The 144,179-nt window shown below is 39.4% G+C and overlaps 3 protein-coding genes, 1 long non-coding RNA gene and 1 pseudogene across 6 annotated transcripts; 1 reads left to right on the top strand and 4 right to left on the bottom strand.

Moving 5' to 3' along the window:
- Positions 1 to 31,269: 31,269 nt before the first annotated feature.
- LOC125105575 (uncharacterized) lies at positions 31,270 to 32,812 on the bottom strand. Its single transcript, XR_007128948.1, has 2 exons — positions 32,211 to 32,812; positions 31,270 to 32,006 (listed from the first exon to the last, which is right to left on the bottom strand). It is a non-coding gene; the product is annotated as an uncharacterized LOC125105575 (long non-coding RNA).
- A 6,714-nt stretch (positions 32,813 to 39,526) lies between these two features.
- Positions 39,527 to 51,060, bottom strand: MAPK1IP1L (mitogen-activated protein kinase 1 interacting protein 1 like). 3 transcript variants are annotated; one of them, XM_047737239.1, is made up of 5 exons: positions 50,916 to 51,060; positions 48,900 to 48,942; positions 42,660 to 42,681; positions 41,251 to 41,955; positions 39,527 to 39,982 (listed from the first exon to the last, which is right to left on the bottom strand). In XM_047737239.1, the coding sequence occupies exons 3-5, from the start codon at positions 42,675 to 42,677 to the stop codon at positions 39,971 to 39,973; spliced, it is 735 nt and encodes a 244-aa protein (XP_047593195.1). In that variant the 5' UTR covers positions 42,678 to 42,681; positions 48,900 to 48,942; positions 50,916 to 51,060; the 3' UTR covers positions 39,527 to 39,970. The 3 variants fall into 3 exon arrangements, with proteins under 3 accessions (XP_047593195.1, XP_047593196.1, XP_047593197.1); XM_047737240.1 differs by having other exon boundaries at positions 48,900 to 49,054; positions 50,916 to 51,053; XM_047737241.1 differs by lacking the exon at positions 48,900 to 48,942 and having other exon boundaries at positions 50,916 to 51,059.
- Positions 51,061 to 55,150: 4,090 nt separating this feature from the next.
- On the bottom strand, positions 55,151 to 75,200 carry SOCS4 (suppressor of cytokine signaling 4). Its single transcript, XM_047735706.1, has 2 exons — positions 74,958 to 75,200; positions 55,151 to 60,254 (listed from the first exon to the last, which is right to left on the bottom strand). The coding sequence occupies exon 2, from the start codon at positions 60,160 to 60,162 to the stop codon at positions 58,837 to 58,839; it is 1,326 nt and encodes a 441-aa protein (XP_047591662.1). The 5' UTR covers positions 60,163 to 60,254; positions 74,958 to 75,200; the 3' UTR covers positions 55,151 to 58,836.
- Positions 75,201 to 75,323: 123 nt separating this feature from the next.
- WDHD1 (WD repeat and HMG-box DNA binding protein 1) lies at positions 75,324 to 140,582 on the top strand. Its single transcript, XM_047735704.1, has 26 exons — positions 75,324 to 75,414; positions 75,628 to 75,720; positions 86,276 to 86,387; positions 93,489 to 93,640; positions 95,213 to 95,324; positions 95,502 to 95,552; positions 96,379 to 96,474; positions 99,985 to 100,077; positions 101,112 to 101,218; positions 101,602 to 101,743; positions 105,951 to 106,161; positions 109,308 to 109,495; positions 111,086 to 111,270; positions 115,044 to 115,285; positions 117,568 to 117,705; positions 119,799 to 119,955; positions 125,959 to 126,073; positions 126,736 to 126,867; positions 128,981 to 129,198; positions 129,295 to 129,410; positions 129,995 to 130,051; positions 132,368 to 132,411; positions 133,012 to 133,182; positions 134,073 to 134,203; positions 137,350 to 137,488; positions 139,772 to 140,582. Exons 2-26 carry the CDS (start codon positions 75,644 to 75,646, stop codon positions 139,970 to 139,972), a joined length of 3,387 nt encoding a protein of 1,128 aa, XP_047591660.1. The 5' UTR covers positions 75,324 to 75,414; positions 75,628 to 75,643; the 3' UTR covers positions 139,973 to 140,582.
- LOC125105733 (uncharacterized) lies at positions 86,998 to 87,168 on the bottom strand (annotated as a pseudogene).
- Positions 140,583 to 144,179: the final 3,597 nt, after the last annotated feature.

Genomic DNA, 144,179 nt, shown 5'->3' with positions numbered 1-144,179 from the left:
ATTTATTGTGCGCCCAAGACAAAAAACCTCTCTGGGGAATTCCCTTCCTTTCCTGCTGCTACAGGTAAGCATGTCCAAGCATTTAGAAATAGGGCGTTCTCACAATTTTAGTGCATGTGCGGAAATCATAGAGGGGACTCGAGCCAAGAAGGAGTTTATTGGCTGAGTTGGTAGTAGAGGCTCTCACCACCGAGGAGACTTGCTTCAGACAAGTATGGAGTCTTGAAGCTGGGTGTAGCCCCTCAGGGAGATCAAAGCTCCAGTCTTGATTTCAGAGGGAGCCTCTGCCGTTGAATGGAAGCAGTGGGTAGTGTGGCTTTAGTCAAAGCCATAAGGACCTGCAGTTCAGTCCTTTGGACATTAGGGACTGGTAGAGGACATAGAGGGCACTCAAGGGTAGGATTGGGGAGCAAGAGATCCAGGTCCCATATTCATAAAAAGCTTTACATTTGGCCTTTTGTGCTATCTGCAAATGAGGTTATGAATTCAGACACGAAGTTGTACTTTCAGGAGGGAAAAGGACAATGTTCATTGTATAATTTTATTTTATGTTTTTTAAATTTTTATTTCTTTAGATTTTATCGATGTGATAGTGAGCAAGAGAGAGAGAGAGAGAATGAGCAGGGGGAGAGGCAGAAGGAGAGGGAGAAGCAGACACCCCAGTGAGCCTGAAACGGAGCTCCATTCCGGGACTCTGGAATCATGATCTGATCCAAAGCAGACACTTAATGGACTGAGCCACCCAGGCACCCTTCATTATATATGTAATTTTAATTTTAAAAGCATGAACATGGGGTGCCTGGGTCGGTCAGTGGGTTAAAGTCTCTGCCTTCAGCTCGGGTCATGATCTCAGGGTCCTGGGATGGAGCCCTGCATCAGGCTCTCTGCTCAGCAGGGAGCCTGCTTCCCTTCCTCTCTCTCTGCCTGCCTCTCTGCCTACTTGTGACCTCTGTCAAATAAATAAATAAAAATCTTTAAAAAAAAAAAGGCATGAACATTAAAATAGGCTACAATTTTAAAATCTTGATTACTGGGGGTTGCTGGGGGGTTGGGGGGGTATGGAAAGGGTGGTTAGGTAATGGACATTGGGGAGGGTATGTGATATGGTGAGTGCTGTGAACTGTGTAAGCCTGATGATTCACAGACCTGTGATACAGGGAAAATAATACATTATATGTTAATAAAATAATTAATAAAAATAATCCAAAAAATAAATAAAATAAAATCTTGGTTAGCCACGTGCACATTGTTTTAGTACACCAGGAGCCTCAAAAGTGGGATTGATCTGCCTTCCCTCTGCTTTCCTGCTAGCAAAGGGGCTTTTAATAAGTGTGGACTGAATAATTAGGAGCCATCTGTTCTGAATAGCACGGGCTTATGGAGAGTTTACCAAGAGAGACCGTTCTACACCATTTTCCTGGCAGTCAGACATCCCCAGTCCGCCCCCAGGAGTGTGTTGACCACAGGCAGCTCCTCCCACCCATGCTAGGGTTGCCAGAATGACAGTGGGGTCATGAGCGGCATGAGACTCTGCTTCCTCCCAACACCGGAGGCTCCTTGAGTGTCCACCCACCTACTGAGCACCTTGGGTGATGGGGAAACCAAGAATTTATGGTATATCTGGAAGAGAGCACATGAAAAGAGAAATAATAATAGTGCCGGTTTCTCCCACCGTGTGGGGAGAAACACATCTAATGAGGGTTTATAGCGCATATTTCGTCATAGAGCCGAGCTCTCACCATCCCCAAGGCCTTTGGGATGAAAGACAGCAGTGACGCTCATTTCTCCCTTGGCCACTCACACACCAGCAGGCATTGAAGCTGCACCTCCAGCCTTTCATCTAGAAGAACACGGAGGTTAATTAGTTCAGGGTATGGGTACAATCAGCCACAGAGCTTTGGTATTCAAGCATTCAGTTAAACAGTGTGAAGAGAGACAAGCAAGCAGTGATTTCTTGGGAGGTGATAGAAATGATAATCCCTCTTTAATTCAACCCAACAAATACTTACCTAGGCCTATGTGAGCACTGTGCTAGGTCCCAGGAGGAGAAAGAATTTACTTCTGGTCCTCAGAGGCTTTGGAGTCACGTAGACCAAAGTGTGAAGTTGTCTGACACAGACACTGTCACATACAGGACGTGAGTAAAGAATGGTTCCTTTCCTTTTATGCCAGAAGCTTTGCTGTCACCAGCCCTCTTGAGGACTGGCCACCTGCTCTGGAGTCCCAGTGCCTGGCTGTGTCCAGAGCCGGCAGAAGCCGGGCACCTTCTCAGCCCTTTGCTCAGTCTGCTTCTTATACCTCAACACTCTGTTCCCTCTGCTCACCAGGATGCTTACCTGTGGCCAAAGCTGAGCCTCCTAGATGCTGCCTGCCTGGATTTCTCCGTTCCATCCCTGGTCTAGCATGTCCTGATACCACTCAGCCTATCCTAATATATCCAGGCTATATCCGCTTTACTGTTGAAATAATCTCTGATGTCTTGAGCTCCAGGCAGATCAAGCCTTCTTAAACCTTACCTTTGATCATGTCACATCTGCTCTGAAACCATTAACGACTCCCATGGCCTCTAAATTCAGATAAAACCTCAGCATGGTGGGGGATGGCATAACTGGGTGACAGAGTTTAAGGAGGGCACGTTATGTCATTACCCCAGTGAATACACTGGGTGTTTTAAAAGACTGATGAATCACTGAACTCTATCTCTTAAACTAATAATATACTATATGTTAATTGAATTTTTTTTTTAGATTTATTTATTTATTTATTTGACAGAGAGATCACAAGCAGGCAGAGAGGCAGGCAGAGAGAGAGGAGGAAGCAGGCTCCCTGAGAGAGCAGAGAGCCCGATGCGGGGCTCGATCCCAGGACTCCGAGATCATGACCTGAGCCGAAGGCAGCGGCTTAACCCACTGAGCCACCCAGGCGCCCCCTATGTTAATTGAATTTAAATAAAAAATGAAATCTCAACAAATAAACAAACAAAAAACCTCAGTCTGAGGGTCTCAGCTTGGCATGACCTAGCCTAGCCCACTCTTTAGCTTCATCTTTCCTCCCACCAGTGTGTAACATACCAGCTCTGGTGGCTCCACCCTTAGCGGACTCATTGCATTCCTTGAGTATGTCCTGGCCTTTCCTTCTTGCGTCCTTTGCTCTTGCTGAACTTTGATGCAATTTCAGCATAGGAAGACAAAGGGAGATGGAGAAAGATGACCAAAGGGAACAACATAAACAAAGACATATCCAGAGGTGGAAGAGTGGAGACCAGAGAGGAGACATGTTTGGTTACTGGACACTGGGCACTTACCGTCCCAGACTCACAGCTCTTAGAGAATACTAAATAGATCATCTGGTCTACCCCTGGCCTTCAGGCTGAGGAAATATTTTTGTTTCCATTCCGTATATTAGGCCATCAAGGCCCAGAAAGGTTAAGTGACATAAATGGAGGTAGGGCAAGAGATGTTTAGACAGAAAAATTGGGGTCATCCTATAGAATCCTCTAATGCCAGGTTAAAACTTATAGTAAATTCAGCCAATGATGGGGACTATCGAAAGCTTTCACTGGGGTAATGACATAATTAGAACTGTTTGGGGCAGTGTTTTCAAATTGTGGGATATGACCCATTAGTGGGTCAGAAAGTCAATCTCTTGGGTCATAAATTTAAAAAATGTCAGAGTGCAGTATTGCATTGCAAGTTTTGTATGTGTCTATGGGGTTGTGAAGTAAAATACATTTCTTCTTGTTTGTCATGGCCAAAAAAGTTTGAAAGATGCAGTTTTAGGAAGATTTATCTGGTGGCAAATCATCGGCTGAATTATGGGTACATGAGAGGAGCCTGGAGTCCGAGAATCTGGTTGGAATGCTTTTGTCATAGGCCAAGTGGACAGTAAGAAGGATCTAAGTAAGAAGGGAAAAGAGGGGAAAGCATGAAAGATTTCGTGGGGTGAGAGTCTCAGGATGTGAGAACTAGGATTGTTGGGCTCAAAGGTGGGGGGAAACCAGTCTGGGTTGACTGAAGGTCATACTCAGGTGCTTAGGAAAATGCTGGTGCCCACAGCCAAAGGGGTAAGTTGATTGAGGGGACTGATCTGAGGACCAACACAAAATATAGATGGAAAGACACATAACCACCTCAGCTTCTAGATCTGTCAGGGTTGCAGCAGGAGGAAGAATCCACTGAGATGGTTCCGGTGCAAAGACCCGAAGGAGGGGATTACTTTCAGGGCTGTTGGCAGGTTTAAGGGAACCAACTTGCATGATGAGGGTTAACCACAGTGGAAACCACTTCCTATCACATTTTCTGGCACTCAGGCTTGCAGAGTACCACCTTCCCACTCTTCTACTCTCCCATCCCTGAGATGAGTCACAACTACTGTTTGGTTTGTCATTATTATTATTATTATTCCTCCTGTTGCTATTATTTCTACCCTCGCCATCACTACAGGCAAACATCTATTGAATCCTCATCTTGTGCCAAGGGCTTTACATGTGTGATTTCATATAATCATATTTACCTCATGAATTCGTCCTATCATGATTCCAACATTACAGATAAAGAAGTAGAAACTTGGGGACACTCAAAAACCAAGTGCACACAATTAATAAGTGGAAAAGCTGTATATGAAGTCAGACAGTCTGATTCCTTGACCACTCTTAATCACTGCAGTGTACTGCCAATTACTGAGAAATAGAAGATAAGAAAGTTAGCAAATGACAGGCAGTTAACGACAGTGAAACTTAAAGTACATTGCTGTATGATGTCATACTTTTGTGCAAGTAGGACCAGGCACCTCTTGTTCCTGCATCTCCTAATTCCTTCTTAGAAGCTTTGGTGGGACTTGTTGGTCTAGGTTTTATCTAGAAAATCATCCTCCTACTCATCCACTGCCTCAGGGTTGGATGCTAGAGTCATAATCTCCAATTTTAGACCGAGGCAGGATCGGCTTGCCCTCTTCTGGTTGTGGACTACGCAGCCCCTTCCAGAAACTTCTCAGACTTTACTCAGGTCAGGGGGTCTTTGTTGCCTTTTGCTCTGCCCAGTTGCTCTGCTTTGCTTGAAACTAGCTCAGGTTTTAGCCCAGGAATTCCTCTCAGGGGCTGAGATACCCATACCAACTAGAGTTGCCCCACTTTGCACTGACCAGGTCCTCTTCCCATGCAAAGTGCCTGTGGTGTGTGTTACCCAACCTAAGAGTAAGCTTGGTCCTGCCTTAAGCCCGACTTTCAGACAGTCCAAGCTACTGTCTGTACCTCCCTCTTCTAGCAGTCGAGTGTTCCTAGGACCTGTTTATTTTCCACCTATACCTCCAACAGCCCCCAGCTGACCACCCTCCTATACATTCACGGGGTGTGGGCCTCTCACTAGGTCGTTTTCTTAGGATGGAAAGACCCGATATCCTATTCAGCTCATGGATGTGAGTCCTGTGAAGATTAAGCAAGGCTTCCCCAGCTCACACCCACAGCCCCATGTTCTCTCTAAGCTGCCTTCGGATGACTCACTGCCCTCACGCCCACGCCTTCCTACTTTTTTTCAGGAAACGATTTTTAAAAATGGTCTTTTTAACAATAGAAAAGTAATTTTTATCCCCTGGGAGCAAGAATGATGATCCCCAATGCTGTTAATAATATAGATACACACACACACACACACACACACACACACACACGTGCGCGCACACGCACACACACACACCCAAAAGCAGAGCTTTCTAAAACCAGTTTTACAAAGGAAGGGCACAGGTGGGAAAGGTGGTGGGAGTATTAATTACTCTGTTTCCATTGCTTCCACAAATAGAGAAAGTGCTTCCAATTGGATAGTAAGAAAACAAGGCAGTCCAGAGGATGTAAGCCTGAAATAAATTGCATGTCAGGAAAAAATGATTTTGCTGCTTAAAGAGCCAACTCTCTGTGCCCAGACAAATTATGTCCTAGCATGTGGGTTGCAAACATTTTATAACTTCTTCAGACAATCTTACATGAACTCTAATTTTAAACTATTTATAAAATACTTTATTTGTATACATTTTTAAATATTATTTTTGTATACATTTTTAAAGATTTCACTTTATTTTATTTTTTTTTTTTAAGATTTTATTATTTAGGGGCGCCTGGGTGGCTCAGTGGGTTAAGCCGCTGCCTTCGGCTCGGGTCATGATCTCAGGGTCCTGGGATCGAGCCCCGAATCGGGCTCTCTGCTCAGCAGGGAGCCTGCTTCATCCTCTCTCTCTACCTGCCTCTCTGCCTGCTTGTGATCTCTCTCTGTCAAATAAATAAATAAAATCTTTTTTTTTTTAAAGATTTTATTTATTTATTTGACAGAGAGAGGTAGATAACAAGTAGGCAGGGAGACAGGCAAAGAGAAAGGCAGAAGCAGGCTCCCTGCTGGGCAGAGAGCCCAATGCGGGGCTCGAATCCAGGACCCCAAGACCATGGCCTGAGCCGAAGGCACAGGCTTAACCCACAGAGCCACCCAGGCGCTCCTATTTTATTTTTTTAAGCAGGTTCCGACCCAACGTGGGGTTCTAACTGGCCACACTGAGACCATGTTCTACCAGCTGAGCCAGCCAGGCACCCCTGTTTGTATACATTTTAAGTTAAAATTTATTTAGCATTCACATATAAAGTTAATATATGAGGGAAAACTACTATTTCAATGAATACCAAAATTTAAAATAATTAATGTAGTTATAACCATTGCAATCTTGAAATCAAGCTTGCCATTTAATTTACTTCTCTATATCATTTTAGTGGCAAAAAGTAAATAAGTATTTATATATATATATATATATATATATATATATATATACACACACACACATACATATATATATTTTTAAAATCAGCTTGATTTGTACTCTATTGTATAAACAGATCCAAAATTTGAGAAAAGAATACCAGAACAGTTTTAAATTTTTAAATCAAATCTTCAAGACTGTTGAATTTCTTGTCCTAGATATGAAAGTCAGACATGAAATACCTAACGCTTTTTATAAGTGGTTGACTGATGTAGCAGGATATGCATTCACTTATAAAAGCCCACTGAGGCCTAACCAGGACCAGATAGATGCTTTTGAGCCTCATGGGACAGTTGACTGAACATTGCATTCTTGGAACAGACATGAAAGGCCAGTGCACGCCCATAACCTTCCCAATCAGTGGCCTATGACTAACTAGTAATAGAGTCGGATTAGTGATGGGTGGCAGGGTGGCTCATGACTTGAAAAGGGCACAGAAGAACTTTCTGGAATGCTGGACATTATGTAAACCTTGATATGGGTAGGGTTGTGAGGAGTACCTATGTGTGAAAATTCAGGTACTGTACACTTAAGAATTGTGCATTGTACTGTAGGTTAAATTATACTTCAAATCTCTGTTAGCTAAAAGAGAGAGAAAAAGAGGGAGGACCTGGCTCAAAAATCTGTCAGCAGAAATTTATGTGCTTGTGTTTCTCTTGTGCTACGTGTTATAGTTTGGTAACTAGCTAACATACATTTTTTGGTTTTTAAGTAGGCTCCACATCCAAGGTGGGATTTGAACTCACAACCCTGAGATCAAGAGTCCCATGCTCTACTGACTCTTTCAGGTGCGCTGCGTATGTTTGTGTGTTTGTTTTTTAACCTTTTTTTCCCCTTTAGATTTATTTATTTTTTTGAGAGAGACAGAGAGAGAGAGAGTGCGCGCACGCGGTCGCACTTGCAAGCAGGGGGAGGGGTAGCAAGAGAAGGAGTGAAAGGGCTCGATCTCATGACCCTGACATCATGACCTGAGCCAAAATCAAGAGCCGGCACTTAACTGACAGGGCCACCCAGGCGGCCCTGTTTGTGTTCTTAATTATAGTTTTTAAAAATAGTTTAAATGCATTTTAAAAATGAAATCCATGTATACAGTTGACCTTTGAACAACACGGTGGTTACAGTCACTGAGCCCATGGGCAGTTGAAAATCTGCCTATAACTTTTGACTCCTAAAAACTGAACTACTAGTAGTCTGCTGTTGACCAGAAGCCTTACTGATCATATCAAGAATGAACACATGTTTAGCGTGTTCTATGTATTATGTACTGTATTCTTACCATAAAGTATACTAGAGAAAAGAAAATGTCATTGAAATCATAAGGAAGAGAAAATACATTTACAGTACTGTACTGTTTTTATTGGGAAAAAAAAAAAAAACCCTGTGAATAAGTGGTCCTGCACAGCTCAAACCCATCTTGTTCAGAGGTCAACTCTATTTTAAAAATAAAATTCGAATCAAATATATTTAAAAGATAGAAGTTAAATCATGACCTTACAATCACTGACAAACTGTGGAAGATTTAAGAAGCCCTGGCTGACCAGAGATGACAAAGAACAGTAGGCACAGTCCTGTGGAAAGCACATGGGCCTCTGTGCTTACCAACCTGGGTTCAGATCCTAATTCTGCCAGTTGCCTAAGGTCTGGTGACTAGTACGCAATCAAATACGCGTCCCCAGTTTCCTCATCTATAAAATGGGTCTAATGTCACCTGCCTCTGAGCTGTTGTGGCAGTAAGTGAGAACATAACTGAAGTGCCCAGCACACTTAGCCAGCCCCCAACAAATGCTAGTTCTTGTCTCTTCTGTATCCCATAATGCAGTAAAATACACTGGACGAAGAGGGAGTCTGATTGCCTTTGACTGAGCCACCCAGGTGCTCCCTTCTGATTGCCTTTAGAAGGGCGTGCCTCTTGATTTGTTTTTCCAGAGGCAAAGGTGGACTTGCATCAGTCTGTCCACAGCCACACCTGGCCCTCCTTGCTGCCGATGATACATTAGCAAGACTGCACCTGGGCCCCTCAGACAGAACCTGTAACACAAGTGGATGGGCTGACCAGTGTGTGAGTGGAGCTGACCAGCCAGCCCAGGCCCTCGCCCCCCTAGCACAGGAGCAGAACAAGGGGTTCTGTTCTGGATGGGGGTGCCTTTCTCTCATCCTCCTGGGTTTCTCCTTCCCTTTCTTCGCTGTCTCTCCCCAGCACAGCTCAGGAAGCAGGAGAAAAATACCCAAAGGCAAAAAGGCAGAAAGCATCTGTCTCCCCATACTTTGACGGTGAGAGTGAAAACAAACGTCTCATAGCTTGTTTAAATGTCAGGCCTAAGATGTCTACTTGGAGACATAGCAGGGAATGTAGGGTATGGCCATCACACCGGTGCCTTAGTCTGGGCATTCTTCGCTTCTTGCCGACTCCCACCCTTTGGTCTGTCAGAACCATTCACTCGTCAGGCTGACCATTTAGTTTGGTCTCCCAGCCAGGTGCGTACGTTCAGACCCACTGCAGCAAAGAACTGGTTTGAACCGCAGGAGACTAAGTTAGGTCTGCCTGCGCTTGTCAGTGGGATCCTCCCTGGTCCAGGACACCTGCCTCTCAGCTGCTGTTGACCCCTAATAGGATGGGTCTGCATTGTCCACTGCTAGAGCTCTGCAAACAGATCTCAGTCTCAAAGACAAAGAAAGCCTCCTCTCTGCCTGGGTTCTCAGGCGTATGAAGGGCTACGTTCTACTCTGGTAAATTCTATCCAGCTAGGAGTTCAAGACCAGGAGCAGTTAAACCTGGAGACTGTAAGGACCTATTTTAGCCAGAGCACTTCCATCCAGGTTAAACAATAACCTTGTTGTTTAACCCTTAAACTGTCCCTGCCCCCCTTCCCCCAGGGGACCTACTTAAAAACAAGTCCCAGAAACCAGTCCCAGGTAACAAAGCCCAAATACAAGGGTGGGTCTGGCCAGGTGGAGACATCCGATCAGTAGGGGGGCGCATACTGTCTCCCTAGTTAACAAGGAGTATGGGCCCTGCCCCTTGGGGCACCTTTTGGGCACCAATTCTGACCAAGGTGATAGGCTGGTTCAAGTATTTACTAGGGTAAATTATAATTCAATTGGTCATTTACGTGTGACCTAACATGACTATGCAGCTTTCTCTATGTGTTACAATTTCCTTGGCCACCTGTGCGTGGCCAGGCCCAACTGCATGGTCTTTGCCCTTAAAAGCTAGTCTGTGAAGCAGAGAGAGGTCACCCTCTCTGTAAGAGGCGCAGCCCCGAACGTTCGGTTTGATTCTTGATACTTGGTGCGGAATAAAGCTCTGCTTGACCTTCGCTTTATATCAGTCTCGCTCCTTTAATCACTGACCCATTATTGGGGGACCTAACAGAGACCAGAGGCTTGGAAGAGCCTTGCTTGGGTTCGAGGCCACCATCTGCCAGGGCCTTTGGGCCCTGGAAGAGGCCTCTTCCTCTGCTGTCCGCACCGGCCACGGGCTAACCTGACCTTGTGGAGTTCTAACTGGCCTGAGTCTGGGGCTGTGGTTCTGCTCCCCTTTTATTTCACGCTCACGGAGCGGCCTTTGTGAACCGGCCTTGACAAAGCTTTACAGAATCCACAGTCTAGATGTTCTCTGCCTGTACTCTGTTTGCTTGTTATGTTGCAAGAATGTGGCCCAACAGCCTCCACACCCTGATGACTCAGCCTAGCTCTAATGACTGGTGTTTTCCAGGCCTTCCTGGGGGCGGGGGTGGGCAACGCCTCCTCTAATGTTGGCCAGGTGCTGCCCCCCAGCTGCCTCGAGTGAGTGGGGAGAGAGAGAAACACTGCCCACAGGTAGGCAGAGGGAAAGAAAAGGTGGATTCTGGTTTGTTCCACTCCCCAAAACTGCTGTCACTCTTGGCCTTTCCTAGGCACAGCCCAGGACGTATAAATTAGAGGTTAGAAAGAACTTAGTGGGATCAGTTTTGAAGGGAGCAGGCAGAGTGGCTACCTGTTACTTTGAGAAAAGGCAGTTAATACCCACGTAGGTTTTGTCTGTTTTCCTTTCAGAGAATTGGTCTTTGATTTGTGGGCATTCAATTTGCCAGGGGCGGGGGAGGGGGCAGAAATCTGACTGTTAAGCTTCTGGGGGACAAACCAGGGGAAATCCTATAATTAACAATTCAGAGATTCTTAGAATCTTTGACCAAAAAAAGAAATGACAGAAAAATCACTGTGCTCTAGAGCCATGGCAAAAGGCCAAGCATTGAATAATGGCCATGTAGAAGAGATACAAATGAATTACGTTTTAAATGTATGCTTCTCTTCAGAAAGAAATTGCTGACGCTTTAATTATTACTCTTACTAAATGGGAAAACCTTAAGTGATTTTACCTTAAATCTCTGAACTTTAAACTCTTTTACCAGATTTTTAAAATTCAGGCCTCCGTGCAAAAATGCAAACACCTTTCTAGTTCTTGATGGGTTATAACAAAAGCAGAAGACTTAACAATTCTTTTTATGAAATGAAATCTGAGCACAGTTCACACATTTGCCAATGATTCTTTTCCGTTGCATGTTATCTATGACTCATCTGACGCAAAACAGCTGTAGGGCCTCTCTGCTGTAAGGACAGGGTGGCCCTACCCGGAACTGTACCCTGTTTGTGGTCTAGTCGCTGACTACATTTCCATAAAAACTTGTTCCAGCGAACTAAGCCGACCCTGTAGCCTGACTTCCCCTCCCCTCCAGCATGCCCTGGAATGGCCCTACCTGGGGCTGACTCCGGCCCCAGCAGGAAGCACAGGTCTCCTGGCTTCGGACCACACCCATACAGAATTTGTTTGCAGGAGCATCTTTTTATTTCGATAGGATTTCAATTAACTACAAGAACAACACAAGGAACTTTTACAACCTTTGATTTTTTTGTTTGCATTTTTGCCTTATTTGCTGTGCTATTCTCTCTCTCTCCCACTCTCCTCTTGCGTGTAAGATGGAGAGGTAGTGCCCCTCCTTGTTCCAATATGTGTTTTCCAGAAAGGCATTCTCTTAATAACCACAGTATAGTTACACGATCAGGCAGTGAAGCATTAATACCATCCTACTATCTCTTTCATTAATTGCTCCCAAAACGTCCTTATTCTTTTTTTTTTCCATCCCCCCAGCCCAGGGTCAAATTCAAGATCATGCACAGCCCTTAGTTGTCGGGTCTATTTATTTTCCCATATTCTAGGACATTTCTTCAGCCCTTCTAGTGTTTCTTGACCCAAACATTTTTAAAAAGTACAGGCCAGTTATTTTGTAGAACGTCTTTCAATTTGGTTTGTCGCATGTTTCCTCATGATCAGACTCAGGTTATGCAGAGTTGATAGGCCCTCCTCCAAGCATCCTAATTGAGGGCACATGATGTGGGATATTGGTTTGTACCAATATAGTGATATTAGGTCTCATGACTTGACATAGTGGTACCTGATACTGTGAAGTTATTATTTTAACCTTTCAGTAAGTAATGGGGGGAGGAGAGCGTACTTTACATCTCTGTAATTATTATAGATATCTCTATTTTTTTAAGTTTTTATTTAAATTCCAGTTAACATACAGTGTTATTTTGGTTTCAGGTGTACAATCTAATGATTCCTACACCACCTGGTGCTCATCAGCACACATCACTCTTTAATCCCCATCACCTGTGTCACCCAGCCCCCTGGTGACCATCAGTCTGTTCTCTATAGTTAAGAGTTGGTTTCTCGGTTTACCTCTCTCTTTTTTTCCCCTTTGATTGTTCTGTTTCTTAAATTCCACATATGAGTGAAATCATATGGTACTTGTCTTTCTCTGACTGATTTCATTTAGCGTAATACACTCTAGCCCATCCATGTTGTTGCAAATGACAAGATTTCATTCTTTTTTATCACTAAAATTCCATGATCACATCTTCTTTATCCATTCATCAGCAGATGAGCATGTGGGCTCTTCCCATAATTTGGCTATTATAGATAATGCTGCTGTGAACATCAGGATGTATGTATCCCTTTGAATTAGTATTTATTTATTTTGGGGTACCTGGGTGGCTCAGTGGGTTAAAGCCTCTGCTTCAGCTCAGGTCATGATCCCAGGGTCCTGGGATGGAGCCCCACATCGGGCTCTCTGCTCAGCAGGGATCCTGCTTCTCCCTCTCTCTCTGCCTGCCTCTCTGCCTAATTGTGATCTGTCAAATAAATAAAATAAAATAAAATAAAATATTTATTTATTTTGAGAGAGAGTGTGTGGGGGTGAGGGAAGGGGAGGAGCAGAGGGACAGAATTGTCAAGCAGATTCCCTGTCAAGCTCGGAATCCAACTCAGGGCTCCATCCCACCACCCATGAGATCATGACCTGACCCAAAAGCATGAGTTGGATGCTCAAGCAAATTGAGCCAACTGGGTGCCTCTCAAATTAGTATTTTTGTAAACTTTAGGTAAGTATCTAGTAGTGCAATTGCATATCCTATTTTTAATTAATTAATTAATTTATAAGTAGGCTCCATGCCCAACATGGGGCTTGACTCACAACGCTGAGATCAAGGGTCACATGCTTTACCAACTGAGTCAGCCAGGCATCCCTGCAATTATCCTATTTTTTCCCCTTTCTTTTTTCTTTCTTTCTTTCTTTCTTTTTTTTGTTTTGTTTTGTTTGTGTAATTATCATCATTGATGATTTTCTATGTCTCTCATTTTGGCATTCTACCATAATGAAGAGTTTTCCCTTCACTCTTATCACCTATCATCCATCTATCTATATCAATATGATTCTTATTCTATTAGTAAATATTATTTATTCTGATATTCAGATTGTTCCAGATTACTGAGTGGAGCCCCCTCAAGCTGACTTCTGAGTCTTTTCAAAATATTTTCATGATTCTTGGAGCATTTCCTTACCTTCTAGCAAAATAAGATGTTCCAGGCTTATCCTCTATTTTTCCTACTTATTCCTGCAGAGTAAGCCATTTCTCGAGAATCCCTGGTTCTTGTCGTGGGCAATGGCATTTAGAAACCAAGATCTGGGTGCTATATATGCTTATTCCTACTGGTGTGTCACTGCTTCTGGGCCCTCTTAGCAGACAGAATTAGGTAAAATTTCATATACAAACAAAATAGATACACATAGAGGCAAAGATATATATGAGAAATATGTTGGATATATATATTTTTATATCTATAGAACTATGACGTAATATATAGTTATACCAATAACTAGAATTTCAATGCAACAAACACCTTTTCCAAATTTGTAAGTTATTTCCCCAATGTTTAGAAATCTGTTTCTCACTAACCTCAATCTCAGGAGTACACAGATTGTAGTTTCAGAATTGCTGATCCGTAGTACCATTAAAAGCAAACCTAGGGGCGCCTGGGCGGCTCGTGGGTTGAGCCTCTGCCTTCGGCTCTGGTCCTGATCTCAAGGTCCTGGGATCGAGCCCCACATCGGGCTCTCTGCTCAGCAGGGAGCCTGTTTCCCTCTCTCCCTGCCAGCCTCTCTGCCTACTTGTGATCTCTCTCTCTCAAATAAATAAATAAAGTCTTAAAAAAAAAAAAAGCAAACCTAATGAGAGTCCAAGATGTTTACAATTTGGGGGGTTAAAACTTACATACATTGAAGTGCACAAATCCCAAGTCTACAATTGAGTGACTTCGGACAAACGGATATACCTGTGTAACCTACAATTTTTTCAAGATACAGAACTTTTATCTCTGTATCTTCTCAGAAAGTGCCCTCCTGCTTCTTCTCAGCCAGCAATCGCCACCCCCACCCCAAGCAAGAGGCAGCGACTGTTCCGGTATTTTGCTTTGTCTGTAGACATCAGTTGGCTCCCCTGGTTCTGAACACCCATCTTCGACTTGGACCCTACTCTGTGCTCTCCCCTCAGGGCTTGTGCCACCTCAGTGCCTGGACTTAGATTTTGTTCTGTCTGCTCTTTCTTGGCGATTCCAGATTTGATTTCCAGTTCTGCTTCCAGTCTTTCCTGATCCCTGGTGCCAATGAGTCTGCCCCTCCTCTGGGCTAGATGTTATTTTGTTCTTGCACTTGTCTACATTCCTCATCCTTCCTGGGCTTTTGATCCGGCCCCAAAGGACCTCTGGCCTGGAATGTGCTTCCAGGATAACACAATTTACCAAAGATTATTTCATAAAAAGACATAATTTCATGAAAAGACTCCTTAAGATTTGGTAATATTGCTGTCTGATCCTGTTTGATATCTGGATTCTGAGCCACACCCATTCTTCTGTTTTTCTTTCTTTTTATTTATTTGTTTGTTTACTTATATATTTAGAGAGGGAGAGAGCAGTCTCCTTGCCCAGCGAGGAGCCCAACGTGGGCTTGACCTTACAGCCCTGAGTCGAAATCAAGAGTTTTATGCTGGGATGTCTGGGTGGCTCAGTCCAGTCGGTTAAGCATCTGCCTTTGGCTTAGGTCCTGATCTCAGGGTCCTGGAATCGAGTTCCCCATTGGGCTCCTTGCTCAGGGGGGAAACTGCTTTCTCTCTGTCAAATAAATAAATAAAATCTTAAAAAAAAGAAAAAGTCAGATGCTTAACCGACTGTTCTTCTGTTTCCAAATCTTGCTTCCTTACCCCACTTGGGTGTCTGTCACAATCCTCCGTTCCCTGTGACAGTGAGAGCTAGAAGCTGGTGAGGCTTTTCTCACAAGGATACCTTGTGAGCATGACTATGGTAAACAGAAACCATGTATCTTGTGGGAGTTTAGTACATGTGAAATCACTCAGCCCACCACCAAGATGTGCCAAATGGCCAGAGGGGGTGGGGCACAGGCAGAGAAGGTGGGTGGGTCCCTATGCATCCTGTCAATGCTTAATGAATAACTCCCTTTCAGTAGTGCCCAGCCTAGCCAGACCTATAGGGTATAGAGGGTGGAAATTAAGGTGAGGTCTCAGAACCAGGAAGTCACACCCATGCTGATATTTAGAAAACAGTGGGGTTATAATAGCTTCTTTTCTAGGCTCCCTAATGAAAAGAGGTAGTGTGGTTCAGTCATGAAAGCTTCTGAAAAGACTCTTTGACACGAAGGCTCTTTGCTGCACTCTTCATGTTGGCCCTTGATTATATCAGTAGTTTAATAAGCAGTTGCTTGTTCTGCCTTTTGCGTGCTTGGATCCCCGTGTGGCCCCCCCTTACAAACCCCCTCCTAACCCCTCCTTCCACCCCCGCAAGGATAAGTAAGGGCTCCTTGAGGGAGGTGACAAGGTTGTGCATTTTTCCGTTTTCTTCCCATCTCAGCGCCAACTCCTTGTCATGTGACAACTCCTTGTCATGTCTACTAAACACATGTTTAGTAGATACTTTTGAATTAAACTGAGTCTTCTTAGTCACTTTTATGAGGTCATCCCTCCCTAGTATCCCAGTTCCTACAGCGATTCCAAGCACAAAGTAGGTACTCAGATTGACGGAGTAAATCATGAACTGATTGCACTACATGGTTGTTGGAGCAAAGTGTTATTCCTTTCAGGAGTCTGTGTTTTAGAAGAGGGCAGCCATGAATGGGCCATGCTTAATAACCCAAGTGGCACTTCCCTGACAGTGGAATCACAGGCACCAGAGAGCCAGAGGAGGACCTTTATGAGCAGGGGACTCTTCGGTGCCCCACCGATCATGCCACACCACCATGTTACTCTTCCCCGGAGGGTCTTGAATGTCAGGCCATAACAGGATCATTATATTCTGCTGATGCACTGTGTGGCTGCCTGGTTTCCCGAGCTGCTCTCTCCCATTTGACTTTCATTTGTTTACTCTGGCCCCGCAGCAAATGGGCTGTAGCACCTTCTTCTAAGGAGCCTGGTAGACCAAATCTCCTGGAAGCAAACCTTCTAAGCTTTTATTGCTACCAGCAGGACGGTAGAGGTTGACAGCAACAGGCCTGCAACCTGGGTCCCTGGAGGCCTGGTTGACAGGCCACGTATGTTCTGGGGTTTGGTTTCCACTCTTGAGCCTACCCTATTTGCTCAGGTGCCCAGCTGTGTACAACGCACCTCTCCTCCGCCTCCCACTGCTGTTCTGACCCAGTTCAAGCCCTTGCTTGCCTCTTACCTAGGCTATTTTAACCATCTTAATGAGCCTACATGCCGCCAGTTGTGGTAAGATGTAGAGCTATTTGGCCATGATCTCAAATTTATGATTAGCCTCCTACTGGGCTTACTATCTGGCCCACTGGTGTCTCTAGTCAGGGACAAGCCAGGAAAACACAAGCCATTTAGTACCATCCAGATGAGCTGGACTGGGCCGCACCTCAACCAGGAAGTCTCATTTGGACCCAAGGCCAATGGTGCTCTCTCAACCTGGACTTTAATTAGAATCGTCTGGGGAGGGGCACCTGGGTGGCTCAGTGGGTTAAAGCCTCTGCCTTCGGCTCAGGTCATGATCCCGGGATCCTGGGATGGGCTGTTGTACTGACAGCCCCTGCTTTCTCCTCTCTCTCTGCGTGTCTCTCTGCCTACTTGTGACCTCTGTCTGTCAAATAAACAAATGAAATCTTAAAAAAAAAAAAAGAATCATCTGGGTAAACAAACACATTTTCATGTGCAGTTCTTCTGTGATCTTCTGATTTAATTAGACTGGGATGAGGCCTGGACGTGTCTATTCTTTCTTCTGGAATGAACTTTTGTGTAGGTACGCAAGTACTTTTATCCAAAGAAATGTTACAAATTCATCATTAGTACATTTTAACCTATTATTACAAATTTTCATTACAATTTCAACTGCTACAAAGTGTCCCAAGGAGTACACCTATTTAACCATTCATCTGCCCTTTGTTGAACATTTAGTTTGTTTCTGATTTTTAGCTATTACAAAAGGAGACATAATGAGAGCATTCTTCACAGGAATTTTCCTTATTTGAGCCATTTTGCTCTTTCACCTGGAGAAATTTCCAGAAGTTTTCTTACTAGACACAATAATAGGAAAGTATTTTAGACTCTTAATATTGTCTAACTACTCTTCAAAAGGCTCTTAACCAATTTACCACTCCTTCCAAAATGGATGAAAATTTCTATTTTACCCAACATTGGTCATTTGCTAACACAACAAAACATTTATTTTCTATTTCAATAGAGGCTTATATTTTTTCAGAGCTCCCTAGGCAACCCTAAGGTGGAGACTGGGTGGAGAGGGATAGCAGGCCAGACTGAAAGTTACCAAGTGCTGTGGCCCCTTTTCCTCAGCCTCTGGAGATCCTCTGATACGAAAACCCAGGAAATGGGCACCAAGGTAAAGAGGAGGTCCTTTCCAAGGCCTTGGGCCCAGTCGGCTCAAGTCATCTTCCCTGGCTCTTCCTAGGGAGGGGCCTGACTCCTCTGGCTGCCTAGGATTGGCAGTGACCCAACGGCAACCAAGATCACGTGATCCCGAAGAGGGAGAACAGGACAAAAAAAGGAACTGTTTTGCACCCTTTGGAATGAGGAGCCTCTCCCCCAGCTCTCAGAGAATCTACTTCCCTGCCCTTGGGCCTAAGTCACAGAAGCCTCTGTCTGTGCTGACCACCCCCATCAAATGTGCCTCCTCCGGTTTCCCCACGGTCTTGGTTTTTCAAATTGCTTTTTTATTTTTAAAATTAATTAATTAATTAACTGAGAGAGAGAGAGAGGGAGAGCGTGGTGAAGGGTGGGACAGAGGAAGAGAGAGAATCTTAAGCAGCCTCCATGCCCAGCACAGAGCCTGACTCGGAACTCGATCTCACAGCCCTGAGATAATTAGCTGAGCCAAAATCAAGAGTCAGACACTTAATTGGCTGAGCCACCCAGATGCTCCAGTTGCTTTTCTAAATACAAAGGGCTATTTTATTCATAAACAGTATTACAAAAATGAATATGGCTAAATTGGAAAGTTCTCCCTTACATCCCAATTTCCATTCTCTTCCCCAGAGGTAATCTGAGAATAGTTTGGTGTCTCTCTCTCTAGGTCTTTTTTGTAGCAGGTGTGAGTCTTTGTGGATGCACACAGGATTTTTAAAATAAATAAATGGAGTTATGGTATATATAGTTTCCCCCAACCTGCCTTTATCATTTAACTTTAAAGTGTTGACCACCTTCTGTTAGTTAATATACCTCAGCCTCCTTTTCCATGGCTGCATGATACTCCATGGTATATGCCACTATCATATGATTGAACACGTTTTGTTGCTGGTTGCTTCAGTTGCCTTTCATTTTTCTCTATAACAACTATGCTGCAATTAGCTCCTTTGTATATATGTCTTTGTGTCATCTACGTAGCTTTGAGTATCATCACAGCCAGAAAAGTGTTGGTGTTGGACTCCAAGGATGCACACCCCGAGTATCTCTGCTACCTCCAGGACTCACTGAGACCCTGGAAGAACACCGCCCTGGTTCAGTCCCGGTTTCTGCTCTTGCCCTGTTGTTCTGTGGGTATGTTCGCAGCACGCCTCTGGACCAGCCACCAGAATTCTGATAACTCCACCATATCATGGAAGGGTACAAAAAGTATAGCTATTGTCCCTCCAAGCCATTGGGAAGAAATAAAGAGGGCCAGCTCCTTCAAACACAATCTGGTTGGGGAAAGTATGAACGTGGTTATCTATCAGACTGGTTTTCTTTTTTTTTCCCCTCCCTCCCTCCCTTCCTTTCCTTATTTGACAGAAAGAGAGAGAGTGTGAGCACAAGCAGGGGGAGTGGCATGCAGAGGAAGAGGGAGAAGCAGGCTCCCCCCTGATCAGACAGCCCAATGTGGGGCTCAATCCCAGGATCTGGATCGTGACCTGAACCAAAGGCCGACGTTTAATGACTGAGCCACCCAGGCGCTCTTAGAATGTTTTTCAAGATTCTCAGTCTTTTACCTCTGGGATAGAGTGTGGGACTGAAACAGCAGTGAATCACTGAGGTAGAAGATCCAAGAGCTACAGTGGTGGTAGAAGCTCTCCGAAGCAGCAGAAGGAGTGAGGAAGTATGGGGGGTGTGTGTGTGTGTGTGTGTGTGTGTGTGTGTGTAACCCTGAACCAAATGTCCTTGGCTCATGGACAGACATTGCCAACCCTTGATCTAATATGTTGTTGTACTCTTGTCCTTTAAGATTTTCAAGCAACATCGTCCTGCAGGAAGCAGTGAGGGCTAATGAGAAGCAGACAGTGCCCTGCGAAACAGGAAATCTGGTTCCATTTATGGCCCCACGAGGGCCTGCCATGGGATTTTGAGCAGCGCTGTTTTGCTGCCCGTGCCCTCTTGTTTAGAGGTGCCATTTGCACCTCTGGGATACAGGGGTTAGGTGTCTTGTTTTTCCTGAAAAATAGCGCCAGTGTTAAAAAATGGGACAAGCATGCTTGTTTTGGCCGCACGTATACTTAAAAAACTGGAACGGTGCAGAGATCAGTGTGTCCCCTGCGCAAGGATGACATACGCATTTGTGAAGCGTTCCATAAAAAAAAATAAAATTAAGAAAAGGGACAGACAAGGGCGTTTTTTTCATTCGGATGAGATGTTTCTGTGTTTGGCTTATCCTGCTTGAATGTTTCCTTCTTCCTTCCTTTCTGGACACGCGGAAAGAACACATGTTCGTAGTGTTGGAGGCCGGGGCCGAGCTTCTCTCTTGAGGTGCACTCCTGCGCGCGCAAGCGCAGAGGCAGCTGTTCGCCTGCTCTCACAGGACTTCGGGAACCCTCTGGGAAATGGTGACGTGGTCGCGGTTAGAGCAACAAACAAATCTGCAATCAGGGATAGGCTACATTGGGGCAGTACTAAAGTTGGCTCATGGAAAAGTGATCTACGTAGACACATACAGACTTGAAATGTGTTTTTCTTGAAGTGTAACAGATACAGAAAAATGCACGCACTGTAGATGCCCAGCCTGGCGAATTTTTTGTGCCAAGTGACACACCTACGTTACCCTGGTAACCATGACATAGGTCGAATAGTAGAATGTTAGAGGCCCCTAGAGGACCCTGTCCCCCGACCTTCCAGTAACTAGTCCTTTGAGGTACAGCTACTAACCTGACTTTCAACACTTTATGTTTTTGCCTGGTCTTGACCTTTATATACACTTGTGAAATTTACTCACGTTTTGTGTAGATCTTGTTCTTATTACTATTACTTATTACTTATTCTCTTTACTATATGGTATTCCATGATAGAGATATGCCATGGTTTTATATTTTATTTTTATTAACATATAATGTATTATTAGCCCCAGGGGTACAGGTCTGTGAATCATCCAGCTTACACACTCCACAGCACTCACCATAGCCCATACCCCCCCCAATGTCCATAACCCCACCCCCCTCTCCCTACCCACCTCTCCCCAACAACCCTCAGTTTGTTTGTGAGATTAAGAGTCTCTTACGGTTTGTCTCCCTCCCGATCCCATCTTGTCTCATTTGTTCTTTTCCTACCCCCCCAACCCCCCCATGTTGCCTCTCAACTTCCTCATATCAGGAAGATCATATGATAATTGTCTTTCTCTGATTGACTTACTTCCACAGTTTTTTATCCATTCTATGTTGATGGGACTCGGGGTTGTCTTCTGCTTCGGCAGCTTCGAACTATGCTGGTAGGAGTAGTTTTGCACCTTCTGTTGGTGTCTGTGTGCATGCATTTTGGTTGCACATGGTCCTGCAGGCGGAATCCTGGCTCACAGCGTGTGTGGGCGTTCAGCTGTCATGGCTCCCGGAAATAGCAGTAGGTGAGAGTTCGGAATGTATTTCTGATAGGGGACAAAGCACGCAGCTAAGATCAGGCGCCAGGTTCCTGGTCTCCTCCCAGGCTGGGACCATGGAGGAGCCAGAGCAAAGCCTTTATCCTCTGTGTTTCCTCAGCTGTAAATAGGAAGTAATTAGAACCTGCTCTAGTATTTGCTGTGGGCTGGAAAAGCCCTCTGCAAAATTTCAAGCTGCACAAATGGAAACGGTCATTAAAATGGAAGCAGGGAAGGGAAATTTTTTAATTATTAATGAGAACTAAAGAATAACTATACTTAACGTGGATTTCCATTCCCCATTCAGAATCCAGAGATTGATTAGCCGCTCATCTGGACAGAGCTGTATTGCCAAAGGGGTCTATGTTTATTCTCTCAAACCCAGACACAGAAGTAGCTTCCCAAACCCGGCCCCTGTTTCTTGCTAGAAGATTCTTCAGGGGCTGGAGCCCCAGGGGTCCTCCCCATCCCTCACCCCCCATCCCCCCAACCCTGCTGTCTTTCAGGTGCCAAATGCCCCAGCTTTTTCCTTCCCCCTGCATCAGCCTGAGTTGGCCTACTCTGGGAAAAACTGGTTTGGCTCTCCCGACTGGATCAGTTATAATGCACCAGGAAAGCCAAAGGACACAATCTTTCCATGTCTTCCTGCATTACTGAACGTAAAGTGTGAGTATTGTCAATGAGGTTCTTTGGTCTCACAGTACAACTAAAAGCTCACAGGTATTTATTCTACCAAAGACTGCTAAGTAAGCTACATCAGGGACCTACTGGTTCCCTTGCAGATGGTTACACAAGTAGAAGGCAGTGCCCTCTTCTGGCCAATGTCAACTTGGTATGGCTGTGGCTAAGGGAATTGCAACTCGTGGGTCTGGTGCTTGGGAGGGAGCTGGCTCATCCTGGGGTCAGTCTTGAGCAAATCACATTTGGGGATCCACCTTCCCTTTCTTCTTCAAAGAGAAAAATCAAAATTGTGATGGTTACATTGAATGTGTGATAACATTTAAATAGGTAAACTATTCTACCTTTCATAATGAGGGTGGTTATCCTTACAAGCAAAACCTGAGGTTTACTGAAGAAAAAAAAAAATTCTGCTTCAAGACTGCAAAATAGAAACCTGGCTGAGTTCCCAGCCTTCAGATTTTGAATACAAGACTGCAATATCAACTCTTCCCTGAATTTCTAGCTTGCCAGCCTGTTCTGCAAATTCCAGACTTGTCAGCCCCCACAATCGTGTGAGCCAATTCCTTAAAATAAATCTGTGTGTGTGTATCCTGTTGGTTTGTTTTTCCCTGGAAAACCTAATGCAAAATCTAACTCCAAAACCCATTTTTATCACTGACATCTTGTTTGTGCAAATATAAGAGGACATGAAGTATAGCAATTGACCTTCTGAGTTCAGGGTCAAGTCCCAGTACCATCTCATTTACTAGTTTCATAAACTAGCTCCTTAATTATACTTACCGTTGGTATCTTCATTTGTATAAAGGAGGAAATAATAACACTTATTGAATAGGCCGTTGTGAAGATTAAGAGAAAACACGTGCTTAGAATAGTGATTGGCTCACAGTAAGTACTAAATAAATGTTAGTAATTATTTTTAATTATTATTATTAAGGTCATAGAAGGAAACTGTTAAAGAAGGGTGACTTATAGGATGAGGGATACATGGAAGGGCAGCTAGTTTCATTCACTCCCCACCCTTGGTTCCCCCAGACCCCCATGCATAGGTAGTCTCTGCTTTTCACTACCTGTTTCCTGGATGATATATAAAGCCATTTCTATATAAGGGTGTCCTATTTCTTCCATAGGAACCCAATTAAGATTAAAAGTTGGGGGATTGCCTGGATGGCTCAGTGAGTTAAGCCTCTGCCTTTGGTTCAGGTCACAATCTCAGGGTCCTGGGATGGAGCGCCACATTAGGATCGTCGGCATGGAGCCTGCTTCCCCCTCTCTCTGCCTGCCTCTCTGCATACTTGTGATCTCTCTCTCTGTCAATAATAAATACATCTTTGAAAAAACAACAACAGTGTTTTAAAAAAAGATTAAAGGTGGATTCCAATTAAGGACGAATTCATATATGAAACCATTATTATGTCACAAAAGCAAAGTTCAGTGAACCTTGATAATCATTTAAAACAGTACACTTGGGCACATGGGTTGGCTCAGTGTGTTAAGCTTTGCCTTCGCTCAGGTCAGGATTCCAGGGTCCTGGGATGGAGCCCCACATCAGGTTCTCTGCTCAGCAGAGAGCCTGCTTCCCGCCCCCCTCCCCCCCCGCCTGCCTATCTGCCTACTTGTGATTTCTCTCTACGGTCAAATAAATAAATAAATCTTTAAAAAAAAAAAGTACACTTATTCTAAGTCCAAACCTGGGGCTTCCATAAAATTCAGTCTTCACTCCATGATACAATTTACCAATTTATTGTTTTTAAGTACTTTTTAAAAAGATTGTATTTATTTGAGACACAAAGAGTGAGCAAATGAGTGAGAGAGAGAGAGAGAGAGCATGAGCAGGAGGAAGGGCAGAGATAGAGGGGGAAGTAGGCTCCCCACTAAGTAGAGAGCCTGATACGGAGCTCAATCCCAGGACCCCAGTATCATGACCTGAAAAGGCAGTCATTTAACTGACTAAGCCATCCAGGCACCCCCAATTTACCAATTTAATTAGCAGTTTTGTTTGCTTTCTCACAATTTAGAAGGACTTCTGTGAGATGATTTGGTTGGTCAAAACCTTGTTTTTAAAGTTAGCAAAGTGTTATCTCCAGGTATAAGGATTTGGTTAATTTATATATATTGTCATATATATATATAATATATATATATATTTATATTGTCTGTGTGTTATTCAGTGATTCACCAGAAGGACCCACAGGATTCAATAGCAGGTTATATACTTGCTGAGATTTATTATAGCAAAGGATACAGAGCAAAAGCAGCAGGAAAACAATACGCATGTGTGGGGTCCATAGACATTCAACACAGACTTCCAGTGTCTTTCCTGTCCAAATACTCCTTTTCTGAGGCCATGTAGGAATACTCTTTCTCTCACCATTAACTCTGAGGACATGTGTAGAATGTCTGCCCGGGAAGCCTATTTCTCTCAGAGATCAAGGCTTTTATGGGGGGCTCTTATGGGGTCATATAGGTAGATCCTGCTGTGTATGCAACCAACTATGGCAACCAAACTCAACCCTAGCAATGAACCTAGGTGCAGGTTGTTGATCTTGAAGTTTGTGCGAAGCAACCTGAGGAGTACATGTGGTATGGTCCATTGGTCAGGCATATGTAACAAACCCATCAACCACTAAGTAAAGGGACACTTTAAGGGCTGCCAAGGGTTAATCATGGGTCCCTCAGAGATGGGTAAAGAGCAACCAGACCTGCTGTGTTAACTCTTTCCTCACAATCTGTATTTTCTAGAATGTCTATTATTAATGTCTTTCACTTCTATAATGAGAAAAGTAGTTATGAATATAAGGGGAGCCAAAGTTAATGATTTTCCTTTTTAGTTAATAATGTTTTATAATCTTAGGACATTGCCCTGTAGTTAGCAGAGCTGCTGAGAGAAGTCAAGTCACCCCACTAGACACTTCATGGATGTCCATCAGAGCCTTCAGGCTCTTTGGGAAAATCATAAAAACAGGCCAGGACAAAGCATGTGAGACATAGAGGGAACCACAGCGACACCTAGTTCAACTTCCCAACCTTAGAGATGAGGAAGTGGAAATACTGAACAATAAGAGGACTCATCCAAGGAACTTTCCATTATCAGCCTCTCTCAGAACTCCTGCAATGGGACAAGGCAATGTCTGTTCAGTTGCTTCTGCTTGTCTTTAACCCCGGGCAGAAACTGGAGGAGCCCTGACTGGTGGGGCCACCTGAACCGAGTGTGCATGGTCTAATCGCCTTCAGTCTACACAGGCGTCCTATCCTTCCCCAACACCTCCCTTGTCCAGTGGCCTGACAGAAGCACCAGGTCTCTGCATCCAGAACCTAGCCACTGGGTCAATGGTCTAGTTTGGAACGTAGCAAGACATTAGTTTCCTCTTCACCAAATTTCCCCCTTCTCTCCCTCATTTACTGTAGGTTGGAGGAGGATGTGTATCTCTCCACTGCCCTGCACATTCCTTGGGGGCCTCCGCAAACCTGGTAAAGCAGTGGTTGTGATTGTGGGTGGTGAAGTCAAGTGGTCCAGGGTTTGAATTGTGTCTTAGCATCTCCCTGGTTTGTGTGATTTGCATGAGTGACTTAATGGAAATAATAGTTCCTCCTTCATTAGGTTACTGGGAAGACAAAAGGAAGTAATAACTCTTAACTGGTACAGAGTTTGGCATATAAAAACATTCGATAATAATGTATATTATTCTTGAAATAGGTATTCCATTTACTTCAGAAAACTCTATTCTCTGATCTTTTTAGCATTTTTGTCAAGGTAATTAACATACAATATACACATATGTATTTAAAGCATACAGTGCCGTAAGTTTGAACACATCTTGGGAAATGCTGCCTTGGGAATTGATCTAGGCAAGGCCTTAAAGAAGCTGGAAAATGTAGATATTTACTACAGCAGGTGTAGGCCAAGCAGCTGGCCTGAAATTACCTTGTGTCCTTTATAAACACTGTTTTTCTGGATTAGAAAGAAAACTATGACAAGAAGCATAAAGAGGGGCACCTGGGTGGCTCAGTTGTTAAGCATCTGCCTTCGGCTCCGGTCATGATTCCAGGGTTCTGGGATCGAGCCCTGCATCTGGCTCTCTGCTTGGTGGGAGGCCTGCTTCTCCCTTTCCCTCTCTCCCTGCTTGTGTTCCCTCTCTCGCTGAGTCTATCTGTCAAATAAATAAATAAAAATCTTAAAAAAAAAAAAAAAAGCATGTTAAGGAAATTGCAGTTACTTGGGGGGTATGAGCTGACCAAATTATTCAATCAAGCGTTTCTCTAATTTTCCCTTTGGAATAAATCCAGGGATGATTTCCCTTCCCCCAATCTGCACAGTGATGACAATATTCTTTCACAAATGGCTTATAGAGTGGGGCTTTGGCATAGGCAGGGGCTTTGAAGATACTAAGATTATAAAAAAGGAGACTTCCTCTTCCACTAGGCTGGGAAAATATGCCTCATGGGACTTCAGGGAACCCAGATCTCTATGCAGAGGATCTCACGCTGTGATTATCCTGGATGGTCAAGGGATTCTTAGACTTGAAACTGAGTTATTGGAGCATTTATCAATGGGAAGATAGTTTGCTTCATTTAGTAGGCAGCACAGAGGAAACGTAGAGCTCATCATAGGTCTCCTCCCCTATTTTGCTCCATTTCACATCCTCTGCCTCAACACCATCAACCCGGGGGTAGACACTCCCCACTCCTGGCCCCTCCCTCCCTTTCTCCACCCAAGGGTTGCCTTCTCGGATTACCGCTCTTGGATTCTCTTCCTGGCACCCTTCTCCGATTTATCGCCTGCCTAAATCCTGCTCATCCTTCACGTTGCAGCTCAAGGGTTTCCCCTCCTGAGCTCTACTCGACTCTTACCTACTAAATATGCTTTTCCTGTCACTTATCACAAGCGAGTTAACATTATTTATGATTGTCTCTCCCACCCGGTTGTGAGCTGAATGAAGGCAGAAATTGTTTCGACGGGCTCCTCTCTTGAATTACTAGACATGGCAGAGGGTAAGTGGTTAATAAGTCCGGTTGAATGACTGAAAACAATCTAGGGGGGGTGCCTGGGTGGCTCAGTGGATTGAAGCCTCTGCTTTCGGCTCAGGTCATGATCCCAGGGTCCTGGGATCGAGCCCCACATCAGGCTCTCTGCTCTGCGGGGAGCCTGCTTTCTCCTCTCTTTCTCTGCCTGCCTCTCTGCCAACTTGTGATCTCTGTCTGTCAAATAAATAAATATTTAAAAGAAAAAGAAAAAAAAGAAAACGATCTAGGTGCTGGTATGTTTTGCAGTTAACTTAGGGCTGTTCTGTTTCCTTTGTTCTTGGTCAAAGGGCTTCTCAATTCCCTTTGTCCAAGGCTTGGATTCCCTAAGATTCTTCTAGATACTCATTCCAGGAATGCCTCTCCTGTGGACTCCCTGATCAGAGTAATGGTTGACATCAGTGTACAAAGGCTAAGTCTCTCATGTAATCTGGAGCAAAGGAGCTGCGGAAAAGCCATGGTTTTTCCTTTAAGTATGAAGTGTTCAGAGTTTCCAGGGAGCTTGAGACTGTGCGGTGAATAGTTTGTGTGTTCTCCCGAAGTCCAGCATTAAGGAACTGTGTAGCTGTGGGCAGGCATGAAGCAAGTCGTGTTAGCCATTATGCTGCTGATGTCACTAGGACAAATGCAAGGAAAGCTGTTCCAGTGTGGGGACATTCTCTGGAATGTGGGAACACGGCTCCTTGGAGGTACCAGTTACACTCGACCTACTTCGATCAGTTCCTCCCCAACATCCTGGCCTGCCGCTCCTCTTTCCCTGAAACCCACTCACACACCCAGGCAAATATGGCTGCGGGCAAAGTGGCTGGAGGTGAGGACAGTCTCCCTCTTGTGCTTTCTCTTGAGACAGGACTTGTTCTGCAGTGCAAGCTCCCTTGATGCACTCATGAAGACCCATCACAAAGGGGAAGGAACCTAGCTCTGCACTGGACAGAGCTGGCTTTTACCCCTGGCTTGGAAGTTGGTGTGAGGATTTAAGGAGATAATGTGATTAAAGCCCTTCGGAGACCTAATCGCACATGGTTAGTGCTCAAGACATGGTAGCCGTTCAACCACCTGAGCTCACTGGGTATGCTCAGAGGAATCTGTGCCTTCTGCTTCAGCGACATCACACTGGATGGAAATGGCTCATTTACTTTCTTTCTTCTACTAGACAGCAACATCCCTGTAGGCCCCAAACCTAGGAAAATGCTTTCCAGGTCCCATGATAAGCTCCCACTGGCTGAGTGCTTATGATGTCAAGCACTAAATACTTTACCTGGATTACTTCATTTAATTCTCAAAACCCCGGGAAGTTAGGAACTACTGTTTTCTGCATTTATAGCTGAATATATGGAGGCACCAAAAGGTTACATAACTCTCCCGATGTGATGTATCTAGTAAGTGGTAGAGAGAGTATTTAAATACAGCTGGTCGGGTTCCAGAACCTAGGCTCTTTACCAGGCAATGCACTGCCTTGGTGTTTGCTCTCAGTAGATTGTCCTCATTTTTCTCCAGCTACACTAATTATCACTGTGGAACATGTCATCCCTATTATCTCCTGTGTTTGTGGGGCTCTAATTACTCTGTGATTCTCGTTGTGCTAGGCCCACACAATGCCTGATGTACTCGCCTGCTTTACCATTGCTTCTCCATTTGTCTAGGGCTGGCTGTGGCACACTAGGTTTATGTACCCATTGTGCTCTCTCACAAAACGTCTCTTGGTTCCATTGTCACGCTGGACACTAGACTGAGTGGATCACTGGGCAGACCCTTTATGTTTTTGTGTCCTTAATGACACCATCTGTTTCCTAAAGCAATTGAAATATTCAGTTGTTAGCATAAAGGAAGAACATTGACTCTAGGCACAGCTTCACATCACTGCTACATGCCTGGGGAATCAGCTACCACTGAAGTTAGGCCTGTCTACCTTTCTCAGGAAGACTCTAGGTGAAACCGGGGTTCCTTTCAAGATTAGATGCAGAGGCCCCATAGACTTTTTTTAAACAGCATGTAAATTATACATACAAAAGGGTATTACATGTCTTTGGAGTTAAATAGAATGCTCATGTATAGCCATCGTCCCACTCAATACAGTAGTATCACATTGTACCAAGTCTCCCATGCACCCCCTCCCCAGCTGCATCCCTCTCCCAACCCAACATGCTTTTCAGTGTACAAAGAGTATGAGTTGTCTGAGAGCACTGTGTTTTGGCTGGGTAAGTCAGACGTGATTCCCAGGTGCTTTGTCATAGAAGGTGCTAGCAGCGAATGGATACTGGTATTTTGAGGTTTCACATCCTAGTCACACTGATGTTTTCGGTGAGCTGTTTCTAACATCATGACCACAGCAGTATGATAGTGTGCTGAGAACCAGTGTGTCAGCAAATTGTGGTCAATGTGCAGAATTAATTTGGGCCGCAGCTGGGGACACGTACTTTTATGGCAATGGCTGTCAGAGGACAGGCTGAGCGCCGTTGCAGAAGCTTAAGAGTGGGATTCCAACTGCAGGGAAAAGAGGGCGTGTACCGTGAAGCCAGCAGCAAGAAAAATTGTTTCTGACATGCAAGAACTTTGCTGTGAAACTCTGTGAGAGAACGTGCGAGAGAACTTAGTCGTGGCTGCAGGCGTTCCATCCAGCAGGAATACTGGAGGAATATTAGTGTGCTGACCTCACGGGAGAGCTGCAAGTTCCGGTATTCAGAAATGTGTCTCCAACACCAAAAAAGTGAAAACCAATACACCAGCCAGCAGATATTTCTGACGTGGTTTGACGAGTTTTCATCATTTATTCCCTGCCACTAATGGACCCTCTTTGAAAAAATTTCACTGTCTGCTCCTTCCCACCATTACTGTGAATCAGAAACACTCACGTCAGTCCAGGGCTGGAGAAATGTAATGCAGTTCTACCACAGCTCTGGTAATGTTTGTACGCAGCAGCTGAAAGACCCCCAAAATTGGACATAATTTTCAGTGCTATTCAGTGTGTGAGAAGACTAAGTTCAACAACAACAACAACAACAACAACAACAACAACAAAACAAAGAAACTTGAAGCTTTAAGGGAAACAGCTTTCAGGACTTGGTGTGGGGGGGTGGTGGCATGTTTGAGGTCATGAAGCAGAAACCCTTGGAGAGAGGCCCAGAAAAGGAGTATTCTCATTACTCCTTCTCTATCCATCTTTTCTAGCCTAAAAAAAGCATGGCTTCCTATTCTAGAACTAGAATGTGTGCTCTTCACGCTTTTGGGATTTGCTGAAGACGACGTGGCTACGATTAAGTGAGTTGGATGTTTTTCTTCACCTTTGTAAGATGCAGTGTAAGTGGCATCCTAAATGACACGTGAGTCAAAGGTTAACCTCTATGCTAAAATGTGTTCTTTAGGATGAGTTTGTATCTCAGGAAACAAATACGGAAAATCTTCACTTGCATTACTTTTTGTTATAGTTAGGATAGCCATGTAATTTACCCTCAAAACCAGGAGAATGGGAATTCAAGGAGGGCACTAATAATTATACCTGGACAACAGAAACTAGAACTGTTCCAGGCAAACTGGGATATATGACCACTTACTGTACAACCTTGTTTTCAGTAAGTATGTTCCCACATTGTGTAACTTTAAGCCTTTAAGTATGACAATCTGATTTATTTTTTTAGTAATTTTTTTTAAAAGATTTTATTTATTTATTTGACAGAGAGATCACAAGTAGGCAGAGAGGCAGGCAGAGAAAGAGGAGGAAGCAGGCTCCCCGCCGAGCAGAGAGCCCGATGCGGGGCTCGATCCCAGGACTCTGAGATCATGACCTGAGCTGAAGGCAGCGGCTCAACCCACTGAGCCACACAGGCGCCCCTATTTTTTTTTTTTTTTTTTTAAGATTTTATTTATTTGAGAGCAAGCAAGCGCACGAGCAGGGGCAGAGCAGGCTCCGCGCTGAGCAGGGAGACCAATGAGGAGCTCGATCCAAAGACCCTGGGATCATGACCTGAGCCAAAGGCAGTCACTAAACCAACTGAGCCACCCAGGCATCCCCGTGACAATCTAGTTTTAAAAAGGGACATTAATATAGGTACTATTTATGAGAGCTGTAATCTTTTAGTTATGCTACTACACCAGATAGATCCCTTCAGCAAGGACACGTTCCATTTTTCTCCCTCGTGGTGCTTTGAATGTTATGTTTTCCATTAAGGTGAGCACAGGAAGCTAGTCAATTGCAGCAAATCACAGTGCAGAGCTGAGCTCAGAGCTAAAAACTCTGTCCCTGAGTCCCCAGCAGTTGTGTTGGTCATGGGAAGGGTGGCCTTGTAGAATTTGATCAGATTTCAATTGCAGACTCACTGGAGGTAGAGACTTAGGACTGCCCTTCAGATAAGAAGTCTTGTAGAATTTGTTAAAGAGGCTTTTCCCATTTCGCATGAATCCTCTTCATCCCACTTCCCTAAAAAGCCTGGGTGCTAGTCTGAATCATGAGTCATGTACTTTTGGTCTGTTTTCTATAAAAATTCCTTTGGGCATTCAAGAAGGGATCCAGGTATTCATTAAGTTTAGTCCTTGGGAATTTTGTGTGTTGCAGTAACTAGGCAACGGTTAAGATGTTTTAACTTAGCATGTCCTGTACTGGCAAGTTTAAAAAAAGAACTGTCAAGCCATACTTGGCAGAACGTCCCTTGGACTCTCCCGCCCTCTGTACAGTTCTCCTGTACATCTTGGCGGCTCCTCCACTGCTAACAGAGACCTCCTCTGTCTCAGCCTCCTGACAGCCTCATCCAAGCTTTTCCCACTGCAGAGCAGTTGGATGCCCAGTGTCCTCAATAGTCGGTAGGACAGGCGACTGGTGCCTTGATCGTCCAGTACCTTTCCTAACAACTCTCACGTACATATCTGAAACCTACTCTTTTTTTTTTTTTAAAGATTTATTTATTTGACAGATAGAGATCACAAGTAGGCAGAAAGGCAGGCAGAGAGGGGAGGAAGCAGGCTCCCTGCTGAGCAGAGAGCCCGATGTGGGGCTCAATCCTAGGACCCTGGGATCATGACCCGAACCGAAGGCAGAGGCTTAACCCACTGAGCCACCCAGGCGCCCCTCTGAAACCTACTCTTAACTGCTACTCCTCTGAACATAATCCACCTTTGTTTATGAAAATACAACTAAGTTCTACATTAGTAGTTTAAGAATGGTGCTTATTCATCAACTATGAGGACATGCATTTCAGACACAAGTTCTAGCTCTTCAAAGTGAATTTCCAATTCAACTCCTTTAATCACATGGCATGTGTGAAAGGTCTGCCACATCACACTCAATGTTAGATGGATCTGACTTTCAAGGTATACACTCTGGGAAGCAGAACTACTGCACTCAGGTGACCAGGATAAGATGCTGTTCTTAGAAAGCAGCATTCTGTGGTACGATGGGATAAGGCAAAAAGCTTTGGTACCAGCCACAGCTAGGATTCTAATCTCTGTTCCTTACATAGTAGCTGTGTGACCTAAGTCACACAGACCGAAGAGCTAAATAACCTCTTAGCCTTAGTTTCACCATCTATAAAATGGGGACAAGAACTGTCCTTGTCTTAGGTTTGTTGTGCGGCTTAACGGAGATAATGCCTGTGAACTGTTTAATCTACTGTCAACTACTTGTTTTTGTCTCCTCTTAGACTGCATGAATCTCAAACACAGGGGTGTTAAGAAAGGGATAAGCCATGGGGACGCCTGGGTGGCTCAGTTGGTTAAGCCGCTGCCTTCGGCTCAGGTCATGATCCCAGCGTCCTGGGATCGAGTCCCACATCAGGCTCCTTGCTCGGCGGGGAGCCTGCTTCTCCCTCTGCCTCTGCCTGCCATTCTGTCTGCCTGTGCTCGCTCTCTCTCCCTCTCTCTCTGACAAATAAAAAAAAAAAAAAAATAAAAAAAAAAATAAAAAAAAAAGAAAAAAAAAAGAAAAAAAAAAAAAAAAGAAAGGGATAAGCCAAAGTATGTAAAACGTACGGAAAAGCTATCATTAGCTCCCTAGAAATTAAACTGTTAAGTAGGAAAATACATGGAGCTCAATCTAACTTGGCTTCTTGATCTAAAAAGTTAACCAGTTGAATGTTTTCATCAGTTTCCCACAGCTTTGGAATCTACCTACCAGCGGTTTTTTTTTTTTTTTTTTTTAAAGATTTTATTCATTTGACAGAGATCACACGTAGGCAGAGAGGCAGGCAGAGAGGAAGGGAAGCAGGCTCCCCGCTGAGCAGAGAGCCTGATGCGGGGTTCGATCCCAGGACCCTGAGATCACGACCCGAGGAGAAGGCAGAGGCCTTAACCCACTGAGCCACCCAGGCGCTCCTACCAGTGGCATCTTAAGGAGACAAGAACAAGTCAGGGTGTCTTGTGGAAGAGAAATGGCAAGGGTCTAGACTGGTAGGCAAGCAACTGCATAAAAAGGGTACTGGATGCCTGAGCAAAAAAACCAGGACAAACCCTAAGCCTTGAAGACAAGAACTGGGCACCATCCTTTATGATTATGACCTTGGGAATTTACTTAACTTCTTTATCTCTAAAAAAAGGCTCTTTTAAATCTGCCTACCAATCTTTAAGGAATGCTGTCTAAATGACGGTTTTAAAAAATAAGGCTTAACATAAAATAAGAACAAAGCAAAAACTGAAGTGTTAAATTTCCTCTTTTATATGACACTAACACTTTTGAGTGTAGCTTCCAATTCTAAATGGATTAAGATTCTCTTATACTTGTATCTGATTATGATTTCAGCAAATGTCAACTAGGAGACACAGTCATCTACAGCCATTTTTCGAATTTAAAAGCAGCAAAATATTTTGTTCCCCCAACAACGTTTCTGTGTTACGAACCAACTTGTCCCCCAAAATTCACACCGAAGCCCTAACTCTAGATGAGCCGGTATCTGGGCATGGAGCCTTTGGGAGCTAATTCATTTAGATGAAGTCAAGAAGTGCAGCCTCATGATGGGATTAGTGGCCTTGTACGAGACAACACAGCTTGCTTCTCACTCTCCACCATGAAGGAGGACACAGCGAGAAGGTGGCCATCGAGAAGCCACAAAGACCCCGTGGCGGGGAAATGAGTAGGCCAGCACCCTGACTGTGGACCTCCCAGCCTCCAGAACTGAGAAGTAAATCCCCATCAGTTAAGCCACCCAGTCTATGATGTTCTGTTATGGTAGCCCAAGCTAAAACACTAAATAAAGTGATAAAAAGTGGAAGAGAGGAATTGCTTTAGAGAAAACACGGAATAGGGAGGGACTAAACTCTACCTCATCCTGGGAACCCCAGGGTCCCAAAATAGAGTGAAAGTAACTGTTTAATGCCCACATGGGGAGTATGATGTTCACATGCCACAGGAACAAACTATGGGATGGCCCAAATTCTCTTCTGATATTAGAATTCTATTGTATTGGGGCACCTGGGTGGCTCAGTGGGTTGAAGCCTCTGCCTTTGGCTCAGGTCATGATCCCAGGGTCCTGGGATCAAGCCCCGCATGGGGCTCCCTGCTCAGCGGCGAGCCTGCTTCCCCCCTCTCTCTCTGCCTGCCTCTCTGCCTACTTGTGATCTTTAATAAATAAGTAAAAAAACTTAAAAAAAAAAAAATTCTATTGTATTGGGTTACTGAAAAAACAAAACAAAACAACAAAAAAAACCCCGAATAGAATTGTTTTGCTTTAGACATCTGTTGCAAAAGGACTGGGTGCTAAGTTTTAATATGGTGGTAAAAAAAGAACCTGCTTGGGTCAGGTACCCGGGGAGGAACATGTCTGCTGAAGCGATGTCATTTCACGATGGGAAAAAAGCCCTAATCCTGTTCCAGAATGATCTTGCATTCTACTACTTTCAGAGCTCTGTTTGAGGTGGGTCCCGTTAAGGGATAGGAAGTAAGACATCAAACAGAACTTAAAAATTTACACTGCACTTTGTTCAATTTTAAGGCAATAAGCAGAAGACTCTCCCAAAAGCACAACGTAGTACAAATGACTCACTTCTAGGCCCACCCACACTGGTTCAAGACAGGCTAGCAACTCCCCTAGTGGAAATGGCAAACTGTACCCAGTTTGATAATGTGACCCTCACCAGAGGCATGGTAGTTGCACAGAATAGAACCATCTTTCATAAAAGAAAGCGGGGGTGGTGGCAGTTGGGGCAGAGAGGGAAAGCTCCCTAACTCTGTATACACCGATAATTTGGTTACAAAGAATAATGTAGCCTTGAAGGGAAGAGAGGAAACCCACACAGTGGACACCATGTTGCTGAAGGAGGGCCTGGGGAAGACTGTTCCCAGGCAGCCTATTTAAATGTCTTAGTGAATGCTGGTCACACACCGAGGAGCATCTCAGGCCCTTTTTTCCTTCTTTCTTTAGGATAACAATTTTGTAGTTAATTAGGCTCCGGACTTCTCAGGGAAGCCCAGAACTGGGCCTAAAGAATAAGATACAGGGAAAAACTGTGAAACCATGAAAATACATTTTTTTAAAAAGTTTTCAGGTATAATACACAAAAGCAAACAAGTTTATCTTAAAAAATATCAAGTATCACATCCATAGACTATTCCTAATTATAATTACTTCTTAAAGCAACATATGTTTTTGTTTACAAATACAGCAGCAGGTGATAAAACCTAACATCTCAAACAGATTGCTTACAGTTCATAATACAAAACAAATGTCTATGTCTCAAATCACATTTTAGGCAGTTTAACTTAAAATGCATAGACAATTACATACATTAAATTTGTCATTATTAAGTCAATTTAAAAAAATCACAATATTAAGAAAAAATCCAAAAAAAAAAAAAAACAAAACCTTTATAGAGCACGCATAAGTCAAGTTTACTTAATGGCAACAAATCAGTATCTGCTAACCAGTGACAGGCAGTAAGTGCCTTCATCCAGGGAAGAAGTGAAGAGGAAAAACATCCCGTTACTTTGCACACGTGAGCAGTTGCACTGACAAACACTACAATCTTAAGAAACATTAATTTCTTACTTTAAAAAAAGATACACCACACTTTGCTCTTTAAAATGTCCAAAAGCTGGCCTTTTATTTCCACCAGCAGCAAACTAAAATATGTTTATCTAGGTAAACCAAAAATGCATGTACTAATTCATTCTGTAAATGCCACCCCTAGACAGTAAGCCTCCGAAGGACAGGCCTTCTCTTTCATCTCTGCGCCTCTGCAAGGTGGCAAAGCTCGTTTGGACACTCGAGTGTCCACCAAATGAATGCAATTCTCAGATGTGTTCTCTAGCCAGAAGCTTGCATGGCATTTCTTTAATACTGATTATTTTATTGGCAATTTTAATTTTACTTGGCAGAATTCTGAAAATAAAAAGGGTCTGTCTTCAATACTCAATATTGCTTAATAAAGAGTAAATTTCAGTCTTCCCTGAAAGCTGCCCACCACCTTCTCTGCATAGTACCTCTATCAGTGTGATTCATCTGAATTTAACCTTACGCTTTTCAAAAACCAACACCTGAAGGTCTGTGCTTAGGTTTAATGTCAAGGGTTTATAACCCTGGCATTTTATAAATCTAGCACTCGATTATTCAGGGTGAGGAAGGAATACACTGGCACTGATCATTTAGAAGTCTAGGCAACTGACAGACATGCGAACGAGGCACAGCATCTTAACTGAAACAGGAGTAGAGCTTCGTTCTTCTAAACACATCATTTTAAAAGCTGTCCACTGGAATACAATAGGTAGCACTTATCATTATTTGTGAGGTAAAATTTTATGGGCAAAACTGACTTCTTTCCTAGAAAACAGGCCAATATTCTGTTGTAGTGGTGTGCCAGACCAAGGCCAAAAATTCACCCCCTTTCTTTTCTTCCCTTTTATTATTCTCTACTGAAAACAACAGAAAAACTGACAAAGGAAGGAGGCCCTGGGTAATTAAAACAAATGTTATTGCCTATTCCTGAATAATCAATATTTTACTTGACACAAAACAGGTGGTGGAGTCCGAGTTGTGAACAGCCATCTTCAAAAGCATGAAAAGGTGTCAGACTAAGTCCAGTACAGACAAGGCCAAGGATTTCAAGCACTCCTTTAAGGAAAGGAGCCTTGATTCTCATCACATGAAGATAATGACCTAATTTTCATTTTTAAATCATTTTTAGGTTTAATGTTTCAAAATCTAAGATTCCAACTCCAGAAACACAAATCCTCAACACATCTCGATTATCTCCATCAAATTTGCCTTCAAGTTCTTGTTCTGAGAGAGTGCAAGTGCCAGCATATTCCATCCTGTGTATTCCCTTCTGAGACCTAACAAACTTTCTAAGAAATAGTCTCTTCCCTAAACTGATTCCAGCCTAAAAGGACTGGTTTCGAAAGCAACGTTATTTCCTTGTAAAGAGAAAAACCTTCCCCATGTGCTTTTCCCTATTCCTCCACTGGAACAACTTCTGCTTTTAACTTTACCCTGAACCTAAAAATACATTTCTGTCCCAGAGTACCCACGAGAATTAAGACTCTCCTCGCAGGTTGAGAAATAAGGTTCTAAAAAACCAAAAGGAACATAAAAGCAAATTCTAGTCCCTGTGATTTCCATTCTTAGCTTAAAAAGAATTTCACAACTACCAGTTGGAAAGTCCTTGAAAAGCAAAGAAAAGCTGTTATGTCTAGGGCACACGGGGCAGTACGGGTCACTAGCCAAGTTTATGTATTTATTGGGAGTAGGAATTCCAAATCTCATGTTCATGGTCCTTCAAATCCTTTAGCAGATTTTCTCCTCTAATAAAGGGACTGCATGACCACAGATCCCCAAACCTGCTACCACTTCTCTTAATCAAACAGTATCCTCTAGTGTTACATTAAATATTCTATCTAAAGCCAGAGTTGTCAACTTCTCCCAATGCAGCACAACCAAAATAACCACAAGGCAATCTTCACTGCTATCTCACTGTTCCTCTTACCCCACCCCCGGCTAGCTGACATGATACCGCCTGATCATTTAAGCTAAAATACCTTCCAAGGCTCCTGCCTTGGAGCTACTCTGACAAAAATTCCAAGAGTGTTGTAGATTGGCGTGGCTTGTTCAAGACCGCTTGTGCCACTCTGAAGGAGCTGTCTAACGACATTCCCCAGTCTGAAGATATCTAAACAAATCAGCTTCAATTCTAAAAGCTTGACTCTATCACCTACTTAAAAGGGAGCTTAAACACTGTATTTTTCTCAAAGATGACCATCTTGCTTTCTTAAAAGGAGGTAGCTATCAAACCATTAAATTGGCAGCATTTGGCATTCTTAACATTTAAAATGTAAGAGAAACAAACTACTCAATATTTTATTTCTAAGCAAAAACAAGAGCTCCAGCATACATCTCTCCTAGACTAGGCAAGAAATTCACAACATATTTTAGTAACCCCATGGATACATTCATAGGTTCACAATGTTATTTGACAAATAACATAGTCACTTCTAAGACTCTAAGGATCTGATTTAGAGATAAGGTGCCAAAAAGCTACTCAGGCTATTTCGGTGGTTATAAACAACACTAATTTAAGCGACAGTCACACTGCAGAGATCTACACCTTATTATTATTATTATTATTATTATTATTAGTTTCAGTGTTAGAGCTAGAGGGTAATTTTTAAGAATTTTTAAGAATGGCACTCAATTCTACCTATTTACCTGTCAACAAAGAACTGAACTGTTAGCCATAAGCACTTTACAACAGATGCAGGAAACTATGCAAAAGACAATGACAGCTTAACCAGACTCTGAAAGACATGTACACGTTTTGATCGCACTTGTACAGAGTCACGTCTAAATGACTAAGGTTCTTGAACCATAACTGCTATATGTGTTTACAACAGACCCCTAGAGTGTGCCAATTTTCCATATCAGGGAGAAACTAAGAGATGTGCTCCTTCTAAAGAACTGAGGCAGAGGGACCTACAGGGAAGAGGCTGAGTAGAAGAGGGTTTTGTAGGAATGCAAGTGACTTGTCACTATGAAGCAATTTCCGGGGTTTCCTCTGGCTTGAGGTTCAAGACAAAGGAAAGAATAATTTCCTTCTTCGAGTTCTTCCCAAAGCAATACTGACATCTCAAAATCTAGGCCAAAGCAATACAGAGATGACCAAGTCTCTAAGAATAATTTACACATGTTGGCCAAGTTTTCATAAATGGCAGATTTTAGAGCTGTGTGACCCATCTGGCTAAAAATAAAGCAAATCAGGTGGAACTCAAAAAAATCAAAGCAAAGTTTTTACTAAAAGCTCGAGGATAAAAATGAACACTGCCTGGCTAAGGAACTCAACATCTGATAGTAATTACCAACAGCTTGAAAATATATATCCAAACTACACCCTCACGAGGCCCAGGTGTATTTTTTCTAGCGACAGAGCAGTTCAAGATGTTGAGAGGCATCATTTGTTTAAATTATGACAATGTGATTGTTTTCAAAGTGTGTTTATTTAGGGGAAAAGGGACTATAGAAAAATACTTGAAATAATTTGCCAATGAGGTTGCAGATTCTAACAATAATCCACATCATCTTAGATTTTTAAGTGTGTGGTTTCATAATTTAAACAAATCGAAAACTTGTTTTAAACAAACTGTATCAAAGAGCTATTCAATATACTTCATCACTTTAACGTTCCATAAAAACCGAATAAAAATCACATTTGAATGATTTACTTTTACATTTTTATCTGATTGTATCCATCAGATGTACTATACATCCAAGTACAAGAGGCAGATATCTTCTCTGAGAGGTGCAAGGGTTGTTCTTTCATGAATGCCCTCTAAGAATAGTGAGACCAGCAATTTTGATATATGCATTCATGTGCATATATATGTACTTCAAAAAGCAAAGCGTCATCTCTTCGTCCATTAACTTAATGGTAAGACTGCAATAGAAGAAAGAAAAAGTAAACCTCCAGTTTTTCTAAGTGGAGTTTATTAACTCCTTGCTGTGGTTTAAAATAAAATAAACTTATTGCCTAATAAATCCAAATGGCAACTCATCCCATTTATTTTGACATACAATTTGCAAAAAAAAAAAAAAAAGCAGCTTTTTAAGGGAATTTGGATAGCAAGAAGTTATACTGATGAAAGTCAAGTTTTGGGGGCTTTTTACTAGGATCCTTTTTCCTTGACATTTGAGGTGGATATTCGATTCATCTAGCTGGAGACCTGATTATTTTGTTAAGAGTAAGTCATTTTCTCTCCCCCACCCCAACCCCCACGGAGAATCAGGATTCTTTCTGAAGACTCACTTGGCTTACTTCTGGGGCGGGGAGAAGAGGGATGCTTTTTTTTTTTTTTTTAAAGATTTTATTTATTTGACACAGAGAGAGATCAGAAGTAGGCGGAGAGGCAGGCAGAGAGAGAGGAGGAAGCAGGCTCCCTGAGGACCAGAGAGCCTGATGCGGGGCTCGATCCCAGGACCCTGGGATCATGACCTGAGCCGAAGGCAGAGGCTTTAACCCACTGAGCCACCCAGGTGCCCGAGGGATGCTTTTCTATTTGGTCTTATGTCCAGGACAGGTCCTCCAACTCAGATGCCAACCCTGGCCCTCTGGCTTGGCTGGCAGTGCGCATGAGGCACTGCCTGGGACTGACAGTGCAGAACAGTGGGCTATTCTGGAGCTCAGTGCTGCTGAGGATCTAACAAAACTTTGGCTGAGAAACACGAGGGAGAGTTACAGGAAGGACAGGCAATCTTATGTATTCATCGTCCTAGATGCTCTAAAAATGTACATCTGGATGAAGTCACCCAGGCAGAGACTATTTTACTGAACTGTGCTTTGGTGTGATGCTACAAAATGCGACTGAGAAATAGTAAAAAAAAAAAAAAAAAAAAAAAAAAGGTCCCATGAAATGCACCTGAGTTTATCTCAAGGATGTTACTGAGGACACTGCTTTCTACATCACAAAGTCTTTGGGGATCTTTGGGAAATTTTTCTATTTCTAAGTACCAGGAATACTTTTGTTTTCATCCTTCAAAATGCTTTATCTGAAGTTTGAAATTTACTCTTACCTTATATACACACACCCATTCTTTTAAAAAGTTTTAAATGCTTTCTAATCTTCTATCCGAAACAGGAGGCAAATAATCTTTCAGTTGTGCTTATGTGACTATTAGTGCATTTTAAAGAACAAATTTAACACTCACATGGGGGCCACCAGGCATCGGTGGAGCACCAGAAGGTCCTGAAGGCACTTGAAAAGGATTGTTGGGAGTGGGATAGAGTCCTGGTGTGGGATATGATCCTGCAGGGGCAGGATATGGTGCTGGTGGTCCCCAGGCTCCTGGTGGAACAGTGCCCCACGGAACGGGTGGCGCTGCCCCTGGTGCTTGGGGAGGGGGTGCAGGATATGGCCCTGGAGATGGGTATGGCATGTTAGGGGTAGGATATTGCCCTCCCATTCCAGGTGCCCAAGGTCCAGAAGACATGGATCCCCATGGACCTAAAGGACCAGCAGCAGCTGGATCTGTGGGTGCACCATATGGTCTTGGAAGCTCTGGAAAGGGCATATTTGGTGTAGGATATGGCCCCGTGGGGCCGGGGCCGGGCACAGTTGGGGCTGGATAAGGACCGCCAGGTGGGGGACATGATGGTCCAGAAGGAGGAAAGGGTGCTGGGGGTCCTGGAGGTGGTCCGGTGGGAGGCACAGAGGGATACATTCCGGTTGGTGCTGGTCCAAAAGGCACAGTGGAGGGTGTCGCACTTGGCGGGAGTCCGGACGGCACAGAAGGTGGAGCGCTTGGGTTATTCCAAGGGCTGGAACTCGGCCAGCCTTGAGGAGGCTGGCCAGGTTTTGTATTGCTCACAGCAGAGGTTTTGGCAGGGGAATGTTCAGGTAGTGCATCTGCCAACTGGAAGACAAAACAGGCATGTCTTACCTATCTTATTTAGGGACAAATCATGTCAAACATGATTATAAAGCCATCAAGGATAGTAAGCTGCAGAGCGAGGGACTGCAAACCCCTAGAACATCTTTCAACAGCCAAACTGCTCAGTGTAAAAGCAATTCATGTAATATAAAAATCAACTTTCCAATGCAAATTTCTTAGAGAAGATCATATTTTCTAAATACAATTACTCAAAATACTGTGGAACTAAATCCTGGCTTTACCGTAAACAACTTATATACCCTCTCTGAGCTTTAGTTTCTGCATTAAAAAAAAAAAAAAAAAAAAAAAAAAAAGTTTAGCATTAATTTGAGGCTTAAATGAGATAATTCATGTAATACCCTTAACATAGTACCTGGTGTATGTTATCTTAAAAAATGCTATTATTAACACGGCCATGTTAACAGAGAACAAAAGCAACCTAACACTTTTAAAAATTTTTTTTTACTTAAGGATTCATAAATACATACAACAGAGCAAAATTTCAAACATATCATATCTAAGTCAATTAAGGCAGATCATCTATGAAAATCACATCCTCTCCCCAGCCAAAAGCAAGGATCGCAAAAAGCATCTCTTTTAAATTAAGACTTACATGGCCTGCAGTTAGAACTATGTCATTTTCTTAAAAGCCAAAATATTTACAAAGGATAAATGCATCAACTTACCGAAAATTCATCAGACATTTTCCTAAAAAAGAGAAAGAAAAAAAAAAAACAAAAAGAATACTTCAAAACCAGTGCTTACCATTTCTTATATATTTTTTAAGGAACTTTTTTTGTATATACCACTGTTACTTAATCACATACGCAAGGTCTTTCTCTTTACAGAGGGCAAACTTTCATTGTAGTTCATGTAATTCTGTAAATGTCGTCCCCTTCCACTGGCTGCATTTCACATAGAAGTGATCCACAATATAGTCTGCCTCTCATTTTGGTGGTAGTTTACGTTCTTTGCACTTTGAGCTGCTTCAGACCATGATACAGTGAACACTTCTCAACACATATCCTTGTAAATGTGTCATCAGGAAAAGTACTAAAAGGGAAATCTGTGGTCAACAGGTAAGGCTATCTAAAACCCATCTTTTTTTTTTTTTTTTAAGATTTTATTTATTTATTTGACAGAGAGAAATCACAAGTAAGCAGAGAGGCAGGCAGAGAGAGAGGAGGAAGCAGGCTCCCTGCTGAGCAGTAAGCCGGATGTGGGGCTCCAACCCAGGACCTGGGATCACGACCTGAGCCGAAGGCAGTGGCTTAACCCACTGAGCCACCCAGGCGCCCCTCTAAAACCCATCTTAAAAGTCCATGCCACCAGACGCCTGGGTGGCTGTCTGTTGCCTTCAGCTCAAGTCATGATCCCAGGGTGCTGGGATCCACTCCCGCATCCAGCTTCCTGCTAGGCGGGGAGTCTGCTTCTCCCTCTGCCTGCCACTCCCCCTGCTTGTACTCTCATGCTCTCTCTCTGGCAAATAAATAAATTAAATCTTATTTAAAAAAAAAAAAAAAAAGTCCATGCCACTTTAAAGTCCTTTGCCAGTTATACTTTTTTTTTTTTTTAGATTTTACTTATTTATTTGAGAGAGAGGGCACTTGTGCTGCGAGAAGGAGCAGTGGGAGGGGCAGAGGGAGAGGGAGAAGCAGACTCCTTGCTGAGCAGGGAGCCCAACATGGGGGTGGATTCTGGGACCTCTCGATCATGACCTGAGCTGAAGGCAGATGCTTAACTAAATGAGCCACCCAGGTGCCCCTACACTATCTTTGAAAACTCTTATTCAACACTGGAGAGTATTAAATGTCTAAATAGTTTTCAATTATGACAGGTTAAAAATTGACACTTTGTTATTTTTAACTATCGCATTTTTAAAATTTAGTGCAAAGTAGAGCATCTTTTAAAGTTTCATACCCAATTTATAATAAACTTTTGTGGATTTGCTCATGTCTTCGAGCCACTTTTGTCAAATTCTAAAAGTGATGCATGATACTCAATAAAATGCACAGATGTGCAGTGTTTAGATCAACAAGCTCTGACAACTGCATATGCCCCTTTAACCAAGGTACAAAACAATTTCCTTCACTCCAGGTTTACTCATGCTACTTTCCAATCAACTGCCCTTCCACTCAGCAACCACTTTTAGTTTTTGCTTATTCTTTGACTTCATTTAAATAAAGACAGTATGTGCTCTTCTTGCCTTTGACAATTTCACTCCTTTCTACTAGTACATCTTTTTTTAATGCTTTATAAAATTTTAAGATTAGCTCTGAAACATAGGAGACAAAAAATTCACCCATGCTTTCTAACAGTATTAATATGGTTTAACTTAAAATACGTATTTTTAAAAAATATTTTTATTTATTTATTTTGACAGAGAGATAGAGAGATACCACATGTAGGCTGAGAGGCAGGTAGAGGGAGACAGAGAGAAGCAGGCTCTCTGCTGAGCAGGGAGCCCGATGCGGGGCTCGATCCCATGACCCTGGAATCATGACCTGAGCCAAAGGCAGCTGCTTAACCAACTGAGCCACCCAGGCACCCCAAAATACGTACATTTTAAAAGATTTTATTTAAGAGAGAGGGAGAGAGAATGAGCAGGGGGAGGAGCGGAGGAACAGGCAGACTTCCTGCAAGGAGCCAGATGTGGGGCTTGATCCCAGAACCCTCAGATCATGACCTGAGCCAGTCAGTCGCATAATTGACTGAACCATCCAGGCACCCCTGACTTAATGTATAATCTACCTTTTCTCGGTGGATACGACAAGCTACCCTTAACACATTCTACTGCCAGTACTAACAACAAATGGAGTATTTATTACAGAACAGATACACTGCTCAAAGTGTTTTAGGTGGGTAATCTCACTGAATAGACACAAATTCTTCCACTCAGTTGACAGCTTGAGAAAAGGAAGCTCATCAAGTTAACTTGTTTAAGGGGACAGAGCTAGTGACAAGTAGAAGAGGGGTCAAACTCAGGTATACAGTCTGACTCCAGAGCCAAGGCTCTTAACCACCAGGTTAGAGTCTCTGTTATTCCTATAGATATTTTGAAGTCTGTTCTTTCCTACTGATCTGCACCACAACACATTCCATCTTAATTTCATTAGCTTTGCATTTTTAACAATTTTAATGTTAGTTGACCTATTGCTGTTATCTTTTCCCCCTAGATTCCTGAATATTCTGTTTATTTTTTTCCAGATCTTTTTGTAAAAAAAATAGAATAAAAAGAATTTGTTGGGTGTTCTGGTTGGAATTGCATTATATTTACAGTTAATTTAGAAGACATGTAACATATTCAAAATATCCAATCTTTTCATTCAAGAACAAGGTATATCTTCCTAGTTCTCATCACTGTCATTCATCACTCAATAGTTTATTTATTTATTTATATTTAAAGTAAACTCTAGCCCTAATGTGGGGCTCGAACCCACAACCCTGAGAAGAGTTGCATGCTCTACTGACTAAGCCAGCCAGGCACCCCAAGCTTTTTAAATTTTAGTGTATTACTTTTGTAAGCAGTGACATTACTAAATTACTTTATTCCTGAAAGTGTCACAGTTGATTCTCTGGGATTTCAGGTAAAGAATTATGTCATCTGTAACAATGATAATAATAATTTTACATTCTCTTTCCAATATTTACATCTCTTTTCTCTGCATCAGCTAAACTTAATAATGAAATGTTAAATAGTGAGCACAATAGTCTTGCTCCCAAATCTCCTGGAAATGTCTCTAATGTTTAAATAAAATTCCCATTTTCAGCTTGAGATGAAAAAACTTACATTAAAGATGTCTATTTATGCCTATGTTGCTGGATTATTCCTATTTTGCTAGTTAAAAAACATTTAAAGGAAAAAACCATTTAAAGAAGACACTGCATTTCTTCAGATCTTTTTGACACCTAACGAGCTGATTAGTTTTTCTCTTTTGACCCACAAAGACAATTATATATAAAAACTGCTTAATACTGAGCCACCCTTGCATTCTTAGAGTGTTACTTTCAAGTACTATCGGCTAACAGGAATGATAAAGAAAAAGAATATGAAGCTACAACTGCTATGACCTTGCTATTTACTGAGATCATCAAAAACATCTAGAATATACATCAAATGCAACTATCCATTCATTCCCACATTAAGGTTTTATACTAAAACACTGTATCACATAATAGTAAATTCTTAGGATGAACACCTGAAGGGACTTCATCAGTATATGGCAAGTTTGGAAGTTCAAAGTCTACATAAGACTAACATGCTTTTTGAAATAGGGTGAGCTGTTCTGAAACAGAAAATGGTTCTGTATCAAAGTTCACATTAATTCTGAAGCAGAGAACTAACAGAGTAATACATTCAATTTCATGTGGTCTTGCTGTTTGGGTTTTCAGAATTCTATATATACATATATATACAATATAAAGTTACCTGGTTGTAAAATTACATTAGAATGTAAGTTACTCCACAAGTTAATACTATTTGACCCACAACTCCGGCTTTCCAAATTTGAAGTTAAAAATTAAATCCTGGGCACGCTTAGGTGGCTCAGTCAGTTAAGGGTCTGCCTTTAGCTCAGGTCATGGTCTCAAGTGCCGGGATTGAGCCCCGAGTCTGGATCCCTGCTCAGCAGGGAGCCTGCTTCTCCCTCTCTTTCCCACTTGTGCTCTCTCTCACTATTTCTGTCTCTCTCTAATAAATAAAATCCTAAAAAAAGTTAAATCCTGGAAGATAAAGGAGGTATTAGAATCTTCTAAGTAATGAAGCCCTGAATAAAGGGATTAAAAATAGATCATTTCTTGATCTACAGCACTTTTAGTAAAGTGACCTTCTCTCCATGTGTAGAACATACAGTGTTCTTATTAACAGGAAACATTCTAATTTATTCTTACTTTCATCATAAAAAGGCAAAAAATAGAGTTGGACATTAGTGTTTGAATATGAGAGGAGCTACATAATTTTTTAAATCTAGATTTTCTAAAAAAACCATTCAAAAATAGGGACACCTGGGTGGCTCAGTTGGTTAAGCAGCTGCCTTCGGCTCAGGTCATGATCCCGGCGTCCTGGGATCGAGTCCCACATCGGGCTCCTTGCTCATCAGGGAGCCTGCTTCTCCCTCTGCCTCTGCCTGCCATTCTGTCTGCCTGTGCTTGCTCTCTCTCCCCCTCTCTCTCTGACAAATAAATAAATAAAATCTTTAAAAAAAAAAAATACTTAGATTATGCTGATTTTTTAGAGGAGGAACAGAGGGAGAGACTCTTGAGCAGGTCCTAACAATGTGGATCCCCACATGGGACTCCACCTCAGGAGATCATGACCTGAGCCAAAATCAACAGTCAGACACCTAACCAACTGAGCCACTCAGGTGCCAATGGATTATGCTAATTAAGATGAGGCCAATGTAACCCTGAGCTGGCCAAAAAAGTGCTTATGAGCAAGAGAGATTTTCCTTTTTCTTTCTGGAATACTGAAAAGCTTATTATTTCCAAAACTTTCCATTGCTAGTTTATGGCAGATCTATGCATCACCTGAAAGATAATCATTCTATTTTCTGAGCAGCAAGAATAGTAATTGAAACACAGCACAAATCTCTTTTGACATATACTAGAAAGGTAAAACATTTCTGTAACTCTTACGGCTTTTAGAGTAAAATGGCAACCCAGGGGCGCCTGGGTGGCTCAGTGGGTTAAAGCCTCTGCCTTCCGCTCAGGTCATGATCCCAGGTTCTGGGATCGAGGCCCGCATGGGGCTCTCTGCTCAGCGGGGAGCCTGCTTTCTCCTCTCTGCCTGCCTGTCTACTTGTGATCTGTCAAATAAATAAATAAAATCTTTTTTAAAAAATGGCAATCCATTCACAAGGAGGTTTTAAAAGTTGAACTCTGTAAATCACTAGTGACTACTGAACAAGGCCTATTTCAAAGGGTCATCACATTGTGGTGGGGTGATAAAGAACACAGAACTAGAGAGTTATGAAATGTGGACATCAATCCTTTTTGACTAAGGCAAACTTTTTTTTTTTTTTTAAAAGATTTTATTTATTTGACAGACAGAGATCGTAAGTAGGCAGAGAGGCAGGCAGAGAGAGAGGAGGGGGCTCAATCCCAGGACCCTGGGATCATGACCTGAGGTGAAGGCAGAGGCTTTAACCCATGGAGCCACCCAGGTGCCCCGACTAAGGCAAATTTCTTAATCACAGACCATTTCTCATCTGCAAAACAGTTTTAACTCCTGACTACTTTACAGATAATTAAAAGTAACATGTTTAATAATCTATCAAGTACTACAGACATGTAAGATGTTTATTAAAAGAAACTTAAGAGGGGTGCCTGGATGGCTCAGTTGGTTGCACATCTGACTCTTGGTTTCACCTCAGGTCATGATCTCAGGGTCATGGAATCAAGCTCCACTTCAGTCTCCCTGCTCTTGCTCCCAGAGGAGTGACCTTGAGATCCACCTCCCCCAACCCCGTGCCCCTGTCCCTCACTCCCACACTCTGTCTAAAAAAAAAGAAAATTCTCTCCCTCTCCTTTGCCCCTCCCCGCCTCTTAAAAAAGAAATAAGAAACTAAGAAAAATCAGGATTTTTGCAATGATGTTTAGGGGGGGGTAGGGGAATGGTGGTAATATACTGAAAAATACAAAATTTGAATTAGAATATTTGATCATATTTAATATTGGCTTTTTTATCAGATAAGTTCTATTTTACATTTGGGTAACTCAAAGAACTGGGGACTTGATAAAGGTTTGGAGTATTTTAAACTTTTTAAAGACATGTAATTTAAAAAAAATCATTTTTCATACTTATGCCTGGAACACACATACCAGGCACTGTGTTGGGTTTTGGGGAAATGAGTAATATTGCACAGAATAAATCCTTAAGGAAATTCAGTCTTGTAGAGAACTACCCTTTAAACAGTTAACTACCTTACCTGGCGTAAGCACAGGGCACCAAGAGAGTACCTCAAAGAACTCCTAAAGGAATCAAGGAAGGAAGTATCAGGGGAGGAATCCTGAGAAGAGGTTCTTTTGCAGTCTGTAGGAACAATGAAGGAAGAGCTGGGAGTAGGGGATGGTGGGACAGGCCCTAGGAAAGAAGAGCAGATTGTGCAAAAGGTGAAGAGTACACTATGGGAAATGTAAGCATTTCAGACGGGTTGAAATACAGAAAGGGGAGGGACAGGAGTCTTAGCAGAGCTCCTTTAGGCTAAGGTCTGAGGGTCTCCATCAGCTTCAGCTCACCTGAGTGACTCTGTTTCTTCATCTATAAAGGGACTAGCTACGTGAAAGACTAAATGGTACTGGTAAGTAAGTGTCTATAAAAACAGTGCTCTAAAAACAGTGGATTGGCGACACGTACATTCCCCCCTCTTCCTTTGTACACAGGCACGTAGCACAGGTTGAGAATGACGGTGAAAGGTACCACCGCCTAGATAAAACCACAGCTCTTCGCTGGCTGGCTCTGGACAGGCTGAACTCTTCGAACCTCAGAGATGTGGTAGACAGGAATGGTCTCTCACAGACCTGCCCTGAGACTTACATCATAAATCTCCAGGTCAATGTCTGCCACACAAAGAAAACTGAACAAATGTTAGCTTTTACAACTGCTATTATAGGTCTGCAAACCTTTATCTGCAGTTCTCCATTCAGAAACTTTTGAAAATAAAAGAAACATTCCAAGTCTGGGACAGAACAGTTGGTGGCAAAATCTAACCTAAGCATATTTATAGTTTCCGTTAAGTCACACTTATCACTGCACAAATATGAATGTTGTCTTAGGGGATGCTGCAGGGACTTTGTGGGGGGGGGGGGGTTGATACCTCTTGTCTGTGCATCTTATTCTCTTCCTAAAATCTAAAGATACAATCCAAAGATTTCTGAATTCCAAAACACACTGGCCCCAAGGCTTGCAGTTAAGGAATGGGTCTACCTCTACTGCTCCTGGAGAGAGGAAAAGAACATTCTAATACACACAACCCAACTGAATTTTCTGAGACAAACCAGTTTCCAATCAGAGACGCCAGTACCAAAAATAATTTCTGTTCTTCCTACCCAATGAATACAGCCGAACAAAGAACTTCTGAAAGATCTCTGAAGGCTATCGTGGCCTGTAATAAACGTTCTTTTCCAAAACAGAGCTTTAAAATCATCAGGTGTAAGACCTGTGTTTTTCTTCAGCTTTAATGCTGTAAACAAATTTTTTCGGTATGGTTTGATGCCTCAACATTAGAAATTTTATCCAGTAAAAGCACTGCTCTTGGTCTTCAAAGAGGGAATGGTTCAGCTATTTATAAGCTTCCATGTGTAACATAAGCTCCTAAATCCTAAAAAAGAGAGTATCATAGAACTCAGCACTTCTCATGGTCTCTGGGTATTCATCGAATGTATTTGCCAGCAATTCCTTTGGTTAAATAACGACCAGAACATCGTCACATTGAGGACAATCTCAAACAAGTGCCAGATTCCCCTAAGACTATTCAGGCCCGTATCTCCCGTTTTATTAGAAATTAATAAATGGGGGAGGGGGTCGGAGCCGAGGGGCGCGAGCCGGGAACCCTTTAGGGCCAAACGAACAAAGGGAGTCCGGGATCAACCGGAGCGAACCGGCCTCCGAGCGGGTCCCGCCGCCCGGGAAGGGGTGGGGGTGGGGTGGGGTGGGGTGGGGTGGGTGGGGGAGGGGCCAGGAACGTTTGCCGCCCCGCCCCCAAGCCAGGCCCGACGTCAAGCGCCGAGAAACCCGTCGGGTGCGACGTCACCCGCCTCCGACGCCTTCTCCCTGGGGGGCAACCAGGGGGCACCTCGCAGCTCGAAGGAAGACGGCGCGGGCAGGCGCTTAGTCCTGGCCCCCGAAAAGGCGACTCGAGGTACCTCTGTTACCGCGCCTGTCTCCCGCTTGGGCACTCCCTTGGCCCCCTCCACGATCCCCATTAGCGCCGAAGCAGCCTTACCCGGCAAGATCCGAGCCCGCAGCAAAGTTCACAAGCGGCGAAGGGTCCCAGCGAACCGGGTGCCGAAGAACCGAACGCGGAGTGACTGACGGTGGCGGTGGTGGCAGCGGCAGCGGCGGCAGCGGCAGCGGCAGCGGCAGCGGCGGCAGCAGCGGCAGCACTAACAGCGCGCGGCTCCTCCTGGCGCCGGAACAGGAAGCGCCGAGCGCACCGCCCCCGCCCGCGCTCTCCCCTCCTCCCGGAGCCAGGCGGGACAGCGCGCGCGCCCCCCGCAGGCCTCCCGCGGCACTGCAGCCTGCCCGGCGGCGCAGAGCGGCCTGACGCGGTAGTTCTTCCGGCTCGCCCCGCGTGGCTGTTTTCTTCTGGCGGGCGGAAGGCTCCTCGATTTTCCGGAAATTCCTGTAGTCAGTGACGTCCTGGGCACCCTGACGGAAACTGCTAACTTGTTTCCTGGAATGGTGTAAGGACTGATTTTTTGGATGTCCTAGGTTTAGAGGTTTTTATAGCCGGGTCTCGAAGCGGGCTGAGTGTGGACGCGGCCACCGGCCCTCGGGCCCAAACTGAGGAGCGCTAAAGGAACTGCACGGGGAAGGGGAGACGTTTGTAAATGGCTTGACAGTTGATACTGACTGGAAGTTTTCTATGCAGCCTTTCCCTGATCAGCGCCTCTTCCCTCCACATGTCCGTCTTTGAGTAAACCTTTACGTACTCCAGGTCGGGTCTGAAGGATGTTTGACACATTGCCCCAGCGCCAAGGAAGCTGCTAGCGAGTTATATAGATGCCATAATTACATAGCGTGAAAATATATGTACATATAATATGTACGTACACGTAAAAACACGTTAGAAGTATGCAGAATCATTAAAACATTTAGCTTCTTTGTGTAGCCCGTTAGTGGGTCAATGGGCAGGGGCATCTTAACTAGAAATTTCCTGGGGCGCCTAGGTGGCTCAGTCACAAGCGTCTGACTTGTGCTGGGGTCATGATCTCGGGGTCCTAGTATCTACCCCTCACCCGGCTCCCTGTTCAGTGGGGAAGCCTGCTTCTCCCTCTCCCAATCCCCGGCTGTGTTCCTTCTCTCGCTCTGTCTCTGTCAAATATTTTAAATTTTTTTTTCTTTTTTCTTAAACGAAGACTTATTCCTGGGTATGCTTCACCAGCACACACACGTCTTTTACTGAAAAACGTTGAGAAAGTGCAAATACTCAAGCCTGTTGAAGACATTCTCAGACAAGGAAAATGGTCTATGGAAAATGGTATCAGTGTGAAAGACTTACCTTGCCCTCAGGAGGCAGTGAATCCACAGTGCCTCGTGGAGGTATAAGGAAGACTGAGTCACCAGAAGTCAGTAAAATTATATGTAAAATTTTGGCATTTCTCTTCATTAGGTATTGTTTTAATTCTTATGTTTTTTTTTTTAAAGATTTTATTTATTTATTTGACAGGAAGATCACAAGTAGGCAGAGAGGCAGGCAGAGAGAGAGGGGGAAGCAGGCTCCCTGCCAAGCAGAGAGCCCGATGCGGGGCTCGATCCCAGGACCCTGAGATCATGACCTGAGCCGAAGGCAGAGGCTTAACCCACTGAGCCACCCAGGCGCCCCTGATGTTATTTTTTAAAAATGTTTTGAGACCAAGAGAACACAAGCTGGGGGGACCCGCAGAGGAAGAAGCAGGCTCCTGCTAAGCAGAGACCCAGTCACGGAGCTTCATTCAGGACACTGGCATGACCTCAGCGGAAGCGCCCCTTAATTCTGAATTTATTACGTTGTTCTGAGGGCACCTGGGTGGCTCAGTGGGTTAAGCCTCTGCCTTTGGCTCAGGTCGTGATTTCAGGGTCCTGGGATCAAGCCCGGCATCGGGCTCTCTGCTCGGCTGGGAGCCTGCTTCACCTCTTCTCTCTCTGCCTGCCTCTCTGCCTACTTGTGATCTATTAAATAATAACAAATAAAAAAATCTTAAAAAAAAAAAAAACGTTGTACTGAAATACTGCCTTTCATTGCTGAGATTTTTGGTCAAAAACTTTTCGTGCCCAAGTTGAGTGCCTCACCCACCTCACTCTGGTCCTCGTCACTATCAGTGACTGACAACCTCGTTTTCCCGCCTATCAGCCAATAACAGCATACTGAGTGTTCTAGAGCTAGGCCATTCCTGTCCCATGCGGGCTCCCTCAGTCAACCTTTTCTTGAATACTAAATCCTCATCTAACTTCTTCACAACTGCAGTGCAGTGTGAAGCCTACCATCATTTGTCTTTGCATTTCTTTCATGTGTGTCAGACTTGCAAAGTGATAGGAAGACATCCACACCTTCTTCCTTCATAGGTGTTTCCCCAATAAATCTCTTGCACATTTATTCACATCTTGGCATCTGCTTCTAGAAGACCCAAACTGACACACTAAAGACAGAAAGTGTATTTTAAATTAGAAAGTGTGTAATATAGATTCAAATTTTTTTTTTCAGGTTCTTTTTTAGATTTGAGAAAGAGTGCGCTCGCATGAAAGCAAAGGGGGGAGGACATGGGCAGAAGGAGAGGGAAAGACTCCCAAACAGATTCTGTCTTTGGTGGGGCTCTTGGGACCCTGAGATCATGACCTGAGCTGAAACCAAGAGTCCAATGCTTAACTGAGCCACCCAGGCGCCCCCAATTTTTTGTTTTTGTTTTTTTTAAGATTTTATTTATTTGACAGAGAGAGATTACAAGTAGGCAGAGAGGCAGGCAGAGAGAGAGAGAGGAAAGCAGACTCCCCGCTGAACAGAGAGACCAATGCAGAACTCGATCCCAGGACCCCGAGACCATGATCTGAGCCGAAGGCAGAGGCTTAACCCACTGAGCCACTCAGGTGCCACCAATTTTTTGTTTCTAAGTTGAATGTGCAAAGCCAGGATATACAATGTCTTTTGTTTTTAGAGAGAGCGTTTGCAGAGAAAGAGGAAGAGATAGAATCTTAAGCAGGCTCCATGCCCATCATGGAGCCCAAGGCAGGGCTTGATCTCACAATCCTGAGATCATGACGTGAGCTGAAATCAAGAGTCAGATGCTTAACAAAATGAGCCACTCAGGCACCCCAGAATACACAATGTTTTAAAAACAAAATACAAAGCCTTTGGATTTTATATATGAAGTTTTAATTATGAAGAAGTGAAAATTTATTCAGATCAATTTATTTGAACTCACATCCAAGAAGAAACATTCAACTTCAGGATTAGAAATAAAAATGGGAACAGTTTACTTCTTTTTTGGTAAGGGGAGGATCATACAAGCCCAGCTGACAAGAGTACTAACAGCTTTGTGAAGTTACTAGTTAAACTCTGTCTATTCAAGTATATATCAAGTTCTTACTTGGTTTATACAGAATTGATTCAATCCTAGCAAAGTCAGGGTAATTTAAGTAAACCTCTTTGAGTTTTACTCTCTTAAGTCTGAAAGCTTAGATTTGATTATAACCAGAGCAAAAGTGATTATCTTCACTTCCTGCAAATGTAATCAACTTTTAAAATAACAGGCAAACATCAATTTTACATAAACCTTATTAAGGGTAGGAGGAAACTGCAATTGTTCATTCAATTCGAGTCTAAACCACAAATCCAAATTGTACTGTTATCTCTATTGTCAAATCAAGCCAAGAAAGCCTATTACAGACTATAAGAAGTGAATGTGAACTTGCAGGATCCACTAAGGGGATACTCTGAAAATCTATCATTACGTTACTTTCAAGAAATTACAGAAATTATTTTCAAGTATGCTCCAAGGGTCACCTCTTAAATGAAGAATTAACCTTCAGGAAGTCAGGTGACAAGTATTATTTATCTACATTTTATACGCTAAGAGATGAAGATATTTAGGATTGAGTAATCTATTCAGAATTAAACAAAAAATAGACTCCACTTTTATTTGAAATAGGATTAATGTACTCCAAGTCCCATTCCATTGGGTCATATCCATTAGTCTACACTTCTTAGAAGCCAATCCATTTAAAAAGTCACCTCCACTATGTCAAATATCTTAATACATTAGAATGGCATAGGCACTCTTGTAGCATTGCTCATTTCTACTAGGTCATTAAAAAAGAAAAAAAAACTTTGTGCTTTCTGTTCATTCTCTAGAAATAAAAATAAATGTAAAACTGATTACAGTTAAAACCAAAATTGTAAAGATTTTTTTTTCCAAAATAGAAACAATAGTCTGCTTGATTTAAAATCTTTCATTCATTTGGGTATTATTTAACACATAGGAGGTTGTTTTTTTTTTTTACATTTAAACATTGTTCTCCCTGTGTTGTCTCCAGAAATAGTTAAGTCTACTGTCCTGTGAAATTTACTCCACCAAAATCAATATATAACCTATTTGACTCATTATAAATAAAAGCGACAAAAAAGTTTTTAAATGAAAACTAAGTATATTTGTAAGAGTTAGGTTTCAAGGTTTTTTTTTCAAAGGAAAAAACTGCTCTATTATGTGGGTCTATAAAATGATCCAAACTTCAGAGAGACAGAGACAGGAAGCTGCTAACTTGATTTGTCTTCTTAATGGCTTTGGCTCATGAATAAATGATAATGGCTTGTGTTTTTCTTATAAAAAGAAATGGAATTTGTATGAGTCCTATTGGCCACATTTACTCTACTTTTTAAAGGATTTCTAATTACTTAGACATTCTTTATATTATTTATAATAAGTCACAACTTTAACTGAAAGCCATTCTTTGACCATTAGCTGAAATTCAGGAAAGAACACAGTTCTGTTCACCAAATCAATAAATCAAACCACAGGCTGACTAAAAGCTTCCTTTAATCTTCTTCCTTTAAATTAAACCATTCTCTCTATGAATTATTTAAGTGAATGGCATAGCTACAGAAAGATCACATAGGATTTTTCATACAAAAATGCTAAAGGATCCTAAAAAAATCCATTCAGAATATTTTAGGAATTAGAATATGAATCAAGATGCTATAGCTTTAAAAAAAAAAAAAGATGCATGGTGGTGGTGGTGGGATTGTCCTGAAAAGCTTGAGAAATAGAAAAGTCAAGTTTATTTCCTGATTAGTGCAGGATGATTCCCAAAGCGCAGTTAAGTGTCTGGGCCAGACCAGCTATTAGCAGTTAAGTAGTTCCCTTTCACTATCAAGGCTCTTCCCTGAGGTGATGCCTAAATTCTTAATTTTAATATTTTATCTTGTTTCTTTTAGCTCCATCTTCTCTCACCAATAAGCTCTAGACATTTCCACCATGCTGATGCTTTCTCAACTCTTGAATTTACACTTTTCAAATGCCCACAAACCTAGAGTTACAAAATTTATATTTAGATATATTTGTATCTTTCCTTACGTTTCTTTCATGACTTAGTCACTTTTGTTTTATATATTCCAATAATTACATATTTTACATTTTTAAAATAAGTTTGTGAATACTGGATGCTCTTACAAATTTATCCTCACAAAGAGAAAGGTATTAACCTTTCTGAATTCCAATTCTTTAATGTTTTAAAAAATTAATTATTCTTTCCTTTATCCTTCGTGGTAAACAATTCCCTTCTCAAGTCTTTATACCTGTACTTTCCATATTTCTTTTCACTCTAGCAAATACCAAAGGAAAAATACAAACCATTTCAGAGTAAATGAGTCTCTTCCCTGCTCTCATTTATTAGATCATTTACTTCAAGGATATATATATGGCAGTATTTTGAAAATGTTAACAGTTATTAATACCTTTAAGTTGAAAAAATAAGAAAGCCAAAGAAAATATATCACAAGCAACCAGTTTGAATATATGAAAAGCTACTCATATCTTGATTTTCATATAAACATTAATTTTTACCATTATAAAAGACAACATAATATTTCATTTTTTCTTTATAAAATTACTCTATAACAGAATATTTGTTAGCTAGTCATCCCTTAGGTTTTTCTGTACTGATAAAAAGTTACTTTTAAAAGAAAAATATTTAAAACAATAATTGTTTCACAGAAACAGAAAGTCTCATTATCAAATTCTGATAAAAAACTATAATCATGGGTAGAGTCTTACTACACTATTAGTGTTCTTTCACCAAAAATGGATATTTAGGAAGTGGTTTATTGGTAAATAAGACAAGCTTCTCAGTGATCTACAAAAAGTGTCACAATAAAGATGAGGTAGTATGAGACTTTTCTACTTTTGTAAAAGGGAAATATCATCTTTAGAAGAGATATTTATCCCGATATCGGTGTTAATGATATCCTGAGCCTCATTACTCCACAGACAGGTGCCATAATTAGTAGTTACCCTACCTGGAATAAGACAATCTTGAGATCACTGAGGAAAAAAAAATGCTAGAAAATGGTAAGAGATTTTCTTGGTTTAATTTTGTTGTAATTGCTAAAAATTTATTTTAAAGCTATTACTAAAAAATGCCATCTTTATGTTTACAACAGAACTGCATGAAAGGGAAATGCTACTTCAACAGAAAAGCAATGATACTTAAGAAATATCTGTTCTAACTTGGAAACTTGAGTCAAATTTCTTCCAATCCAGGTAGAAGCAGCTTCCTACGAGACCTAAATTAGCATCAAGAAATCAATTACTAGGAAAAAAAATCAATTACTAGGATATTAAAAATGCCAATTTGTACAAAGGGCTAGACAGCTCACCAGAAGAAGTAACTGTCTAGGAAATTTATCACTCCATTTACCTTTATCATACTGGGATGACATTCCTAAAAATGCTTCTGTACTGGGATAGCAAATTTAAAATACTACTCCTAGTGCCTAGTGCTATTCAGTATGGTGTAAGCCATGTAGCTCTCAAAATGTTTTCCCTTTTTTGAAGCCACAGTAAAGTTAATTCTGAAGACAGGAATAATTATTTGAAACTTGAAAATCAAAACCAATATTAAATTTCAGAAAACTGAGCTCCATGTTTTACTTCTTGAATCCTTAGTGAAGCTCACTTTAAAATAATGAAGACTACTTAGGTCCTCTTTGGTTACTGATGGAAATTTCTGGCTGTTCATAAAACCGTGGCATCTCCCCAAAATAACAGGCTCAGAGTTTCTATGAAAAGGCTAATCAGAAGAAACACTTCATAAGTAAATACAGAAAAACCCCATAGTTGCTTTAATATGTTAGTAACTACTATACTAATAGTGTTATTATTTTTAAAGCTTCCAGTGAGAAAGGAACAATATTTGTTCTGAAGATAGCAACTCATCTAGGTTGAGTGAAAGACCTATTCAAAAATAAATGACCATGCTACAGTGTAGAAAATAAATTCACTTCCAAAAAGTCATGTTCTCATTTGATTCTTCCTAATCAGATTAATCAAATTTAGTAATACTGCTCTATAGTTAGTATTTAAAATGAAAAGACTTCAAGTTTAATTTCAAACCATTTTGTTACCTTTAACAACCCTATTATTTATTATTAAGGTACAAGACTCAATTACATTGATATGGATTGTGAATTACAACACACTCAGGTTAACTAAAGAATTTTAAAACAACTCGGGAAAGGGGGATGAGGAAACTATATTTTATGTAAAGGAATGCCAATGGCATAGGTTAACAAGGGAACATGTAGGAAAGGACATAAGCTTATTTTTAAAGGAAAGTATGAAATATAGATTACTTAATTGTATTTGCAATGCCTACCAAATTTCAAATATCCCTGGACCTTAAGCAAATTACAATTAAGAAAAAAAATTAAGTATACAATCTATCTGTAAAACCAAAAACCAAACACCTAGTCAAAAATATTCATTAACCCCTAGTGTGTAACTTTAAACGATTAGTTTATCATAAGAAAAATAAACTGATCTGGAAGTAAAATTTAGGGCAGAGATTTATTTTAGATTTCAACTGCCCTTGTAGAAAAATTCAAAGTGACATAAGAAAAATAAAATATTAAATGAAAATATGTATATAATCATTCCCATATTCCTACACATTCCCTAGCATTGTTCTGGTGCATCAATCCTGAGTACTCTAACTTTTGATTTATAGTGATATTCCTTCAGATATAATTTCATAGAAGAAGGAATTGGAAGGGCATCAATGCCATCATAAGTTGTACAGTTACAAATAACTGTTCTGCATATATGCTGCAAGGAAAAGGGGAAAGTCCGAATTAAAGGAGTGGATAAAAGTGGTTCGAAGAACATACAGGCACTTGGGTCCTTATAATGTTCTAGGAGCCCAGTAATGTCAGGAGAATGGAAGACACAAGGATCATGTGCATCAAAGCTAAAGTTGTGATTCCATTGTTCAATTCTAGCATGAAGAGAACGACTATAGCGTCTAAAACTAACTGAGAATAAATAGTCTTCCTGTGCTGAGTCTCGAAGTAAAAAGGTACCCTCTGGTTTTCCCTCTAGTAGAGCTTCAGCTGCATATTTATCCATAACTCCCCAGTAACATGGATTGTTATTGATCTGCAGGAGGTCTGGTACAAGACAGTGGACATAATCAATCTGGGTATGGTACTTAGGAGGTGTTTCCAACTGCAGGATTTCTTCATCCATTTCCCATTTGGGTTTGTTTCTTTTCCTCGAACTTGTGCAAAGTGTAATAATTTCGTCATCCGAATCCATATCACTATCTTCTATACTGTTATTTGAAACCAGGTTCATCACAGAGCCAGTCATGGGACCACCTCTACATGAAGAAGCACTGTTGGTGGTTATGACACAGGGCTGAACATTGGTTTGTGAGAAGCAGTTTACCTCTTCTTCCACGTTTCTTCTTTGTTTTAGCTGACCATCCCTCAGTTCACTCTGAGACGAGTCTGTGCTTACCCATTCATTGGATTTGGGATTTATAGGAGCAGTGTGTCGTTTAATAAAGTGCCACCTAAAGGCTAAATCTGATCGAGGTGGGAAAGGACACTTATCTAACATGAGTTCACTGATGTGAATTTTCCTTTTAGATGGAAGCCCCGAAGAGTGCCGACCACTACAATTCTTTATTGGAAAACACTGCCCCACAGCATCTTGCAGTTTCTGTTTAAGAGAGCGGCCTAAAAATCTATGCCCACAGGAATGATCTAAATCCAACTCGATAGATGAACAGCTGTGCTTCCTTTCTTGGCTCCTTAAAGGAACTTCAGTTTTCTCTACAGCATTCACTGTTTCAGCATCTGAACAACTTTCATTCTTTTTTGACCAAGATAATTTCTTTCCACTCCACACATAACCGTCCTTTCTGTCAGCACTTCTACTTCGACTAGTTTTGGGCCTCACATCTACATTTTTGCTAATACTGTCACTATTTTCTGCCATTTTAACAAATTATCCACAAATTCCAGTGTTATAAATACTGCTTTTTCAGTTTTTCCAGCAGGAAGTTTCTTCTGGGCACTCTCTGGATATATCTAAAGGAAAACAAAACAAAATAGCACTCATTTGTCATTCACTTCTTCTTCTTTTTTAAATTTTTTTTTGAGAGAGAGAAAGAGAGACCACAGGAGCAGGGGAGGGGGAGAGGGAGAGAGAGAATCCTAAGCAGGCTCCATGCTCAGGATAAGCAAGTGGACAGGGGTGGGGTAGGGGTGAGGGGCAGAGAGAGGGGGAGAGAATCTCAAGCAGACTCCACACTGAGCACTGAGCCCAACATAGGGCCTGATCTCCTGACTGTGAGATCATGACCTGAGCTGAAACCAAGAATCAGACAAAGTTTAACCAACTGAGCCACCCAGGCATCCAACTGTCATTTACTTCACATACAGTAGTTTCTATTTTAAGCCCCAATCAGATATAAGATGAAAAAGCATAACTAGTACATGAACAAGATAAGAGTACTGGATATGTTGGAAGACAGTTCCAAGATATTTTGTTTTCACTTAAATGATCTGCTCTTCCATATACTATAATTTCATAGTGCCCAGGAGTCAAGAATATACATTCTTCTCCTACAGTTAATTTTCAATGTAGGTTGGAAAAAGTGAGGCCGCCTCTTAGTCCAACTGTATGCTCAAAATGTGAACAATTTCTAGTCTTGAGGTATATCTTATGCCAATCTCTCCCCTTGTTTTTATTTCACAGCAGACCAGTCAGTGAATTGATTACAAGAGGTAGAAATACATGAGTTGGTGTTTGAGAACCACTACCCTGTAGTTTCCCTCAACCTCCCTCTCCTTGCTTTGTTTCCTATTGATTGAAAATATAAACTTTAAGTTATAAAAGCTGTTGAGGATTAAATAATCACCACTGAACAACAGGAATGTCATGCAAGCATTCCCAATGCAGTTTTGTCAACTCATTTCAGTAACTGGTCAACTTCACTATCAGTCTAGACAGTTTTTAGAAAATAAGGAATAGGATAAAAAAATCTGTTACTTTACACATACACCCTTGTATTTTTCTTGGTAATCTTGAGAAACAAGCAGATAAATTTCTATAGAGCAATGACTGTCTTATAAAATTGGCTACAGGGGCGCCTGGGTGGCTCAGTGGGCTAAAGCCTCTGCCTTCAGCTCAGGTCATGGTCCCGGGGTCCTGGGACTGAGCCCCACATTGGGCTCTCTGCTCAGCAGGGAGCCTGCTTCCTCCCCTCTTCCCCACCTGCCTCTCTGCCTACTTGTGATCTCTGTTAAGTAAATAAATAAAATCTTAAAAAAAAAATAAAATAAAATTGGCTAGAATCCCAATTCTGGACTTAATATTCCACCTAAGAATAGTTAAGCTAATCCCCTCTATGACCAATCATTACTATTAGTCTTAATAAAACTCAGTGCTCAGAAGTCAACCTAAAACAAGGAAAAAATGAGAAAACACAAATCTTATCTTCAACAAGACTTAGCAGATGTCTACAACTTGAATCACAAAATATAAGGACAGAAGATGAATGGAAGAGCAGTAAATAACTCAGCAGCTGAGAGCTAGGTAACACTAGGCACAGAGATGACATGGATGAGAAGCAAGCCAACAGAGTAAGCAAAGTCCAGGACCCTGAGGCACCAGAGGATACAGAAGTGGGTGGAGAACAGGGTAGAAAATATGCATAAGTACAACTGGATCTCTCCATTTTTTACTCCTACACTTAGAGGAGATGGGATATTTATCATTTGGGGAAAAGGAACTAGTGAGGCCCAGAACTTTGGATATCAGACATAGAGGGCGGAGGGGAGATTTGGGACAAAAATCAGAATGAAAGCTCCTACTTCCTTTTTCCATCCAACACCCAAAACTCCAGCAGGCAGACTTATACCTCCTAATAGGGGACTAAAAGATTTGCAGAAGAAATAGAATGGCCAAAGAGAAAAGACCTCTAGATGCTGAGAGCTGGGACTCCCCACCAATAAAAAGCTTGGGGGGAGGTGCCTGGGTACCTCTGTTGGTTGAGCGATCCAAGAGTGGACTCTTGACTGTGGCTCAGGTCATGAGCTCAGGGTTGTGAGATCAAGCCCCTTGCCAGGCTCCATGCTCAGTGGGGAGTCTGCTCCAGATTCTCTTTCTCCCTCTTCCTATGCCCCTCCCCTGACGTATACTCTCTCTCTCTCTAAAAATAAATGAACCAAAAGAACAAAATAAAACAAATAAAACTGGAAGACCCATCCAAGCATGCAGAGAAGCTTGCCAGTCCACAAGCCCCACCTACTCACACACAGCTGTCGGGCAGCATTGTTGTGCTTCATTCACTCCACAGTATGAATGAATAGTCACAGGTCATCATATTTTTGAGGGAAGCCTCTAACATGAACAACAATAGTTTTCGAGGCTAAAACTAAAAGCTTAGAGCAAACAATCACCACAAAAAGAGCAGAAAATAAAATTGATTTCTTCCAAGTTAAGAGAAGATATCACACCTATGAATAAGTAAGAGGTGTCTGGGACAACCGGAGAATAAGAAAGTTTTGTAAATTAAAAATATGATTACAGAGATAAAATATTCAATAGTAAAGTTGGAAGAATAAATTGAGGAAATAACATGAAATAGGAAAAAAATGGTTTATTAGACAGAAAAGGTAAAATAACTTAGAGGATCACTATAGACATTTCACAGAAAATAACAAAATGAAGAAGGGAAACTATGTTAGAAAATTTCTCAGAACCAAAGGATATGTATATCCATACTGATAGAGTCCACTGAGTACCCAGCACAGTGGGGGGAAACGCACACCGAGCTATATTATTCTAAAATTTTAGAACCCTAGAGATAAAATGGAGACACTAAAGTTAAGAGGGTAGATGTCATGTTAAGTGTTCTTACCACAGTTAAATAAAGAAATAAGTAAGTCCACACCCCAAACTAGATAAAAATTAAAAAACAGTCTTCCTGGGGCGCCTGGGTGGCTCAGTGAGTTAAGCCTCTGCCTTTGGCTCAGGTCATGATCTCAGGGTCCTGGGATCAGCCCCACATCAGGCTCTCGGTTCAGCAGGGAGCCTGCTTCCCCCTCTCTCTCTGCCTGCCTCTCTGCCTACCTGTGATCGCTCTCTCTCTCTGTCAAATAAATAAATAAAAACTTTAAAACAAAACAAAACAAATCTTCCTGAGGAAAAAAGGTCACAAAGGATTGTAAATAAATGGCATCTGGCTTCTCAATAGTAACACTGGAAGCCAGAGGCTAGTTTTGGAAGCTAGAAGCTACTTTCCAACTTTGAAGAGATAACCAGCCAAATTATCCATCAAATATGAGGATAAATTAAAGAAATTTTCAGATATGCAAAGCATTAACAATTTTACTTCATATTGGAAGATACAGTCTTCTAAAATTAGAATGTACACCCACAACAAAAGACATAACACAGGAAATAAAATTTAACACTAGAGAGAGGAAATGTGAATTCTTAGGATGATAAAGAAGGAAAGTCTCTAGATAATAGGGTGTCCAGAGCAACTAGTCCACTTAACGACACAAGGGTATAGACTCCAAGGTGGAAGATCTTGAGGGGAAAAAAAAAAAAAAAAGAACAGACTTCTGGAAAATTCAGTTGAGAACAATGCAAACAGAAGAAGAATTCGGTAATTATCAATTACACAAAAATTCAAGAGTTATACCAGAAAGTAGAGTTGTAAAACATTTGGCTCAGGACTGAAAATATCATTTACATATTCATCAAAACTGTGATATAAATGCAATTAAGAAAATGGAAAGATGGGACACCTGGGTGGCTCAGTTGGTTAAGCATCTGCCTTCTGCTCAGGTCATAATCCCAGGGTCCCGGGATCGAGTCCTGCATCACGTTCCTTGCTCAGCGGGGAGCCTGCTTCTCCCTCTGCCTGCCGCTCCCGCTGCTTCCTGCTTGTGTTCATGCACATTCTCTCACTCTGACAAATAAATAAACAAAATCTTAAAAAAAAAAAAAAAAAAAAAAATGGAAAGAAAGGAGACTAAAAAAAAAAAAAAAGTAGACTAAAAGAGTTAAATCCTCATCTATCATAAAAGGAAGTCAAGTGACAATGTCTGATAACTGATGAATCAAGAAAGAAGTATTAGCATATGATTTAGAAATATAAAGGTAAATATCTGAAAAACAGTTAAAAGATTGAAAGTGGATGCCTTTGGAATGGGTAGGACTATAGCATTTATATTATCTAATATTTCAACTTCATTTTTAACCTGGGTGCATATATCATTTTGATGAACATAAATAACCATAATTCATAGTCATGATTAATTCAAACTAAGCTTATAATTATGAAAAAAAAAACCCCAAGCCATCCATAACCCTACCATTCAGCAAAAACCATTTTAACATTTTCAACATCTTTATGCATGGATATAACAAGAATGCAGTTCCACAGCACAGTAATGGCGGCCACTAGCAGTATGGTTTGAGTCTGGTTTATTTTATACTAGCCATATGACTTGAAACCTCAGTGTTTTTTCATCTATAAAATAGAGATATTGGGGATGCCTGGGTGGCTCAGTCGGTTAAGTGGCTGCCTTTGGCTCAGCTCAGGATCCCAGTGTCCTGGGATCGAGTCCCGCATCAGGCTCCTTTCTCAGTGGGGAGACTGCTTCTCTCTCTGCCTCTGCCCGCCACTCTGCCTGCTTATGCTCGCTCGCTCTCTCTCTCTCTCTCTGACAAATAAATAAATAAACCTTAAAAAAAAAAAATCAGAGATATTGATGCTATTTCATTCAACTGTTGGGGATTAAATGAAATGATGTATATAAAGTATTCAGCTCAGATCCTAAATGTATTAAGTAATCAATAAATGTTGTTTTTTTTTTTAAAGAAACAGATTATACATATATTGTTTTATTAAAGCACATAAGCCAGTTTAATAGAAATTATTCCTGGGGCTCCTGGGTGACATAGTCGTTGGGAATGTCCAACTCTTGTTTTCTGCTCTGGTCGTGATCCCAGCCCCATGTTCAGCTCCACATTCATCATGGTGTCTGCTTGAGATTCTCTCTCCCTCTTCCTGTCCCTCCCACTTGTTCTCTCTCTCTCTCAAATAAATAAATCTTAAAAAAAAGAAATAGTTTATAATGACAACATGACAAAATACTTTTGTCTCTAGTCCAATTCTAACTTAAAAAGTTTATAAGCAAATAGAATTTTCAGGAGGATAACATGTTTCAGTGAAAAAGGATCAACATGCCAGATATAGCTGGAACTCAAGAGACACGAAGCTAGAGAACAGTTTCCCATTTTCTCCCAGAGAACTAATTTTCACCCTTATTCTATATAAGCTAACATGCCAAAATAACAGATTTACTTTGACAAGGCTTACCAACTTGTATATAATAGTTAATAATAAATTAAGTATTCTCTGGATTTTTGGTTAACTGTTCTTACATGTGCTAATGCTGCAGATGTCCATAAAATAATGTGACATACCATAGCCCTAGATGAATGTTCCATACACTTGTACTTAAAAAGAGTTAATACACAGAAAATCTTGACTTAGTTTTATATGTATCTGAGAATCATAGCCTTCTATAAATTTTACATAGCTATTCTTTTGCTAGAAAACTGAGTTCATGCTTCAGAAGTCCCTCCCACTTTTATAAATTATGGCAAAAAATTGATTTGGTAAAACATACCATATCAATATGGTCCAAAATGTCATTTAATGTTATAGTCTTCAAAGTAGTAAGAAAATTTAACTTCTACTTATATTTGTATAAACATTAGAAAAATTAAAATTCATTACTGTTGAATATATGGTTGGCAATGTTCCCATCACTCATTGTCAAATTACTTGTTGGATGGTGTCCTGTTCCTGAAGGTAGAGTGGGAGTTCCAAAAAGCTGAGGACCTGATGGCAGCCCTCTCCATTTCTTTGTTTACCTACAGTGAACTGCACCTGCTTCCATGTTGCTAGAAAAGATTTGTGGATTATATTACCTTAAATAATATAATCTTCACAATATTTGTAAATAGACACAATCATAGAAATTTTATAACATATCAGGTTTGCTAGTTACCTTAAGATAACTAGCAAAGTACTGAAGTTGTTGAAATTTAAGGTGTTCTAAAATTGATGATCTTTACTGGGATAAGTGGTTCTCAGAAGCTATTTAGCAGATATATTAAAAAGGAAAAGCAAAACAAAACATATAGCTGGTTACTTCATGGTGTAGGTAACATCTTAATTACTAAGAAAGTAACTGCTTAAAAAAATTTGTGCTACAGAGAGATCTTTTTAGAAAAAAGATATTCAGAATTTCCTTCACTATTACATGATTTCTTTACAAAAAAGGTAAAAATCCGTTATATGTATAAACTATCAAATCTTTACACTTAGAAAAATAATTTTTTAATCTCTTCCACAAGTTTTATTAAAACTTAACTTTTTTTTTTTTTTTTTTTAAAGCGAGTGCAAGCAAGGGGTGGGGAACAGAGCAGAGGGAGAGAATCTTAAGCAGGCTCCATGCTGTGTGGAGTCTGACATGGGGCTCAATCCTATGACCCTGAGATCATGCTCTGAGATGAAATCCAGAGTCAGACACTTACTAAGCTTAACCGACTGAGCCATCCGGGTGCCCCAAACCTTAAAATTCTTTTTTTTTTCCTTTTTTTCCAAACCTTAAAATTCTTTTTTTAAAAAAAGATTTTATTTATTTATTTTTTTAAGATTTTACTTATTTACCGGGGCGCCTGGGTGGCTCAGTGGGTTAAGCCGCTGCCTTCGGCTCAGGTCATGATCCCAGGTCCTGGGTTCAAGCCCCACATCGGGCTTTCTGCTCAGCAGGGAGCCTGCTTCCTCCTCTCTCTCTGCCTGCCTCTCTGCCTACTTGTGATTTCTCTCTGTCAAATAAATAAATAAAATCTTTAAAAAAAAAAAAGATTTTACTTATTTATTTGACAGACAGGGTCACAAATAGGCAGAGAGAGAGAGAGAGAGAGAGAGAGAGAGAGAGAGGAGGAAGCAGGCTCCCTGCTAAGCAGAGAGCCCGATGCGGGGCTCGATCCCATGACCCTGGGATCATGACCTGAGCCGAAGGCAGAGGCTTTAACCCACTGAGCCACCCAGGCGCCCCCAAACCTTAAAATTCTTAAAAATAAAAGTTCAATCACAATAACAATTTTTAATGAGAACATTATTTTTACTGTTCTATTTTTAAAGACTGAAGATGAGTATTAGAAAAGTGTTTTGGTGTCTTGCCTATAGAAGTAAAATCTAAATGTAAAAAAAAGTGTTGGGTTCTGAATCTGAATGAATCCTTCCAAATAGCCTATCACTAGTTCTTGGAATTTTACAAATTTCGAATAAATGAGGCAGAAGAGATTCAAAGTGATAAGAAAATGGCTTTATGGGGCACCTGGGTGGCTCAGTGGGTTAAGCTTCTGCCTTTGGCTCAGGTCATAATCTCAGGGTCCTGGGATCGAGTCCCGCATTGGGCTCTGCTCAGCAGGGAGCCTGCTTCCCCCTCTCTCTCTGCCTGCCTCTCTGCCTGCTTGTGATCTCTCTCTCTCTCTGTCAAATAAATAAATCTTTAAAAAAAAAAGAAAGTGCCTTTACTACCATTTTTTATGTAGTGTAGAAATCAAAGATGATACTTTAAAGGGTGTTGACAAATCAAAGATCTTTGTTGGTAACTGCGAAGTTTTTTTTTTTAAGAGGGTGAAAAAAAATCACTAGGGAGAAGGTTGCTTTGGCTCTTGATTCAATAATTTTTTTATGAAGGCAGCTAAATTACATTGCTCTGGGGAGTACACAGTGACATCTTTTAAAAATTATTATTTCTTTTTTTAAAATATTTTATTTATTTATTTGACAGAGATCACAAGTAAGCAGAGAGGCAGGTAGAGAGAGAGAGGAGAAAGCAGGCTCCCTGCTAAGCAGAGAGCCCGATGCGGGGCTCATTCCCAGGACCCTGGGATCATGACCGGAGCCGAATGCAGAGACTTTAATCCACTGAGCCACCAAGGCGCCCCCAAAATTATTATTTCTTAATGAGCAAGAGGCAAATATCTAAAAAAGAAAATTTATATAAAAGTCATTTTCAAGAAAGCAAGTTCTCAGATTCCCAGCAGTCATGTGATTTCAGCTTCTACTGCAAGGACAGTGAACCTAGAATAAATATCCAACATAGCCATTCTACTAACAAAGGTTTAAATAACATTTAATTAGGTCTATTGAATAAGGCCAAAGAGGTGATTTTAATTCAAGATTTCTACAGAAAATTGTTAAAAAGCCAACTATTAGGGATGCCTGGGATGCCTGTCTGGCTGGCTCAGTAGGCAGAGCATGCAACTCTCAATCTCAGGGGGTTATGAGTTCAAGGCCCATGTTGGGCATGAAGGCTCCTTAAAAAAAAATAAAAAGCCAATAATTAAAGGGTTAAACTTTAACTATCTGAAAAATTCATTATATTCTCTATGACACTGAATACCAAAGCATTATTGTATGTATTAATTATTCACAGAACAACAACTTTATCTACAATGCTGATGCATATCTAAGGCCAGAATTCATGTAAATACTAAATTAAAATAAATTTGATCCTAAAATAATTATTTATTACGCTACATAAAGAACTTATAAATAAATTATTACTCTGGTAGTAATTCAGCTCTGGGAATTTCCTGACCAAATCCAGGACTCCAAAGTTTACCTGCCATTATATGTCCCCAAACTGATCACAGACTATGATCAGAAAGCATTCTGATCATAGTTTGTGATAGCTGGATTGGACTGTATGGGTCATAGTCCTTATCATTTGATCATAGTTTGATACTTGAGGAGGATTCTGTGGAGACATTTAGAGTCCACAAATGGAATATACTGGACAGTAGATGACGATGAATTCCTTGAAATATTAAGGAAAAACACGAAAACCAGGTTTGTTCACATGAAAAAAAAAATCTCAGCACTAAAAAAATGCTTTGTTTTGTTCTTCTCATGACAAGAGCAATATAGGTTCATTTTCCAGTAAATATTTTGGTGTCTGCCATTTTCATGCTACCAAAACAGGGCTCATGGGACCTAACTGGAATAATAAACAAACTAACAAAAGGAATTACTAATTAGTACTACTATATCCGCCTTCTCCCCATACTCTCCACTTACTTTCCCAATTATAGTTTGCTTATGCTGGTGTCCGCCAGCTTGTACTTTCATGGACACTAGTTCTAAAAGATGTTAATACACATTCTAGAGAGATAGGGGTTTCCTTGTTAAACAAGCTTAGGAATGGCTTCCCATCTGAACTACTACAATGCATATTTAGCAAAAGGTTCTGATAGGTCCTTCAGTTAAGAAGACTGCTAAGCCACAGTTTCCTATACTTAGTCCACACAAATCCTTTTGGAGCAAATTTTAGGAGAAATATTAACTTGGGCTAATATTTAAATGATTGTATGTTCCCTGAGCATGCCAGAGAGAAATGGCCAGGAACCTGTCACTGAACAAGAGAGAACAGAAAACTAAGAGCTGGCAGTACCTGGACTTTTAAAAGTGAAAGGACCTTAAAAGAATCTTAAAAACCAAAATATTTAAGATACATGATTCTAGGGCGCCTGGGTGGCTCAGTGGGTTAAGCTGCTGCCTTCAGCTCGGGTGATGATCTCAGGGTCCTGGGATCGAGTCCCACATCGGGCTCTCTGCTCAGCGGGGAGCCTGCTTCCTCCTCTCTCTCTCTCTCTGCCTGCCTCTCTGTCTGCTTGTGATCTCTCTCTGTCAAATAAATAAATAAAATCTTTAAAAAAAAAAGATACATGATTCTAACTCTTTAGGGAATAAACTGGATTAAACAGATATATTTTTTCTTTCCAATTTATAATTTTTTAATTATAAAAACAATATATGCTCAGTATAAATTTATGGAACATCCAGAAAAGTTTAAAAGTTTTAAAAAACCTGTAATTCAATTACCTAAAGGTAGTGAACTTAGACATTTTGTTCTAGTTTCTTGCAGTTTATTTTCCTGTAAGAGTGATTTAGTCTAAAGAGAAAATTTTAGGGATGTCTGGGTGGCTCAGTGGGTTAAGCCTCTGCCTTTGGCTCAGGATCCTGGGATCAAACCCCACATTGAGCCCTACATTGGGCTCTCTGCTCAGCAGGGAGCCTGCTTTCCCCTCTCTCTCTGCCTGCCTCTCTGCCTACTTGTGATATCTCTCTCTTTGTGTCAAATAAATAAATAAAATCTTAAAAAAAATAAAGAGAAAATTTTAATGTTTTAAACATCTATAAAAAATCAATCTAATTTTTTACTATATTAAATTTAAAAGTCATGGGCAGATGAAATAGCATGAGGGGCTAAATCATCAAACATGGGCTAAAATCCAGAATTTGTCACATACTTGTTATATTATCTGATTTTAAAATCTCATTTAGCTTCAATTTTCACATTGCAAAATCTGGATAATGCCAGCTGCCTTATGTTTTTACCACCAGGATTAAGATGTATGAAAATAGCATACATTAAGATTAATGAAAATGCGTATTAGTTAGCTTCCAAGAGTACTCAGAACTTTTTATGTAAAATTAATTTCTAAAAATGAGAGGTGGGCAAGTGGCAAAATAAAAAAAAAAAAAGGAACAAGAGAAAATAAAGGCCACATATAAGGCTTGAAAATCTGAGGCTGAGGGGGCTTCAGCATTTCTTTCTTTCTTTTTTTTTTAAGATTTTAATTATGTATTTGACAGAGAGAGAAAGAGAGAGATCACAAGTAGGCAGGCAGAGAGAAAAGGGGAAGCAGGCTCCCCGCTGAGCAGCCAGCCAGACAACAGCAAGCAAGCGACTCAATCCTAGGACCCTGAGACCACGACCTGAGCTGAAGGCAGAGGCTTAACCCACTGAGCCACCCAGGTGCCCCAGCTTCAGCATTTCTGAAATATAATGAAGCACTTTATATTTTTCCTGATATTAAACACTGTCCTTTTAAAAAGTTAAAACATTTTAAATTCTTTAAAAATATTTACAGGTATAAATAACTAAACCTTTAATTATTATTATTTTTTAAAGATTTTTAAAATTCATTTGACAGACGGAGATCACAAATAGGCAGAGAAGCAGGCAGAGAGAGGAGGAAGCAGGCTCCCTGCTGAGCAGAAAGCCCAATGTGAGGCTCAATCCCAGGACCCTGGGATCATGACCTGAGCTGAAGGCAGAGGCTTTAACCCACTGAGCCACCCAGGCGCCCTAAACCTTTAATTATTAAAAGATGTAGCTTCTTGCGGCACCTGGTTGGTTCAGTGGGTTAAGCTTCTGCCTTTGGCTCAGGTGATAATCTCAGGGTCCTCATCAGGCTCTCTGCTCAGCAAGGAGCCTGCTGGCCCCATCCCCCCCACCCCATCACCGCCCCACCGCCCATCACCTCTCTGCCTACTTGTGATCCCTATCTGTCAAATGAATGAATAAAATCTTTTTAAAAAAATGTAGCTTCTAGCAAGCAAATTTAGTAAATACATAGATCTCAACAGAAAGAGTAGGCAAAGTTTCTTCTGATTATAAATTATTCTTTCCATTGTTTCATAATAATTACATACCCTAAAAAAATTACATATCCTTATATTTAAGCTTGGGTGATAAGTTTTACCAATACAAGTTTTAATAAACTAGTATAAGGTGACTCTAGACTTAAAATGCTTTTGTGTCCTGATGTGTTTTACTAAATTCTAAGTTTTATGATAACACTTATGATATGGAGGAGCAGTATGGTAGACTACCTTGAATCTGAAGGTAAAAGATCTGAGCTCCATCTCTCATTTTGACATTTGGTAGGAATGTGACTTTGGACAAACTATAATCTCTCTGAGTTGGTTTCTTCATCAGTAAAAGTGTGATTATATCTGTCTTGCTATGTAAGGATCCACTATCCAGGTGACAACATAATCAAATACTGTCACTGACTCTAGCCACAAGAACTGGATAGCTGGGAAAAGAACTTTTATTGTATTGTCTTTTATAACTTAGTAAGTTTACACATATTCAAGTATTATTTACTCCAAAAATAAATTAAATAGGCTGGTAAGTTTCAGGACATCTTCAGAGATACACAGATCTTCAGATTTCTAAATTGCCTTTGATATTATTTTCTTCAATACTCCGTTCTCCTCATTTATTTTTGAGAGCGAGGGAGAGAGAACACACACGTGTCAGAGAGATGGGGGTTGAGGGGCAGAGGGAGAGAGAGAATCCTAAGTAGGCTCCATGCCCAGAGCAGAGGCCACTTGGGGCTCAAATTTCATGACCTGAGATGAAATCAAGAGTTAGATGCTTAACTGACTGAGCCACCCAGATGTCCCTCTCTTCAGTTATTTTAACATTCTCTTCCAGCCTTATCTTTCACATAATTGGTGATTTTTACATCAAGTACATATTTTGTTGAAAATGCATTTTTAAAAACTCCTTCCATAACACAATACTGGTATGTTTCTTAGATAAACTGAGTCTCTAAGAGTACATAATGTAGCTAATACTCATCACCATCAGCAGAATTGTAATATATTCATGTTTTCTCATCCTATTGCTCTTGAGAACATTATTTGTGAGTGTAAGTACACTATAAATGGTCACAACAGAGCAAAGGTAACTAATTTTCACAGCAGTTTAAACTGTGATCTTGGTGTCATTTTCAGGGAGTTCATTCAGCTACCCACTCCTATGAGACACCCACTGTTAATGATAAATAAATCCATTTGGAAAATTTTGACAGCCACAACAGACTTTTTTAAAGGCTACATTATCCTAAATAACCACAGTATCTTGCTAACATTTAAATTACTTGCATTTCATTACCACACTATCCTGTACATGTTGTTTGAGTGTCTGTTTCCATCAAGACCATGAACTCACTGACATTAAAATTTGTCGGCATTTGACTGAAAGAGAAATGTAATGCCAGCAAAAGTAAGAGTATATCTTTTAATACTTGAAAACTTTTACAGGATAATGATTTAAACAAAAACAAAGTCTATTTTAAATAAAAGCACTAACTACCCACCCAAGGTACCCTGTTAATAACACCAGACATTAGTAACAATTAGTTTTATACATCTACAAGTATCTTCTATACACTATAACAATCCATGGAAGCATGTATCTCCATTTTAGAAATAAGAAATCTGACATTCAGAAAAAGTAAAGCATATTCAAGGTCATACAACGAGTAACTGCCAGCAAAGATTAAAACCTGGGGCTGTTTGACTCTAAGGCCTAAGCTCTTTCCATACATGTGAAATCTGTAAAGGAAATTTTTCTTTAACCTATGGATCAAATGGCTTGATTGCTAAGGCAGAGTTAAGAGAGAGAAATATAGATACCATTCATAGTTTAATTATTTTTTTAAAAACATTTTATTTATTTATTTGAGAGAGAGAGAGAGAGCACATGAGACTCGGGAGGGTCAAAGGGAGAAGAGGACTCCTTGCTGAGCTGGGAGCAAGATGTGGGACTAGATCCTGGGACTCCAGGATCTTGACCGGAGCTGAAGGCAGTCACTTAACCAACTGAGCCACCCAGCCATTCATTCATATGTCCATGAATGGCCACAAAGCCATTCATAGTTTTAAAGTCACATGGTGTTATAGATGTCATAGTTAGGGCATTTTATACCTATAACTCTTGTTCCAATTTTTTTTTTGTGCTGAGCTCTGAATAGTACTGCCCTGAAATCTCATCAAGATATATTCAATATAGAGACAAATATTATCAGAGTTCAACTTCAATCCCATAGTCTATCCAGTGATATTTACTTGGATAAAAAAAATTACAAATCAGTCTATCTAAAAATTAATGAATGATTAAAAATAAAATTAACTAAATAAAATTAAGTCACTCAGAAAGAATCATCTCAGGTGTCTTTTGCTGTTGTGGGAAATCCACAATAGTTTGGCTATTTTTCCACAAATTCCAAGTTCATTTTCAGCCAACCATTTTTCTTCTTCATTAACATACCAAACTTGAGTATCTAGGAAGCCTATGTGGAACCCTAGTACTCGAAACAACCTTCACAGAATGCCAAGACAGGAAGAATAGCACCGTTTGTGTAACTGTGCAACTTTTCACAATGGAACCAGGTTGAAAAACAATGGGGAAATGTCTACACCAGAAAAACGTCTCCCTTAGTTCATAAATTAGTGTCTGATGCAGACTAGAAGGTGGGTACCACAAAAATATGTATCTGTGAGGGTATTCATCAGACCTGTCTACCAACATGGGAGAACACAGGGACACAATCAAATCATGAACTTAATAGCCAAGACCTTGGTTCAGACTGTAAGGCGCGAACTAAGTATTCAACAATATTCTTTAGTTCTGGCTCTTCCTTTAACTCTAAATACGCAGTTCAGAGAATTTTTGGTGGGGTGTGAAGGGGGAAACCCAAGTTACTTTCTTCTTAAGGCATATATGTAGAGTCCCCCCCCCCCATAAGCATTAATGTGCAGGCCATCTTCTTGGAACTGAGAATTGAGATGAAAATCTTCCCTCCTTTATCTCTATAGAAACGACAAGGTGAGGACACGAAGGATGCCAAGATTAAAGGTTTGGGAAGGGTCTCGGTCTCCTTGAGAGAAGATGCTCAAAGACCTCATTCTCTAACTGGGGCCCCAAGGAGGAGCTGGACACGTTCAGCTGCACTCGGATATGGTTTCATGTTAGGAGAGGCTGGAAGGCGACAGCCGACCCCAGTCGGCAAAGCCAGGCAGCAACCACCCTTCCCCCACTCACCTCTCAGACCGCAGCTTAACTGGGGCTGTCCGAGAAACTGCCGCCATCACCATCGCCATCCCTCTTGAGTGCTCGCTAAGGTGGAGAAGGGAGGCCCAGCCACTTCTGCACCTCGTGTAGGTCCTAAAAGGCCGATGCCTTTGTGCAAGCCCCCACCCGTCTGCGCTGAGCTCCTGTCTCACACATTGCGGTCACCGCCTCCACCTACTCCCAAGGCGCTGCCATCACTTCCGTGTTCCGCACCCTCCCTTTCTTTCTCACTCCCCTAGCAACCGGCTTTTTCCTTTACGGGCGGCGCGCCGCTGACGCCACCACCCGGCGACTTCGGTCCCGCCCGGCGCTGGGCGTGAGCGAGAGGGCGCAGGCGCAGTGTAGCGAGTTCGCCAGAGCGCGGGAAGCGGCGCTCGGTTGGCTGTTGCAACGCGTTCTTCATCAGTGGAGGAGGTCGGTCCCTTTGGTGAGTACTCGTTCCGGCTGCCGGTGCCCGTGTCGCTCACCGAAGGGAAGCGTGTCCTTTTCCCGGCTTATTGTCTGGCAGACCCTCTGCTATATCTTGTTTGTGCCACCAGGGTGGGAGAAAAGGGGCCGCCGGAGACTAACTTCCCTTCCCCATCAGCCACCGTCTTTCCTCACCTTTAAAATAATATCAGCTTTTATAAAACATTTTTAGGTAGGTAGAAGAAAAGATGCCTGCCACACAGAAGCCGATGAGATTTGGACATACAGAGGGACACACAGATGTCTGTTTTGATGATTTGGGGAGGTAAGGTGCTTGGAAAAACAAAAACAATATTTCGGGTGTAAGTATTAGCACTTTTGTTGTTTTTAAGGTAGATAAGTAGTCAACCTAAAATGACTCACCCAGGTAGAGAGAAATAAGGCTGAAATCTAAAATGGCCCATATATTTTCCTTAGATTTATTGTTCATTCGGACCGACATGGTGGTTACTAGTATCTCGGAAAAGCGAGTGTGAAATCAGATTTCCAGACGAGTTGGAAAGACGTGACCTTTCCCCCGTATTTTCCTTTTGTTGCCTTCCTCTCTGCGTCCCATATTACTTTTTTGTCAGATCACCTACTTGTCAAATTCAGTGGCCTGTTCTATCTTTTTGGTATTATATCTTTCCGTGGCTTTTGTGATGCTATTTCATTTTTTCATTGTTTTTAACCTTTTGACGGCTTTTTAAAAAATTAATTTATTTTTAAAATTAACATATAATGTATTTTTAGCTCTCAGAGGTCGTGGTTGGTGATTCATCAGTCTTTTTTTTTTTTTTTCCTTTTTAAAGATTTTATTTGTTCATTTGACAGAGAGGATATACAAGCTGGGGAAGTGGGAGAGGGAGAAGCAGGCCTCCTGCTTTGCAGGGAGCCTGATGCCAGACTCCATCCCAGGACCCTGGGATCATGACCTGTACCAAAGGCAGACGCTTAACCACTGAGCCACCCAGGTGCCCCAGTGATTCATCAGTCTTATATAATACCCAGTGCTCGTTATATCAGGTACCCTTCTTTTTTTTTTTTTTTTTAAATATTTTATTTATTTATTTGACAGACAGAGATCACAAGTAGGCAGAGAGGCAGGCAGAGAGAGAGGAGGAAGCAGGCTCCCTGCTGAGCAGAGAGCCCGATGTATCAGGTACCCTTCTTAATGTCCATCACTCAGTTACCCTATACCCCCTTTTGATAGCTTTTTTCCCAACTTATTTCCTCTGCTTGATTGCTAAATTGTGATATTTTCCCAAAACCCTGGTCTCTTTTACCTTTTTAAGTTTCATTCCCCTGCAGTACTGTCCAGTTGTGTGGCTTCCACTGTCACTCCTGTGTTGATTCTTTCACTGAAAAGAATACTTGGGTGTCAAGTCTGGTGGAGGCTAGAGGTACAGTAGTACAAAGCACAATCTATTCCTTAATTGACTTTAAAGTCTTTTTAAATTGACATACATTGAGCACAAATTAATCACAAAAGCAGATGTATGTTTAGAAATAAGTGATAGGTGCAATGATATGTATATTTGAAAGGAAGTTGATACAGCTTGAGGAAGCAGGGAAGGTTTCTCTGAGGGGTTGTTTCTTGAGATGAGATCTGAAGATTGAGTAGACGTTAGGGAGTAAAAAGAGATGGGGTGGTGATGGCAGTGAGGTGGTAATGGTGGCATTCCAGACAGAGGGAACACTGCAAAATTCCAGTGGGGGTAGGGACCATGCTCAAAGGACTGAAAGAAAGCTAGGGATGCCAAAATACAGAGTGTGATACAGGGGCTGATGAGAGATGAATCTGTGAAGGTAGGTAGTGGTTATCCTAACCAGGACCTTCTGTACTTTATTAAGGAATCTTTTTTTTTATTCTAAAAGCAGCAGGAATGTATTAAAAATTTGAAGCAGAGAGATGAGACCAGACTCTTGTTTTTGAGAAGTTACATGGAGGATGAATTGGAAGAGTAGAAGTAGATGCAGAAAGACTGGGATCTGTATTACTCTGGTAGAGTATGATGGAAGCTTAGAGAAGATGTGTATGGAAAAAAGGATACATTCAGGAAATACTTAAAAGGTAGAATCAATAGGGTGGATCAGACATTAAAGACGAAGGAGAGGGAGATGTATGGGATAATGTCTATGTTTCTGGATGTAACATTTGGAGAAATGATATTGCCATTCACAGATCTCTGAAATGCTTGGAGAGGAGCTTATTTCAGAGGTAGAATGAGAGTGGAGATTAGGAGTTTACATTTGGACATTTAGAACATTTCTTTGAGATCAATTAGAGATGCAGACAGTTGGATAAAATGGGTTGAAAGCTAAGAGAAGTAATAAATGTAAGCTAGAAACAGAAATCTATATATTTTTTTAAAAATATTTATTTATGGGGCGCCTGGGTGGCTCAGTGGGTTAAGCCGCTGCCTTTGGCTCAGGTCATGATCTCAGGGTCCTGGGATCGAGGCCCACATCGGGCTCTCTGCTCAGCGGGGAGCCTGCTTCCCTCTCTCTCTCTCTCTCTCTCTCTCTGCCTGCCTCTCTGTCTACTTGTGATCTCTCTCTGTCAAATAAATAAATAAAATCTTTAAAAAAAAAAATTTTTATTTATTTATTTATTTATTTATTATTAGAGAGAGTGTGAGAGAGAGATCACAAGCAGGCAGAGTGGCAGGCACAAAGAGAGGGAGAAGCAGACTCCCCACTGAGCAGGGAGCCTGATGGACTTGATCCTAGGACCCTGGGATCATGACCTGAGCTGAAGGCAGACTCTTAACTGACTGAGCCACCTTGGCACCCTAGAAATCTATATCTTTTGCTGATGTTTCCTGGAGATCAGGATTGAGGTCCAGGCTGGAAATCTACATGTGGAAGTTGTCAATAAGTAGATATTTAATGCTATGAACTTACATGAAATTGCCTAGGGATAGAGTAAATGTAAAGGAAAAAGGTTCAAGGGCTAAGCCCTGGGACACTCCAAAACATTTAGAGATCAAGTTGGAGAGGAAGATCCAGCTAAGGAGACTAAGAAAAGGTGACTGGAAAAGCAGAAAATCAAGAGACAAGAATGATGTCTAGAAGGCAAATGAAATATAAGCTTTTTTTAAAAAAAAATTATTTATTTATTTGACAGAGATCACAAGTAGGCAGAGAGGCAGGCAGAGGGAGAGAGGGGGAAGCAGGCTCCATGCTGAGCAGAGATCCCGATGTGGGACTCAGTCCAGGACCCTGAGATCATGACCCAAGCTGAAGGCAGAGGCTTAGCCCACTGAGCCACCTAGGTGCCCTGAAATATAAGCATTTTAAGGAGAAGGAAATAATGAAGTGGGGCGCCTGGGTGATTCGTTAAACTTCTGCCTTTGGCTCAGGTCATGATCCTAGGGTCCTGGGATGGAGCCCCGTATCAGGCTCCTTGCTCTGGTGGAAGCCTGCTTCTCCTTCTCACACTCCCCCTGCTTATTTTCCCTCTCTTCTTGTGTCTCTCTCTGTCAAATAAATAAATTCTTTTAAAAAAAAGGGAGAAAAGTAATAAACTATGTCAGATGGTGTTGGGTCAAGTTGAGGACTGAGAATCCAACATTAGATTTAGTGATATGGAGGCATTGGATGATCTTGAGCTTTTTAAATGGAGTCGTAAGAATGAAAACCTTGTCGCAGTAGATTCAAGAAAATGGAAAGGAAGGAACTGGAGTTAGTAAGGATGACACATAAAGAGCAAGGGTAGTTGGATAGGAATTTGAGGTCAGGAAAGGTCTTTGTTTTAAGGTGAGAGATACAGTAAGTGTATGAGTGGGGATGATCTGACAGAGAGGAATAAGTTGATGTTAGAATAGAAAGAGGGAGGGGCGCCTGGGTGGTTCAGTGGGTTAAGCCGCTGCCTTCGGCTCAGGTCATGATCTCAGAGTCCTGGGATCGGGCCCTGCATCGGGCTCTCTGCTCGGCGGGGAGCCTGCTTCCTCCTCTCTCTCTGCCTGCCTCTCTGCCTGCTTGTGATCTCTCTGTCAAATAAATAAATAAAATCTTTAAAAAAAAAAAAAAAGAGGGAGAATTGCTGGAGTCTTCAGTAGGTGAGAGGGGCTATGGTATAGTGCATAAGGGGGAGACAGTGGCCAAAGGTAAGAGCATGGTCAAATTCACAAGTGGAAGGAAGGAGCACCTAAATGGGATGGGGAGAACATGCAGCCAATTTCTGTAGACTGCTTCTGTTTTCTGAGTAAAATAAGCAAAGTTAAGAGTGGGAGGCAGTAAAGGTTTGAAGAAAGAGGAGTATATATGAGATAGATGTTCAGAAGAGCGGGAAAGCTGAAAGGCCTAGGGAAATGTTAGGTGGAATACTGGGCAGCACTAAGCCTACTTTAGATTAGTGATCACAAATTTAAAGTGAGACCAGACAACCCAGTTATGTGTTTTTCTCTAGCTGTGTTTAGCTCTTCAAGTGCAAACTTTTTTTTTTTTTTTTAAGATTTTATTTACTTGTTTAAGGAAGAGAGAGAGAGACAGCGCACAGGCAGGGTAAGAGGAGAGGGAGAGGGAGAAGCAGGCTCCCTCCCATCGAGTGGGGCTCGATCCCAGGACCTCAGGATCATGACTTGAGCCAAGGGCAGAGATTTAATCAACTGAGCTACCCAGGCACTTCAAGTGCAAATTTATTAATAGGCATAGATAGGGATTTTGCCAGGTAAGTATGACACAGTGAAGAAGGGTCAGAGAGTTTGAGGATGAGGTAAAGGACTGATCTGAAGGACAGACTGGAATCTAAGCCAGATTAGGAGGGATGTGAGTATTTGAAGGGAGTGAGAGACAGTGAGGAAGTAGTTTCAATAGATTATAGATCCTAATAGAAGTAAAAAAATTGTTGGAAGTTAGGATATTAAGGGTATAAGGTGAAAAGATAAGTGATTAGGGTGATTGAAATTGAAATTATGAAGCAGTTGCAATATTGATAAAGACAAAATTTATGCTATGACCATGGGAGTTTGAGGATGAGGTGGAAGACAAGGTTTGGTGTAAGTCTTTGTCTATATGGATACTGATAATACTAAGAATTACGATAGGAATAGTGTTGTTAGAGAATGATAATGAGCCAGACTTGTGCTAAAAATTCTTAGGGAACATGGGAGATTTCTCTTTAGTGATGTGTAGGTGTTTTGATAGTAGTTTTTTGCCGTTTTTTTTTTTTTTTTTTTTAAAGAATAGTTTGTAGCAATAGAATGGAAGTAATAGTGAAATGCAAGGGAGGCCCATCAATAGACCCCACAGGAATGTAGAAGAAAAATCAGCCACCCTTTAAGAGGATGAAGATGAAGGTGAAGGATGAGGATGAAGATGAAGCAGTGTTCTCAGAAGAAATGTTGGGAAAAAAAGCTGAGGATGGAGAGATTTTTCTGGTGCCTGACCGTGAATTTCAAGAGGCCCAGTGGAAGGGTCAGGGAGAGAGGGGTCAGATGAGGGACAGAACATTGCTTTGTGAGGATGGAGAATCCAGATGGTGAGAAATAACTTGGTAATCATTGGCTTCTTGTAGTTTTGTCACAAAGAGGATAAAGGCATGATAGAATTAGTCCTTACAGTGGTTTTTTTTACTCAGAAACTTACAGTGATTTTCTTACCGTCCAAACCAGAGCACCTTTGGGAATGAGGAGAAAAATTTCAAGAGTTAAAATTAGTTTTTAAAATTATTTATTGATTGGCAAATTATTCTGTTTTGGTAGATCTGTAACATTTCTTTTCAAAAACTGTTTCAAAACATTTTTTCATAAAAACATTTGTGACATTAAAACATCAAAAAAATTTTACATTGATTTTCTAAACATTAAACATATAATCCAAACATTTACATTAGTAGAATATTTTTGGTACATATTCATGTACTTTAATCATTTTTTAGCCTGTCTCTAACATGTTATTGCTGATATTTTTCTGAAAAATATTTTTTTCAGTATTGTCTTCTTTTTATTTTTATTATAAAATTGCAGTCTTCCTTAGAGTTAAATTTATGGTGAGACCTTGAAGTGAGACCTTCAGACTTTTTTTTAGACCATAATTTTTTTTGAAGACTTTTTATTTGTCAGAGAGAGAGAGAACCCACACACAAGCAGGCAAGCAGAGGGAGCAGCAGGCAGAGCAGGGAGCCCTGATAGATGGCAGACTCTATCCCAGGGCTCTGGATCATGACCTGAGTCCAACACAGATGCTTAACTGACTGAGCCACCCATGTGACCCTAGACCATAATACTTTTCAATCAGAAAATACTCTTTAGGTTCTCATGTACCTGGTAAGGTCAGAGCAAATTCTATTAAATGGAAGAATCTCAATTTTTATTTATTTTATTTTTATTTTTTTGTAAAGGTTTTATTTAATCATTAGAGAGAGAGAGAGAGAGAGACAGAGAGCACACAAGCAGGGGGAGAGGCAGAGGGAGAGGAAGAAGCACTTTCCCCACTGATCTGGGAGCCTGACATGAGGCTCCATCCTAGGACCTGGAGATCACGACCTGAGCTGAAGGCAGAACCTCAACCTTCTGAGCCACCCAGGCATCCCAGAAGAGTCTCAATTTTTAAAAAATTTATTTTAAATAGGTAAATCTTTCACCTTCAGTATTTTTACAAGTTCTGTTTGTTTTTTTTTTAACCCGTATTCAGAGTATCCTTTTTCAGTAGTGAGCTCTTCAATATTTAAAAAATTTTTTTTACTTTATTTTATTAGTTCTTTAATATTTTTAAAGATAAAATTCATCAGGTAAGTTGTGTGTGGTTTCTTTGAATGTTTCACAAATTTTAAGTGTATTTAATATTTAAAAATTTAAATAAAAAATTTAAAAATAAATTTATGAATAAGTTCATAAATTTATACAATTGAATAAGGAGTTCCCTCAAAAGATTCTTCTCACAGGTCAAGATATTCCAAAGTACAATTAGCGAGTTTCAAAATTATATCCTTCAGTCTTTCAGCTTTTAATGTACAGTTTGTTCAATTCTTATTTGCTTTTGAAGGGATATGTTTTAGTTATCTTCCTGTGCATAAGCTTTGTTTTCATTAACTGCATTTTACGGAAAGCTTCAAAGCCTTAAGTTGAATGCTTAAATTAAAGATTGTTAACTGATTTTGAGCAAGATGCTACTAAGACTTAGGGAACTTGTTTCCAGTAATAATAATACCATCATTATAGGACACGTAGGTTTCATAAATTCACTCTTCATGGGGTTACTTGTTGATGGGCATCAAGGAGGACACTTGTTGTGATGAGTACTGGGTATTATACACAGCTGATGAATCATCGAACACTAGATCTAGAACTAACCATCACTATATGTTAGCTAATTGAATTTAAATTTTAAAAAGTCACTCTTCAGGGGTGCCTGAGTGGCTCAGTGGGTTAAAGCCTCTGCCTTCAGCTCAGGTCATGATCCCAGGGTCCTGGGATCGAGCCGCGCATCGCGCTCTCTGCCTGGCGGGGAGCCTGCTTCCTCCTCTCTCTCTGCCTGCCTCTCTGCCTACTTGTGATCTCTGAGTGTCAAATAAATAAATAAAATCTTAAAAAAAAAATTTAAAAAGTCACTCTTCAAAGGCTCAAATATTTAAAAAATCCTAAGTGATGATAGGCAGAAGAGAAAGCACCTCATGCAATGCTGAAGTATTTTTATGTATTTAATATCAGTTTGTTACAAAAATTTTGTTATTTTTCTGGTATAAATAAAATGATCTCAGAATTTGACAACTATGGCTTCTGTTTTAATTGGTTACATTATCACAGTACATTTGGTTATGAATTATGCTTTCAATTTGAAGTACATATGTGTTTCATAGGTTTCTTAACTCAGTAAGTACATTGTTTTTGCTACAGTGCTGTGCTCAACCAAAATGTATTAGTACAAAAATTAAGAATTTTATCTTTAGCATTGAACTTTTCAAATGAAGTTATATAGAATTGCCAATAATGTTAGATGTTTCACATCCACAGAATAAACTTCTAGAAGCTTTACTTTGTTTCCATGAGCTGAAGAGAAGACTAAGCCATTATTGGAATTAATCTGACTGATTCTCTATTTAAACCCTCTGATGACTTTGAAATAAAGCCAGTATCATTTAACTGTTTGAAAAATTATTTTACTATTGGCAACAACGTATTAACAGCTATAACTTTACTTCATACTTGAATTAGAAAAATTAAAATGAAAAATGAACAAAATTAATTTAGAACCGCTGTCATCTGTTTTAATGCTGCACTGTTCAGTACAATAGCCACTAGTGGCTCTTTGGATTTTAATTAAAGTTAATTAAATTTAAAATTCAGTTCCTCAGTTGCATGAGTGACATTTTAAACCCCACTTTAATTACTCAGGAGCCTGATTGAGACCATTTCCATCCTTTAAGAAAGTTCTCTTGGACACTACTAAATTATGAAAAGTTCCACCTGACAAGATGCAGACTCTCCAGCTGTAGAAGCATGGTTTTCAGGGAGTCACAAAATAACTACTAACTTACAAAGTAGATGCTCAGGTTTCTTCAGGAATTTTGTGTCTTCTGACTTCATATGGTTGGTTTATCACTCCAGCTCCCATGATAAGTGTCAACTAATATTTTGTTCATGTTACAGTTCCATTATCAACTTCTTGAGAAGCAGAAATGTAGTATTTAATTTTTTGTTAAATGTGTACTTTTGTTAAACTTATAGCATTTTTTTAGTTGCTACTATAAGGTATTTCTTTTTTTTTTTTTAAAGATTTTATTTATTTATTTGACAGAGAGAGATCACAAGTAGACGGAGAGGCAGGCAGAGAGAGAGGGAAGCAGGCTTCTTGCTGAGCAGAGAGCCCGATGTGGGACTCGATCCCAGGACCCTGAGATCATGACCTGAGCCGAAGGCAGCGGCTTAACCCACTGAGCCACCCAGGCACCCAGTATTTCATTAAAAGGCATAATCAATAATAAAGTTAACATTTAGTTTTATTCCTGTAGTAAATGACAAAAACACAGTCAGAAGAATGTTTAGGCAACTCTAAAAGCTCAACTTAACTATTTAACTTAACTATTTGTTGCATATATTTCCCATTAATTCCACTGTATTTCACTATAATTTGCCATTGGTACTGCCAACTGGCACCTGCAACTTCTCCCTTGCTGGCCGGCTGACTGGGTCAAATAGTCAGTAGGGATAGCAATATGAAGTCCTTACCCCATCACTACTGAGGACTGGAAGAAATCACTGTAAGGCCTCTTGACTGGCTTCACTTTACTTTTTGTTTGTTAGCCCCTATTGTCTGCAAAAGGAGTTCTTAGTTATGTTGCATCAAGTAGTGTAAGACTGATGATTCACAGACCTGTACCCTTGAAACAAACAATACGTTATATGCTAATAAAAAAAAAAAGATTGGAATGGGGAGATGGGTTATCACTTGTCTTTTAGATTTACTTATGTGATAAAGGGAGAATTCTTTAATTGTACATGTTTCACTAGTAAACAAGATCATGGCAGAAGCTGGAAATACAAAGAGGTCTGTCAAACCCACCCAACCAGTTTTGATGCAAATAATATTAATTTTTTTTTTAAAAAGATACTACATTTTATTTATTTTTTAAAGTTTATGTATTTTTTTTAGTGACCTCTATACCCAACATGGGGCTCAAACTCACAACCCAAGATTAAGAGCCACAGGCTCTTCTGACGGAGCCAGTCAGGTGCCCCAATACTAATATGTCTTAAAATTTAAAAAAAAAAATTGAGGGCCTATTCTAAACCAGCTGTATGCATAAATCAGGATTATCCTAGGCTGGGGCACCTGGGTGGCACAGTGGTTAAGTGTCTGGCTCAGCTCAGTTCATGATCACAGAGTCTTGGGATCAAGCCCCGCTTTTGGGCTCCCTGCTCAGCAGAGAGTCTGCTTTTCCCTCTGGCTTGTGGTTTCTCTCTGTCTCTAGCAAATAAATACAATCTTTAAGAAAAGAAAAAAAAAAAAAGGAATGTCCTAGACAAAAAGACCAATGGTTCTATTTATTTCCTATAGAAGGGAATCCAAGCTTCTACCCTTGCGTTAAGATCATTATAAATAGGATGACCCCCAATCTGCATTTTCTTTCTCAATTTCCTGTACTGTCTGCTCTGCTCTAAGTGAACTCCCCCATATTTTACTAACTTCATACTGTGGTTCATGTGGTTTCCTCTGGAACTGCTCTTTTCACCAATCTCAGCATATCTAGTTCTATTTGCCCTTTGACTTCTCCATGTAGACACCACCTTTCTTATGAACCTCTACAGTTCTTTATGTGGCTTCTCTTTGCCATTTGCCATGTTACTTTTTTATATTTTTTGCTTTTATATGTGTCAGGACTCATAAATAGGACACATACAAAATGAATAAAAGCACCAGGAATACGGGTTTAAAACAAGACTTGAGAGATACAGGTGGCCATTTGAATAATCAGCTTTGGATAACTGAGCTCTTGTATCTGTCCACTTACTCATTCAACAAATATTTATCAAGGCTTCTATATGTCAGCTTGCTTTGTGCTAGAGGCACAGTGGTGAGCAAGGTAGACCAGGTCCCTGTTGTTAACAGAGATTACCCATTCACCTTTCTTACATTATTACAGATAAAGAATTTTATGCCAAGGAGAAACTGTAGGGAACATTAAACTCACTTTTCATTTTATAGGATAGGAGATTTAGCAGGCCTTTTTATTGAGGCCTATGTATGTAAAGTGAGAAAAAATTGAGTAACACTTTAATTTTATTGAAAAAAAGATAAAAGTATTCCAAAAAATTAATAGGGCTGAAACTGGGTGACTTTTTTTTTTTCTTTCCTGAGACTTGGATGACCTTTTAATGAGTGTGTTCCCTTCACAGTTACATTGTGACTTGTGGAAGTGATGGTGATGTGAGGATTTGGGAAGACTTAGATGATGATGATCCTAAGTCCATTAACGTTGGAGAAAAGGCATATTCATGTGCTTTGAAGGTATTGAAAACATTTATAGCAAACCATGAGAAGTGATACTGCTGTTTGATATTTTATAAATGGGTAAAGAATATTTTTGTTGAAGTTTTGAATGTGCTTTTTATTTGTTTCTCTTATAAAATCATACTACTCAAATGTGTACAATAATAAAAATTTCCCAAAATTTTTACAAGTAAAACCTGAATCTGAATGGGTTTAAAATCTGAATCTAAAATCTGGATGGGGGGCACCTGAGTGGCTCAGTTGGTTAAGCGGCTGCCGTCAGCTCAGGTCCTATTGGGATTGAGCACTGCATGGGGCTTCCTGCTTGGCAGAAAGCCTGCTTCTCCTTCTCCCTCTGCCTGCTGCTTTGCCTCCTCGTGCTCCCTATTTCTCTGTCAAATAAATAAATAATCTTAAATAAAAATTTAAAAAATCTGAATGGTTTATTAAAGGTGATTAATGGTTTATTGATGGTAAACCAATTGAAATATTTGCAAGAGATTATACTTTTTCTTTTGATATTTAAATGTTCCCTTTATTTCCCTTTGAGAGAAAACTCCATGGCATTTTCAGGTTTTTAGTTCACTAATTTAGACAACCAATTACACTAGAAAAGAGGAATATTTTAACTTTTTCAAGACATACACATATTTCTAATGTTTTTGGTTTTTTTAAAAGATTTTATTTATTTGAGAGAGAGAGAGACAGAGTGAGAGAGAGCATGAGAGGGGAGGCCAGTTAGCAATAATCGTGCCTCGAATAAACCTCATTGGCTACGATACGGCCACTGTGCAAAGCTGAGAGAGGGGAGGTCAGAAGGAGAAGCAGACTCTCCACGGAGCTGGAAGCCTGATGCAGGACTCAATCCCGGGACTCCGGGATCATGACCTGAGCTGAAGGCAGTCGCTTTATCAACTGAGCTACCAAGGCGCCCCTCTAATGTTTTATGTAAGGTAAATAGGGGAATGATATGTAGGTTATTTGAAGAATGGAGACATGTTTTCAGAAGACCTTTGCAAACTAAGTATCTAAAAACCACTAAGCTTTTTATTTGTGATGAATTTTAAGTTGAGTGTATTGTATTTGGGTAGAAAAAGGTATTTTCACAGAATTCATGTTTTTTCAAACCCAGGCTCATTAAGGTAGATGAATGAGATAGTCTCAGGCTTAGATTGAGCCCTGTGTCAGGCTCCGTGCTCATCATGGAGTCTGCTTGAGCTTCTCTTCCTCCCTTCCCCTCCTGCGCATTCTCACGTGTGCTCTCTTTCTCTCTCTCAAATAAATAAACCAAAAAAAAAAAAAAGTCATATATAATGGAAAATATATTCCCAGAAGGAAAAATAGAAATGACCAACATATATTAGATACAAGTTAAATTTCACTAATAAGCAAAGAAGCACAAATTAAACAATTGAATTTTTTTTTCCTATCAGATTGGCAAGGGTGAAAAATATTGCTAATTCCAGTAATAGTGAGGGTTTGGAGAAGTAAGTATTTGTAAAGGAAGAACACTTTCCCATCTTTTTCCTTTATTCTCACACTACTACCTTCCTCATAACATTTCCAGCACCAGGTGTGTGGGTTTTTTCTCCTACACCAAGCAATTTTCTGTAATACTGGCTGGGTGTCGTACAGTTCAGTTCAATTTGGACACTGACAGGAGTGAACACCGACCTTAGAGTTCAGGGGCTCAGTCCCATGAGACTGTCCCCCACTTCAGATAATAGTTGCAAGTATTAGGTCCCCACGTTACCCACAGCATCTGTCCTACTTGGCTATAAATCAGAGGTTCCCACGACCCCTTACTTGGAGTCAATCTTTTGCTACAATAGCTCACAAAATTCAGGGAAACACTCCTACCAGTTCATTATGTAGTGAAATATAGAGAAAGGATATAGGTGAACAGCCAGATGAAGAAGTATATAGGAAAGGTCTGAAAGGCTTTTTTTTCCCCCATGGAGTTGGGATCCTCTGCCCTCCTGTTAATGGGGATGTGTTCACCAACTGAGAAGCTCTTTGAACCCCATACCTTTGGGATTTTTATGGAGGCTGCATTACATTGGCATAATTGATTATTAATTGCATTTCCAGCCCTTCTCCCTTTCTTGGATGATGATGGCATAAGGCTGAAAGTTCTGTTTCTAATCATGGTTTGATTTTTCTGATGACCAGCCCTCATCCTGAAGCTATCCGGGAGCCCACCAAGAATTGCCTCCTTTGAAGGGTCTTTTCTATCACCCAGGAAATCTCAGGGGATTTAGGAGCTTGTGTCGGGAACTGGGATCAAAGACCAAATATTAGAGCAAAAGCTGCTCCTAGTATTCTTATCACTTAGGAAATTACAAGGGTTTTAGGAACTCTGCCAGGAATAAGAGGCAGAGACCAATATGTATTTTCTATTATTTTACAGTATTGCACAACAGTTGCTGGAAATGTAACTGGGGAGTTTTGTAGGTTTTTTTTTGTTTGTTTTTTTGTAGGGGGAGGGGCAGGGGGAAGAGAGAGAGAATTTTAAGTAGGCCCCACTCAGGGCTCCATCTCATGAGCCTGAGATCGTGACCTGAGCTGAAATCAAGTCCCCAAGTGTGCTTGGGGAGCTTTTTAAGAAGTAAATTGAGGAATGCTTGGGTGGCTCAGTGGTTGAGCTACTCAGTAGGTTGACCTGCTTTTGATTTCAGCTTGGTTCATGATCTCAGGGTTGTGGGATAGAACCCCATGAGAGGCTTCGTCCTCAACAAAAGAAGTCTTCTTGGGCCCCTTGGTGGCTCAGTCATTAAGCATCGCCTTTGGCTTTGGTCATGATCTCAGGGTCCTGGGATGGAGCCCTCCATCAGCCTCCCTGCTTGGCGGGAAGCCTGCTTCTCCCTCTCCCACTCCCACTGCTTATGTTCCTTCTCTGGCTGTGTCTCTCTCTGTCAATTAGACAAATAAAATCTTTAAAACAAACAAACAAACAAGAAGTCTTCTTGTCATACTCCCTCTGCTCCTTAGATGGACCTTCCCCCTCCCTCATTTGCACTCTTTCAAATTAAAAAAAAAAAGGGAGTGAATTCATACTGTGTATAAAACATTAAATGCACGTAGTCATTTCTGGCTATTTACCTTGAGGAAATTCTTTTTTTTAGATTTTATTTATTTATTTGAGAGAGATCACAAGTAGGCAGAGAGAGAGGGGGAAGCAGGCTCTCTGCTAAGCAGAGAGCCTGACTCGGGACTCGATCCCAGGACCCTGAGACCGTGACCCGAGCCAAAGGCAGAGTTCAACCCACTGAGCCACCCAGGCGCCCTCTTTTTTTCTTTTTCTTTTTTTTTTTAAGATTTTATTTATTTGTCAGAGAGAGCACAAGCGAGGGTAGGGACAGGCAGAGGGAGAAACAGGCTTACCACTCAGCAGGGAGCCTGACATGGGGCTTGATCCCACAACCTGGGATCATCACCTGAGTTGAAAGCAGTTGCTTAACTGACTGAGCCACCCAGGTACCCTTTACCCTGAGGAAATTATATTCCTTCTATTTGTGTGGTCAAGTATATTTTTAAAATTATTGTTTATAAGTTAGAACTGATTGAAGTGTCCTTCAGGAGAGAATTTGTTTTGTAAAATTTTTTTTAAAGATTTTTATTTATTTGAGAGATGGCAAGAGAAAGCACAAGGGGGGGGCGGCAAGAAGAGGGAGAAGCAGGCTCCCCGCTGAGCAGGAAGTCCAACCAGGTCCGGGGCTGGATTCCAGGACCCTGGGATCATCACTGGAGCCAAAGGCTGCTGCTTAACCAACTGAACCACCCAGACGCCTCTATTTCATAAATTTTAGTAGACCCATGAAATGTATTTTTATGTAGCCACAAAAAAAAAGAGTGAGTGCTATATATCTTCATCCGCAAAGATACTTGCAATGAGTTGAAAAATGAAAGAGTTGCAGAGTAGTCTGTATTGTGTAGTCTTATGTTTAAGATAAAGGATACATATATACATAAATGTACATAAGAGAGTTAGAAAGACTTAACCCCAAAATGTTAGTGGAGATTATTTCATTAGAGTAGGGAAACTCATGCTTTGGCCAGAACAATTTGTTTTTTAATTTTCTTATACAGTATGTATGCACTGCATTATTTGTGTATGAAAAGACTGTAAAGAAGGAAAAAAAAAAGTGGTCTTGTAATAGTTTCCTAGGGCAGCTGTAACAAATTTTCACAAACTCAATGGCTTAAAACAACAGAAAATTATTGTCTCACAGTTCAGAAGGCAAGATGCCTGAAATCAAGGTGTGGGCAGGGTTAACTCCAAGACCCTGAGAGAGAGTCTGTTCCATGCCTTTTTTCTAGCTTCTGGTGGGTTGCCAGCTATCCTCAGTGTTCCTTAGTTGGAAGATACATCACTCCAATCTCTGCTTCTATGTTCACATTGCTTTCTTCTCTGTGTCTCAAATCTCCTATCCATTTTCTTTTTTTTTTTTTTTAAAGATTTTATTTATTTATTTGAGAGAGAGACAGTGAGAGAGAGCATGAGCTAGGAGAAGGTCAGAGGGAGAAGCAGACTCCCCATGGAGCTGGGAGCCCGATGTGGGACTCGATCCCGGGACTCCAAGATCATGACCTGAGCCGAAGGCAGTCGTCCAACCCACTGAGCCACCCAGGCGTCCCTCCTATCCATTTTCTTATAAGGACACCAGTCATTAGATTTAGATCCTTAACTTATTACATGTGCAAAGACCCTATTTCTAAATAAGACCACATTCACAGGTAACTGGACTTAGGACTTAGGCATGTCTTTTGGGGGCCATTATTCAATTCATTACAAGTCTGATAGTCTGTGCTTAAATGTTTTCTTTGGCTTTAGGAATAGAGTTTATGGTACTTCATTGAAATGACTTTACCACATAGCCATGGGAAGCTGAAAATTTTACAACAGATTTCCTTTTAAAATATAATTGCTTATAAATATACTTTCTGTTTTTGGAGTCATTCTGTTTTGGAGTCATTTGGGAAGTATGGTCAGATGTTTTGTTTGAGAACAAAGTGGAGAAAATATCACTCTCCAAAAACAGTAAAAATGCGATGAATCAACTGGTAGTAATAGTTAAAGCTTGCATAGTATTTTACATTGTCAAGGCCTTTTAACAAAGATACGGGGAAGTATGTGAAATTACCTCCATTTTATTCTTGGAAAGGTCAAAGCTCTGAAGAAGGTCAATTGACACTGTTGGTAAGGAACACAGTGGGCAGGGGTGCCTGGGTGACTCCGTGGGTTAAAGCCTCTGCCTTTGGTCATCATCCCAGGGTCCTGGGATCGAGCCCCACATTGGGCTCTCTGCTCAGCAGGGAGCCTGCTTCCTCCTCTCTCTCTCTCTCTGTCTGCCTCTCTGCCTACTTGTAATATCTGTCAAATAAATAAATAAATAAAAATCTTTAAAAAAAAAAAAAAAAGGAACACAGTGGGCTGGAGCTCAAGAAAGCCTGTGCTTGGACCCATTCTTCTCAGTCTACTAGGGAGAAGAGTGATCTGACCAGATCCCCAATTCTTTTTGAGTGTTTTCTTTTTTTTAGCTTTACTAGTTGATAAAGAACTGATAATGATTTGGTTTCCCAGTAGATTTGTTGGAAATTGACTTCAAAGCACGTCCTTTATTCAGGTCTCTTGGGTAAGTAAGTATAGATATATACTTTAATATTTTCACATGAATAGAGGACCAGTTAATGGTTACCAGAATTCTTTACTAGATGTAACTGAGGATGCTTAGTTGGATTCCACTGAGAGATCTGTCTGCCAAGTAAAGCACAGCCAGGTTGCAAAATTCCTGTACATGCATACATATAGTTGATGTTTCTGCAGTTTTGCCAAAGAATAGGTAGCATCATGTGTTGTCTTGAGTTGGTTAGTTTTTCCTGAATTCTCTTCTTGTTTTCACATTTAAGTTATTGTTAGATTAGCTTCTGATAGATTTAGTGTATTGTGGATTGTTTAATTACTTGAACAATAGTTACAAAGTAGGCATAAACAGTTTTTTTCACCGATTTTCCAGTAATTGAAGATAAGTATATATTATAGTTCAAATCTGAGTCATCTGTACTGTTCCTTGAACAGATGTATACATCTTCCCCAATTTTCTATGTAGTAAAATATCATTGTATTACCAAGTTCCTTTTCCATTGGAGTAAGAGCAGGTGTTGTAGACAAAGCAGAGGGTCTTACATGTGCAAATATGACTGAGACCTATTGCTGTATGATATTTATTAACAAACTTGAGCAATTTGTTTCTTTGGCAGTTACCATTTAATCTAAATAATTGATTATGATTTGTTAGATCATGTAAGGCATTGCTAGACAATGATTTAGTCTGTCAGAACTTAGTTCCTCCTAGAGAAGTAAGTAATAAAATTAAGGTTCTAGGGCAAATACTTGACCTTTTACGATTCTTAGCCAAAATCTATATAGAGCATTGGTATCTGCTGATCGTTTTCAGATCCTGAAAGTTTCTGTTCATTTAATGTTTTTATTATTTTTAAAAAGGTTGTTTATATTTTTACTTCCAGTATAATTAACCTACAGTGTTATATTAGTTCCAGTTGTACAATATAGTAATTCTCAACCATTTTACACTGTTCATCATTATAAGTGTATTATTTTTAGGATCCTCCAATTCTGCTGTCTTCTTACTTAGTGTTTTTAAAGAGAAGCCATGGATTCTGCATTTAGATTTTACTTACTCCAAAGATATCTGATGATTTTATTGTGGAAACACAGTGGCAATGCTGTAGTCCAGCTATACCTTCTGATGTGCTGTTCCCTCACTGAGACTAGCTATGTTTTTTTTTCTGAAAACCTCCCTTGAGTCTCTTTCCTGACACTTGGGGATGCATAAAAATACTATTTAAATAATTTTCTTGTCAGAAGTAAATGAAAATTCAGAGGCTAAAAATTTGGCTGATGAAGTGAGAATTAAATTGTGTAAAGGTATAAGTAAATTTTTTTTGCTAATAGGTACTTCAGGAAACTTGTACATTGAATGATGATTTTTCTCTTGACATTAACTACAATTATAAGCTTTTATGTTTTGTATAGGATTGTTAAGTATGGAGAGACTCAATTGATTAGGATTTTTTTTTTGCCAATGTTTCTTTTAGAATGGGAAATTGGTCACTGCAGTATCTAATAATACTATTCAAGTCCACACATTTCCTGAAGGAGTTCCAGATGGTATATTGACTCGCTTCACCACAAATGCAAACCATGTGGTCTTTAATGGGGATGGTGGAAAAGTTGCTGCTGGATCTAGGTAAGGCCCTCTGATACCCGAAAAGGAAGTAATATTAGAACAGAATGGCCTCATTCATTGGCTTCAGTGTAACATTTTCAGGACTCTGTCCCGTGTGTGTGTGTGTGTGTGTGTGTGTGTGTGTGTGTGTGTGCGTGCGCGCACATGCCGGGAGGGTGCTTAATTTTTTGTGGGGTGGGAGGGGCAGAGGGAGAGGGAGACAGTGAATCTTAAGTGGGCTCCATGCCCAGCTCAGAGCCTGATGTGGGGCTCTGTCTCACAATCCCGAGATCATGACCTGAGCTGAAATCAAGAGTCAGATGTTTAACTGACTGAGTCAACCAGGTACCCCACTTAATTTTTATATTCAAGTCTTTAGTAAAGGTTTTTGAAGGCAACCTTGTGCTTCTTTGTTAATTGAGATAGACTGCTTTGCAGACAGCCTGTTCAATAAATGCTGAAAAAGATTGGGGAAACATGGTAGTTTGATACGAAATTTTAAAAATCATCTTGGGGGGGACGCCTGGGTGGCTCAGTGGGTTAAGCCACTGCCTTCGGCTCAGGTCATGATCTCAGGGTCCTGGGATCGAGCCCCACGTGGGGCTCTCTGCTCAGTGGGGAGCCTGCTTCCTCCCTCTCTCTGCCTGTCTCTCTGCCTACTTGTGATCTCTCTCTCTTTCTCTGTCAAATAAATAAATAAAATATTTAAAAAAAATCATCTTGGGAAGAACTTCAATTGTCAGAATTTTTGTTGTTTCTCTTTATGCTTATTTGTCATATGAAAGAAGTCAAAGAAAGGAACTAATGAATTGCTGAGGGGAATAAAAGGCATAGTATTTTTTTTTTTTTTTTAGAATTTATTTATTTATTTTAGAGAGAGTGTGCATGAGGAAGAGGAGGGGTAGAGAGGGAGAGTGAAAAATCTCAAGCAGACTCCCTGCTGAGCATGGAGCCCAACACAGGGCTGGATCCCAGGACTCTGAGATCATGACCTATGCCGCTATCAAGAGCTGGCTGCTTAACCAGCTGAGCCACCCAGATGCCCCTGACATAGTGCTTTTAAAAGTAGCTGTGACTTGGGTGCCTGGGTGGCTCAGTGGGTTAAAGCCTCTGCCTTCAGCTCGGGTCATGATCCCAGGGTCCTGGGATCTAACCCCGCATCAGGCTCTCCGCTCAGCAGGGAGCCTGCTTCCCCCTCTCTCTGCCTGCCTCTCTGCCTACTTGTGATCTCTCTCTCTCTGTCAAATAAATTTAAAAAAAATCTAAAAAAAGAAAGTGGCTGTGACTTAAAAATAAAAACGGTTGGGACTTTAATTAATTAATTAATAATAGAAGCTTAAGATGTAATTAAGGAAGCCACTTAGGAAGTATTTGTATTTTAAAGGGAAATCCTGAGTTGTGTTTTTAGTATCTTTACAGAGCCAAGATTAAAAAGTAGATCCTTAAATTTGGATGCCAAATTTTACATGTTGCTGTAAAGAAATTATGACATTTACTCTTGTGATTTTGAAATATTTGGGTCATAGATATAGGAGAGGTTTTTGCATGGGTATTTATTAATACTCTATTATATATTACTCTTATTGTTCATAGTGATTTTCTACTCAAAGTTGTGGATGTGATGGATTGCAGCCAACAGAAAACGTTTCGAGGACATGATGCTCCTGTTTTAAGTCTTTCCTTTGATCCTAAGGACATCTTTCTGGTAATCATTTTTTCCATTTCTTCTACTTTTTTTTTTTTTTCAGTATTTTTAAAATTATAAGGGAATTAGCAGAAAATTTCACACAGTTGATAAAAAGGCTATTTGGTTTATTAGTTTCTCCAATTACCTTATGGTATTATGGCTGTAACCATAGAGAAATTTATTTTATTCTTGCAGGCATCAGCTAGTTGTGATGGATCTGTCAAAGTGTGGCAAATTTCAGATCAGGTAAACTTACAATTTGAATTTAAAACTTTGTGCTCATTTCTGCCATAAATGTGGTATTACATAGCATGGGGTAAAATTAATAATTCTTCTTCTTTATAGTTTCTTGTTTTTTTTTTTTAGAAGCATTGAGTACTGTTTTTGTGATCAAATCCTGTAATAACCTAATGTGAAAATGTGTTGAAGGGTAGTTGTGTTTATATCCAATCACATGGGAAATAGATTTATATTTCAGTTTTAGGTTTTATAAATCAGTGGGGAAAAAAATCTGTCAGTATATATTTACTCTACTATGAACTACCATGTGTTGGGAAGTGGTCTCTGGATTGGCAAAGGGAACAATTAATTCTTCCTGAGGCATTCTAGAGATAATGTGGCTGATGAGGAAAGTATCCCCCATAGGGTATGCCTCAATAGCCACAGTTTTTTCCGCTCATGTTTGAACTGTTTTAAAGGGTTGACTTTGATACCTTAACATTTTATAGATTTCTTGACTTTATTTTTGTAGATGTTTTAAGAATTCAGTGTATTGGGTTTTTTTTTTTCATGTGTGTATATACTTGTATTCAGTGAGTATATTGTTTGCTTATTCTGTATAGGAAATATACTTATTTAATTAAATATTTAAGATTTGTGCTTTTTATATCTCTGAATTATTTAAAGTAATTTAGGTCAATCATATATCATAGTTAGATGAAAGTGAATCAAGTTGCTTTTTTCATAGCTATATGTCAGTTGAAGAAAGCACCTCTGAAATATATTCCATTCTGCATATCTCTTTGGGAGAAGTTTCATAAAAGGAAATAAATTTTCTTTTTTAAAATATCAGACTTGTACTATTAGTTGGCCACTGCTACAAAAATGCAATGATGTGATAAATGCAAAATCAATCTGCAGACTTGCTTGGCAGCCAAAAAGTGGGAAGGTAAGTGACTCTTACTTTTCAACCTTTGTTTTAGTTACTTGTAGTTCTTGTCAACTTTGAATATGAAAATAGTAGAATTAGTTTTTTAAATTGTAACTGTTTCATTTAGGTTGTAAGTTTTAGTGCCCCAAGCCAACCAATAAGTATTGAAATGCTTTAAGAAACGTTTTAACTTTGGGGGTGCCTGGGTGGCTCATTTGGTTAAAGTGTGTGACTGATGGTGTGGGCTCAGGCCTTGATTTCTCAGGATTGTGGGTTCAGGCCCTGGGTTGGGCTTCATGCTGGGCATGGAGCCTACTTTAAAAAAAAAAAGAAGGAAACATGTTAACTTTGTAAAGGTTCTTTCTGAAGCATACATTTTGTATGAGTTAATTTTATATTCTTTATTTTGTATATAATGGAACAACTCGGGAAAGTCTTGTTATGTCTACCTCTTACTAGTAGCATTTAACATTTTAGTAGCATCTGATAGACAACAGAAAGGTAGGAATTGTTTGAAAAGAGGATGGAGAATGCTCATTATTTACAAATGAAATGGTTGAATATAAGATCTTAAGAAATCAACTGAGGGAAAAATATTATTAGTAAGAAAACCCAGCAGGGTATTTGGAAATAAACTAATATGCAAACCCAGTAACAATCCTATATATGAAAAATAGCCATTTAGAAAATATGGTGGGGAGGGACGCCTGGGTGGCTCAGTTGGTTAAGCGGCTGCCTTCAGCTCAGGTCATGATCCCAGGGTCCTGGGATTGAGTTCCACATCGGGCTCCTTGCTCGGCAGGGAGCCTGCTTCTCTCTCTGTCTCTGCCTGCCACTCTGTCTGCCTGTGCTCACTCGCTCGCTCTCTCTCTGACAAATAAATAAATAAAATCTTTAAAAAAATAATTATTAGAAAATACAATGGGGAAAAATGGTGCATTTACTGTGAAATCAAAAAAGATGAAATAACAAGGGTAAACTTACCAAAATGTGAAAGGGCTGTATAACGAAAACTTTAACGTGCTATCAAGAGGAGTAAAAGAAGACTTAAATAGAAAAATATATTCCATTTTTAGAAGGGAATTTTTGATATAAAGATGTCAGTTCTTTCCTAAATTAACCTATAGTTTAGAGAACATTCAAATGTGAAATATGAGTAAGATGTTTGAAAGGGACCGTAGAGCTGTTGTAAAATCCAGGTGGAAAACAAAGTCTTAGAAAAGAAAAATGTTGGAGTCTAATCTAGTCAGATACACATATTATGATGCTGTGAGAATTAAAGGGTACCACTGAGTCATGGATAGATATCTATTAAACAGAGAAATAGATCCAGTATGTAAAGAGTTAGTTTATTGAAAGGTGGAGAAAAGAAGATTGAGTAAATATATTGGCAGAGAGTATGAATACCAGGAGCTGAGAATCTTTGAGAACCATCTTAAAGGCTTCCTACTACATGATGAATCATGTTTGCTATATAATTCTTTCAATTTTTCTGTATATGTGAAATTTTTCAGAGAAGATTAATAAACTTGACAGTATAAAAAGCACACATTTTTGTATGAAATATTTCAAAGAATGAATAACAAACTGGGGAAAATGTTTGAAACAATATGACAAAGAGCTAATTTTCTATTTATTTATTTATTTATTATTTATTCATTTGACAGAGCATACACAACTGGGGAGCTGCAGAGGGAGAAGGAGAAGCAGACCCCCCCAGCTGAGCAGGGAGTCCGACATGGAGCTTGATCCCAGGACCCCGAGATCATGACCTGAGCCAAAGGCAGACACTCAACCAGCTGAGCCACCCAGGCGCCCCAAGAGTTAATTTTCTTAAAATTCAGAAAGTTCTTGTAAGTCGGGGCACCTGGGTATCTTAGTAGGTTAAGTGTCTGACTTTGGCTCAGGTCATGATCTTAGCGTCCTAGGATCAAGCCCTGTGTTGGGCTCCACACTTAATGGGGAGTTGGCTTGTCCCTCTGCTCTCCTCCCACTAATGTTCTCTCTCATATACTGTCTCTCAAATAAATAAACAGTCTTTTGAAAAAAAAAGTTCTTAAAAATCAGTAAGATCTGGGGTGCCTGGCTGGCTCATTTGTAAGAGTATGTAACTCTTGATCTCAAGGTTATGAGTTTGAGCTCCACGTTGGGTGTAGAGATTACTTAAAAGTAAAATCTTCGGGGCACCTGGGTGGCTCAGTTGGTTAAGTGTTGTGTTGCTCAGGTCATGATCTCAGGGTCCTGGGATTGAGGCTCACAGTGGGCTCTCTGCTCAGTGGGAGTCTGTCCCTCAGCCTGTCTACCCCTGCTTGTGTTCTCCCTCTTTCCCTGAAATAAGTAAATAAGATTTTTGAAAAATAAATAAAAATAACATTTTTCCTTTTTTTTTTTTTTTAAAGATTTTATTCATTTATTTGACAGAGATACAGTGAGAGAGGGAACACAAGCAGCGGGAGTGGGAGCGGGAGAAGCAGGCTTCCCACTGAGCAGGGAACCCGATGCGGGGCTTGATCCCAGGACCCTGGGATCATGACCTGAGCTGAAGTGAAGGCAGATGCTTAATGACTGAGCCACCCAGGTGCCCTAAAATAAAACCTTTCAAAAAAAAAAACCAAGTTGGTAAGATCCTAATAGAAAGATGGTCAAGGACATGAACTTGCAGTGTATAGGAAAAGATAATACAGATGACTTTTGACATATGAAAGTATATGCAACCTTTCATACCAAAAGAAATGCAAATTGAAACTATTGTGATAGCCTGTTTTTCATTTATCAGATGTCCAAACATCAAAAGTTTGATTTTATACTATGTAGAAGTAGGTGTGGCAGTTTTTATCAGAATGAACAGTACTAGTTCTAGGCATAAATCCTGTAAGCATATTTATATATATGCACTGCAGGGTATATATAATGAAAATAGAATTTAGGGATGGGAGGGAGACTTTCTTTTAATGTATGCCCTTTGTAGCATGTGCACTCTTAAGACTACTACATTCTGCGTTAAAGTGATAGTTGAGGAATTTTGTGGTTTTTTTTTTTTTTTTTGCTCATGAAACATTAATTAAAAATCAATACAGTTAACATAGTTTTTCTGTTCATAAATAATATATAGTTTTCTCTTTTTTGTATAAACATGGAAAGAATATATGGTTTTTATTCTGTTAGTCTGTTCTTTGGAAGAATGTCTTAAGAAAATCAGCTTCCTTTTCTCAATATATTTAAAGCATTCTGGATCTGTTTCTTTCCTTTTGGCAAATGAGGTAGATGTTTAGATCCAAAGGGCTTAGATTCCTGAGAAGTAGTATCAAAAATATGTAACTATAAGTGCTCTGGTTGTCAGTGCAAGCAATAGAGTGATCACTCATTCTTTGCTTATCAAATTTTTAAGTAATTTTCAGAATTTTGTTAGTTGCCAAATAAAGTACAATTTTGTTTTTATGTTTTGTAGTCTTATTTGGATGATTTTTTTTTTGCTTTTTTTCTAATTTAATGTAAACTTTTGTTTAAATCATTTGTCTTTCCTAATAGTTGTTGGCAGTTCCTGTGGAAAAGTCTGTTAAGCTATATAGAAGAGAAACGTGGAATAATCAATATGATCTTTCAGACAGTTTCATCTCTCAGGTAGGTTTTTTTTCCCCCCCCTCAGGTAGGTTTTATAAGTGAAACTTTGATTAGGCTAGCAGGAGTATTACACTATGCCTAAATATAGTTGTAGTGAAGTACTGTTAGACATGGAGAACAACTCCAGATTGTTGTGCATGTGTCCACCTTTTGCCCCCTCAGCCTCTCTTCGTTTAGCCGGTAACTGGACAATAAATAGGTCTTTGTTAGGTCCTGTGTGAACTCTTTCCTTGTGGAAAAAAACAAATTAAGATTTTATTTTTATTTATTTGTCAGAGAGAGAGAGCACAATCAGGCAGAGGCACAGGGAGAAACAGGCTCCCTGTTGAGCAAGGAGCCCGATGCAGGGCTCAATCCCAGGACCCTGGGATCATTACCTGAACCGAAGGCAGCCACTTAACGGACTGAGCCACCTAGGCATCCCTCCTTATGATATTTGATAAGAAAATCTCTTAATTTATAAGAAGTCATATTTAACCCTAACATAATATTAGAATATGTTATTTTCACATCATCAGTAATTAATTAGCCTTTATTGTTTAGTGAGTTTCATTGAGACTTGTGATCATAGACTCTGAAATGTTAGGGCAGGAAAGTTTATTGTTCTATATTCTCTCTCTCTTTTTTTGTTATACGTTCCCATTTGTCTCTCAAGGAAACAAGATGCCCAGTAAGTCAGCAATGGCTTAATATGGTTCACTTCACTCACTATGGTTCTCTTCATCTTGAAAGGGATGGTTGTGAGGGTACTTTTTATGATCTGTATTCTAGGATAATAACAGTTTTTAGATTTTGCTTTTAAAATTGTGTCAATATAATTTTCTCTTGGTAAACAAAGTAATAGCTGCTAGTGATAGTTAAATATTACTGAAAAAGAAATTTAGAAAGTCTTGCCAAACTGTCCTGCCTTTATGAATCAGTTTAATTAGAACTTACACAGAATATGGGTTGTAAAAATTTGAATTTGGTAATAAAAATAAGTGTTTAGTTTTGAATTGTGCAGATTGTTATTTATTCATTGTTTTTCCTCATAGGCCCTAAATATAGTAACCTGGTCTCCCTGTGGGCAATATTTAGCTGCAGGGAGTATTAATGGTTTAATTATAGTTTGGAATGTGGAAACCAAAGACTGCATGGAAAGGTATGATTCAACATATCTTTTGTCCTTTTCTTTTTTTTTTTTCCCCCCAACTAATCTCTATACCCAGTGTGGGGCTCAAACTCACGACCCTGAGATCAAGAGTTGGATGCTCTACTGACTGAGCCAACCACGCACCCCCCCCCACCTTTTTTGGTTGTTTTTTGTTTTTATTTTTGTTTTTTTGCTCATTTCTATTAGATTTTTTGTTTTATTATGAAGCATTTCAAATTTTTGCAATCATTAGAATGTCAGAATACAAACATACAGTATATAGTTATTAGTTTGTCAGAAGTCATTTAACCTTTCTAATTAAAATTAACCTAAAGCAATGTATAGTTTATATACTTTGGTACTGTTTTAAGAACTCACTTTTTAATTTTTAGGGTGAAACATGAGAAGGGTTATGCAATCTGTGGCCTAGCATGGCATCCTACTTGTAGTCGAATAGCTTATACTGATGCAGAAGGAAATCTAGGGCTTCTGGAGAATGTTTGTGAACCCAGTGGAAAGACATCAAGCAGTAAGGTAACAAGTAATAGATGGTGGAATAGTTTCTTCAAAGTCTTTTGTTGTCATATGGGTTTGGAAAACACCACAAAATACATTACTTTCTTGGAAAATAACAATTCATGTTATATTAGATGTTCAGTAATTACCTGTCATAAAGAAAACTGTTTTTAAACTTGTTTGACCTAATGCTTCCTAAATATATTTTACTGAGAAACTTTTCCCCCATAGAATGCCTATTAATATTCCTTGGCTTTATAAAGAATACCTCTGTGAAATACTATTTTAGTATCCTGGTTTTCTGGAGGTTGTTATTTAAATAAATATAGATAAAAATTAGGGTTAATAAGTATAACTTAGTTTAGCCTGTAGACCTTTACTGCTCTGAATTAGCTTTAACTCTTAGAGCTACCCTTATATCTCTTAATGCTTAGACATCTGGCCTTACTGAACTGCTTTAAACAGGCCACCTTGTTTTATACAACTCCTTATTTTTGTTTGTTATTCCTCCTACATGGCAAATATACCCAGTCTTATTTTAAGTCTTGGTTTAGGGTTCCAGTTAAAGATCATTTACTTAACCGCCCCCCATTTATGTCTACTCGGATACTGATACTGGAACCCCTGGAAAATAGAAGCGTGATGGGAAACTTAAGTTTAGTTTCTCAAAAAGTCAAAAAATTGACTCCTAAAACCATAGTTGGGGGAAAGCAGAGATGCAATTTAGACTGCCTGCCTGAAATAGTATTTCACTGCCTGACTGAATCCCCCAATGATTTCAGAATTTGGTAGCACTAGACACATCTAAAAGTGGGGCTATAAACAGAAGGTTGGTTTAATAAACAAGTAGATATCTCCAATCTCACATTAGTGTGCATACCTAGGTAACTGCCTTCTCTCACTGCCATGTATATTCTGGCAGAATGCTGGAAATTTGTTCTCTAGAAAAGGTAAAACAGAGGTCTTTGGTTAGTGCACTGGGTACAGTTGAGCAGCATTGGGTGGTAGAGGAATACTGTACTGAAAAGGATTAAATGAAAGTGTATATACTTAGATGTTAAAATTCCCAGCCTATTTTTCATTGTTGGCTCCTATGGCATTGTCAGCTGGTCTAACTTAGGCTTTTCAGGCAAGAGATCGGAAGAATTGTCTCTGGGGAATCTGTCCAAGAAAAAAGCTTAAAGACTGAGGATTCTTAACTCCAGGAAAAAAAATTACAAAAGGAAGGAAAAGTGATCATAATATGCCACATTTATAAAATGAGGATGGCAATAATGTCTACCATGTAGAGTTTTATTGTGAGGATTATATGAATTATGTATAGAATTAGAAGGTCTCTAACACAACACTTTATAAGTTATAGTCAACCATGAATAGCTCTTAGTATTTTTATTCAACCATGAAGATCATCTATATGGTCATAATAATCTCTATATTGGGAGGATTGGAGTAGGAGAATAATGTACATACATACAAGAGAATAGTGGTGGTTGAAAATTACACCAAATCCTCATATTTCCTAATATACAGAAGTTAATAGAATCTATTTAATAGATAATGATTAAAACTGAAAAGCCAAAAAAATAGCACTAGAATATTACTTAAAACTATGGAGGAAATTATCAAAAGAATTGTCTAAAAGAATAGAAAAGTAAGTTGGAGGCTGTGCAGGAGGACTATTTTCATTTTTATAATAAACCTTGTAACTGACTAATTTATATGCATGTGTAACACTGATAAAAATGAAGTACATTGTAAAACAGTTTTTAGTTCAAAGGTCACCTCTTATAAAACCTTAACCCTTAATTGCTCACTCTTTTCTTTTTTGCTTTTATTCTTCATAGTACATATTCCTATCATAATACCTCTAATACTTTATGGACCTCATTGTAAGTATAAGGCAAAAGTCCTTTTTTTCCCCCCAGTGTTCCAAGATTCATTGTTTATGCACTGTACCCAGTGCTCCACACAATACCTGCCCTCCTTAATACCTACCACGAGGCTCACCCATCCTTCCCACCACTCCCTTCCAAAACCCTCAGTTTGTTTCTCAGAGTCCATTGTCTTTCATGCTTCATTTCCCCCTCCGATTTACCCCAATTCACTTTTCCTTTCCTTCTCCTAATGTCCTCCATGTTATTCCTTATGCTCCACAAGTAAGTGAAACCATATGATAATTGACTTTCTCTACTTGACTTCTTTCCCTCTGCATAATCTCCTCCAGTCCCGTCCATGTTGATAGAAAAGTTGGGTATTCATCCTTTTTGATGGAGGCATAATACTCCATTGTATGTATGGACCATATCTTCTTTATCCATTCATCTGTTGAAGGGCGTCTTGGCTCTTTCCACAGTTTGGTGACTGTGGCCATTGCTGCTATAAACATTGGGGTACATATAGCCCTTCTTTTCACTACATCTGTATCTTTGGGATAAATACCCAGTAGTGCAATTGCAGGGCCATAGGGTATCTCTATTTTTAATTTTTTGAGGAATCTCCACACTGCTTTCCAAAGTGGCTGCCCCAACTTGCATTCCCACCAACAGTGTAAGACTGTTCCCCTTTCTCCACATCCTCTCCAATACTTGTTGTTTCCTGTCCTGATAATTTTGGCCATTCTCACTGGTATAAGGTAGTATCTCAATGAGGTTTTGATTTTAATTTCTCTGATAAAATTCCTCATTTTTTAAAAAGAAAATCCAAAAAAACTTTTTAACCCAAGTGAGTATGTAAACTTCTAAGACTAAAGATAAAATAGTTAAATATTAAAAAAAAAACAAACCAAAACCTTCCTAGAGCATTTAGTTCTTAATTATTACTTTCAGATCATATGTTTAAATATAAGAGTTTAGAAGCATTTTTTTTATTTCTGTTCTCTCCTTTCATTAAACATTAGTTCTCTAGAACACAATTTTATGTATTTCCATCTAAAATATTTGTGATAAAGTCTTTTTGAATCTGTTGATGGTGCTCTCATTAGAATTTTATACCAGGGGCACCTGGGTGGCTCTGTCATTAAATGTCTGCCTTCGGCTCAGGTCATGAATCCAGCATCCTGGGATCGAGCCCCACTTTGGGCTCCTCGGCGGGAAGCCTGCTTCTCCCTCTCTGGCTTCCTTCCTCTGCTTGTATTCCCTCTCTTACTCTGTCAAATAAATAAATAAAATTTAAAAAAAAAAAGAATTTTTACCAAACTATAAGTTTCCATTGGCTTAACATTTGTACAGTTATACAGTTATAAAAAAAATTGTTATACAATAACAAATGTATTGAACATTTGTACATTCATTTATACTATGGAAGTCATCTGTGAGCTCTACAGTGTATCTGCTTAGTATTCTTTTTTTTTTTTAAGATTTTGTTTATTTGAGTGTGAGAGCATGAGCAGAGGGAAGGACAGGAAAAATCAGACTCCCTGCTGAGTAAGGAGCCAGACACGAGGCTTGATCACAGGACCCTGGGTTCATGACCTAAGCTGAAGACAGACACTCAACCGACTGAGCCACCCAGGTGCCCACTATTCACTTTTTAAAGTGATCTCATCGGCTTTCTGAGTCAGTAGGGCATGCATCTCTTGATCTCAGGGTTGTGAGTTCAAACCCCTCATTGGGCATGGAGATTACCCAACAAATATAGTAATGTGATCTAAAAAACTGTTTACAGTCATCTGGGATCTACAAAGGTAGATTCTACATCTACAATGTTCATATTCCTAGGAATCAGGGATTAGTGTTGAATTTCCTTGCTTCCTTTGTCTGTTGGTTCTATCCATTTACTTTTATAAGCATCAAAAAAAAGCCCACAAAAAAACTAGCTTTAACTGAGATCATTGAAAGCAATTTTATACTACCTAAGCAGTATAAAATCAATTTAATAAAAGTAAATGAGAGAATCTTATAATAAAAGAGATTTTATAGGGACTTTAGGTGACTTCTCTGGAGAATGACCTTTGAGGAGTAAAATCTTGTATTTGGGTATATACAATAGTTCTTTGCATACCTTTCCTATACTCCTGTCCCATCCTTAGTCTGTAAGTGCCTTACTTAAAGTAACGACTAGATCTCACATAAATATAAATCCAGTCCTCGTAAGTACATTTATTCTTGTCAGGTATGTTTGCTACATGGTAGAATGTACAGGTGTGTATTACAGAATTGCCTTTTGAGTAAAGGAGTCTATCTAAATAGTTCACTGATACTTTGTAATTTGTGTTAATTTGTTCAAGGTATCTAGCAAAGTGGAAAAAGATTACAATGATCTTTTTGATGGAGATGATGCAAATAATGCTGGTGATTTTCTAAATGACAATGCAGTTGAGACCCCCTCTTTTTCAAAGAGGATTATAAATGATGAGGAAGAGGATGACGACCTCATGCTGGCCTCAGGTCGTCCTAGACAACGAAGTCACATCCTAGAAGATGATGATAATTCAGTTGGTATGTGTTGATTTTGTGGATATGATTGTGCATCCCATTGATTGATCTTTTCAATTTTTTATTGAAAAGTTTTTTTATTTGAAGTCATTATTAAATTTACAGAATGTAGCTAATGCAGTGTACAGAGGGAAATGTGTAATATTAAATACTTGGGGGCACCTGGGTGGGTTAAGCCTTTGCCTTCGGCTCAGGTCATGATCTCAGGGTCCTGGGCCCCACATCGGGCTCTCTGCTTAGCAGGGAGCCTGTTTCCTCCTCTCTCTCTGCCTGCCTCTCTGCTTACTTATGACCTCTGTCTGTCAAATAAATAAACAAAATCTTTAAAAAAAAAAAATACTTGTTAGGTTTCAAATCAATGATCTAAGCTTCTGCTTTAGCAAATTAGAAAATTAAGAGGAAATTAAACTCTATACTAGCAGAAAGAAGGAAATAAACAATTCAATGATATTGACAATCAAAAAACTATATAGAAAGTCAGTGAAACCAAAAGCTAGTTCTTTAAAAAGATTGGTAAAGTTGTTGAATCTCTATCCTGACTGACCAGAAAGGAAAAGAAGACTCAAATGACTAATATAAGTGATGAAAGGGGACTTATCACCATAGATCCTATAGACCTATACTATCCAGTATGGTAGCCACTAACTACCTGTGGCTATTGAGCATTTGAAATGTGGCTAGTTTAAAATGAGATGTGTTGTAAGTGTGAAACGCAACCAGATTTTGAAGAGAGTATGAGAAGAGTGTAAAATATTTTAGTCCTTTTTTACATGAGTATGTGTTGAAATTATAATGTTTTAATATAGGATAATATTAAAATTAATTAGACCTGGGTTTTTTTTTTACTATTTAAAATATGGCTACTAGAATATTTGAAATTATACATATAATTCATTTCTATAAGATAGCACTGCTATTAATAACAGAAGAATAAAGGAGAATGTTATGAACAACTTTGTGCCCATAAATGTAACAACTTTAATAAAATGGATGATTCTTTGATATAAGCTACCAAGCTAACTCAAGAAATATGTAACCTGAATAGTATAATATCTGTTAAAGAAATAGAGATAACAATTTAAAGAACCCTTTAGGGGTGGCTGGGTGGCTCAGTTAAGCATCTGCCTTTGGCTCACGTCATAATCTCAGAGTCCTGGGATGGAGCCCCACATCAGGCTTCCTGCTCAGTAGGAAGCTTGCTTCTCCCTCTCCTACTTCCCCTGCTTGTGTTCCCTCTCTCGCTGTCTCTTTCTCTGTCGAACAAATAAATAAAATTAAAAAAAAAAAAAACATTTATAAAGTGCCTGTTGCAACAACTTATATGCTAAAATAGCACATTTAACATTATCAAATAAATTTATCATTATCAAATAAATGGCATTATCAAATAAATGCTAAATACCATTTTATGGTGGTAAATTGTGCTACATTTAAATCATATGGGTTTTATACAACAGAGGTCCTCAAATGTTTGATCTCAGGAGCTCATTACATTCTTTTTTCTTTTTTTTTTTTTTTTTTTAAGATTTTATTTATTTATTTGACAGAGAGAGATCACAAGCAGACGGAGAGGCAGGCAGAGAGAGAGAGAGAGGGAAGCAGGCTCCCTGCTGAGCAGAGAGCCCGATGCGGGCCTCGATCCCAGGACCCTGAGATCATGACCTGAGCCGAAGGCAGCGGCTTAACCCACTGAGCCACCCAGGCGCCCATCTCATTACATTCTTAAAAACATTTGAGGATCTCAAAGAAAATTATTTGTGGAGTTACATCGTTATTTACCATGGTAGAAACTAAAACTAAGAAATTTTAAAAATATTTACTTTTAAATAACAATAAACTCATTTATGTATACATAATAATGTTTCAGATGAAAAAATTTCATAAGAAAATTGGCGTTATTTTATCCTTTTGAAAATTTCTTTAATGTCTAGCATAGAAGATGACTTGAATTCTCTCATATGCCTCAGAGTTCAGTCTGTTGCCATATATGTTGTTTTTATTTGACATATGTGTAGAGTATTCAGGCTTACATGAACATGTAGTTTGTAAAGGGAGTATTTTAACAGCCTGTTGAAATACTTCTAGATAGTCTTCTTTGCTACTGTACCAAAAACTCAACTTACTTGCGATGTGGAATCCAGAAACTCCAGTGAATATTCCAGCTGTATTACATTAAAATCCATTGGTCTGACTTGAATGAATCTTTTAATTTACCATGTTTGATTTTGAAATATATGCATTGGTAATTTGGAAAATATTGGTTCACTATAGGTCTGCAGGTCTTTTAATTTTGACACTATTATCCAGTATCAGTATCATCACCAATCTCATCAGAAGTTTTTAAATATTAGGAAGCAGTCAAGCTCATGGTGGCAGGTACAAGTTTTCTAATTTTTTTTTTTAAAGATTTTATTTATTAGAGAGAGAGATCACAAGTAGGCAGAGAGTCAGGCAGAGAAAGGGGGAAGCAGGCTCCCTGAGCAGGGAGCCCGATGTGGGGCTCAATCCCAGGACCCTGAGATCATGACCCAAGCTGAAGGCAGAGGCTTAACCCATTGAGCCACCCAAGTGCCCCATTTTTTAATATTCTGGTTTTTGCTTGAAAACTCAAATTTTATCATTGACAACAAATTCTGTCAGTTATTTTTCTTAAATGATCAACTTCATTTATTTAAAGAAAATGTTTACCAAATACCAAAGACTGCATAGCCATAGTTTATTTGGCATTCTTTCAAGTATAAATGGTGTTCTGTGAAAAAATCAATTAGTTCAGCTTACAACTCAATTGCACAAATGCTTTTTTTTTTGAGACGGACATCACTCTTTATGCACACTTCCTATTTTAGCACAAAGAACATTTAAAAAAAAAATCTATGTTGGATCAAGATTCAACAGAATTAATATTTTTACTGCAATTGAGTGGTGGTTAACAACGAATTGACTACTAATACAGATTGGTGCCACTGCCACACCAACAGTTTTACCCTCTATTGTTTTGTACCATCACTGTAAATGTTAACATAGTAGAAGAGGCAGATAGCATGTTAGTATTTTTAAATATGAATGGAAAAGTTTAGATTTCATAATGCTTTCCTTTTTCTAGATCATTGGTATTTATGATTCTCTAAGTATGATTTTTTATTTTCTAGATGTTACCATGTTAAAAGCTGGTTCTAGTCTTTCCAAAGAGGAGGAGGAGGATGATCAGGCCAACAGCATTCATAATCTACCACTTGTAACATCCCAAAGGCCGTTTTATGATGGGCCAATGCCAACTCCCCGGCAAAAGCCATTCCAGTCAGGTTCTACTCCCATGCATCTCACGCATAGGTTCATGGTAAGCCTTGGATCTACATTTAACTTTAAAATAGTTTTATTTAACTCTTTAAACTATAAGTGTTTTATCTCACTATAGTTAATTTTGTTCGGTACAAAATATTTTTAAAAACCTTGATTAACTGGCCAAAAGCCTTTGGTTCATTATAATTTTGTGGTTGATTTATTTTATGGTTAACTTACAGTTTGTTTTTTTTTTTTTTAAGATTTTATTTATTTATTTGTCAGAGAGAGAGAGGGAGAGAGAGCAAGCACAGGCAGACAGAATGGCAGGCAGAGGCAGAGGGAGAAGCAGGCTCCCTGATGAGCAAGGAGCCCGATGTGGGACTCGATCCCAGGACGCTGGGATCATGACCTGAGCCGAAGGCAGCTGCTTAACCAACTGAGCCACCCAGGCGTCCCTAACTTACAGTTTTAACCTTATTTCAACCTTATTATTGGAAATCACGTTAAATAAAATTCTGCTTTGCAAAAAAAAAGAAAAAAAAATCTGCTTTGCAAAGTGACATAATGAACATAATGCGACTATGTATCTTGCAATATCTCTTGATTGTACTTCCAAACTTTATTTCTCATATTTTTATATAGAAGTTTATACTGATTCCAAAACACTGGTTAGAAGGTATTTTTGAAGGCAGCTCCTAATATAATATATTAGAAGGTGATAAGTACTATGGAAAACAAACTATCTGCCTCTTTTCCCCACCCCATCCCACTGGAATATAAACTCCAGAAGGATAAGAAATTGTTTTTGTTTTGTTTACTGATAGCACTTAGAACAAGGTATGGCACAGTAGGCATTAAGAATATATTTCCTAAATGGATGGATGAATATATTAGCTTTTTGTTCTGAGAACTAAAAAGTTTAATATTTTTATTTATTTGAGGCTTTTCACTGAGGACTTTGCCTCTTGTCCTTTTTGAAAGGATAGGCCTGGCATAAGTTTGTATGTAAATATTAGAAGTGATGTTTTATTTTAATAAAACTTTTTGTTGGTATCTGTAGTCATCATCAAGTAATAGGTCTTAATTTCTTGTTGTTACATATTTTATTTATAGTTCTTTATAGTAGAGGAAAGTGTGAGCCTGTAGTATATATGGGTGGAAGATAAGTTTTCTAAATGGTATTGGTTTATGTTTAATGGTATTGGTTTATGTTGCCTTAAAATGTATATATTTATTCCTACAATATAAAGCAGTTAGTTGGAGCAGGAAAATATGCTGTCATTTATATCCATATTTATAAGTAAGTAAATTTTTGAAATATTTCTGTTGGGGAATTTAATAGTTTGGTTGTTCAGAATTGTATTTTTTTATGGCAGTCATGTAATTTTTAAAATATTAAATGAAATACTCCAATTGCTACTCAATATTTATGTGCCTTCTCATGAAAAGAGTAGGTAGTAATTGTAGTTCTGATGTCACTACTCTTACTTGAAACTATTTAAAGGTGATTAAGCTGTGTTTGCTCCCATAACTTCAATTTCAATACAGACTGAATTATAATATTTATTAATTTGTACTACTTTAGTCCACTGATTCTAGGACCTGTAATTTATCTCAGACTTGTATTTAACCTTAATGTTTGTAGGTGTGGAACTCTGTTGGAATTATTCGCTGCTATAATGATGAGCAAGACAATGCCATAGATGTGGAGTTCCATGATACCTCCATACACCACGCAACACACTTATCAAACACTTTGAATTACACAGTAGCAGATCTATCTTATGAAGCTATTTTGTTGGCATGTGAAAGTACTGATGAACTAGCAAGGTAAATTCCAGATTATTAGGAAGAATTTGTCACTGCTGGATTGTTAGATACAGAAGATTTTCATACATAATACCTCAGAACATGTCTCTTTTTGCCTAATTGTCCTGTCCTTTACAGTCTCTAACTACAAATCAGGATGACATAGGGCATCTGGTTTACAGTCTCTAACTACAAATCAGGATGACATGGGGCATCTGGGTGACTCAATTGGTTTAGGCATCTTACTCTTTTTTTTTTTTTAAGATTTTATTTATTTATTTGACAGGAAGAGAGAGAGATCACAAGTAGGCAGAGAGGCAGGCAGAGAGAGAAGGCGAGGCAGGCTCCCTGCTGAGCAGAGAACCCGACATGGGGCTCGATCCCAGGACCCTGAGATCATGACCCGAGCCAAAGGCAGAGGCTCAACCCACTGAGCTCCCAGGCGCCCCTAGGCATCTTACTCTTAATCTCAGCTCAGCTCTTGATCTCAGGGTTGTGAGTTCAAGCCCTGCATTGTGGGGGGGCAGGGGAAATGACATGATACAATTAATAATTTATAATTGCAAGAGAAATTAAAGAGTTAGATAAACATTGTTACTCTGTTTCATTACTATTGAAAGATATATATGATGTATAGATGTATATAATATGGTATATTATATAATTATCTCTAATTGCTTATATATTATAGACATAATTACATAATATTTAATATATATATTTTAAACAGACAAGCAGTACAGGATTTTTAGGAAATAAAAATCCCCCCAGAATTCTACTTTCAGATATAACCACTGTTAGCAATTTGGTATGTATCCTTTCTAGATTTCTTTTTGTACAAACCCCTGCCCCCTTTTTAAATTTACTTTATTAGTGTAATTCATGTATAATAAAATGTACTTCTTAGGTATCCAGTTTAGTGAGTTTAACGAATGTGTATGTATCAACTGTCACAATCAAAAAATTTTTTTTAATTTTTTAAAAACTTTTTAAATTCATTTAATTAACATATATGTTTTTGGTTTCAGAGGTACAGACCTGTGATTCATCAGTCTTACATAATACCCAGTACTCATTACATCACATGCCCTTCTTAGTGTTCATCACCCCAACCTCATACCCTCCAGCAACCCTCAGTTTGTTTCCTATTATTAAGAGTCTTTTATGGTTTGTCTCCCTCTTTGGTTTCGCCTTGTTTTATTTTTTCCTCTCCTCCCCTATGATCCTCTGTTTTGTTTCTTAAATTCCACATTTTTTAATAATTTTTTTTAAAGATTCTATTTATTTATTTGACAGACAGAGATCACAAGTAGGCAGAGGGGCAGGCAGAGAGAGAAGGGGTAGCAGGCTCCCTGTTGGAGCAGAGAGCCTGATGTGGGCTCAGAAAATCAGAGCCTCGATCCCAGGACCCTGAGATCATGACCTGAGCCGAAGACAGAGGCTTAACCCACTGAGCCACCTAGGCGCCCCTTAAATTCCACATTTCAGTGAAATCATGATAATTGCCTTTCTCTGATTGACTTATTTCGCTTAGCATAATACACTCTGGTTCCATCCTCATCATTGCAAATGGCAAGATTTCATTTTTTGATAGCTGCATAATACTCCTGTGTGTGTGTGTGTGTGTGTGTGTGTGTGTGTGTGTCTACATTTTTTTTTTTTTATTTATGTATTTGTCATAGAGAAAGAAAAAGAGAACACAAGCAGGGGGAGCAACAGGCAGAGGGGAAGCAGGCTCCCCACTGAGCAAGGAGCCCAGTGCGGAATCATGATATGAGCCAGTGGTAGACGCTTAACCAACTGAGCCACTCAGGTGTCCCTATACCACATCTCCTTCATCCATTCATCTGTCAATGGACAGCTCGGGTCTTTCCATAGTTTGGCTGTTGTGGACATTGCTGCTATATTTTTAAGTAATCCCTACAGCTGTGTAGGGCTCAAACCATAACCCCAAGACCAAGAGTCACATGTTGTATCGACTGAGTCAGCCAGTTGCTCCTCAAAATATTTTTTATCACTCAAAAATATTCCCTTGTATCCCTTTGCAGTTAATACCAGCCTTGGACAACTACTGACCTGGATTTTTTTTTTCTGTTTTTTGGGTTTTTTTGTCATTATAAATTAGAATTGAAACTTCTTTTTTTCTTTAATTTTTTATGTAAATTTTTTAAAGATTTTATTTATTTATTTGACAGACAGCACAAGTGGGCAGAGAGGCAGGCAGAGAGAGAGGAGGAAGCAGGCTTCCCGCTGAGCAGAGAGCCCGATGCGGGGATCGATCCCAGGACCCTGGGATCATGACCTGAGCTGAAGACAGAGGCTTTAACCCACTGAGCCACCCAGGCACCCCAAACTGAAACTTCTTTTTAAAAAGGGAGGGGGCAGAATGATATTTGGTAAGTAGATACATAGACAAAATTAGGATGGAAAAGCAATGGAATGCTGAATCCATCCATATTTTTTTAAAGAAGAAAAAATATTTTTATTCATCTTTCTGTTATTTCAGCCAGATTTCCTTTTCCTGATTTTTCAGCTGATTTTAATGCTTATACACTTGATTATAGGTTTTACCAACTCTGAGGTGATTCGAAATTAAAATCCTGATCGGGTACATTAGCTTCTTGCTAAGTGTGGCCCACAAACTAGGAGCATGGGTCACTCGGAAGCTTGTTGAAAACAGAATCTCAGACTCCACCCCAGACCTAAATCAGAATCTGCATTTTAATGAGATCTACAGGTGATTGAGTTTGTATTAAAGTCTGAGAAACATATCTTAACATTTTAATTGGTTTCCTAATTTACACATTGTAAAATCCACTCACTACTTCATTATTTTTTTCAATATTTCATTATTGAATTAAATTAGTACAATAAAATAAACCACTGTTGACTCTGTCTCCAACTCAGAGTCTTAACATAATTAGAACATTTGTTTCCATGTGCAGTTTTTATTTCAGATATCTTTCCCTGTTTTCCTGGATATGTTATTTCATAGCTATATACAATGTGACTTTTCATTTTAAAATTGAATTTAGAGGTGCCTGGGTGGCTCAGTTGGTTAAGTGTCTGCCTTTGGCTCAGGTCATGATCCCAGGGTCCTGGGTTTGAGCCCCACATCAGGCTTTCTGCTGAGCAGAGAGTCTGCTTCATCCTCTCCTTTTGCCACTTACCCCCACTCATGCACTTGCTCTCTCTTTCTCTCTCATATAAATAAATTTTAAAAAAACCCAGAATTTTAAATTACTCTTCAGAAAATCAGTACTACCTCTGTTTCCAAATTTTATAGTATCTGCATTCCCAAACTTAACTTTAATAACTTAGGTGTCTGTATGTATGCAAAGAAAAAAGACTGGAAACATCAAATTGTTTGCAGTGATTGGTGATCTTGCTGTGGGATTATGTGATTGTTTTTCCTTTTTTCTTTTGTTTTCCTGGATTAAATTTTTTTGGCGGTGAAAGAACTCTTTAACATTTTGATGCTTCATCTCTTTTAAAAATTTAGTCATCTTTTTCTGTATATTTGCAACCTAAGGTCATATTCTGCAGATTTTAGTCTGCCTGTTTTCATTTAACATTAAGTTATGAGCACTTTCCTATTAACAAGACTGTTAAATGGCTTTAATATAGTCCATTTTAAGGATATTTCATAATTACTTTTTCAAAGCTATTTTTGGACTGTTTATGTTTAATAGAAAAATTAGCTATTTGGTTTTGTCACTGGGGTATCATGATTAGTTTTATAGATATAAAATATCAAATATGAAAGTTTGTTTCGGTCTTGTTTTAATTTTTAGCAAGCTTCACTGTCTGCACTTCAGTTCTTGGGATTCAAGCAAAGAGTGGTTAGTAGACATGCCTCAGAATGAAGATATTGAAGCCATATGTCTTGGTCTGGGATGGGCAGCTGCTGCCACCAGTGCCATGCTCCTTCGACTGTTCACTATTGGAGGTGTTCAGAAAGAGATCTTTAGTCTTCCTGGCCCTATAGTATCAATGGCAGGACATGGAGAACAGCTTTTCATTGTTTATCATAGAGGTAGGTTTTTTCCTAGTCTTTTATAATTTTACCGAGACCTGAAATAAAATCAAAATTACTTGAGAATTTTTCTCTTTCTCTTATTTTGTTTTGGGTTATATACCTGCTTTTGCATTCATTTTGTATTTGAATCAGTATAGTCTTCAAATTTACAGAATTTTGTTGTATTCCCTAATAGTAATGAAAAGGAAAATATTTTATTTGTAGGAAAACTGTATTGTAGAAAGAATTCCATGTTTAGTTACTTCCATGTTTAAATCTTGTAAGAATTTTCAGAGTTTAAATGCCTCAAAAAATAAACTAACTTATAGTGTACAGGACCAAGACAGTTTGAATATGACTTAAAAAGTTGCTGCTTCCTTCACTTCATATTCTGTCTTCAGTACCCATCACTATGTGTCAAGACTGATTTTATCAAGATTATTGATAGGGGGCAGGCAACCTTCATCTCAGGGCCATGAGTTCAAGCCCCATGTTGGGCCTAGAGCTTACTTAAGAAAAGAAGGAAGATTACTGCTAATCTTTTTATGCTTATTTTTTTTGATAATTCCATTAGAAACCCTTTTTCTATTTTTTTAAAATATTATTTAAATTCAAGTTAACATTAATAGTGTAGTATTGGTTTTAGGAGTAGAATTTAGTGATTCATCATTTACATATAACACCCAGTACTCATCCCAACACATGCCCTCTTTAATACCCATCATGCATTTAACCCATCCCCCTGCCCACCTCCCCTCTCTCAACCCTCAGTTTGTTCTCTTAACTATTGAGTCTCTTGTGCTGATTTCTTGACTCATAGTTCAAAAGTACAGCTTGAGAAACTACCCTGGGTTATCTAGTTAAGGCCTATGGCTTTATTATTTTATTTTTTAAGCTTTTATTTATTCATTTAAGAGAAAGAGAGCACAAGTAGGCAAAGTGGTAGACAGAGGGAGAGGGAGTAGCAGGCTCCCCACTGAGCAGGGAGCCTAAAGTGGGGCTCGATCCCAGGACCACCCTAGCCAAAGGCAGACACTCAACCAACTGAGCCATCCAGGTACCCCAGGGCCTGTGGCTTTATATAGATCTGTGTGTCCATGACCTATAAATTAGTATCACCAGCCCTACCCTCTCCTTGTATGTACAGACTTATATATCCAGTGGCTGCTTGCAATCTCTTTGTACAATTTTGATACTCATTTCAAATTTGGTCATAATAAAACTTTTGCATTTTTGTTTTTTACCTTCCGCCTTGCCTTTTACTTAGTTTTCCCCATCTGAGTAAATGGCATACTCTTAACCCAGCCAGTCAAGTCAGAAATGAATCATGAATTCTCTTTCCCTCACCGCCCCCACATCAACCCTATCAGTGAAGTCATATCACCATGTCAGTTCTATCGAGTAAAACATTCCAAACTGTCTTTTCATCTCCTCCACTAAAACCCCTCTTCTCCTGGACTAGTGGCCCTGTAACTGGCTTCTTAGCTTCAACCCTTGCCTTCCATAGTCCATTTTCCATAAAACAACCTGAGTGATCTTTTAAAAACATAAATCAGAACATGTCCCTCTTCTGCTCAAATTCCTCTGATGACTTCCCATTGCTTTAGAATAAAAATCAAACCTTTAATCACAGCTAGCAAGGTCCTACATGATCTGACCTTTGCCTGCCTCTTCAACCTCATCTCTTGCCACTTTTTCTTATCATTCATTCTAGCCATACTAGCTGCTTTGTGTTCTTCAAATTTACCAAGCTTGTTCCCATCTTAGGATCTTTTCATTAGCTGTTCCTTCTTTTTCCTATATTACAGCTCTTTCCCCCAACTAACTTGCAAATTATATCTCAGCTAAATTTTACTTTCTCACACAGGCCACCTCTGACTGTCCAGTCTAAAGTAATCACTCAGTCTGACACTCTGTATCACATTATTATTTTAATTCTCTGTTAACACTTAATATTTTTTTCCCCAAAATTAGTCTTCTACCTGAATATAAATTTCCTGAGGATATGTCTTCTTTACTATTGTAGCCTTAGTACCTCGCACATAGTAAGCTCTTTGTAAATATTTCTTGGGTGAATGAATTATCACTTAATACTACTTTGTATAAATAGTCCCTATAACATAGTATTCTGCTTTAATACCGGAATGGTACCTCAGTCAGGGGGGTTATCCATAAAAAGTAGTGCTAGTTAATATAGAGTTTATCACAAAATCAGTTCACAAAATCACAGAAGGTACTCTAGACTGCATTATAGCTAAATAGTCTTTGATACCTGATTTCTATTTATATATTCTCACTAGGTGCAGGATTTGATGGTGATCAGTGCCTTGGAGTTCAACTGCTAGAGCTGGGGAAAAAGAAAAAACAAATTTTACATGGTGATCCTCTTCCTCTTACGAGGAAATCCTACCTAGTGTGGGTTGGATTTTCAGCTGAAGGCAAGATAAATTAACTTATTTATATTAAAGACATTTTTTCAAGTAGAAATTATTCCATTGTTTTATTCCTAATTATTTTTCTTAAGGTGAATTATCTATATTATATGTGTAAATTTCTTTACTATGTTGGCAGTGGGGAAACTGGAATTGTTAGGCAAGTAGCCATTCTTTTATGTATAAGATCTGAAGTTCATGTGAATTCTGTTTGGAAAACATACAAAGAGAGAAATACATTTCTCTAAAAGTTTGTTATAGATAACGAGGAGCTACAAGTCAGTGGTAAAGTTGTGGCTTTTCCAGGAGATTCTATGCAAAAAAAAAAAAAGGAAATTTCAATAGCTGCACTGTCTCCTGCGGTAGGCACGTGTGGCTATTGAGCACTTGAAATGTGGCTAATCCAGATTGAGATGGCAGTAAGTATAAAATACTCCGAACTTTGAAAGTTTAGTACAAAAAAAGAAGAATCTCAGTAATTCTTTTATATTGATTATATGTTAAAATAATAATATTTTGGATATATTGGATTTAATAAAATAGATTATTCAAATTAGCCTCACTTTTTCCCCTTTCCTTTTTTTTAGCAGTTTTTTTTTTTAGATTTTATTATTCATTTATTTGACAGAGAGAGAGAGAGAGAGAGAGAAAGATCACAAGTAGGCAGAGAGGCAGGCAGAAAGAGAGAGGGAAGCAGGCTCCCTGCTGAGCAGAAAGCCTGATGCAGGGCTCCATCCCAGGACCCTGGAATCATGACCAAAGCCAAAGGCAGAGGCTTAACCCACTGAGCCACCCAGGTGCCTCTTTTCCCCCTTTCCTCATCTGGCACTAAGAAACTAAAAGTTACATTTGTAGACTCATTTAATAATGGCTTATGACTGATGATGATTTGAAGTACCTTATTTTAAGGTACCTGTTTAATGTACCTGTTCTCTAACTCAGATATTTCCATTGGAGATTCATGTCTTTCACTTATATCTTTGGAAACTCCAGTTTGTCTTTAAAAAAAAACAAACCATTTCTAGATGTTTTCTAGTGGGATTTTATTGTTTTTTTTTTTTTAAAGATTTTATTTATTTATTTGACAGAGATCACAAGTAGGCAGAGAGAGGGGGAAGCAGGTTCCCTGCTGAGCAGAGAGCCCGATGCAGGGCTGGATCCCAGGACGCTGGGATCATGACCTGAGCCGAAGGCAGAGGCTTTTTTTTTTTTTTTTTTTTTTTTTTTTTTATGGGAGTTTTATTTATTTGGAAGTGAACTTTGAACTATCAATACAAATGCCAAAATACTACACAAAACATCCACAGGAACTTTTTTCATCGTTTTTTGAATTGTTCACAATGAAGGCAGAGGCTTTAACCCACTGAGCCACCCAGGTGCCCCTTACTGGTTATTTATGTTCTAATGTGACCATTAATAACTTCCATTCATATAGTTTTATTTTTTTCCCCAGTTACCAGTTAGATCTAGACTTGAGGAACATGCTGTTTGTAGTGTGAGAGGTGTATGAAGTCACAGATAATGAAAGGGGTAATTAGCAAATATACTATGTACTTCCTGACATGAGAGCAGAGTAAGTGGGAAACAGAGATGCTGACTTGTTTTCAGGTTAAGAATTGCTTAGGTAGGAGTTGAGGAATACAACAGTGACAAGGCCAAGAAAGCTAGAAGAAGAAGAGTACTAAAGACAAATTTCTCTAGATCATCACTGTGCGTCAGGTTCCCATCATTTTTCCAAGTCTCTCTTAACTAGCGAAACTTCAGATTCAGGTTTAACTTTTTTTTTTTTTTTTTTTTTTTTTTTTTTAACTGAAATTGGCTTTTAAAAATACTGCTATATTCCAGTAGGTGGCATAGTTCTCACTGAAACTATCAGCCTTTCCCTTGGGTAAATTTTAGTCATGCATTTTTTTTTTCTTTTATTCAGTTAGGTCTTACTCTGTGTGGTTAATGAAGTTTTGTGGAAATGATCTTTAATTATTCACCTTTTTGCTTTTGAACTGACATTTGAATCATTGGTATATATTTTTGAAATTGGATTTATTTCACAAATATGTAGCTATTTCTCCCAAGTGATTCCTTTTTCAATTGCTGTTTAGGTACTCCCTGTTATGTGGATTCAGAAGGCATTGTTCGAATGCTTAACAGAGGGCTTGGTAACACATGGACTCCAATATGTAACACAAGAGAACACTGCAAAGGAAAATCTGATCACTACTGGGTGGTTGGTATCCATGAAAATCCCCAGCAACTCAGGTAGGCTATTAGAAAGTGCTTGGTTGTTTCTTTCTAAAAAGTACTGTGAAATTTTTTGTTTTATACACTTTAAAGGTATTTACAAATTTTTTTTGTCCTTCAGGTTAGTTCATATATTGGCTTTCCATATTTACTAACTTAGAAACTTATTTATATTCATTTTGAAGTTTTCAACTGATTGCTTGACTTAGAACTTACTGAACAAAATAGAAATTAAATTTATTGGTCAGACTTTAGTATTATTTCAGCCAGACAGGGAAGGGAGAGCTAAATGTGGCATTTCATCTTTTATTACAGCCTTTTATTTTAAACTGTGATTTAGAATTGAATGATTCAGTGGCTTTTTGAGAGTTTTAAAGGGCTCAGTAATTGTAACCAGAGAGAGGACTAATAGAAATTTAGTAGCTGACTGCAGGTGTACAACTCTCAATCCATTTAGTCTATTCAATATTAAATATTTTCTTCTTTTTTTGACACTTGATATCTTCTTGGTCTAAGCAACTGGCAGTGACATTATGTCGGTACTTGGTGAACAAAGAGGTCTTTGCTTTCATGGAGCTTATAGACTGGGGAGACAGATAACAGAAATAAGTAAATGTTAATTACTACTTGGGATAAATGCCACAAATTAATCTGAGCAGACCCATGATGGAGCATAACAGAAGGGCACATTCTAGGTAGCATAATCACATAGGACTCTTAATAGAGATAGAATTAAATGAGACCCAAGGCCAAGGAGTCTGTGAGGCAAAAGTGGAGTGAAAAATGATCCATGCAGAATAGACAGCATGTATAAAAGTCCTCAGGTCAGAAAGAGCTAGGTGTGTTTAAAGAATTGAAAGAATGCAAAAATGGCTAGCATACAAGAAGTTGAGGGTTGATGGGAAGCATAAGTCCATGCTGATATTGGAAAAAGTTAGACACAGGCTGCATTATAGACCATATAGAGAAGTTAGTATTTCATTTGAAGTTGTATCGTGAAGCCATTCTACAGTTTTATCTGGGGAATGATGTAATCTGATTTATACTATAAAAAGAAAAATACATATGCTAAATGTATTGGCAGAGGTAAGACTGAAATTAGGGAGCCCAGTTTTCAGTCAGGGGATTTATCCTGCTTTCTGAGAGTGTTTGGAAACATAGGGTCATATTTTTAGCCATCACAATGATCAGGGGTTACCTGGCATTTAGAGAGCTGTGTCCAGGGCTGTTGAACATCTTAGAATGTGCAGGATGGTCCTACTGAACTACAGATCGTCCTTCCCAAGTGCTATCAGTGCCTCCATTGAGAAGCATTGAGGAAGATTTTGCAGTCATCCAGCAGAGCTATTAGTGTAGCTGGAACTAGGGTGGTGGCAGTAGAAATTAAGGGAACTAGATTTGAGAAAGAAACAAGTAGGATTTTCTGTAGATGGGGTGTTGGGAGTGAGAGAGAAGACTCAATAATGACTCCCATGTCTCCAATAAAAGCAACTAGATGGATAGTCATACCATTTATAGAAATAAGGGAGATGAAAACAAATTCTCTCTTGGGTATATTGTTGAAATGCCTGCAGAATATCCAAGTGGCGATATCAAGAAGATATTATAATACATGACTATAAGATATAAATTTGGGAATCACCAGAATATAGAAGGTATTTAAAGTCATAGTAATAAACAAGGGGCACCTGGGTGTCTCAGTCAGTGAAGTGGCTGCCTTTGGCTCAGGTCGTGATCTCAGGGTCCTGGGATTGAGCCCCACATTGGGCTCCCTGCTCAGTGGGGAGCCTGCTTCTCTCTCTGCCCCCCCCCCCACTCACTTGTTCTCTCTCTCTCAAAAATAAATAAAACACTTTAAAAAAAATAGTCATAGTAATAAACGAGAACACATAGAAGAAAGAAACAAAAAAGGTCACAGAATCCACCCCTTAGAAATTCCAACCTTTAGAGGTCAGGTATTGGGAGACGGAGCTTTTGAATGAGGAAAAGGAATATTAGCTAAGCAAACGAGAAAAATCACTTGAAGAACGTCATATCACTGAAGTTGTAAGTAGAGACTATTTCAAGAAAGGCACTAGTTAGAAAAGAAAATAAAAATGGCTCTTGGATATGTGAAAAGATGATTGATTATCAAAATAAGAAAAATATGAATCAAAACTTATAAAAACTCTCTTTTTACTTATCAAGTGAGGAGAATCTGAAAATTTGATAATGCTCTGAGTTGGTGAGGCTGGGGGAAATAATCAAGCTTATAATTGCTGATAGCAGTATAATTGGTTATAATCCCTATGGAAGGCAGTTTGTCAAGAACTACCAGAATTGGAAATGCATGTGCTCTTTTATCTGCCTTAGGATTTTTCCTGCAGATGTACTAGTACTTGCTGTTTCAAGTGTGATCCATGGACCAGCAGCATCAGCATCACCAGGGAGCTTATTAGAAATGCCAGATCTCAGGACACCTGGGTGGCTCATTCGGTTAAGCATCTGCTTTCCCCTCAGATCATGATCCAAGGGTCTTGGGATGGAGCCACATGTCGGTTCCCCTGCCCCTCATGCCCTCTTTCTCGCACACATATGCATGCACTTTCTCTCAAATAAAAGAATCTTTCAAAGAAAAGAAACACCAGATCTCAGACATCACTTCAGACTTACTGAATCAGAACCTACATTTTAACAAGATCCTCAGGGGATTTGTGTGTGCATTAAAGTTTAGGAAATATGCTGCTAGCACATGTGGAAATGACACATGGAAAAGATACCCTACATTGTAGGATTGTTAATATTAGCAAAAGATTGGAACCCTAAATTTCTATTAGTAGAATAGGTAATAATGCTAGGTACGAGTGCACACTAGAGTACCATGTAGATTTAAAAGGGATGTGTATCAGAATATATAAAGAACCTCTTGTAACCTAAGAAAAGGTAACTCAATTAAGAACTAGGCAAAGTATTTGAATTGACATTTCTCGAAAGAAAACACGCACGGCCTATAATGCATGAAAAGGTATTCATTAGTTATTAAGCATCATCATGCAAATCAAAATCACAGAGATACCACTTCATACCCACCAGGACGGTTATTATCTGAAAGATGAACAATAATTAGTGCTGTTGAGCACGCGGAACCCTAAACAGCGCTAGGTGGGGATAGAAACTCGGTACAGTTTGGCATTTCCTCAAACAGTTAAACAGAGTTAGTATATGACTTAACTGTTCAACTCCTAGGGATATAAATAAAGGAATTAAAAACGTGTCATTTGAGTCCATACGAAATACCTGCCTTTAATCATGAATATGAGTAATTACTAATCTGTAGAAGCTATCACTCCTACTTCCATTCGAATGACACTTCAGTTTAGCAAAAACTATCTTTATTGTTTACACTGAAGATTTTTTTTCATAATCACTACTGGTTAATATATAACTGAGTTTCCTGATTTTGCATGCGACAGTCCAGTTTGCTCTCTACCAACATTAACCTTCCTTCCTTTTCACTTTAGCTTTTAAAAGCTCTTAAGAGTTTTAAGCATGCTTGCAAACGAATTCTTGTTTTGAGTTTTGTTTAACAAGCATTTGTTACAGTACTGACTATATGTGCTGTACTACGTAAAGGCCTGGAAGAGTTGGCTGCTAAAATCATTATCTACTCCTGAGTACGTGCTCTAAACAAGTTGTGAACAAAGTCTCCTCTGTGCAACCCAGAACACAAAGCAAAACTCGTTACCCGGGGAAAGCTTAGTCTGGACATTGGCCCCAATTTTCACTAGTCTAATATTTTTTCAACTCTTCCCTTAATAAGAGAACAAGTTTTATTATTTATTTGAAAAGGAATTGAAGTAATTTTGTTTTCTTAGTAAACCATAGTTTATTTTTTGCATTTTCTCCTCCAGATGGTTTAGCCACGCAATTTCCTGGAGGCTCATTCATTATAGGCAAAACCCACCAAATTAGCAGTCAAATGAGTTTGTTCTTCCTCTTCTTTCACGAAAGGGGTATTTAATGGAGAACAGCTCTTTTTACTTCAAGTCTTTAAAGCTAAAAGTATAAGAAATGTGAATTAGTACCCTGCTTTGATTAAATGTAGCTTTAAAAAACCATTAATAAAGTCCTAATTTTTCTTTGTGATAATTGCTTACTGTGATAAGTCAATAGAGTATTTGAGGTATAAAATGTTTTTAAACAAGAGAGTATAAGTCTTCTTATAGAAAAAAATAAATGTTAAGGCAGTTAAGATTATTCCCAATGTTCCTTCTGATTATCTGTTAATATACATATATATGTATAATTAGACTTGTTCCTTTCCGAATGCACATGTGCTTTTTCATTTTGCATGACTAATAAACCACTAGCTTCTGTAAATGACAGAATTGCTACAAGAGATTTTTTTCAGGTATTCAAACTGCCACCTGGTATGGTGATAACCACTGATTTATATGAAATCGTAAAAGGAGAGGAAGAAGAAGAAATGAGATTATGTGTTCAAAAGTATTGGAACGCTAAAAACATGTTTGTATTTTTATTGTAGGGTCACAAAAAGAAGAAAGTGTATTCAAATCTTATTAGGAAGGGGGGCCTCTCTAGTTTAAAAGATTGCTGAGTATTGCCACTTATTTAATTTTTAACTATTCTAGTGGAGATTTGATAATATTAGAAGACATTTATGAAAAAAATTTACACCTGAGGATCTGATTTCTACTTAGTATTTCCCTTTAAGAAAGTCATGACTTTAAGCCATGACTAAAAGGTTACTGTACTATAAATTAAATGTGTGGTTATTAATAGGGATTGAACATTGTACTGTATTTTTAAATGACTAGAGAAATTAGAAAATTCACCCAAGGTACTTCATGTGTGAGCATGGTTTTCCATTGGTTTTCTTATAAATAATTTGGAGTACATAAGTTGAAAGGGTATTCTACATGCATATGTCATTCTGCGATTAATGAATGCTTTTTATTTAATGAATTGCATTACTATCATACTGATAGGCGTCTTTAAATACTTTCATATCATAATCAGAAAAGGTTTAGACAAAGCTCTCGCCACTGAGCTATTTATTATCACATAAGGCAACCATTGATTTAGCAGAGCAGGTATATTTTATAACCAGGTATATACTGGATTTTCTGCTTCAGTTTTACTAATATCTAGTAGTAGATACTTATCTCTATTGGACATATCGCTGTCTTTTTCTCTTGTTTGACACTTTCTACCAGCAGTACCAATTATTCCCAAACTGATAAATAAAAGGAAATGCTTCATGAGTATTTCATCTTGGGTGATCTGTTTTATAACATGGATCCCTTGACAACTATTATGGCATAGCTGCCATATTTTATTATTATTTTTTAAAATATTTTATTTATTTATTTGACACAGAGAGAGAGAGATCACAAGTAGGCAGAGAGGGAGGGAAGCAGGCTCCCCACTGAGCAGAGAGCCCAGATGTGGGCTCAATCCCAGGACACTGAGATCATGACCTGAGCTGAAGGCAGAGGCTTAACCCACTGAGCCACCCAGGTGCCCCGAGCTGCCGTATTTTAAAAGTGGACAGTTTCCGAAGGAAAAACTGATGTGAGGAGGGGTTGTTGAAATTCTTAAAATGCATGGGGAGGGATAGTTTTTAAACCTAATCAGGTGTGTGGGGCACCTGGGTGGCTCAGTGGGTTAAGCCTCTGCCTTCGGCTCAGGTCATGATCTCAGGGTCCTGGGATCGAGCCCCACATGGGGCTCTCTGCTTGGCGGGGAGCCTGCTTCCCCCCCTCTCTACCTGACTCTCTGCCTACTTGTGATCTCTCTCTCTCTCTCTCAGATAAATAAACAAAATCTTTAAAAAAAAAAGCAAACCCTAATCAGGTGTGAAGTTAAAAAAAAAAAAGAGTAATTTGTTGTATATTATTAATCTAGCTATTGGAATAATATTATTCCAAGTTATTGAATTTTGGAAATTTTATATTTTAACAGTTTTTATGATTTGGGAGGGAGTTTTTGTAGTGAGACTTTTTTTTTTTTTATTGACAGGTGCATTCCTTGCAAAGGTTCTCGGTTTCCTCCCACCCTTCCACGACCTGCTGTAGCTATACTATCCTTTAAGCTTCCTTATTGTCAGATTGCAACAGAGAAAGGACAAATGGAGGTATGTGGAAATCTTACCTTGACACTCTGAATTTGATAATGCATTGCCTGTGATGTAGACATTTAAAAATTTTCCAGATAAACAGTGTTGAATACTCATTACTTTATGATTAAATAAATAGTGGTAATAGGGTGGGAGGATGACTGCTTATGATCACAAGGGTACCTGATTGCTATCTCTGCTTCCAGGGATTTTGTCTGTGAGGTAAATGGGTATGAACATCAGGGTAAGGGCTCTTACTCACTCTCAGAGTTGGGTGAGTGCCTGAGAGGGTGGACCTCCATAAATATTGGGTCTTAGACCAGGCTTGCTTCACTCTAGGCATAGCCCTGTACCATCAAAAGTCATTTGAAATCTTGTAATTAGTTACTCTAAATAGGACGTAAACCAGCCTCTTAAAAAGAAGCGTACCACCTTCTCTGAGCATTAATGATAGCTAAGATACTGTTTAAAATGTTATATTTCCTTTTTTTTTTTTTTTTAAGTACAAAAGATGAAGTTAAGGTTTGGTATCATGTTAAAATTTGAATTACAAAATAAACTATAGAAAAAGTATTTCAAAAATTATTTTAATTCAGAATCCGTTATCTTAAGATAAATATTTAATACTTGCCTGGTATTAGCTGGTAGTTTTCTCTAAGCTGTTTTTTTCACTTTTGTAGGAACAATTTTGGCGTTCCATCATGTTTCACAATTACCTTGATTATTTAGCTAAAAATGGTTATGAGTATGAAGAAAGCACTAAAAATCAAGCAATAAAAGAACAACAGGAGCTTTTAATGAAAATGCTTGCGGTGAGTATAATAAATATGCTGGAAAAATTAAAGTTGCACTTTTCTATAGATTGGATTTCTTAAAAGTATGTGAATTAGCACCAAGTTCCACAACCTCAGAAACTTTTTTTTTTTTAATTTTTAAAATTTTAATTCTAGTATAATTTACATTGTTATGTTAATTTCAGGTGTACAATACAGTGATTCAACAATTCCGTACATTACTCAATTGTTTCATGTTGCAGTTGATGTTGCAGTTAAAATATTTTTAAAAATAAATAAGTAAAATATTTTAGACATTACCTTGTAACTAAGATCATGGGCAGATATGTGTACTTTTAACCTCCTTCTCCTATTTCACCCATCTCCCTACTGATGTCTCCTATGGTAACCACCAGTTCTCTATAGTTAAGAGTCTAGTTTTTTTGTTTGTCCTTTTTTCTGTGTTTGTTTTATTTCTTAAATTATACATATGAGTGAAATCATATGGTATATATCTTTCTCTGACTAATTTCACTTAGCCTTATACTCTCTAGAGCCATCATGTTGTTGGAAAAAGGTAGTATTCACTGTTGTCACCACTATGACACTGTCTTGAGTATAGTATTAAAGAAATTTTTTTCTAAAGATTTTATTTATTTATTTATTTATTTGAGAGAGGGAGAGAATGAGAGAGTGTGACGGTGGCGGGGAGGTTCAGAGGGAGAAGCAGACTCCCTGCTGAGCAGGGAGCCCAATGTGAGACTTTATCCTGGGACTCTGATCATGACCTGAGCTGAGTCACTTAACCAACTGAGTGCCCCCCAGTATTAAAGAAGTTTAATTAGCTTATTGTAGAGTAAGTTTTGTTCCTTTCATAAAAATGTCATTTGTGGTGTAGGAACTAGTAACCTTCTTATTTCCCACAGCACACGTAAGAATATCCGTTTGGTTATTTACCATGTAGCATTGGAGGAGCATTTCCTCTGGAACAGTGTTTCTGAACAGAGTATCAGTAGCTTAAGGACTGGTCAGTTCTTTAGCATTCCTGTCCCCCTGGCAAATGCTGGAACTTCAGCCTCGTTACTATGAGATCCTACTACTTTTCATTTCCAAATGTCCCCTGAGGCAGAGTACTACCCTGATTAAGAAGTACTATTTATAGATGAGTGATAGTAGAAACCTTGAAAAGGACATGCAGGTGATTGTCTAAACCTTCTGTGCAGAGGCATGAGATCTGGGATATCTAAGTAACAAAATAATCCTTCTACCCTATGAATTAGGAAACCCTTAGTAGTCTGTGAAGTACTAATTTTCCTTACATTGTACTTGAGTTGCCTCACTTTGAGTTGTAAAAATTCATACCAAAAGAAAAGTAGTCAAGTGTTTTCTAAGATGTTAAATGAATGCCCTTTGTTCTGTATTGTTACATATAAAAAAATAGAGCAAGAAAAAGGGAGTTGTTAATTAGAAGTTGTGTAAATATTTCTGGTAGTTGGAGATCTTAGACAATCACACTTAAAAATGAATGGCTAAATCTACTTCTCCCCACCCAAACTCACTTACTAGTATTTGTGTACCAATTCTGGGCAAAGGAATAACAAATAAATCATTCACTATCTATTCCTTCTTTGAACTTGCTGCCTTATTTGGCGAGGGTGGGGTGAGGGTAGGTGGGCAATGAAACAAGTTTAAGAAAACCACATTTGAATTGTAAAGGAGTATCTTTACTTCCCTTGCAATTAATAGCCTGAAATCCTAAGCCTTATTTCATTGAATCTAAGCTACTATTGATTGTAAAATGCATCATTATTTAAGCCCCCCCAAAAATGCTACAAATTAAACTCTGACCCACCATCAGTTGTGAGATGCTCCCACTTTCAGAGATGTTAAAATGTATAAAAATATGGTTCTTAGAATCAGTGAGATGCATTATCTAGAAAACTGATTTCTCAGTTTTACTACTAGTATCATTCTCTTATTTTTAAAAAAGTTTCTCTTGGGTGTTATACGCAACTAATGAATCGTTGAGCGCTACATCAAAAACTAATGATGTACTATATGCTGGCTAATTGAACATAATAATAAATTTAAAAATTTTAAAAATAAAAAGTTTCTCTTGACATGGCTTTATTTTTTTTCCATTCTGGGTTAGCTTTCTTGTAAACTGGATCGGGAATTCCGTTGTGTGGAACTAGCTGATTTAATGACTCAAAATGCTGTGAATTTAGCCATTAAATATGCTTCTCGTTCCCGGAGATTAATATTGGCCCAAAGACTTAGTGAACTGGCTGTAGAGAAGGCAGCTGAATTGGCAGCAACCCAGGTAGAAGAAGAGGAAGAGGAAGATTTCAGAAAAGAGCTGAATGCTGGGTAAGAAATAATCAGTTGCTTAAATTCTTCTTTACCATTCTGCATATTAAATTGGTCTTTGTATAGCTCTTTATTGAATAATATATTGTCTTTTAGTTATAGTAATACTGCTACAGAGTGGAGCCAGCCAAGGCTTAGAAACCAAGTTGAAGAAGATGCAGAGGACACCAGAGAATCTGATGATAAAGAAGAACCAGAATTACATAACCATGGCAAGATTTTTTTTTTAAAAGATTCATTTATTTATTTTAAAGATTTTATTTATTTATTTGACAGAGAGATCACAAGCAGGCAGAGAGGCAGGCAGAGAGAGGAGGAAGCAGGCTCCCCGCTGAGCAGAGAGCCCGATGCGGGGCTCGATCCCAGGATTCAGAGATCATGACCTGAGCCGAAGGCAGCGGCCTAACCCACTGAGCCACCCAGGCGCCCCTCATTTATTTATTTTAGAGAGAGAGTATGTGTGTGAGTTGGGGGAGGGACAGAGGGAGAAGTAGGGAGAGAAGCAGACTGCCCGCCGAGCGAGGAGCCAGATGGGTCTCAATCTCATAACCTGGAGATTATGACTTAAGCTGAAATCAAGAGTTGGATGCTTAACCAACTGAGCCACCCTGGTGCCCCATAAGATACATTTTTAAGGCAATTTAAGGATGAGAAATGTCATTTATGTGGCTTTCCCCATTTTACTTAGCTGAGGAAAATTGAATACCGGTGCTTTGTTAATATATCTATGCTGATTGTTGATTATAGAGAGTAATTTTATCTCCCCATTTACATTGTATTGTTTTAAATTTTATAGGACAGAATCCATTTTGCAAAAGTGCAAATTCTGCTGATGTGCCAGCTATTAAGTCAGGTAAGAAATATTTATGATTCTGTAATATCAAGAAAATTGTGCAAGTAGTCTTTAAAGTGATATATCTATTCAAATACACCCCTTTTGCCCACCCCCACCTCCACTCTTCTGCCCTTGGTTTGTTTTTATCAGAAATATTGTTTGTGAAACTGCTAATTTTACAAATATTTATTAAATGCCTATTGTGTGTCAGGTATTTGACTAGGTGGGACATATAGAAGTCGGTCAGACATGCATGGTTGATTCCTGCGTATATCTTACATAGTATCAACTGAATTTTTTTTTTTTTAAAGATTTTATTTATTTATTTATTTGAGAGACAGAGATCACAAGTAGGCAGAGAGGCAGGCAGAGAGAGAGGAAGGGAAGCAGGCTCCCTGCTGAGCAGAGAGCCCGATGCGGGACTCGATCCCAGGACCCTGAGATCATGACCTGAGCCGAAGGCAGCGGCTTAACCCACTGAGCCACCCAGGCGCCCGAATTTTTTTTTTTTTTAAAGATTTTATTTATTTATTTGACAGACAGAGATCACAAGTAGGCAGAGAGGCAGGCAGAGAGAGAGAGGAAGGGAAGCAGGCTCCCTGCTGAGCAGAGAGCCCGATGTGGGGCTCGATCCCAGGACCCTGGGATCATGACCTGAGCCGAAGGCAGTGGCTTTAACCCACTGAGCCACCCAGGCGCCCTCAACTGAATTTTTAAACCATGTGTATATAGTCCTTTGATTTTAAAAAATTACCTGGAAACACATGTACAGAGTATTATAAGAGCATATAACAGTGTGCTGTAATCTAGTCTTTGTTGGGACCCCAAGGGAGGCCTTAAAGCAGAGATGAATAAGAATCAGCTAGGCTGACGTGGGTGAGAGCAGAAGCAAGGGAAAGGTGTGTGACTTAAGGAATAGCATTTGCGAAGACTATAAGAGTAGTGCGAAGAGCATAGAGGCAGAAAAAAGTGACACCGAGTGGTTTTGGAGGGAAGGGCGGGAGCTAAATCACGCAGATTCATGGAGGCCACAGTAAGGATTTTGATCTTTATTCTGAGTTCACTGGGAGGCTGTTGTAGGTTTAAGGCAGAGGCAGAGCGTGCACACTGGCAGAGGAGGAATGCACATAAGGAGACAGCCCAAGTGACATTGAATAGTGTCTTAGACTTGGGTGGTAGTGACGAATGGGAGAAAGAATGAGAGGAATTGATAAAGTGTTTCTGAAAAAAGCGTAGAGAGTATGAAAGTTCAGGGTATAAGAATGACTCAGTTTCCCGGCTTGAATATTTGAATGAATGATGGTACCATTTACTGGGTTAGAAAACACTAGGGAAACTCAGGTTTAGATAGGACAAAGATGAACTACTATTGGATATTTGGGTTAGGAACTCAGGAAAGTAGTCTGGGAGCGAGATATAAAGTGAAAATTGTTGGCATAACAATAGGAATTTAAATCACGGGCATGGGTGATTGAGCATTGGAGGAGGATATAAAGTGAGAAGAAAAGTGAGCTTAGGGGGTGGAGAGTCCCCAGCATTTAAACATTGGGCGGAGGAGGAACCATCAAAAGAAAATGAGGTAAGAGAGGAAGGAGATAGGAACATGGAATCTCAGAACTCAAGGGTAGGAGACAGTATCAAAAAGAAAGGAACACTCAGCTATGTAGAATGCTGTTGAGTGGGTCAAAATGATGATGACTGAAAACTACCCACCATATTTGGCCAGACGGACTTTATTGGGTCCTTAGCAAGAGCAGATTCTATAGGATAGTAGGGCTGGAAGCCATTATATTTTGGATGTGGGAATGTATGAACCTTGAGGAACTGGGAATAGCTTTGTTGACAGCTATTGAATTTGGCTCTATGGGGTTGGGAGGGCTTGTTTTTGTTTGTTTGTTTGTTTGTTTAAGTTAGGAAACTTGAGTAGCCAATAAAGAGGAAAAAGTAGTATACATCCAAAGATGGCGTAGGCACTGATAGAGCAAGTTTCCTGACAAAGCAGGAGGGATTGGGATCTAGGGCACAAGTAGAGGAATTGTTAACTTAGCTAAAATGAGTCACCATTCTTCCATGGTAATAGGAGAAAAGGATGGATCTATATGAATATTGGGTTGTTATATTTCATAGTAACAAGTTGGGGTAGTTCCCATTTACTAGCTTGTATTTTAGCTTGGAAAGAGGTAGGAGGTCATATATAGTTGTTAATAGTTTTTAGAGCTGCAAAGTACATTTGTTTTTGTATGATACAGATTAAAATATTCCATCTACTGTTAGAGAAGTCAGAAGTCTTCCATGTTTTGCCACTATTAAGTGAGGGTTTCTTTCTTACAAAAGGTGCAGTTACCTGTAGCAACCAAGGACGAGTAAACCCCTTCAAGGTAAACTCTTCCCAGTGATATTTAAAATGTATTTCAGTACATTTTTATACAAAGAAATATTTCCAGACCACCAGATGACACTCTCCAGACTTGGAGGCATTAAAGACTAAAGCAGATCTTCATGAAAACAGATGAAAACAGCACTAGTTCACACTTGGTCTAAGAGTTATATGTTCTACTTACCTTTTAAATACTGATTTGTTTTTTTTAAGATTTTATTTATTTACTTGAGAGAGAGAGAGTGAGAGAGAGCATGAGAGGGGAGAAGGTCAGAGGGAGAAGCAGACCCCATAGAGCTGGGAGCCTGATGTGGGACTTGATCCCGGGACTCCGGGATCGTGACCTAAGCCGAAGGCAGTTGTTTAACCAACTGAGCCACCCAGGTACCCCTAAGTACTGATAGTTTTGAAAGATTATTCCCTCTTTTCCTTGGGGATGTGGTATATTTAATACGTGTATCAGTCTTAATTTGTATTGTATAAAATGTGTTCAATTCCAAATGTGAGACCACAATATAGACCTGACATATTTTAAGGGAAAATTAGTCTCTTGGGATTTTTTTCTTCTTTAAATATAAAATGCTAATAGTTTGTTCTTTAGGTATCAGCCAATTCCAAAGAACCATCCACTTCAGTGAATTCAGCACGTTCAAGTAATATTTTAGATAATATGAACAAATCATCCAAGAAATCTACTACACTTAATCGAGCTACAAATAATGAAAAGTCTCCAGTTATAAAGCCTCTAGTTCCAAAGCCAAAGTCTAAGCAGGTACAATTTCAACTGCCCACATTAACAATAAGCAGCACATACTCTGTTTGTTTTGTTCACTCTCAGGTATGGGACAGGAGGCTCCGGTTGTTTATGATTGATTGTCTAGCAAGGGTAGTGGTTCTCCAATCTGATTTTGCTTCAGAATCACTTTTTGTGGGGGAAAGAAAAAAAAATATATAATATATGTATTATATATATTATATATATATATATTACATACATACATACATATACATATACATTCAGGGCCCAGGGACTCAGGCATCTGTCTGGTCTTTAAAAAAAATTTTCCAGATGATTCTGATGCGTATCTTTGTTTAAAAATGATGCTGTAGTAGCTGGCCCCGATCTTTTTTTTTTTTTTCTTTTTTTGAAGATTCTGTTTATTAATTTGACAGAGAAAGAGAGACAGCAAGAGAGGGAATACAAGCAGGGGGAGTGGAGAGGGAGAAGCAAGCTTACCGCTGAGCAGGGAGCCCAATGTGGGGCTCGGTCCCACAACCCTGGAATCATGACCTGAGCTGAAGGTAGACGCTTAACAGCTGAGCCACCCAGGCGCCCCCCAGTCTTGTTCTGTATTCTGATTTTGCCTTCTGGTTTCAGCCCAGATTTTGTATTTCATCCCAGATTTGTCATTAGTACAATAGATCTTTTTTCTTTCCCATTTCATATAATAAAATTCAGCACTTAGAAAATAGGGAATTTGTAGTTTTAGGGGATTTTGTGTCTATAGTCATGTTTATGTTCAGCTGAGGACCTCCAGGGGGCTTCTTCACATGTTGGTTTAAGAATTCTACATATATTTTCCCACACTTTTAAAGAGTTGATTGTAGTATATGAAATCTTACTAGATTTTGTTGCAGTATTCATTATGTTTGTTTTTACAGGCATCTGCAGCATCCTATTTCCAGAAAAGAACTTCCCAAACTGATAAGACGGAGGATGTAAAAGAAGAACATCCTAAACAGTCATCATCTGAAACACCAGCTATGTCTCCTCAAAACACTGAAAATCAAAGGTCTGTACATAAACAAATTTATTATTCTTAAGATATAAAATCCCAATAAAAGGCATACAGAAACAATACAAAATTACTCAACTCTCTTGTTCATTATTACAAGTAATACATTGACACTGGTAGTGGACATTCTGAACACATAACTTTAAGGAAAGGAAGCCATAAATATTGATTAATGTCTATTTATGTTACTTAATAAGATACACCCTGATAAATTATATGTGTTTTAAATTGTACATATTTTATAATTTTTTTATCTTAAAATAGTTACATGGGAGAAACAGTGAAAAGTTACCCAAAAAATGTGTGATAAAGAGTAAACATCTTTCCTGTCCACCCAGTTCCCCTCTTGCACAGTCACTACAACAGATTTCTCACATAGCCCTCCAATATTTTTTGTGCATGTTCAAACACTTAGATTTATCTATTTTTTTATTTTTACAGAAATGGTAGCATACATGTTATTCTGTACCTTGCTTTTTTTCACTTAACATTTTTTATAGACCATCTCATATTACTACATAAAGAGTTTCTTTAATCTTTTCACATACACTGAATGGATATCCATAATTTATTCAGTTCTCTACTGGTGCTGGTCCTTTGCTAGTACATATAGTAGCACAAAGAATAACTTCATATGAATGTCATTTCTCACATATACCTATTGCTATAAGATGGATTCGTGTATGCTTCAAGTTAATGTGCACTTGTAATTTCAATAGATATTGCCAAATTTTTCTCCGTTGATGTTGTATCATTTTCTATGCCTCCTGCAATATGAGAGTTCCTATTTGCCTGTATCCTATTTGTCTGCCAGTGCAATATGTTACCACATTTCTTGAGGTCTCTCTTTTTTTTTTAAGATTTTTATTTATTTTCTTATGAGAGAGAGCTCAAGCTCAAGCAGGGAGGAGGGGCAGAGGGAGAAGGAGAAGATGACTCCCCGCTGAGGAGGGAGCCCGACATGGGGTTCAGTCCCGGATCCCTGAGATCATGACCTGAGCCAAAGGCAGATACTAACCCACTGAGCCACCCAGGTGCCCCTTAAAGGTTTTATTTTTTAAGTAATCTCTATACCCAACGTAGTGCTCAGACTCATGACCCCAAGTTCAAACACTGCATGTTCTACCAACTGAGCCAGCCAGGTGCCACTCATGTTAACCAATTTAATTTGAGGAGTAGCTTTGGTTTTTATTTTTCCCATTTTTGTCCCGAATTCAAATCATATACTAAATGATGAAGATTTTATTTAAGAAGATTCCATTTTTTTTATTATCAGTGAGCTAAACATAAAACTTACTTATATGAAATTTCATTAAAGAATTATCACTGCTTAACTAAATTTTTTTTTTAAAGATTTTATTTATTTATTTGGCAGAGAGAGAGAGATCACAAGTAGGAAAAGAGGCGGGCAGAGAGAGAGGGGTAAGCAGGCTCCCTGCTGAGCAGAGAGCCCGATGTGGGACTTGATCCCAGGACCCTGAGATCATGACCTGAGCCGAAGGTAGAGGCTTAACCCACTGAGCCACCCAGGCGCCCCTTAACTAAATATTTTGTCACAAATGTTGATATACTTAATCAGAAGAGAAATGTTCAATTTTGTTTTTCTCTTGAACAACAGCTGTTTGGGGGGAGATTGTATGCTTTTAGCTAGACTTGCCCCAAGTTTGATTAAAATGAATATTAATTTCTAGAAATTCAAGAACCTTTGTTTAGTGTTGCTATTTGTTTTTATTTGCTCTATTATTTTTCTGAAAGTAGAATTATATTAGGATATTTCCAGAAATTGGGCAAGTAGTTCTAGCCAGACTAATAATATTTTTTTAATAGCTTGTTTTTCTAAAAATTAAAAAGTTTAGGCAAAATCCCGCAATTACTCATAAAGGTAATTCTTCCCTTCTAATCTTTTTTTAGTAAAATTAAGATGTTATATTTAATGAGATTTGTAGTAGAGCTATAATGTTATATCCTGTCTTTCTGGTTCCATTTAAAATTTTATCATAAACATTTTTCCGTGGTATTTTTGCATCTAATTTTTGCTGTGTCCTTAAATTTATTATTCAGGCTCCATTTGGTTACAGAGTAGTGTGGGGCAGTAGTAGAGCTGATGTGTTAAGCATGGGGACGCTAGAGTCAGACTGCCAAGTTGTTCAATCCCAGGTCTGATTTCTGCTGTGTAATCTGGAATAAGTTATTTCACATTTCTGAGCCTCAGTTTCCTCATCTATGGTATGGAGATAGTAATTGCACCTACGTCATAGGGTGAAATGAGGTAATACATGGCTTTTAGAACAATGCCTAGCGCATAGCAAGTGCTCAGTAAATATTAAATGTTTTTTTTAATCATTTTTTAATTTATTTTCAGCATAACAGTATTCATTGTTTTTGTAAATATTAAATGTTTACGTTAAACCTTTGCTTATGACCTAAAGACAATTGTGTCAGAAGTAAAGGCTAATGAAATTGACAGATGTGCTGTGTTTATGCTTTACATAATAGTTGCACAAGAAAGGACCCCCACTCCCAGGTCAGCTATGAGAGCAGAGAGGGGTTGGGTAAGGATCTTGAGAGAAATAAAAATTTCAAATAGCTGGTTTGGGAAATGGAAAGAGAACCCACCAAGGATACTTGGAAAAATTTTACTGGCCCAGCAGGGCTGAGGGGAATTGGAGATCTTGAACGTATAAGTATTCTAAAGAGAGCTGAAAGTGTAGAGTTCATGGTTGCTCCACTTGGAAAATACAAATATAAGTAAAATCTTTGAATTGATCTTACAAGGGATTTTTCAGTTCATTATTCCCATGGTCTCCAGGGTAATATGTAGTATGAATATTAACAGATGTAATTAATTGTGTCTCTCGGGGCGCCTGGGTGAATCAGTTGGTTAAGTGTCTGCCTTCGGCTCAGGTCATGATCCCAGAGTCCTGGGATCAAGCCGGCCTCAGGCTCCCTGCTTCTCCCTCTCCTGCTCCCCCTGCTTGTGCTCTCTCTGTCAAAAAAAAAAAATCTTAAAAAAAAAAATTTGTGTCTCTCTTACTTTATACAGGTATGCAAAGACTAGTGGTTCATTACTAACCTGAAAAATCATAAAGCACTTTAAACTGCATTTGAAGTATAAAATTTTTTTCACATAATTGCTATTTTAGGCCAAAGACTGGGTTCCAAATGTGGCTGGAAGAAAACAGAAGTAGTATTTTGTCTGACAATCCTGACTTTTCAGATGAAGCAGACATAATAAAAGAAGGAATGATGCGATTTAGAGTATTGTCAGCTGAAGAAAGGAAGGTAAGGATAATTTTGCTGAGATTGAGATCTTATTAAATTCCCAGGTTTTAAAAATTTCTTACAGAAAATTCCCTTTTTTTGTTTCTGGAAATTGCAGATCTTCTGGTAAACTCTTGGTTGAGAGGGAATTAAATAACTGAAATGCCAGCTTTGACTGTATGGGTGTGTAATAATTATTATTTAGTGCCAGGGGTTAAATTTGGGGCAGATATACTGTTTATATCTGTATATAAGTTCCTATACAATGCAAGTTAGTAGGCTACTCCAAGAAAAAGTACATTACTTCTAAATCAAAAGCAAACTAAGTGAATAAGTAAAAATGAAATTCATATGTTTGGATTTTAAGGTTCTTGTAATTTAAGAAGAATTTTTTAAAATGCTGTGTACTTCCACATTGAATACAAAGTGAGAATACTGGACTGCCTGGCTGGCTCAGTCAGTAGAGCATGTGACTCTTTTTTTTTTTTTTAAGATTTTATTTATTTATTTGACAGACAGAGATTACAAGTAGGCAGAGAGGCAGGCAGAGAGAGAGGAGGAAGCAGGCTCCCTGCCGAGCAGAGAGCCCGATGTGGGGCTCAATCCCAGGACTCTGAGATCATGACCTGAGCCGAAGGCAGAGGCTTTAACCCACTGAGCCACCCAGGCACCCCGAGCATGTGACTCTTGATCTTGGGATTGTGAGTTTAAGCCCTACTATGGGTATAGAGCTTACTTTAAGGAAAAAAAAAACCAAAAAACCAAAAATGAGAATACTGCTTTTGGGGAGAAAAGGTAGTGTTCTATTATAGCCTTTCACTTGGAAATTAGGACAGGTGGCTGGTACCTATTGCTCCCCATGTAATTTCTGTCATGTGAGGGAGGGCTGGGAGCAGCTTGCTGGTGCAAGGGGAAGGAATGTTCGGGGCATATCAGTTAAATGCTCAGATTTCACTTCCCCAGGGCTGACAGTACACAGCATGGGCACCTGGTGAAATAGATACCTGCCTCGATAAACTGGGTTTTAAGAGTAAAGTGTATTACAAAATGAGGAGGCTAGAAACTGGTTTAACCACCTCTAGCCCTATTAGAATTTCACTGGCAACTTCATGCTTCTCATTTTTTACAAGAATTTATAAGAGGATAGAAATTCTAAAGAATTAGATAAAATGGCATTTGAATGGTCTTATGCAGCAGAAGAGGAAGAGACTTGGTAAAGGTTGTGATTGTGTATTTGAATACTTAAAAATGTAATCAGTATTATTAAGGTAAACCTTAAACGTTTTCTTAAATCCAGTCTGTTAATGAGAAATTCTGCAGCTTCAAAGGGTTCCTTTTCTATAGTAAAGAAACGGGATAAGAAGCAAAGTGGAAGAAGGAGGAACTATTACATATTAAAATAGATTTAAGAGACTGATGGAGGGGCGCTTGGGTGCCTCAATCAGTTAAGCATCTGACTCTTGATCTCTGCTCAGTTCTTGATCTCAAGGTTGTGAGTTCAAGCCCTTCATTGGTCTCCATGCTGGGTGTGGAACCTCCTTAAAAAAAATCAGTCATTCAGTCAGTCAATAAGAGACAAATGGAAACGACTGAACTTCGTAAGGCTTTTGCTTAGTGAATAGCAGCCAGTCCTAAAAGAATTTCTGAAATGTCATTCCTGAAATGACAAAGTGATAGGGATGAAGAACAGAGCACTAATTACCAGGAGTGGGGACCTGGATGGGAAGTGTAGGTTTTGGGGGCAACATGAGGGATCCTTATAATGATGGAACTGTTTTGTATCTTGAACATGGAATCTACATTGGAATTAAATATACACAACACACATAGGAGTAGAAATAAAAAAGAGAGGAATTGTATTGATGTCAGTACCCTGATTGTGATACTACATTTGTTTTGCAAGGTGCTTCTATTGGGGTAAACCAGGAAACTGGTACACGAGATCCTTCTGTATTGTTACCTACAACTGCTTGTAAATAATCTCAAAAAGTTTCATTTTTTAAAAAGTAGCTGCTGTTATAGTATTTTGCACTTAATATGGTTAAATACAAGCAGAGTTTAGATTGAAATGTTAGAGGTAGAATGTAAATTTTTTAACTGTGCTCTGCAATTAAGTAAAAGATCTGTTAACAATGAGAACCCTTAATGATTAGCTTAACAATTCAAGTGCTAATTATGCTGCTTTTAAAAAAAAATACTGCTCTTTTATATATGGATTTTTACCTGGAAAAGAAAGGAAATAATTTCCTTCCTATTTCTTTGTTACTGACTAAAAATATTTTCTCCTCCCATATTTTTACAAAGGCATGGGCTTCCAAGGCCAAAGGAGGAACTACAAGTTATGGAGCTGAAGCAAAGAAGCGAAAACATGTGGTTGATGAAAGTTATGAAACTGAAAATGAGAAGGAAAAGGCAAAGGAGAATCTGAATTTGCCTAAAAAGCAAAAACCTTTAGATCTTTCGACCAATCAGAAGCTGTCAGCTTTTGCATTTAAGCAGGAATAGAGTTAAAGAAAGTGGGAAAGTGGGTAATGGATTTTTTATTCATCATTGATGAACCTGGACTTTAAAAAAAAAAAACTTTAGAAAACTCATTATATATTTTTGAGAGTTTAGTGACAACTATCTGTCTTCATAAGATAATGTAGTGTTTATATTGGTGTAGGTAACAGGGCATGTGTAAAAACTGTCATCTCTGCAGATTGCTCTGTTCCCAAATGGAGGTACGTTGAGAAACACTGTGATTAGTCACTGATGTGAAGCCACTGGCGTGTCCTAATGGAAGCCAGTTTGATGTTGTTTCTTACCTTTAAAATCATCAAAGCCAAGATCTTAAAACCTCTAAACATTGAAGTACCTTCAAGGGGTTTCCTTGTTCGGTTTATGTCATGTACGGAGAAGTACTACAGAAGTCGTCTTCCAGGTTTGTTATCATAGACTCTTCTCTATATCTATACTGAACTAGGGACCATGTTTTTAATATGTACCCTAAACATGTAAATAATTTTGTAGATGAGATTTTTTTCTTTTGTTTGTTTCAGAAATTTCTTCATATATGGGTTTCAGTTGTCTTTGTATTGCCTGGTTTTTAAAAAATAAATGACTTTCACGTTTCCATATTTAGCTTGCTGTGGTCTTAAATTGTATTTCCATGAAATGAAAATGTTCCTAGAAAATACAGTTTATATTTATTGCCATAATTTTCACCATCATCCCCATCATGCTAAGCATCATACACATGGAAAAGAAGATTGAGGGTACTGTTTTGATAGTATTTCAGCCCAGGGCATAACGTGTTCTTGGTAAGATACTCTGGTTATCATCATCAGCAGTACTTTCCTGAGTAAGTCTTTGAAGCCTTGATAAGAGAGTAGTTGAAGAGTTCGGGAAAGTGTTGAACTCCTCTTTAATTTTGAACAAACAAGATTTAATTATTTCATGTATTTTTGGTTATTATTCCAAGCAGAGTTTAATATAAATGCAGCCACTTAATGAGAGCAGAGTACATAGGGTTGGGGATGGAGGGGGGGTTGTAATAAAAATAAATCAGGTGGCTCAGAATTGAGGATGGTATTATATGTTGGAAGGAATATAACATGTTGAAAATTCAGATACGTAGAAGCCAAAGGTACTCTTTATCATGATGACTAAGGTTAGGAAGGAATACAGTTTTGACTTTTTAATTAGTAGCCAGTATAGAGAGACATTATAGTGCAGTGGTTAGGAGCACAGATTTCAAAGCCAAACAACCTGGGTCTGAAGACTCCCTGTAATACCTACCAGCCGAATAAACCTTGGACAAGTTTCTAGCCTTTGACCACTCATCTGTAAAATGGGTATAATAATAGTACCCAGTTTAGGGTTATGGGAATTACATGAGATAAAAGCACTTAGTTCCTAGTACATAGTAATGTTTTATATAGATGTTGGCTATTATTAGTTATGCTATTGGGTATTTGATGTTGCTTCATCATTTGATTTCGTTCTGAATAGTGTATGAATTTTTATTTCAAGAACTTGAGGTAAAAGTTTATAGTACTTTGGAAAACGTTTGTAGACATACATTTATTTTTATTTCCTCAACTTATTTGTTGTACATAGGATATAGTCCTTCAGCTATTACATTTCCATAGGAACCTGATAATACTAAGGATTTGAAGAAAAAAAGGTGTTTTTATTTTTATTTTTTTTAAGATTTTATTTATTTGTCAGAGAGAGCGCACGAGAGAGCACAGCAGGCAGAGTGGCAGGCAGAGGCAGAGAGAGAAGCAGGCTCCCTGCCGAGCAAGGAGCCCGATGTGGGACTTGATCCCAGGACCCCGGGATCATGACCTGAGCTGAAGGCAGAGGCTTAACCAACTGAGCCACCCAGGCATCCCAAAAAGGCCTTTTATTTCGTTGAAGGGACATTTTTGTATTGACTTGGTTTAAATTTTATTTTATTTTATTTTATTTTTTAAAGATTTTATTTATTTATTTGACAGAGAGAGAGATCACAAGTAGACAGAGAGGCAGGCAGAGAGAGAGAGAGGGAAGCAGGCTCCCCGCCGAGCAGAGAGCCCGATGCGGGACTCGATCCCAGGATCCTGAGATCACGACCTGAGCCGAAGGCAGAGGCTTAACCCACTGAGCCACCCAGGCGCCCCATTGACTTGGTTTAAATTTTAAATCAAAACTTGAAAACTAAGAAACATTACCTTTATTCCTTTGCTACATAAAATTAAATCTTTAAAAAGAATTTTTTTCAGAGAATTGGGACTTAAGAGTGGGAAAATGGAAATGGAAGTGAATGAATATATTAACCACCATCATGATATCAATAATATTGCCCATTCTGAGCTTGTTATGTGCTGTAGAATATAGCCATTTGCTTAATTTCATTCTTTGTGTGAAGTAGTAAAAACTTCTCAAAGAGGAGGTTCTTTTTATACTTTATATTCATCAAAAGAGCATCATCTGATTATTCCAGAGAGCAAGTGAGTGAGCACTGAGTTATGCCTGCCACCTCTGTGGGCTGTGGTAATCTACAGCCTATCGTATCAGTGCAGCAGCCTGTGGTGAGCCACTGTCACCAACATGAAACAGATCCCAGTAGACAAAAAGATGCGACCCATCCATGTAGAAAGTATCTTAATCAGTGACTGGTTGTCTGATGGGTCTTTCTTGTTTTCCAACTGCTTTATTATAGAAGTATGTAATTTTTCCTTAGGCTTCTATTTTGAAAATTTTCACACCCAAGGAAAATTTCAAGTAGTGCAGTGAAAATAATACACCCTTTATCTGAAGATTGACTTACTGGTGACATTTTGCAATATATGCTTTGTAAATAGAGTTTTTCCCAAGCCATTGGATATATGCATCATGATATTTCACCCCTCAGTGCTGTGTCCCCTAAGAACAAAGACATTCTTTTTTACGTAACCACAATATATTATACCAAAGAAATCTAACAGAAGAGTATTATTACCTAAGATGCATTTCATATTAAAATTTCCCCTAAAGCATCCTTTAGCCTTCCCTCCCTGCCAACCACCCAATCTAGGATCAATCAAGAATCCTGCATTGAAAAAATCTTTTTAAAAATCCTGCATTTCATTTAATTAGAAGTGTATACATTTTTTTAGTTCTAGTTGACATACAGTATTCTATTATTTTTATATTAATTTATATTAATTATTAGTTTATATTAGTTTTCAACATATATACATTATACTAGAAGTCATAATTTTTAAAAGATTTTATTAATTTGTTTGAGAGAGTACAAGCAGGGGGAGAGGGAGAAGCAGACTCCCTGCTGAACAGGGATCCCCACGCAGGGACGCAGGGCTTGATCCCAGGACCCTGGGATCATGACCTGAGCTGAAATCGGACACTTAACCAACGGCCACCCAGAGGCCCCAGAAGTACAACTTTTTAATACGGGAAGAATAAGGAGGAATATCCCCTCAAATCCTAATATCTGGAGGTAAACACTGTTAGTATTTTGGTGTATGTCATTAGGCTTTCTTCTGTGCATGTGTTTTTTCTTTCACATAGATATGCTGTCCAAATTCATGGTCCCAAAAGGTATAAAAAAAAAGGACCCCAAAAATCCAAAAGAAAACCAAACAACTCAAGCCTAAAATTTGAAGTGTTGCCTTTTGCTGGTGATGGTCCTGTTGTTGATGCCATTTTCTACCTTCTTTGGAACTATATCATAAAGGGTAAAAAGTGATGGAATTGAAAATAAACATAATGGGATCAGAAAGCCAAAAGTTGGTTCTTTGAAAGACAAATTTGGAAAATATCTGGCAAGATTAATCATAATAGAAAAAGAGTGATAAGTGATACTAGGAATAGAAAGGAATGTATTAACTACAAATGGTACAGATTTTTGAAAGAGGCCTATCATGATCAGTTTTGTCTGTCAATTGCCTTGGCCACATCTGCCAGTTATTCAGTGAAACACTAACCTATGTACTGCTAGGAAGGTATTTTACAGATTATATTATATAATCAGGTGACTTTAAGTAAGTGAGATAATCCTAGATAATCTGGGTGGGCCTGATTCAATCAGTTGAAAGACTTTAAAGAGCAGAACTGAGGCTCTCCTGAGGGAGAAGAAATATACCCATAGACAGCAGTTTCAGCTCAAGCCAGATTTCCTGCCTGCCCTTTCTAGAGGTCTACACTCTGTATCTAGGGTTTCAGACTTGCCTTCTAGTCTCCACAA

The sequence above is a fragment of the Lutra lutra genome, chromosome 7, assembly GCF_902655055.1.
Source record: "Lutra lutra chromosome 7, mLutLut1.2, whole genome shotgun sequence".
Taxonomy (NCBI): domain Eukaryota; kingdom Metazoa; phylum Chordata; class Mammalia; order Carnivora; family Mustelidae; genus Lutra; species Lutra lutra.
Note: the sequence above shows the minus strand (reverse complement) of the source record. Positions and strands in the feature narration are given on the sequence as shown.

Bases quoted from the DNA above. Each gene is read 5' to 3' on its own strand.
- SOCS4 (XM_047735706.1), bottom strand. From the start codon at position 60,162: ATGGCAGAAAATAGTGACAGTATTAGCAAAAATGTAGATGTGAGGCCC.
- WDHD1 (XM_047735704.1), top strand. From the start codon at position 75,644: ATGCCTGCCACACAGAAGCCGATGAGATTTGGACATACAGAGGGACAC. The intron at 130,052-132,367 runs GTAAGAAATATT...TTCTTACAAAAG, and splicing joins TGTGCCAGCTATTAAGTCAG to GTGCAGTTACCTGTAGCAAC. The intron at 132,412-133,011 runs GTAAACTCTTCC...TTTGTTCTTTAG, and splicing joins GACGAGTAAACCCCTTCAAG to GTATCAGCCAATTCCAAAGA.